We start from the raw sequence: 107,374 nt of genomic DNA, 5'->3' as shown, positions 1-107,374 counted from the left end.
CTCCCTGTTTTGAATGCAAAATCTGATTTTTTGTTTGGGCTAATGAATAAAAAATGATCTCATAATGTCTGTGATTTTTTTTTATATAAAAAGATTAAAGATGATGATTTGAGTTCCTTTGTTTAATTTTTTTTTAAAGTTTATTTTGCATTAAATATCAGGCAACGCTGATTATATCTGTCTTTGTGCATGTGTAAAATATTTTACTGGTTATGTTATATTCAATTTGGTAAAAAAGGAAAAAAAAAAAGAAAAAAGAAAATTGCCATTTTTGCCACACATTTCAGCTGTAATGTTGTGTAAGGTAGTATTCACTGGATGCTAGAAACTTCTTTTCAAAACCACTATTCTTCTAATAAATTTTGTTGTGAAAATACCTCGAGTCTTGTCTGAGTTTGTGTTTTGTTTCATAGGAACACCATAATGTGACCGTATGCAATGTTCGGTCACAGCTGAGGCTGAGGTTTGCTTAATGGACTGTCTTTAAAAAATTGCATCACTCTTTTTACAGTTTCAGTAACACAAGTCAGCATCTTCCATGCAAATACTGGGAACCACAGCAACCTGCTAGTAACAAAATCCAACACAAGGTTTTCAATGTAAGGCAAGGCAAGTTTATTTATATAGCACAATTCAACAACAAGGTGATTCAAAGTGCTTTACAGAGACATTAAAAACAAAAACAAATAAAAAGCATGATTTAAATTTGATTAAAACAAGCAAACAAACAAACAAAACAGTATATAAAATCAAATATCAAAACAGTAGATAAAATCAGTAGTTAAAAAGTAGGTTTTGAAATTTAAACTTAAGTGTGGATTTGGTGCTTTATTCAAATGCAGCTGAGAACAGGTGAGTCTTCAACCTGGATTTAAATAAACTGAGTGTTTCAGCTGATCTGAGGCTTTCTGGGAGTTTGTTCCAGATATAAGGAGTATAAAAGCTGAATGCAGCTTCTCCGTGTCTGGTTCTGACTCTGGGGACTGATAACAGACCGGATCCAGATGACCTGAGGGATCTGGAAGGTTCATACTGGGTCAGGAGGTCACTGATGTATTTCGGTCCTAAACCATTCAGAGCTTTATAGACCAGCATCAGAACTTTAAAGTCTATCCTCTGACGGACAGGCAGCCAGTGTAAAGACCTCAGAGCTGGACTGATGTGGTCCACTTTTTTGTGGCATCTCATTTCTTCGAAATCCAGTTTCACGACTGTCAACAACTTCCAGTGACTATCCACCAACTGGTAGCAGAACGCACACTTTTCCCTAGCGATGAGTGATTGCTAGGGGGTCACTGACCAGTCCAACCATTCACCACCCAGTCAGGGAACACACAGTTTTCCCTCCTGACTGGTGGTTACCAGATGGTAACTGAAAGGTTTGTAGGCCTGTTTAACAGAGACTTGAAACTAGCGACTGAGAACATAAATACATCAGGAAACTCTACTAAAGACATAAAACAATTTTCTCACACAACCTGGATTACTTTTGCAACCCCAGGGAAGAGCGTTTGACCCCTCATCACTTCCCTCCCTGGGTTTCAAAGTTATTAAAGGTCAAGCACTGCCCCAATGAGAGGAACATTGAGGCACAGGAACACTGAGGAGTAGATATTACTATACACCAGCGGTCCCCAACCCCCTGGCCATGGACCGGTACCGGTACCGGTCCGTCAGTCGTTTGGTACCGGGCCATGAGAGTTGAGGCTTGGGTGTGAAATTTATGGTTTTCAGGGTTTTTATCGGTTTTTATCATTAACTCGGTTTCCCTGGGTATTTTCCCGTGTGTTATGAATAAATCTTCTTTTTTTTGGTACCGGTACTGGTTTTATTTTGTTGTATTTATCCACGACACCTTAAAGGCCGATCCATGAAACTATTGTCGGACATAAACCGGTCCGTGGACCAAAAAGGTTGGGGACCGGTTTATACACCATTCATCAGGATGTAATATCATGGCAATAAAATAATAAGAATAACAAAGACATGGAGCCATGCAGAATTTTAAGTTTGTCCAGCGAAACAAACAAACGGATTTGCAGATGCAAAATTATATAATGGGGACTCATCTGGGACAAAATTTGATCCCATTTGCAATTCAATTTATTTTTCAATTCAATTTGTATTTATACATGTATATACATGTATATGTATTTATTGTATTTATACAGCACCAAATCACAACAACAGTCGCCTCAAGGCGCTTTATACTGTAAGGTAGACCCTACAATCAGACGTCCCCCTGTGAGCAAGCACTTTGGCAACAGTGGGAAGGAAAACCTCCCTTTTAACAGGAAGAAACCTCCAGCAGAACCAGGCTCAGGGAGGGGCGTTATCTCATAATGTACACAGGCAATGTGTAAGTTATCAAATGTCAACTTTCAACACATCTTACAAAACAAACAAAAAAACATAACCTGCATGATATCAAGTAAAACTCCAGCATACTATTAGACATATTTTCTGATTACTGTCACACTTGATATATCTACTTGAGGGTTTTGCATCACTGTTATTCTGTTGTATTCGCCAGCAGTCCTGAAGTAGTGAGTTCTTTGGCCATTCTGTGCCCACCTCTTTCTCCTTTTCTGCTTTCATTTCAATTGTGGCTATCTCCGTCTTTATCTGTGGCCTTCTCTGCTGCAGGGCCTAAGAATAGAGGCCTTAGAGGTGGTGGGAGGCAGGAAAAGACAAATAACTTTTCAGGGCACAGGAAGTAGGTCACTCTCCTATCAAATATTTATTTCTCACACTGTGCCTAAGGCTCCAAAAAGACTCCCTCTTTAAATACTTTATCTGTGTGTGCAAGTGTGTTTTCCTATTTCACTCATGAGCACATATATGCCAGCCCTTTATCTGTGGCTCACTGAATCAAAATTGTGAAAATTTGGAGGTTGCACTCTCTTTAGGAGGTCTGACGTCGTTTTGTTTTCTTCCAGCCACTTTTATTAAATAGATATTGAAAAATCTTTTCACCACAGCACCATGCATCGATCAGTTTTTGGTGTATTTTGCAGTGCACATGAACTAGGTGTTATGAAATGAAATAGAAAATAGGGGTAAAATTAAAATTAAAATAAAACCCCTAACCTCAAGACCGAGTTTATAGCCCTCTATGGATTATTATTCAGAACTTCCAATGAAAGCGTTTTGTGTGACCTTCTATCATAAAAATATATAACACATACTTTCAGCTCAAATTACCACATGCATTACCATAAGCCTCCATCAATAAGTCAAGTTGAAATTTACAGCCATGGTTTTCAAACAGCAGTGATCCCTTTTCACTCATATTCAGTCCAGTCCTTGTACCTGACCATTTTTGGTTAGTACATTACTTAACATCAAACATTCAAGCAACAAAAGACACCTCACTCAAGGAATGAACCAGTGTGGTGTCTACACATACCAGACAACGCAGCAAAGAAGACACTTTTCTATGCACATGTAACAGTGACAGTTGTGTGGTGTCTTTAAGACAACCTAAGTTAATATTTAGTGATGTCATAAGTATGCTCCACTGCCCTCTGTAGAGTGTGGGAGAAACGTGCTTGCACATGGACGTATGGACGAAGACGGACCTTAAATCTTTACCTCCCTAACTCAAAGTAACGTTACGGGTTGTATGAACACTGCTCGCTTCATGTATGATAAGACAGCAGCCGTTCAACTGGGCCTAGTAAGGTTGGTGAAGAGTGTGTGTATTAAAAGAAAAGCACTGTGGAATTCCCAATACCAGTGTGGTCGTGAGTTTTTTTGACTGTCCTGCTAAGTGTTTCTGCCGCCTCCTCTCAGCCACTGAATACAACCCATGTTACACACATATTCATATTATGCATATGAATTCTAGACTTATGCCCAAAAACATGTGAGGTCACAGTGACCTTGACCTTTGACCATATAATTAGTTCATCCTTGAGCTGAAGTAAATGTTTGCACCAGCTTTGAAGAAATTCCCCCAAGATATTCAAGGAATATTCCATTAATGAAAATGGGACAGACAGACGGCCAGCCTGACAACATGATGCCTGCGGTCACAGATCTCACTGGTGCAGGGAAATATAAAGATCAGAGAGAGAGGATTTATAGAATGATAGATTTTTGCTTACAGTTGATTAATTTGTGGGAAAGCAGCCTCAGTTTGAAAACTTGTATCATGAACTGACTAACTCTATTTCTCCTATTTTCCTTCATTCAAACCTCAGCAAATTCCCAGACTAAGCTGTTAGCAAATGAAGAAGATTAATACAAAGATTTCAGACATTAAAAATGTTCTTATTCAGATTAACACAAAAGTCTGTCTAGAAGAAAAGGTCAGAAAGTTTTCACCCAAAACTAGTGCCCAATTTGCACAGTTCAGTCTGAAGATATCTATATATCTTAGACACCTGCACCTGTAGAATGTGTATGCAAAGGACAAGGTTTTGGATACTAGAAGCTTCCAGATTTCTGATTACCATGTAGTTACTACTACTACTGACTGATCACGATAAAGGAGGTTTTACCATCATTAATTAATAGAACCCCAACAACACGCAGCTAAAGAGTCACTGAGAGGGATGAAATTTGATGAAGCCACTGAGAGTCTTGAAGCCATTAGCAATCATGATGCTTTTTTATTACTTTTTCTGTTTTGAATTTATCTGCAGTCGAGAACAATGGCCTGCAAATAGACATGGAAGTCTTGACCAGGTTATCTGCTAGCTACACTATAAGGCTTGAAAATAACTGAACAGTTCATTCATTTTTATCCATACATGGTTAGGGTTAAGGTTGTCCAAGAGTCCCAAGGTCACCCGTAGTTCACTGCAGAACATTATAACGTAGGGATTAAGAGAGAAAAAAGTAAAAATAACTGTTCCTTTGCACAGCTTGGATGATACTAATATCTTTTTGACATGATGAACTAGTTATTTATTATGGATTGTTATGTACTTCTTACACCAATCACATTACAGATGTTTGGTAAAAACTATGTAAATATGTATTTCATGCCAAACAAGCTCTTGAAATACTTCTGGTTGTTGGTTTTGTTGTGATACAAATAGATGTGATTGGTTTTCTGCCTCTGGTTAGCATTGTCTCATGCTTGGAGTTCATGTGTTCTCCCCGTCCCTGCATGATTTCTTTTCTGGTACTACAGTGTCCTTCCACTGTTCAAAGATATGGGTCAATTAGTCATTCTAAACTGGCCGTAGCTGTGAATGTGAGTGGTCGTTCCCCTCTATTGGTTAGTTCACGATAGACTGGTGACCTGGGTGCACCCATCCACCAGTGACAAACTGGGACAGGCTGTGGCCAGGCTTGGAAAAAAGTGATGGATTTTTTGTTTTGTTTTGCTTGCTTTCTGGTTTTAAAATGATTGTCTCTTTATAGACTAAAAATAAATGAATCAAGATTTATTGAACTGACTGGATTCTGATGAAATGATAATGCTCCTTGAATGTATTTAGGAAATTGCAAACATTTAGAAATAAAATCACTGATATATCTGTTGATTTATTTATTTTTATTTTAAGACAGTTAAAAATGTTAACTTCCCCAGCCAGAGTTCTTTGCTTACATGTCTTGAATTTTTCTGGTTTCTCACTGACTCTAAGTTTGAAATGCCAACTATTTCATTTAGACTGATATAGCAAAGCAAATTCTGCAAATGATTGCACTTGAGAAGCAAAAACTAAGAAAGCTTCTTTTCCAGCAACAAATTACTCGATTGTTAAGCTTGTCTGTTGACTAACTAATCAATTATAAGTCACATACTAGCAGCTGGGATGTTAGTGAAAAGAAGCACATATTTTATTTTGTGCATTTAAACCAGCTGAACTGCCTGCTGTTGCTGGTCTTCCTATTATAAGATGATGGAGCAAAAGTGCAGCAGCAGCAACCTTGTAATAAAAAGCTTTAATGGTTCCTATTGTGTCCTCCAGCTCAGAGCATGACAGAAATGTTCGCTAAAGAAATGTACAAGTAGAAACATTTGATATAAAATATTCTCCTCATTCCGACCTTTACTCCTGAGACATGAACACATTTCCCTCCTCTCGGTCTGTTTTTCATATACACACTGACTGCTGTGAAAATGTCAGAGCCCCCATCAGAAGCCCCTCCTGCTGTGGTGTGTGGTGGCTGTGCCCAGCAAGACTCCCCATTACTGATTAATGGAACCACATCAGCACCGTTCAATTAAGACTCAGCACCAGCCCCATGCGGTCGTCTCCCCAGGCCTGTCTGAGCCACGTTTAGCTGTGACACACCAAGGATGGCGGCTCCTAACAAGCTCCATACAGAAACTGATGTGCAGTGGAGGGTGAAGAGCCATAACTTACATTACTGTTAACCTACTTTTAAAATGTTGTTTTATGCCTGGTGTGCAGTTGCTTGGCTTGCCTTTGTGTATGAAAGATGATATACAAATAAACTTGCCAGGTTACCCACAAACCATACATATGACATGAATTATCGATAGAAATTTCGGTTAGTCGTTACAAAAAAACCTGATCATGTGATCAAATATTTCATGTGACAGATGAAAAAAAAAGGTAAACCGGCACCAGATGTAAGAAACTCGTCCTTTTCTCGGTCTTTAATGATAATTTAAAAATGTTTTGCTTTTAGTCTGATCATTAGACACAATAGATTTAAACAATCATTATGACATCACCACTGGTTCAGGGAAACTATCATGAGACAATGGCAATTTGAACTACAGTGAATGAGGTTTTATGCATTTAATCGGAGATAAAATGTATTGGATAACCTCAGATCTAATTAATTAATTTGCTGCAGCTTTTTTTTTTTGTTAGGCCTACCACTCCAGTTCCTCAGACGTTTTAAAGATGCACAGCACATCTGAGATATGCCAATTTTTTGTCTAATAGCTGTTTGGGAATCACATTATTGGTGCAGAAATACAATTTGATATCTGCCTAAAGGTAGAATTTAATATTGGTTTTTTGCTAAACTGTCTGTTACGTGCTCCTCAGCCATCTGTAAAAAAGAGGCCAGCCACCCTTTAGCAAAAGCTCATTTTTGCCGCTTGTATCTCATGTTTTTGGTCACTACCCAAAGCTTGTGGCTATAGCTGAGGGTAGAGACATAAATTGACAGGTAAATCAACATCTTTGTTTTTATGCTCAGCTCTCTCTTCTCTATGATGGACCAATACAGCATCTGCATGACTGCAGCCACTGCTAACCCTAACCCTAGAGACAGGGTGAGGAGCTCAGTCATCTGAGAGAGGCGCAGAGGAGGGCCACTACTAGTTTTAGCATCTGACTAGGATGCCTCCTCAATATCTCCTGGGTGTTCTGGGCACGTCCTACTGGAAGAAGGACCTGGGGTAGACCCAGGACCAAGGAGTCCAGCTCATCTGGACTTTGCTGGGGAGAGGGAGGCCTGGGCTATTCTGCTCTGGATCCGGCTATAGATAAGGCCAGAAAATGGATGAATGGATGGTCTGTGTAGACAAAACACTGGCACATCCCTTGATATCCCTGTTTTATGCTTGAGTGATTCATAGGTGCCAGTCTTGGCAGCCGGGGATCAGTCCGCCAGGGCCTCCGCTCCTGGCCGCCGCCCGGCACACAATGCACCCGACCCCTACGGCGCCTCCTGCGGGTGGTGGGCCTGCGGGAGGATGGGCCCATGTCTCCTCTTCGGGCTGTGCCCGGCCGGGCCCCATGGACTAAGGCCCGGCCACCAGACGCACACCCACGGGCACCCTCCCCGGGCCTGGCTCCAGGGCGGGGCCCAGGTAACCCTATCCCGGGCAGGGTAAACTGTTCCCTCGATGTTCTCTTCATAAGGGTCTTCTGAATCGCTCTTTGTCTGGTCCCTCACCCAGGACCAATTTGCCATGGGAGACCCTACCAGGGGGCAAAAACCCCCAGACAACATAGCCCCTGGGATCCCTGGGACACACAAACCCCTCCACCACGATAAGGCGCCTCCTGGGTGAGGTGTTCCGGGCATGTCCCACCGGGAGGAGGCCCCGGGGCAGACCCAGGACATGCTGGAGAGATTATATCTCTCGGCTGGCCTGGAGGAGGTGGCTGGGGAGAGGGAGGTCTGGGCTTCTCTGCTTAGGCTGCTGCCCCCGCGACCTGGCCTCGGATAAAGCGGATGAAGATGGATGGATGGATGGATGATTCATAGGTGGTTATCACTGTTGCCCCATAGCAAGAAGGTTCTGGATTTGAATCCTCCATCTGCCCAGGACCTTTCTGTTTGGAGTTTGCATGTTCTTCCAATGTCTACGAAGGTTCTCTTTGGGTACTCCAGCTTCCTCCCACAGTCCAAAGACATTCAGTTGGTGGGGTTAGCTTAATTGGTAATTCTAAATTGTATATAGGTGGGAATGTGAGTGCGAAAGGTTGTCTGAATCTCTGTGTTAGACCTGGGGCCTGTCCAGGGTGTACCTCACCTGTTGCCCTATGGCAGCTGGGATAGACTCCAGCCACACTGAGACTCTAAATTGGATAAGTAGAAGAAAATGGAAGGATGTGCGATTGATAAAGCAGTTTTAAATGGTTTAACAAACAAACAAAAAAAATTCGGAAAATAGCTGGGTATAAACCGATCTGTAAATGAGTAAAAAAAAAAAAAAAGCACACAATGTATAAAAAACCTAAAAGACTACCAGAAAGCCTAGAGAACTATTGTTGTCCAAGACCACTTCTTTTTTTTTTTTTTTAACCTGTCCCGTTTGGTTCTTTTGCCATCAGAATTATTGTCTAAAGGCGAAGAAAGATGCCCAACGGATTTACTTTACCGAATGGACCATCCCAGCCTTGCCGTAATGGTCCATTTGATTCACCTTTTATTGTTTATTTTATTTTCACTTGCTGAATACGGGACAGACTTGACTGGGGAAGGAAAGGGAGAAAGAAAGAGGAAAGAAAAACAGCGGGGAAGAGGGACGGGAAAAAGGGCAAAAAACCAAAAACCAACAGAATAAGCAGACAAAAAATACATATATCGATCATCTGGATCACCTGTTGAGAAAGAAAGAAGAAAGCAAGCAGAAGAAAACGAGAGTAATAGAATAAACAACATCACAATGATATATGGGAATATGACAGTAAATACTAAATATTAAACATTATTGTGCAGCACGTAAGATCGACAGCGCACAGTGTGGTTTGAGGTAAGAGCCAAAAAGGGTGTAGTTTGTGTGTGATCACCTGTGTATACACCTGTGAGCATGGACGCGCTTGTTTTTTTTTTTTTTTTTTTAAAAAGGTTCCTTCATGTAATGATCTGCTAGAGGGTGTGGGGGGCCACTGCCCCGTCCTCCAGGGCATGACGCAGGTATGGAGGAGATCAAAACTCTAGACATCCAGAGGCCCCCAGAACACAAGAGACCAAGGAAGACCAACAGAGGGGCAGCCGCGTCACTCTCCCAGAAAGAGCTGAGGAGAGTCCCAGATGAGGGGTCACTCAGTAGCCGCGGAGCAGAAGCCAGGGGGGGCTGCAGTGACGTGCCCGTGAGCTCCGCCGGCAGCCAGCTGTGCCTGAGTGACCGAGCTCCGGGCCAAGAGGCCGAGGGCACCCCGCCTCCGAAGTGGCCCGAGCGAGCCCCAGGCTCCAGGCCCCGACAAGCAGCCGCCAAGGAGTGAGCCGGTGGGTACCTGGGTGCCCACCCCCGGACACACAGAACCACCAACGCACCGATGTCTGAGGGCGTCCGCCACCGGCAGGGGAAGTGGTGGGGGGAGATAGGCCTCCAAACCTTGGAGGGCCTGAGATGTCCCCAGAGAGGTGGGGTCTGATACCCAACCTGACATATAGACACAGACATACAGGCACACACAGATACAAACATCCATTCCCACCCTCATGCTCTCATAAGCAATTATTCCACACTCAACCAACGTGGAGACAGACATAGAGAGACACTGTACACACAATCACTCTCCCCAAGCGTACTCTAAGAACGGGGTCTGGGTACCCTTGCCCCTGGAGGGGGAAACTGCACCCAGACCCAGGTGGTGTTACCCTTTTCCCTGCGGTGGGGAGAAGCAGACCGCCCGACTCCGTAGCAGCAGGGAGGCCCCACATTCCAGACCCCAGTCGGACGGCCAACTCCTCCTCCCAGCCCCCCCGCTCCAGCAGGCCGCAGAGAACGGGGGTGTGTGAAGACTCCAAACCTCTCTCCACCCGCTCATATGTACTGTTGATGTATGTGTGTTCTAAGGTGCATTTAAAACCCAGGAGGGCATGGAGCTACCTGCCAGAGCAGCAGGTAAGCGCATAGCCCCTCCTGCTAGCCCTCAATGTCTACGTGTATTTAAAATTGAGAGGTGGGCAACGACGCCAGGGGTGAGGTGTATACCCTGATGGTAATTTGGATTCTGTGTGGCGTGCCCACCCCCAAGATCCTATATGTATGTGTAATGAGAGTGTGAGTAATGTGAATGTCTAAGTTGTGAGATAAAATTGAGGCAGAGGCAGCCAGAAGGGGACAGAGGGGGGGGAATGCCTCCCCTGCACCCTGGTGACACACCCCTACCCCAAGGCCCTGCATGTGTGGGTGATTGTGGTGGAGCGGGAAGAGGGAGGCAGCTGGAGATGGGGAGGGAAGGAAGGGAGGGCAGTAACCCCTCCTGGGGCCAGCTCCCCGCTGACCCCAGTAGGCACCCCATACTCTGCAACCCGCCAGGAAAAGGGGGCCCAGGCCCATCCGGACCGGGGCCCAGTGCGGCAGCGCTGCCCGGCCCCACAGAGCCCGGACAGTCCACCCGACCCCACCACAGAAAAACTGCACCCATCCCATCATCCACTCATCTTCCAGACTACACTAGACAATAGACGCCCAGGCTGAGATCTTCCTCCACCTCTCCTGTATCTCCCCTCCTGCAGAGAGAGTTCCTGAAGAGAGGAAAGCTCCTGCAAGATGTGACAACCTCCCCACCAGTTGAAGAGCCCCCAGGTGGCTCGATGCACCGCGGCACCCTGCGCCAGGGCCGGGCCCCATACACCCACCCGCCCACAACCCCGGCAACACACCAACCAGGACCCAGCCCCTGAGGCCCGGCCAGGGCCCCAGCCCAGAGACGGGCCCCCAGAACCTCACGCCCGTCCCGGACCCACCCAGGGGCAGCCAGGCTACCAGGTCAGTAACCCACGTCCGTCAGCACAGACCCTCCCTAGCCCTGCTGCATGCAGCCACGAGGAAACCGTCACCCAAGAGCCAACAGAGCCCTTAATTGGCCATGACCGCTACCCCGGGTTGAGCCCCCCAAGGAAGATGCTCCTGGGGAACCCCCCGATGCCCTAAGCCTGTCCCTGCCCCCACACCCATCACAACAGTGAAGGCGGGACCAAACTATGACCCCCCACCCCCACTAGGTGATGGAGCTGATCAAAGGAGCCCAGAGCAATTGATCTGATGTGGTGGCAGAGGCTGTATCAAGACTAATGTAATCTAATAGATAATTTCTATATTGGTTAGAATTAAGATTATTTTTATTTTTCCAGTTCATGAGGACTGTTTTCTTGGCTATGCATAGGGCAGTGAAAACCATATGGGCTATATTCTTTTCCGGAGTGACATTATCTAAGCTGCCCAACAAACATACTAAAGGGGAAGTTGGAATGTTACATTTCAGACACTTTGATAAGTCTTCACATATCTCGCGCCAAAACTTTTGAACTGGTGGACAGAACCAAAGAGCGTGGATATAATTGTCCGGTGAATTGGTTTGGCAGTGTGAGCAGTTGTTGGTAGACGTAAAGCCCATCTTGAACATCCGATGACCTGTATAGTGCACTCTATGTAGTATTTTGTATTGAATTAATTGAAGACTGGGGTTTCTAATTAGATGAAAGGTTTTTAAGCAAATCTGAGACCAGAAGTTTTGGTCAAAGTTAACTGATAAATCCGCTTCCCATTTTGCAATAGGAAGTGATATTGATTCATCTGTTTTAGAAAGCATTCTGTATATTTTGGACAGTAATTTGGGGGTTTTAAGAGTAAGAAATTGTACCACACTTGGTGGTGTTTGTAGTTCAACTTGACCTGGTTTAAATCTCTTTTTTACTATGGATTTAATTTGTTGATACTCTAAAAATCTTTTCTTGTTGATCCCATATTGTGTAACTAGTCTGTCAAATGAAATAAATTCTGTTCCTTCTAGTATATGTTCTAAATATTTGATTCCTTTACCACTCCAATCTGAAAAGTTTATCATATTATTGTTTTGTAATATGTCAGGGTTGTTCCATATAGGTGTACGTTTGCATGGGATTAATGAAGACTCTGTCAACTTCAGAAACTCCCACCATGCTGTCAGAGAAGAGCTGATGTTGATGCTTTTGAAGCATTCATGTCGTTGGATGTTTGAGCTGATAAATGGTAGATCTGAAATCTCTAGATTATTGCAAAGTGCTTGTTCTACATCTAGCCAAGGTTCATCTAAGAGGGTATGTTTTTGCCATCCTGAGATAAACTGAAGCCTGTTGGCTAAGAAGTAGTGCTGAAAGTTAGGTAGTTCTAATCCTCCTTTATCCTTGGTCTTTTGTAATGTTTTTAAGCTTATACGTGGGGGCTTATTTTTCCAAAGGAATTTGGACATATATGAATCTAGAGATCTGTCCAAGACCACTTCAAAAAATATAAGAAATTCTGGCTTCCTGGAAGTAGATGGATATAAAAATATGAAGGCTCAGACACTGTCGGACAAAAGCATTTTTAGCTTAAGTTATTTTAGACTGAAGCCTGTGCTTTTGGCTTTCTTTATACATATGCGGCTGTAAACAGTCTAATTTACTACATGAAAAAAGCAAAGCATCATAATCAACTTTAATTAAGAGAAAAAACCCAAACATCTTTCTATAAGTCACACAAACACCAGACATAGAGGTTACTGCTTTCACGTGTGCTTGACACTTATTCATACTCACCAAGAAAGTACATCATTGTTTGCATGGCGTCTTTCAGCAGATTTCATTGTCCTCAGTAATCAACCTTTTTATCAAATTTGCCCACTGCATTTACAGTATAACAGCACTTCAACAACATGCAGAATAAGCTCACAAAGCTTTGCTTCAACAGATAACAAAGCTCCCACAAGTCATACAGGGACTATAAATATAGTTGGTTTCTTTCTTTCTTTCTTTCTTAATCAGCACTGCATAAGGATCATCTCCAACTGCAGTGAACCTATTAATTATTTTCATTAAGTGCTACTGCTCTATATTAATAAAAAATATGCTGATAAAAGTCCGCTGTCCACCTCCTCTTAACATCGCAACAATCTCTGTCATCATAAAGATATAAAAAGAAGAAGCTCCCCGCCACAACAGAGGAGACCAGCCTTTAGTGCTATTATGGTATCATATACTGTATAACCCATCAGACACAACAGCACAACACTTTGGCCTTGTAGATGGTTGCAATGGCAGTTCGCATATAAGCATTTGTCTCAATACAGGATTTAATCAACCTGGTGAACACAATGAAGTACAATTTAATGCTTCTCAGTACAGAAGGAGAGTCTTAAAACACACTACAAAAGCAGCCCGTGTGGTTTTAAAGGTAAAGGAGTGTAATATTCTGCAGTGGTTGAGATTTCAATCTGACTGAAGCTCACATTTAATTGCTGAAAACCACAACAGGAAAAAAATCATGGGTAGTTCATTAAAAAACCTCAAATGATTATTGAACAAGTATTTCAAAAGAAAGACGAAAAGTGTTTTCTGGATTTTCTGTATGATTATGTTCTTTTCTCCAATCATATTCAAGCCCCTGAAAATAGGAGTTAGCTCTGTGTTAAGAAATGCACCCATTCCTTTAAATGGGAGCAGGATTTAGTTGTTTATGTCACAGTAAAAACCATGTTTTGGTCATGTTTTCACTGTTTTATTCTGTGTTCATTAATGTAAGAATCAGGTCAAAATTATCAGGAAAGAAGAAGAAAATTGATCCCCCACCCCCACCCCCACCCACACAGACAGTTTGCATCAAAGTCATGCAAACAATAAAGCCCACCCCAACTCAAACTAATCTCACATGCAGAGTCAGACTTTTTTTTACTCAAAGTACTTTCATTTAAATTAACTATAATGTATTTTTAATAATAGTCTATTTAAAAGACAACATGAAAACAATTTAGGAATGTGAACGCGATCACTCCACTGATCACTCCCTGGCTTTACACACTTTTCTAGTGAATTTCACCTCATTGTTTAACTGTTTGGCCACAACTTTTTTTTTTTTTTTTGCCATTTCTTGACTTTTTATAAATAATAATTTAAAAATATTGTCCAAGTTTTTAAATTCAATTTAGTAAAAATGATAATTAGATCCTACTTGCTTCTGTCTCCAGATAACCAAATAGTGCAGATATAGCTTTTGTCAGATTTGCTCTTTTGTGGAATTTGATTCATTTTAGCATGCTAAAAAAATAAACATTTCCAAATCAGAAGTTCATAAAGTGTCTCACAGTCAAAGAAAAAAAAAATGACCAGACACAGAATGTAGGAAAAGAATGCATCGTGTGTTTCTTTGAGTTCTTTGAGCGTGAACTTCCCCTTCTTGCTTCAGTATTGGAAGGCCACGGCTGAACCGAAGACAAAGCAGCTGTCGTCTGCAGCCTTCGTGGATCTTTATATGTAGACGGAAAGACTGAAACACATGCAGAAACCCCTCACAACCTCCATCACACCTCCACATTTGATTGGATTTACTACAGCTCCTCAACAATCTGGCCGTGACACAAAAAAATAAAAAAGTTTTTTTTTCTTTTCACTTTCAGAGAAAGAAATGAAAACATCTCAATCACAACTTAATTTGACACAGAAGGAAGAGCAAATGCTCAGCAAGGTCAAACCTAATTGAAAGTGATTGAAACACTTTTCTATAGGGGACTGATAGCAACCTTTGCAGTTATTTCACTTTTCTTCCTCTTTCTGTCACAGGAGCTCCTCCCAGGTCACCTTGATAGTTTAGAAACCTTCTTTTAGCAGCTGCCTGAAATATTGGGATTGCCTCTGGCGCTCTCAACCCCCACCCATATCTCTCTTTTTATCTTCCCCTCAACCCCCCAACCTGCTTTAATTTCTCTTTTCCTCCCACTGTCTCTTTTTTGCACATTTTTATTTTTTATTTTTATTTTTTTGCTTCATCCTCAGTTTCCACTTCCTACTTAGTCATCTTCTCTCTTTCCCCTCTTTACTATGATTCCACTCGCAGCATCTTAAAGATGCCATAGCCACAGGGTGCTTGTGTGTGTGTGTGTCTGTTTCAAGCTACTGGCTTCATGAGGTTATACAGCAGATCCAATGGGCACCTTGAGACCACTAACCATGATCATATCAATAAAAGGGCATCTGCTCTATGGCAAAAAGGCGAGTGAAAGAGAAGAGAAGGAAAAACAGAATGTGTGTGTGTGTGTGTGTGTGTGTGTGGGTGTGTGTGTGGGGGGGGGGACACAAGGAGAAGAAGGGAGGAGGGGAGTGAACAAAGAAGAAGAGAGCATATGTAGAGAACAGAGAAAGGAAAGGAGATGATGGGGGAGAAAGATGAACAAAAGGCAGCAGGACACAAGTGAAAAAAGAGTGATCATCAGAGTGTGTGTTGAGAAAAAGACCAGAGAAGAAAGAGAGTGCAGATGAAAAGATAGAAGGATAAGGAAGAGGACAGCGATAGTAAGAGGTGGATATACATGTAGAAGAACTGAAAACAAAAGTGTGAATAGTAAATAGATGAATACAGGAGGACTCGGGAGAAGACAAATAGAAACTAAAAAACAGAAAAAAACTAAAATGTTGTGGTAAAAATAAGAGAAAAATTGAGAAATATAAAAAGAACTTGAAAATGTCGGAAGGAGATGATTAATGATTAAGAAAACAACAAAAGGGAGGATATAAATAAAAAAGAAAGGACCAAAAAATAAAAATGATATAAGTGAAGGGAAGAGTGGAAAGAAAATAGAAACTCAAAGTGGGAGAAGATGAGAAAAAGAAGAGGGATGAAGCGGAGACAAATAAAGAAGTTCATTCAATGGTAGTCAGATTGAGTGAGGAGATGGAGAGAGAGAATGTACTGATGTGAAAGATGAGGAGGAGAAATAAGAGAAGAGAGGAGCAAAAGGGCAAGGACATCAGAGAGGAGATAGAAAACAAAAACAAGGAGAAGTGGATGAAGAGTGGAGAGAAAAATGAAATGTACGTGTAAGAAGAGCTGAGAGGATGAATCAATAAGATGAGAGGAAACAAGAGACGGGAGGAGAAGAGAAGAAAAAAGGAGAGGATCCAAGAAGTGAAGAAGGGAGGAGGCGAAATGGGGAGAGGAAATGAGAGAACAAGAGGCAAAATGAGATGACATGAGAAGAGAGGAGACAACAGCTGACAGAAAGAGAAAAGGAGAGGAGGGCCTACAAGCGATGAAACAAGGAGAGGAAACAAGGACACACCAGACAAAAAGAAAGAAGAAAAGAGCAAAGCCAAACAAGAAAGAAGGAAGGGAGCACAAAGGGGAGAGATGAAGGAAGAGAGAACCAGAGGAGGTAAAACATATGGGCAGAAAACAAGAGGAAAATAATCAGGACACACAGGGGCAAAGGAAACATCAGGGCAGAATTTAAGTTGAGAGAAGGGGAAGTAAGCAAGGAAGAACAGGAAACGAGTAAAAATGAGAGGAAAGAAAGGAGGAGGGGAAAGCAAATAAGAGGAGACAAGAGGGTCCATCCGGAGAGTAGGCTGTGTGTTACACACAGGTAGTCCACTTTCTGTGCAGGTGAGAACAACTTACTGCCCCCTGCTGCTGTTGGGCAGCATTAAACAGGTTTCTTTGATTGCTTAACCACTCAATATTAACTTTCAAAATAATTCAATATAGTCATTTAAAAAGCCACTGAGTTTTAAAGGATGAAGGTTAAGATAAGCTAACACATGACAATGTGAAGTATTATAATGAATACATTAATACATCTTTGTCTTGTTCTGTTATGTTTTCCTTTGCTGACTGCTAGAATTTCACAAACTGCTACATTCATAGTATTAAAAAATAAAGATTCATGTATTATGCATGTACTACAAAAAGGCAAAACACTGAAACAACATGTTAGTGAAATTCACCAACACCAACTTCAGTTTGATTTCTGATTAAACTTGCACTTTTGCATAAATTTGCAGTTTTCTTTCTAAACTGTCTAGTATTTTAATAAAAGCAGAAAAATGTCTATAAAAAAGTACATTCAAAGAAAGATGCTTCATGCTTCAGTGTGAAAAGGTTGAACAATACTAGCAGCTCATTCAGCTCTCAGGCTTTGTCCTGTAATAATAATAACCATTTAAAAAGAAACACAGTTACATTTTCAGTTAATTCAAAGTGCTCACAAAACAAAACAGGGATCAAACAAAAGAACATTTCCTAAAGATGAAAAATGACAAAAGTTATATATGATAGAAAAATACTGCTTCATATATTGGCTCTTTTTAAGTCCAATCATAGTTTGGACATCTGACAAAAGCTTATAAAAGGACCTTGAGTCTTTTTTTAAAGTACTGTGAACAGGAATGAACAGAAATGAACTTTCACACTCAACATAAAAGCAATAATTTTGCAATCACACATTCGCATAATAAAAAATTTGCATTCAAGAAGCCCTATGCAACAGACAGGATTTAAATAAGTTATGCCAATGCCAAATGTCAGATATTCTTTGAGAAGTAACATGATACTGCGTGTAATGATTCTGCGTATCTGAGAACACAGCCCTGCGTGGCACGAACTGGACCACCGCCTACAGAGCAGATCAATATTTCAATCTACATGTTCAGTAGTAATTCATTATTGAAACCCTCACACCAGGGCTGTGTTTACTCTCATTTCACAGCCTTTCACTTTTTGACTATATTAATTTGTTTAATTTTTCCATCTCTATAGATGCACTAAAGAAATTTCAGCTTAAAGATGAAATTGAGGTTCAAATTAAGCCAGCATGAATCAAATGTTAATAAGGACAATTTAAGGTTTTTAGTAAGACACTTTGGTTACCTTGCTTTTGCTTTCTTGAACAGCTGGCTATGGAAGAATGTATTCACTCATTCTTTAAAATATGCAATGTGCAGTGTGCCTGTTTTCCAGAGGACCAGCACTACCGCCTTCTTTGTTAGTGCAAACTGCTTCCTTGATTTAATTTCCTTGAGAGATTTAATTAATTTTCATTTTTCCTTTGTGTTTTACCGACATGAATTCCTCTCTCTGGGAAAAGATGCAGGTGCTGTGAATTACTTTGCACAAAGATCCTCACACACAGTGTAGTTTTGCTAATGTAACATCACCTCAGTTCTTCTGGATGCGATCAGCTGTATCTGACAATCATCCTGCCGTCTGTTCGTTGCACCGCGTGTGTCATTTTTGGCTCTTTGTGTGCAGCAGATTGGTGGTGTGAGAAGATGTGGAGGCTTTATTGGAATTGGGGGGTTGGGAAGGTGCTGCTGCAGTGACTCAATCCTCCTCTAAAGACCCAAAGAGCCAGAGGAGAATAGAGGAGTCAGTGGAGAGGAGAGGGGGAAGGGTTAAAAATGGCAGTGACGAAAGGTTGAGAAGAGGGGGGCAGCTGGATGGTTTGCAGAGGTGGAGGTAGGGGCAATGGAGATATGCAGCAGGTTTCAGAGGGATGAGTGTGTATTTCTGTGTGTGTGTGCTGGGGGAGGAGGGGCTCTGTCAAAGCCGATGGGGGTATATATTATGTTTTATGGCTACGGAGGGATGCATAAATCACAGTTTCATTAAACGGCTTTGGTCTCCGAATGCTAACTCCTCCCCCAATTCCCACCCAAAGGGATATCCCTCTTCTTCTCTTTCTTCTGCATCTATCTGTCATTCCTCAAAAGCAGCCACCCATCCTCCCTCATCGTTCCATCTACCTTTCTTCTTCTTTTCCAACCCCTCTCGCTCTCAGTCTTTCCACCATTCTCTCATCTTCTCTTCCCCTGTCTCCATGAGCAGCCATCAACCATCCACTCAGTCTGAATGCAGGATAGCTGTGGCACAGTGAGGTCAAAGGTCAAAACAACAAGAAGAAAAACAAATGTGATAGCCAGTGTCAAGTTTAAAGAGAATGGAAAAGAAGGAAGGAGAAACAACTCTTTATTGAAATAAATAGGAAAGAGACGCATTACTCGTTGTCTCTGTTTAGGCGAGACAACAGAAACCATAACATCAAAATTCCCATGAATCATGTGAGGTTGGTTTTCTTAAAAACAAACATTTTTCTACAGGCTACAAATGATACAGACACAACATCCTCTCCAACATATAAAAATACTATGACAAAAACGAATGCATAATAAGATTATTATAATATATATTACAATCTGTTAGGTTGTTACTGTATGTAGATGTGCTACAGTTATAACAATAATGATAACAATAAAAGCTACATTAGTTCAATTCTGGACCTTTATGGACATTTTGAATCAAAGGCTAAAATTCAAACCATGTTAAAACTAATATAATTTTTAGTTTCACATCCATATAAATAACATGACATCATATATAAAAGCTACATTGTCTGTGTGGCATTCCTATGGTGCGTTCACTGTTTCTGGACAAATTGGAGAGGGAGTGTTTGATTCCAAAAAGCAGGCTGCATCGCTGGATAATGAAGCTCATTACAACGGGATGATTTCTTGTTGTTGGAAACATCTTCCAATGACAAACACACACACAGGTTTTTGTACTTCTACACATGTAAGGATCCTCCTTCACAGAATAACACCTTCTGTAAGCCCTTAACCTTAACTCTCCACACGCCTATCGTTTCCAGTCAACATGATATCAGGACAGATTCCACATGTCATGTATATAATTTTTCGGGTGTCATTTTGCTTCACTAAATGACACGAGGAAGAGCCAAGGTTAAGGTCAGGGTACGGTTGTCAATCATGGTGTGAACTGATGCGCGAAAAGCAAAAAATGCATAGTGATAACACATTAAATTACTTGGCACGGTATTTCATGACACCAGGCTGTTCCAGCTGGCTGGGTATCATTTTAAAGTTTTAAATACTTTTGCCAGTATAGGAGTATTCCACCTAAACAAAGATACACCATTTCTGAAAACAAATGTAATTGCTAATTTTTCAGCCCATGCATTAAAAATCACACACGGATTTTAAATCACAACCAAGTAGTTTGTCTCCCGTTCCAGACCCGTATTCATTTCCTTCTTGTTCTGTGCAACATGCTGCTAAAAAAAATTTGGTTTGAATTGTCCAATTTGTTATAGTGAAGATCAAATGTAAAAATTACGTTATTGCTACAAGGAAAAGTAGAGGAAATTTCAGCAAAAATGGGAAATATTTGCTTGAGGAATTGATATGTTTCTTTGTCATCTATGAGCGGGCTATTATGACGTTAGAAAGCAACACTTTGGGCTGTGGTGAATTCTGAAAGCCTTACTAAGCTGAGAATTTTAGGCAAATGATAATTCATCATTATTATTATTAAAAATAATTGTTATAGTAGTAGGTGCAATGCATCGTAGACTTAGAATGGTCTAACTGCTTTAGCAGAAAAATAATCAACAACAATTACTTTCAAGTTTCACTGTCATGGATTATGTGATGGAAACATGGTAAAATTATCAAAAAATTTTATTTTGTAAATTAATAGCCTAGCGTTAGGAAGTTTGGTCAAATTAAGCATAAATTTAACAGCAAAGTATTCTTTAATGCGGAGTTTCACAACTCTGAGATTTAATCCCCAGCTCTAACCTCAGCCCCGCTTAACCCTAAATAAAGTCTTAACCTTCAAAAAGCCCTTTAATTTAGCAATGTGCAATGTCCTCACTTTAAAGAGATTTGAAGAGGTCCTCACAAATGAGAAGAACAAGAACACACACACACACACGCATACTGTTAGTCTAAACTGTGAAAATGTGTCTGGTAAGCAGCAAAGTGAGTACATCACACACTAACTAATGTCTCTGTCACCTTTTACCTCTAGGCTGTGTTCATGTCAAGAAAAGGAACAAGATGACCTTTGACATCATTGTAGATTTGAGATTTAAGATGATAGTTTCTTACAGGACTGCTTTCAAACAGTAGGTGGTGCTGATCATTAACATGGGAACTTCGGATTATTTTATTTACCACTTTAAACACCAATGAGTTTGCTGCCATCTTTGCCATCTGCATTACCAACGGGACACGTGTATCAACAGAAATGTTTGTTACTTTTTGGTGTGTTTGCGCACACACACACCATATATATCTATATATATATATGTATATATATATAGATATATATGTATATATATATATATGTTCTTTGTTCTTGAATTCAACATAGAAACTTGTGATTAATCTGACTTTTTGTGAAATGTAATTTTGTGAAATGAGAATGTTAGTATTGTGCAGTATTTCAAAAATTTTCCTTGACAAGATAAATCTGAAGACCCATATATGATTGATTTATTATAATAGAAAGAGAAGTACTATAGAGTTATATACCCAAAGCACAAATACAAGTCTGTTTTATTAAGATTAGTGTTATTAAGTATTTTTTTTTTTTTAAAAAGCTTTTGCTATAAAGTGTCTAGTGATCCTGTCAATCACTTATTATATGTTATATTATTCAGATCGTTGAAGTTTGATAGTTTTATAAATTTGGATTGCAACTTTAGGACAGTTAAGTGCCAGACTGAAGTGAAAAATGTGCACAGCTCATACATATAAATTAAATAACTGCACTTGACCATAAAAAGGTCAAATTTGTGCTTATTTTCCTAAATTGAGATATGACAGAAGATTGAGCTTTACTGAAGAAGTAACTGAGCATTCTTTAAGCCATAGGTTTCTGAGTTTATGCTTATTTCATAAAATTTGATGGCAGGTTGAGAATTTCAGTAGCAGTGTATAAAGTTGTGATATTGTAAGAAAATTAAATCTGGTTTGGTAGATGTTTTGCATTGCTGAAAAAACAGAGTAATTCTCTCATCAATTTTGAACGTCAAAGCTTCTTTATTGTAAGTGAGTCCCGAAATAATTAGTGCCTTTACTTCCTCCAACAAGTCACTGTTTGCTGTTGCAATTTTTGGGGGTAACAAAGAGAAGGCATACAGAGGCTTCTCACCACACAAGTATGACTAATGAGCTGGAGTTTGGTAGTTAGAGAAGGTTCTCCTACAGCAGGTGAAGAAGAGGAAGTTGATGATGATGAGGTCGACTCGTTGATTTCATGTCTCGAAAGGGAAGAACTCTCTTATGTTACAAAACTGTGTCTGAGCACAAAACACCAAAAAATGTCTGTTTTTCAGTGAGACAAATCCTACAGTGTGTGTACCTGTTTAGCTTGGTGTGTGTCTGCTGTGTTTGAAACTATGTGTCTGGATGTGTGCGTGTGTGCACCACTGGTACTACACACACTCCTTGCAGCCACATTCCACAGGTTTCTCCACGTCCTGCGTAAACGAGGTGCCGTCGTCGCATTCGAAGGTGAGCAGCCGGCGTCGCACCCTCAGAGGAGCGCAGCAGGAGGCGATGGTGATGTCCAGCTTTGCTGTCGCTTGGCAGCGACCTTGACACTCAACCCAGGAAAAAGGTTTTGACGTCTGGCAGAGGACGGTGCCGCGCTGCAGCCGGTGGTAATCCCTGACTGGCTCGCCTCGACAGGGGGACTCTGTGGGTGGTAGCACAGGCAGATGGATAAAAGAGGGTCCAACTGTGTTTCCATAAAGTAAAGATGAAAAATATTTGACCTTTTGCGTGATCAAACTTTTAAATTTGAACTTTTTCTTAAAGTGTGAGACACAAATAAAAACTGAAAAATGCAAAAAACTGAAGAGTGGCCAAACTAACAATTAACAGAAATCATTAAAATCATAAAAAATAAAGCCTTGCTTATAGTATAACTTTCTCTGCCATAAAAAATGTGCTGACTCAGCTTTTTGATGCCCTGGATTATTGATAAAATGATGCATTTTGCATTCAGAATTGTTGCAGAATAATGGACTGAATTTCAAAAATGCACAGAAAGTTAATTAGACAAATTCAAATAGCTTTGACAGACTTGCAGGCAATATTTAGTGACGCCAAGCGCTGTTAAATAAAAATGATGATGTTTTTAGTGTTTCATAGTGTTTAACTCGTCCATCCTTGATTAAAAAAAAGTCTGACTGCACAGAAGTCTACAGGAAAATGACTCATCCATTCCTTGATTTGTAGCCTAAACACAGTTTATGGTCTCAGATGGTAGTTTGACGTGTTAGTGATTACACTATGTTTTTCATTTTGTAAAGTACGATTCACAAAATGAGCCAAGAGTAACAATGGTAGAGAAATAGGTTATGCTTTGGACTGGGTCCACCTTGTAAGGGACATGTTGCTACCTGTCAGCATGCAGCATCCCTCAGTTTCTTTCTCCCCCAACTCTCTTGTCAGGTCCAGTTTCTAATGACCACAGTCTCTTGAGTTCTTTCCTAAAATAAGCTCTATAAAAAATATGTTCTATTGCAGATTTTTAGACTTTTAATTTGAAAGCTGGGAAATGTTATTTGTGAATCAGTATAATTGTCTTTAATTCTCATTTGAATACTTTATTATAAAGACTTTCTAATTTCTGTTGTGACATCCAAAATCTTTTTGACTATTTATTTTTCTCCATTATTTTTAACAGAGCAGCCGAGCAGACAGGCAAGCAAAGCGAGAGAGCAGGGGAAACAACATGCAGCAAAGGACCTGGGATAGTTCAGCATATGGGTGAATGCTCAGCCTGGTGAGCTATACCGGCCTTTTTATTTTGGAAGCACTTTGAGACTATGGCTGTCACATGAAATATATATAATGATAACTAAAAACTTAACTTTTAAAATATCAAGTAGAGTATAGTTTAATACCCATGTAATCATGATACAAGTTCTAAAGGCTGGCATTATTTTCTGCAATACATAAACCTCTCAGCACTCTCTAGTAATTTCAAATACCGACTGCTCATCCTGACTCACCTATATCACAGCTCTCTCCAGTGTACCCCTGCTCACAGATGCACCTTTCTCCATCCTCTGTCTTCTGACACTGGCCATGCAGACACTTCAGACCCCAGCATGAGCCCGCGGGCTCCTTCTGGAGGTTACACAGTGCACCGTAATATCCCTCCTCACAGTCGCAGCGGTATGTTTCTGCATCCAGCACCACGCACACACCCTTTACACACCTGGAATTAAAAGAAGCAGATGAGGAGAAGAATCAGTATTTAAGGATTTATAAATGCAAAAAACATTTTGAGTAATGAATGATGACATTTGGAAGCACACGTCCTGTACTAAGCACGTAACATGCCACGATAAGCACTGCTCACTTGCTGCCTTCACAGGGGTTGGCACCAGCCGCTAGAGTGACAACATCCACTCTAGTAAGACCTCCTGTTACTGGCTGGTCACAGTGTTGTCCTGTCCAACCTTGCTGGCAGTGGCACTGAGGGCCCTGTGAGAGAGAAGACATCTGTGCTTTACTCGTTTTCTACAAAAAGAAAAAACTGTGTACAAAGTTTGAAAACAAACTCCAGTTCTTTAATATACTATGTTCAGTTCAATTCAATTTTATTCATACAGAATCACATCAGAACCACAGTTGCCTCAAGGCCCTTTATATTGTAAGGTAGAGACCCTACAGTAACGCAGAGAAAACTCCAACGATCAAACAACCTCCTACAAACAAGGACTTGGCAACCATGGGAAGGAAAAACTCCCTTCACAGTTCAGGGAGGGGCAGCCGTCTGCAGCAACTCATTGGGGATAATGGGAGGAAGACAGGACAAATAAAAAACTGTGTATATAACTTAATGTATATTACCTCAGTAATAGCTTGAATACACCCAGAAGCACTGAGCTAACATTCATGCATTCAGGAAAACAGGACATTAAAAAAAGTGATCTGGAAACTAGAGCTAAATTAAATCATAATCACACTGTGACACTTTGACAACATCTTCATTAATTACACATTTGTCTCCTAAGTTATGTAAAAATATGCTTTAATTTAACATCCATTATTATGTTTGTAAGAGGTTTCACTGCTGACAGTGTGTTGCTACCTGTGGACCGTTGGGTTGGCAGATCCCATGCAGGCAGTAGAGTTTGCGACAGGCTTTACAGCCCGGCACCACCCCCAGCTTCATGTGGCTGCGGGTGAAGTCCTGCAGCTCGTGGTTGATATAAAGGTTCCTGATGCAGCCGTGGAAGCTTGATGTGTTGAGGGTCTGAGAGGAGAGACCCAGAGAGGCTGGCATCACTTCCTCAGGCATACCTGGACAGACAGAAAATCAATTGCTTATGTCAGAATATTCCACAAAACTGTGGCGCATGAATACAAAAGTTCATGCCTGAACTGAGGTATGAAGCCCTGCTCCTACCTCCCACATACAGACGGGCCTCCCCTGTTGCTGAACGACTTTCTCCCTGACTGTCCAGTGTTGTTGGCTCTCCTCCATCCACTGACAGGTTCACCATCCGATTAAAGGTCACCAACTCTAGCGTGTGGAAATGCCCATCGTTGACAGTCTCTGTGCTATTATGGAGGAGGTAACAACATTGCATTATGTTTTAGGCACTATGTAAAAACCTAACTGAGCGGAAGGACAGTGGAGCAGCTACGTCTTTTTGTCTTCTTCTGGCAGGTTCTCAGTGACTGTGTCCACTTTGATTTTTGCTGATATTATTCAAATGAATAACAACTTGTCTTTCTTTCTCTTTTAGATACTAATGATCAGTCTGCAACCTTTAATGCAGGAAGCTGGTGAACTAATGGACAGTGCCCTAAACTTAGCATTTGCCTTGTGGAAGTGGGGCCTGTCCCTGCTTTCACTGGCTGAGTAATTTCAAGACTTTTCCATTTGGATGTTCAAAAAGAGGAAAAGAGTTGTGTAATAATTTGTGCATATTAACCAAATCCAAAATCCACCCCTAAACCTTCCCTTAGATATTTTGTCTATCCCTAGATAGGTGACCCGGTGACTGTTAAGAGCTTTAAGAAGGCCATAAGAAGAAACTTTAGTGTCCTTTGATGTTTACCGAACAAATGACAGATTTAAAGCTGGGCATATTCCCCGTACACTGATGATGGCTAACATGCCAGTCAGTTTATAATGGCCAAGAAAGGTTGCTATCATGCAGTTGTCTTGTGTAATTGTATGTACAATTGTATGTATACCATATACAAAACTATCCAATTCAGTCCATCTTTATTTATAAAGCACTTTAAAATACCCAGCACAGGACCAAAGTGCTGTACAGTAAATAAGTTAAGAACAACAGAATAAAACAAAACAGTAGTCAATAAAACACATAATACATAGAAATTAAAACAGCCCTATTTTTAAAAAAAACAAACAAGATAAAACAGCATAGAATCAACTAAAACAACTAAAATAAAACTAAAACTGAAAACCAACATCTCACAAGGAGTCAAAGGCCAGGGTAAAGAGGTGGGTTTTCAGGAGTGACTTAAAAACATGCAGAGAAGAGGCCTGTCTTATCTCTAAACGCAGATCGTTCCACAGTTTTGGAGCTGCTACAGCAAAAGCACGATCTCCTCCAAGTTTACGCTCAGTCCTGGTTACAGCTGATCAGCTGACCTGAGGGAGCGGGTGGGTGTATAAGGCTGTAGCAGCTCAGAGAGATAAGATGGGGCTAGGCATGGAGAGCTTTAAAAGCAAATAAAAGAATTTTAAAATGATTCCTTAAAGAAATGGGCAGCCAGTGAAGTGAAGCTAAAATAGGGGAGATGTGCTCAAACTTTCGAGTGCCAGTTAAAAGACGACCTGTAGATGAGTGATGTATGAAGCACTGATCCCTATATAAAGTGCATTACAGTATTCCAGCTGAGTGCTAACAAAGGGGTGGATAACTGTCTCAAAGTGCTCAAAACTATCATGAACTAAAAGAGGCTGCATGTTTAAAACTTCATGCTTGGTGTTTTCAGCACAGCTTACGACCATGTCGTGTTATACAGAAGCATTCCAACCATCATTGCTTCTATCCAAATCATCCAGTTTAACTCAAGTGCTGTTAGACACTATCCCTATATCATTTTCTTTGTCTCTAATTTTAGTCACTTGTTACATTTTTTTCCAGTTTTGTCATCGCTCTTCTCTTCTCAAGTCTTTATCTGTTCATCTCTTTTTCACATCTTGGTCCCAAAGCCCTCTCGTCTGCAGCTGCACATCACACAGATATCCCCAAAGCATGTGTGTGCGGGTGTGCGAGAGGCTGCCAGCTGGCCGTGCCTCCTCCTTCTTAACACTGAACCATGCAAACATTTAAGCACTTGATACCTGATCAAGTGGACTCTCAACTATAAAGTGTCCTCTGGCTGAATCTGTGATTAAATCAGAAAACCCACAGCGCTGATGTCATGTGTCCACATTCCCAAATAAAGCAGGACTGTCTCTGAGCAACGACACAGACCTAACGAGCGCTGAGCGTGGTTGCTGAGCTACAGTGAGCTGAGAGGCTGATGAGGGCCAGACAGGAGTCCAGTGGATTATTCAGCTCAACAAACTCTCAGCTTTTGAACTTCTGATGATGAGAAGACATTAATCAACATGCAGCAGCTGGCTGGAATCAGATGGTTGAGTGTAATGTTAAACATGTTGAGCTGGTCAAATTCAGTTGGAAATCATGACCCTCACATGGTACAACTTCAATGCTTAGTCTAAATGTAGTGCACATTTACTTCCTGTCTTTAGGAGAAATGAAGTATTTGATTGTTTATTTTACTGCATTACAACGACTGAAACCCACATTATTTGACCTCTAAATTTAACAAATGTCTAGTTCCATTCTTCCTCCTTCTTACCAAGAGGGAGTCGTTTATATTTTTCATAACCATACCATGGTTATTCTTAGTTGTGCTTGATTGAATGCTTGATTTTCAGTAAAGTGTTATATCATTAGTGCAGGCTATGGTGTACCTTCACCACAGCATGAACCCAAGCTTGCACGTTCCCAGAAAATCAGAAGGACGACCCATCAGCCTGATAATAGTCTTCTTTGTCAAAATACACTGCAGAAACAGGGTATTTATTTCTGATTTCCTCTGCCTCGTTGTTGGTCTCCCTGTGTCACCAGATTTAATAAAACGCAGCTGGCTTTTAGCCTGTTGGATCAACTGGATATCTTCAAGGATACATTATTTGTAGTATAAAATTCTCTCTTTATGATTCATTTGAGAGTGTTTCTGTGGTTCAGCTACAAATGAGAGACTGTAATACAAAAGGGGGATTTTGTTAAAATAGATGGATATTTTAGAACACTGAGTCAAACTGTTCAACACAGTGTGGAGAATTCATAGTTATGATATGAAAAACCTTTAGGTAATGTGTTGCCAAGTTAACCAGCGTGCACCAGCCTGTGCAGTCACCTAATATCTTTTTGTACCTCAAGATGTGGCAGTGAGTCACTGTAAATTCCAGTCTTAACTTAGTCCAATATGAGAGGAAGTAGCTGTGCTTAGTAAACTGACTTTTCTATAGGCAGTCTATGATTCTGACCTCTTCTCACTCATGCTGAAGGAGTCAGTGAATTAAACTGCGACAACAAACAAAAGACCAGCTGAAGCTTTTGGCAGGACACTGTTGAAGAACAGGATGGAGACAAAAGCCTGCCAGCAAAGCACCTCTTTTCCCAATGCCCACCCCCTAGCCAGCTGCGTCAGGCAACACCAAGGCCTGCAGGCACGGTCTGTCCAACAAGCTGAAATCAAGTAGCATCTAGAAGATCATTATTCAGGTTGTTCACTGGATTATTTATATGCTGTAGCAAAGTTCAGCAATGGTAAATGCAAACACTGGTTACTCTATTGACCGTGCACCCATAGAAATGACAGACAGCCAAGTTAAAAAAACAAAAATGGCATCGCTTAAGATCCAGAACTGCTACTGAGCGCTAAATGAGGTATACTGCATATTGCAGCTTTAGAATAATGTGAAACTGTCTTTCAGTATGCCAGTTATACAGACATTTAATCTAATTTCAAGTTATACCCCTGATTACTACGGACATACTACAATATACTACTGATTTTGTTTCTGGAAATATTTTTGCAGTTGTGTTGTGAGAGGAAGCACTCTGAGATCAACTTCTGACACTGACAGAATATATTACCCTGATTTTCTAAATGTTTCCCTAATATGTCTATTTAAGCATATACATGATTTGATCCCTGCATCCACAGACGTGCTAGTCATGAGAATCAGAAGGACCACCCATCAGCCATGGATGATGGGTGGTCCTTCTGACCACTGTGTGTGTGTGTTTACCTGTAGATAGCAGTGGCAGGTTGGTTCCCTGGGTCATATGTGACCCTGACATGACCCTGATGGAGCTCCACAGCGATTGGCTCATTGTCCCCGTTATAGAGCAAGATACCATTTTCCTCTGCTGTTGACACCTGATGCACAGACATGCACAAAAACACACCAATAAAGGTCTCTGTGTGTTTGTGTGCCTGAACTTGCTGCTGCTGAAATTGATTTCTGACACTCTTCAGTGTCTGTCACCTAACACGTGCTCTCGCTAGGTGTGGACTTGTGAGCATGTTCTCACCTGTAGTGTGATGTTGGTTTGAGGCCAGTTTTTGACATCTTGAAGCTGAACATAAGAATCTCTGTCAACAAAATTGACACTGACCAGCTTCTCACAGTTCTGACCCTCAAAGCCTGGCAGGCACTGACACACTGCAGTCCCCAGCTTTTCCTCACAGAGGGCACCGTTCTGACACTGAGCAAGCTGGCAACGCAGCGGGGCAGGAAGGGCCACCTCACAAAACTCACCACTGAGGAGGAAAAAGAGGTCATAATAAAGGATATCAGACATGAAATACAAAGAAATGCAATGATCCCACTTCCTACCATGATAATCAAACCAGGGAAACTCATAGTACCCAGTTTCTTAGATTTGTATCTGCACAGTTCATTGTTTTTTAAGGTTGCCAGCACCTGTATCCCTGCGGACAAACACAACTGTAGCCGTCCAGATGGTCGACACACTGGGCTCCATTCTGACATCGATGATCCACACACTCATTATAATCAATACCGCAGTCTGGCCCCACCCAGCCTGGGATGCATACACACCTGGAACACAAACACACACAAATATGCATAAATACTAACTAAGAAATGGTGTAGGATTTGGTAAAGTCAATTGAGACATTAGAAAAAAATTACCTTTGTATATGTTTATCTGCATGTGTCCGTAATTTCTCTCTCATCTGGGATCCCAAACTTAGCCAAGTTGAGTAATTGTGTGTGTGTGTGTGTGTGTGTGTGTGTGTGTGTGTGTGTGTGTGTGTGTGTGTGTGTGTGTGTGTGTGTGTGTGTGTGTGCATTTTCACCTGGGGCCATTTGGAGTGCTGACGCAGGTGGATTGATGCTGACAGGGGTTTCTACCTGGAGAGCAAACGCCTTCCTCTTCTTCACACAACAGACCTAAAACAAGGGTTATAGGAAGCACTTTGTACACAAATCCTCAATATGTTACTGTGATGGATCAGCTATGCAGCATTTTTCCAGGTGAACAGTTTGTAAAATGTAATAAATATTCAGATGCTGGTTTTGTACCTGTGTAGTTTGGAGGGCACAAGCAGGTGTAGTTGCCAACTCCGTCGACACAGGTGGCGCCATTCTCACAACCATGGTCCTCACAATCGTCCACGTTCACCTCGCAAAAAGTTCCATGGAAACCAAAAGCACATGCGCAGCTTAAAAAAGAACAAAAGAAGAAACCTGACTATGAAGACGAAACATTTAGACAAATTCAAATATTTCCATGTGCTAAACGCATTAACATGCTAATATCAAACGTTTATTAGCATGGTATATATTTTAGCATGCTAATGTTCGAATCTTAGCATAATAGAAGGCTTGGTGTACATTATTAGAGTAGTCCTCAGAAAATCCATGTGTCTTTCTCTTTATTTAATTACTCTTCTCAAATATTAAAAATTATTCGTATAGAATTCATAAGCAGAATGCTGTGAAATCATCTAAGAGTGAAAAACTAAAGGAAATTAGTGTATTTGGACACATTATTGAAAGTGAAAAATAAAAATGAAATGTTGACTTTATTTTTTTCTAGAGGAAGGTTTTAATAATAATAATAATAATAACAACAACAACAACAACAACAACAACAACAACAACAATAATAATAATAATAATAATAGTGCAAGTAAAAGCAGGTAAGCATCTTGAGTAGAATGTTAATATAATAGCTACTTTCAGTTTGTTAATATGCTAACAAATAATAATCTTATTTATCAAAGAAACATCCATGTGAAAAAGAAAGTTTTCACAGTCCATCCTTACTCCTTCCCTAGGAATTAAGAGGGTAAGTACTGCTGCAGCCAGGTACTGGTAACCAAATGCACTCAAATCAAACTGTGCAAAAAATAAAATTTAAATTTTTCATTTATTTCACTTCACTTTTTTTTCTTTTGTTTTAAGAACGCTGGTTTATGAGACTTTGCCCAGGTGGGCTTCATTCTGCAACATGATGCCACATCTATCCACCAGACCAAATCTGTTGGTGGGGTTGGTGAAGATGTTTTTTCTGCTACTTTCACCAAAGTTTTGTTACCTGAATCCTCTGGTCTGCTCATCACTCAGGCAGGTTCCTCCATTGGTGCAGGGATTACTGACGCAGGCATCAACTGGAGTCTCACAGTGTTTGCCCTAAACACCACACACATGCAAACTGAATAGACAGCATATTTTTGACGAGCATAGACAAATATATCAGGCCAAGCTGAGTAACCGGATGGGATTATCAGAGACAGATGTGATCTCAAAACAATCACAGACTACACACGAACACATAAAATATTGGATCAGTGGCTTTAAACATCAGCTCTGTAAATATATTACTGTGGGACTGCCAGAGCTCATATTTTGATGATAAAGCTTAAGAAAACAATACAACTCAAACTCAAACTGCAACAAGCTTACACTCACACATAGTTGCATACCGTGAAGCCAGACTTGCAGACACAGGTGTACTGTTGTGTGTGGTGGACTTTGCAGATGCCTTGGTTCTGGCAGGGGGAAGACACACACGGACTACATTTGGCCTGAACGGATGACTCCACCGGACCTGATTTTACACAAACATACACAGGTCGGGTTTCAGCTGTGAAATCTATAAAATTCATTTTAGCACACATGTGAGACACACATGACAAGTACACAAATGTATCAATCACAGGCAATCCTAAATTTAGAAACAAAACATTTATGGTTTTATTTTTCTTTAATTTACATATATAATTACTTCTGTGTGCAATTTTTATTGGTTCCTGTGTGGGTTTTGTCCAGTTACTCCCACAGTCCAGTAAATGGATACATTTATTTATAATGAATTATTTTTGCTGTTAGATGAATCAGTCAGAATGAAAAACATGTATTTCTTTTTAAAGAAAAACATATATTATGTTGTGTCTGTTTTTTTTATATTTAAACTGCTGTCCTTTGGCAAAAGCCTGAGGAACATTTGTATTCTGGTGTGTTGGTTGACATGAGTCTGGTTTGAGATCACAGGCCAGAGTAGTCTGAAAAATGCCTGCAGCTGATTTATAGCAAGTTTTTAAGGGATTTGTTGATCATGTCAGTCACAAAGAGACTGAGCAAACAATACACATATGTGAGATACAGGGTTGGGTTGGACTGACTACATGATCATTGTGGAACGCTGCAAAAGTTCAGAAAAACTTGCAGAACAGGTTTGTGTTATGTGAAACCTGTTGGGATTATGAGGCTGTGACACAGTGGCTCATTGGGTTCAAAATAGACCCACTAACAGCTGTGACAGACGCATTAATAACCACTGTTTATTAATATAATACAAAAAAGAAAAAAGCCTATCTACTTTATTATTTTGGATACTCCTACTGTTGTGTGCAAGCATGACAAGTGACAAATTATTAAACCGTTGCTTGTTTGTACTCTTTACAGAAGTGACATTTCCTACTATGTGCAAGACTCGTAAGAAGTGAAATGAAAAATTGTTCCTGTGCTATGACAAGAGAAGCTCCATCCTGTTTGCAAAAGGCTTCACAGAAGGTGTGAGAAATAATTAATTAGAGTGAACCGCCACAATAAATTTTATAGTGCAATAGTATTTTAGAAATACATCATTTAAAGTGTTAATGCACACAAAGTCTGATAGGAAGCCACTGAAGGAAAATTCACACTATGTTCACACCAGAAAGAGAGTGCGATAAAACCTCTGGGCTTGATGATGTTGGGGCCTCTTTTCTTTTCGCCAGTGCCATGTTTAAATTAAACTTTAACTCCGTGCACTCTTGTTTACAACAGTTGCTGTTCCTCTTAGTAACTTTGTTGCTTTATTTCACAACTTTAAGTCAGCGTTTTTGCTTTTTTTTTTTGATAAGCAGAAAAAGGCTAGAGAAAAACAGGGGAAATCTGAATCCCTAACCTTTATCCACTGCTTTACAAGTCATTCAAAAGTCAAATGTTGATTAACAAATAAAGCCATCTGAGTGATATTACCAGCTGATGATGATTAAATGCACCTTCTTAACAAATTCTTGTTTTAATATTTGTATTATTATGTTTCTGCTCTAAAAGATAAACAACAAACAGTGAAGGCAAGACAAATGCAAACAAATTAAATACTCCAAGAAAGGAGATTAAATTAAAAACAAAGAGAGTATAAAATTGCAAAGAGAGATAGGTAAAACCTCTAGAAACAGATTAAATAGACATTAAAAGGCCATCGAAGGCATAGAAGGGATTTAAAAATGATGTATGCTGTCAAATTTCAATGAGATGATTATTTCACCAGGGGCGACTTTAAGATTTTTTGATGTGAACAAGTTAGGGATGCCCCATGGGAAATCCAACAATTCTATCACAAATACACTAAGCAATGAGAATTGGCTTAACATTTTTTCAGACTCTTGTGTATTCCCTTTCCCCTAATACTGATGGTATTATAGCTGAATAAAGGGGGAAACATTGTTTTACATTCTCTACTTATATAAAAGTAACAACACCACAGTATAAAAATCCTTATGGCCACCCGGTGCCCCCTATGTACACACGCCCCTGTTTTTCAAACTCTATTCTAAAACCCAGTAATCTTTTAGGACCAACGTAGAATTGTAAATAATCATCAGTGCCTAGGTAAAGGTTATTAAGCCTGCACTTGAGGCTTGATGCAAAAGTGATTCAATCACCATGGATCACTAGGTAAAAATACCAAGCTTCAGTATGGACCAGTTACAGCTTCTACAAAGACAGTTTGCTCGTACAGTTAATTGTTTTATGACATTAATATACTCTTAAAACAACATGTGATTTATCATTGTTATGTCTTAAAGTTCAGGGCATGACCTCTTTGAAGGACTGGCAGGCTAACACAGCCCAAACACACTCAAATTTACAGGCTAATACACTCTTAATACACTAAAACATGTGTGGATCATCGATGTCAACCATTGACAACAATGACGAGCATGTGTTTAGCAGTCTTTGGGAATAGTGTGGAGGAAAGTTTGAAAAGATGCACAAATATAAATAAGTTTCAATATTATACAAAAAAATCTTATAAAAAGGTCTATGGATGAGGCAGGGTGTAATATTTATATGGTTGTACTATATATTACATATGGATAAGTACACACATGACATATTATAAAAAGTAATACTTTTGCATAGGTGTTGGTAAATAATTATAGGGAACTGTATAAAGACTGTTTTAGATAGACAATTTTTTACAGTGTATATATTATTAAAGTATTATCAGATTGTCTAATCAAAGGAGATATATGTATGTATGATGAGCTAAATATAGATTTGCTTACTCCTACTTTGAATGTTAAATGGTCAATATTTTTTTCATCGGAATATGATAGCTTTTTTTATATCATGTGCATTTGTTGCAATTTTGCTTTTTGTTTTTTTGTTTGTTTGTTTTTTTTTACTTTTTATTAACATTTGTTAATAAAATGGATATTGATTATGGATATTTTTAACTTAACTATTTGTTCACTTTTTAATTTGTATGTATTTTTATACCTTTATATGGTTTTTGTTGTAGTCTCCCTGTTTCTTTGTTAGGGTCTCTCTTGTTATATTTCCCATTTTATTTTGGCAGTCTCATGTCCCTTCAGTCTTGCATTTGATTTTACGTTACCTGTTTCATTATCATTAATTAGTTTCACCTGTTGTTACCCAGCTGTTTCCACTCCCCTTGTTATCCCTCAGTGTGTTCTGTGTGTATTTATACCTGTTGTTTTCTCGTGTGGTTGCTGTTGGTAATGGATTTAGTTTGGTGCCTTAAAGCGAAATAAAAGTTTGCATTTTGTTATACATATATACGGATACAAAACATTTATTTTTACTACATTTAGTAAAAACAATAATTATTCTTTTTTTTAAATCAACAATAATTAAAACTGTAAATGTAATTTAACTCATTTAATTTAACTGTAATTTAATTTTGAATTATTATTGCTCATTGTGGAATATTTGGTCTTTGTGAAGGCTGTGTGTCTAAAACAAACAGCTCACCAGCAAAATTTAGCACATTTTTATTAAAGCAATTTTCTGCATACTTTAACTTCACAGTCAAAGACACGATCCACTATAGTGTCTTTAGCTGTTAGTGTGTGGGAGTAACAGCAGTCAACACCCTCTGAAGGTCAAACAGAAAAGAAAACCTTTCATTAAATATCATCTATTAGCAAGCAACAGTATGTGGGCGTTGATCATTATACAAATTCAATGGCAAAAATCATATATGATGGAAATAGCCAATTAACTCTGTATTCTTTACAATTCACCCTACAGACAACAAATTATATTAGTGTTTCATGTGAATATTTTTAGATTGAATGCTAAGCCAGTTTGATGAAAGAGCAATTTTATAAACCAAGTAAAATATTTTATTCAGCTACAAAGTCTTACAAAATGCTCATAAGACATAAAACTAAAGCTGCTGTAAGGTGGGCATGGGTTTCACTGCCAGCTTACCTAGACACTGGAACTTGTCGGCAGGCGTGGTGAGCAGCAGTTTGCCCTCCATGCCGCGGGGGCCAGCACAGCGGGCGATACCAGGCTCCTTATAGCCGCTCTTCACCCACTCTGACAGCCACAGCAGACGGCAGTCGCAGTACAGCGGGTTGGCTCCAATTGCTCTGAAGAAATAAACAGATGAAGAGTCAGCTCACTGATGGAGTGAGACAGAAAACAGGAGGTTTTGGAGGAAGGATGGGAGAACAGAAGTGAGGAAACTGAAGGCACGAAAAGAGAAAATGATGCGAGAAAGATACTTAAAAGTTGGATGGACCGGTAAGGTTTTAAAGAGAAAAAAGAGTGATGTTTAGAATGATGAGGTTTTAGAGGTAGACGCTTTTTCTAACAGTTGGAATGCTATTCTAATGCTGGATTGAATACTAACAAGTTAACCACTGCATTGCATCACCTCTTCTTTTGATACCTCTGTTTAAGTGCTTGGTAAGCGAGGAGTCCAGTTCCTACATGAAAGTGAAACGTTATCCTCATTCTTGCTGGATGTGGGATTTTAGCTGCTCCACAGTTTGGGGTTTTTGTTGATTTTTGTTGTTTTCTAATGCTCTGAATGTCAAAATGGGTGACAGATCTTGAGTGCAGGCACTGATACTTGCAGGCACTGAAAAAGGTATTTATTTATTTATTTACATATTTTTTAATCGAACACTGTTGCTGGAATGCATACACAATACACTTTGGGATTTTCCTGCTGTATTAAGCATGGCACCTCCCTGACATTAACCTCATGTGCATGTCCACATGTGATAACCAAGGTGATCCAGGACTATAACCTTCGATTATAGCTTGTATTATTCCCAACTGCACATTTAGCATTTAGCATTAATGATACCTTTGCAAAGACAGAAAAGAAAAAACACAATAGATGACACTTCCTGTGGCAGCTGACAGAGTTCGATCTGCCAAAGACATTGATGTTACACTTCTACACCTCCATCCTCACCTCCTCCATCACCATCTGGTACTCTGCCACTGCCAAGGACAAAGGCAGATTGCAATCTGCCATTTCTTCAGGACCTGTGCACCTTCAGGACCCTGAGGCATGCAGATGGACTTGTGGCAAACTCATGGGAGGAGTATATTAACATTTTTCCCCAGACTCTTCTCCCTACTTAAAGTATATTTTCTTAATACTTAATATTGTGAACATTTACATACTCCACAGCTGGAACAATTTGATCTGCCTTAATGTATTTGACAGTGCTTTCACATTCTAGTTGTTTCTGCTCATGTTTACATTTATGCATCTTAGCTCACTGTAACAGTCTCTCCTTATGTTAGGCTGCCCATGTGTGTGTAAACTAATACAGACTGATTCACATTCTGCAGACTTGTGTCTGTTTTTAATGCAGGGCTCCCAAGGGCCTGAAGATCACGACCACTCAAAATTGGTTTCCGCCTTGTCTGTAGTGTGGGGGGATTTCTCTGGATTTTCTGAATCTTTTAATGATATTATGATCTGTAGGGAATGTAATCTCTGAATTCTTTGTAGTTTTAGAGTGAGAATCGCTGCTGAACTATTGACTCACGCACTCTTTACTGGTGAAGACTTTTTCTAATGCAGGTAGCTCTACCTGTCTGGGATGCTCTTATACTCCTGCTTCTTCCTGATCTGTTAGTAAACCAGCACACACACACACACACACATACATACATACATATATATATATATATATATATATATATATATATATATATATATATATATATATATATATATATATATATATATATATATATATATATATATATATATATATATATATATATATATATATATATATATATATATATATATATATATATATATATATATATATATATATATATATATATATATATATATATATATATATATATATATATATATATATATATATATATATATATATATATATATATATATATATATATATATATATATATATATATATATATATATATATATATATATATATATATATATATATATATATATGTATATATATATATATATATATATATATATATATATATATATATATATATATATATATATATATATATATATATATATATATATATATATATATATATATATATATATATATATATATATATATATATATATATATACATGTATACATATATGTATATATATATATGTATAAATACATACATACATATATATATATATATATATATATGTATATACTGCTGACCTCTGTATATTTTACATATATGTATACACACACACACACACACACACACACACACACACGTACACACACACACACACACACACACACATATATATCTATATGTGTGTGTATATATATATATGTATATATACATATATATATACATATTTGGCATAAATATTAGTAATGTGCATACATTGTTATAATTGTACATATATTTATTCTTATAATTCTCAAATTCCTGCTCTTATATTTGGCTTGTTTCTATTGTTTCTTGTATTTGCTTGTGAAGCTAGCACACAAGGATCTCACTCACATATTGCCATACCAGTGTACCTGTAATCTGACATGACAATAAAAGTGATTTGATTTGATTTGATTTAATAAAACCATGAACCCTACTTTTGTTAAGATTTAAATTTTAGAAATAAGGCTAAAGCCATTTCATAGCTCATAGTAAGATCTGGGGTGATTTTACATTTTGGTATCCCAGAAAGAAAATGATAATGACAGCTTACTTGGGATAGAAATCTGAGACCTAGATTTTTTTCTGTTGACTGTGCGTATGCATGTGAAGAAAAGAAAACAGTCATTGTTATTTCATGTGACTGTAAACACTTTCAAGCAATAACTTTAGAAAAAGAGAAAGTAGGGCAATGAAGTGGGGAATGAAAGTATCAGGAGAATATAGCAGAAGAGAAGACATAGAAAGAGGGGATTAAAATGAGTGAAAACAGGGACGAATGAGCTGATATCAAAGAGGAAGGAGGAAGATGGGAAGGAGGGTTGACCTTTAATAAAATGTGCTGCAATATTCTTCAGAGCCACAGGGTGGAGCTCTCAGACCTCAGTGCTCACACAGAGACAGTGGCACACATACTGACACGCTCGTGAAATTCTAAAAATTCATTCATACATGAGTGGTCCACTTGATAAAATAATCAGAGACAAATGTGGGATCAAATACTACTCAATGCAAAAATGTCCCCACAATGACACAGAATACGGTCAGGGCATTTCAAGTCATGTGAGAGGAAAGTCAATTCTTACCAGTCGACTAACCTCCTAAGCTCTGGGCTATTTAACTTTCTTTTTTAAAATTTTCCGTCAGAAAAAAAAAGACTTCAGGTTTAGCAGCAGCTTTGAAATTGTAAAGCCACAGTGAGACTGAAAACCCTTGGGCTCTATGGCTCAGAAACACTTGAAGAACAATGAAGACCCTTTGTGTTACCAGCCCATAGTGAGATTTAAACACCCTTACAGCAGTGAACTGTGGCACTCATGTTGTTGAAAATGTAAGAGAAAATCTGCAATTCAACCAAATTCAATGAAATAGAAATGAAAAATAAATCTGCTTCCATTTTGGTCATTGTCTTTGAAATAGGAAGCCTCTTCACACAAAATGTCACACTCACTAACTTGTGACTTATGCTTGAATACTAGATAAAGCCTGGCCCCATTATGGGGATCTTTAGGGTGACGGGGGTTCTTCATGTCATTTGTTAAGACTGCATTGTTCCAGTACCGAATCAGGTAACTACTAGAACCAATGGACAATAGAGGAGTTCTCGAAGGCCATATTAAAGTTCTTATTACTTAAAACTTAGCATCATGACTAACATTTATGGGGCCTTGGCACAGACTCACAGTTCATCCTTTGTCTGAAGCTAGCGTTTAAAGCTCTCCTCACCCTCCCACTGCAACTACTGTCTCCTGATTGGCCATAACTTGCAAACAGAGGGTTTGAACAGCAGGTGAGTGGGACCTCTGCTCAGTCAGAGCTGTGTGCTTGAGACGATAGCTGTCTGCTCTTAGTGACATCGTAGAATCCATTTGTGCATCTATCATTACACCATATATGGTGATATGGTGGTAATACACCATATCACCACCACCCTATCAATGACAGAAAATGAGAAAAATCAGAATTGGTCCAATTCAAAATTTTCTGTAGACCTTACTGGGGGGTTTTTTTGCAACATGTTAGCTATTATGTTTCAGGTAGCACTATGTTTCAAATGCAGACTCTACCTCAAGAAATTAAGAAATTATCACAGAGCAAAGCTAAAGTCGGTTTCTGCAGTGGAATAAGTGACAAGAGATCACTTTACAGCCCAATTTGTTCTCTTCACAGACTGGGAGTCAGCAAGGTCCTGTTGCAGAGATGATGTCATGCTTCAGAAGTCAAAATAACCCCCCCCACCACCACCTCATTTTACATCCTTTCTGCTCACACTTAATCATCTTTCTCTTCCCTTCCCTTCCTTCTCCTTCTTTATCTTTATCTTGCCCTTCTCAATCCATCTCCATTTTGCCTCTCTTCTCTTCTTCCACCATCTCTGCAGATCATCACATGGACTCACATGTGTCATACTTGCATGAAGATGATTATGCTGTATATGCAGTCTCTCTCTCTCTCTCTCTCTCTCTCTCTCTCACACACACACACACACACACACAAGCCTCAGATCAATACAGCTATGGGAAGCAATGGATCTCTTGAGCTAATTAAATCCAGCACCAAACCACTTCACTTGAAACCACTCATTCTCTCGGAACTGGACTTTATCTGAGTGGAGCCATAAAAGCAGGGAAATGAACATGCATCTCTCTCTCTCTCTCTCTCTCTCTCACACACACACACACACACACACACACACACACACACACACACACACACACACACACACACATGCAGACCTCATTCTGTCAGTAAGGACAGACCCCACTATCCTACTATTGCAGACAGTTGGTGCTGTCATTGTGTATCTACTGTAAGCCTGTGTGTGATGTGTGCACTGCATCTGCAAAGGCTTACAAGTGAGACAAGGAGACCACGTCACTGAAGATACCCTCCTGCAGCTCAGAGATGTCGTTGCCATGGAGAGAGCTGGAAGACAGATACACTTACGGGTCAGGAAAGGTTATAAATAGTTAAACTGAAAACTCAATGACCGCAGTGACTCTGACAGCAACTCTCATTCACCTCAACAACAGAGGGACATTTAAAGTCCTAAAACAGATGATGGCTTATTATAAAGCAAAGAAGTGACAGTGATGTGGTTTGGCATGTCGCAAGTATGATACTGTGTGCGTGTGTGTGTGTGTGTGTGTATGTGTGCGTGTGGGTGTGCTCACAGCAGTCTAAGCGAGCGCAAGCCACCCAGTGCCAGAGGAGGGATACAGCGCAGTTCGTTGTAACTGAGGATCCTGGAAAAGAAGAAAAGATCAAATTAAATGCAGCAGAACCAAAAATGATGTGTGTTTTACTCCACAATGCAACCCACACAGTGACAGTTGGTAAACTCTGACTGCTCTTGCAGTGGAAGAGGCTCTACCCCCTGTGACCTTGAACTGGATAAGCAGTTAAGAAATTGCATGAATGGATGGATGGATATATATTGCTGCAGTATTGGAACTTGAACGAGAGTGGAGTTGAAGATTCACAGACAGATCAGACAGACCTACATTCCTATCCTCACCTATGGCCATGATCTGTGTGTGGTGGACTAAGGAAGAATAAAATTGCAGACACAAGTAGGAGAAATTAGCTTCCTCCAGAGGGTGTCTAAAGCCACTGCTCCTGCACATCAACATGTTTAAGTAGTTTAAGTAGTTCTGGCATCTGACTAGGATGCTGGAACTCCTCAGTACCCTGTAGGTAAGGCCCTGGGGCAGGCCAAGGACGTGGTGAATAGATCTTGTCTGCTAGTTTGTGAACGTATTGGTTTCATTCTGAAAGAGAGCTGGAGGCAGTGGCTGGAGAGAAGGAGGTCTGGGCATCTCTGCTTAGAGTGCTGCCCTGTGACCCAAATAAGTAGTAGAAAATGGATGGATGAATGGATGGACAGTGACAGTTTGGCTGGAGATTTGGAGTCTGAACCCTCTAGCCTCAACCAGAAATGAAGAGTGGAAAACAGAGGTCTGGAAAGATTGCTTGTTTTGAACTCCTTTTAACTTTTCAAACTTGAAGTTTTCACATCCACCCAATGTTGACTCCTTTGAGTCTACTTGAGGCGCTTTATCAGATGTAACACATTTCTACCTACCTTTATTGTGCTTGGGACCTTTAAACAGACTTTAATGCCTAAAATCAGTTTGCTTTAAAAAACAAACAAACCCCAAAACAAAAATTATTTCCTTGAAATACTGGCCACATCCTTGAAACATGGTGTGGAAATTCAGTAACTAAATCTTCTTTTTGATGACCTCCTAGACTCTTTCTCTGGCCACAATTTTCTCTTAGGCTAAGATTTCCACTCTGTACACAAGCAGAGTAAAAATGTGCTGACAACTGGCATGCTTCCCCTCTGGTTTTAACAACCCAATGACCTTTCCTTAGGGGTGAAATAAATATTTTTAGTCCCATTAGTTGGTCGACTTTAGGCTTTTCATGATTTGGGAAGAAATGAACATTTGAAAACAAGCACTTTCATTTTAACACGAGAAGCACTACAAACAATATCATTACATTTCTTTTGTGACACTGGAGGTACAATGAGGGTTCTCAATCTAACATTTCAAACAGAAACCATGTGTTGCAAACCAGAAGAATGTTTTGTTAAGTTTAAAATATGTCTCCTTTTTTGCTTTGTGTGAAGCAAAGGCTCCAGTGTTGTGGCAGTCTGGGGCATTCTAGGTTTTAAAAATCTGTCTCTCCAAATGCACCGCATTTAAAGGGGTTACATCTTAAAAAATTAAAATAAAAGCAACATGGTAATTTCATAAACCCACTTTCCTTTCATAATTGAGCACAGAAATCCTATTAAAGGTTTAAAACGAGAAAATGTACCATTTTAAGAAAAATATCGGCTCATTTAGAATTTGATATCCACAAAAACATTTCAAAAAAGATGTTTGCAACATATGATTGGAAACACAAGTGGTACTAAAAAGAGAAACAGATGGATTTTCCAACTAACGGGATTAATTGGCAACATGACTGGATATCTCTACCAGAGTATTTCAAATTATCGGAAATTTCTGTTTCTGACAATTTCACAATAATGTTCTTCGATATAAATTTGCAAAGACTTTGAATATCACATCACCTCCAGTACATAATAATTTCAAAAGATCTGGAAAATCTGGAGAAATCTTTGTGTGCAAGGGACAAGGTAAAAAATGAATTAATTGGATGTTTGGGACACTACACTAGAAACAGGCTTAATTCTGTCATCACTGCATGGGCTTGGTCAGTGAACACAGTTTTCTTTGCATGAAGGATAAGGGTCTATAATGCCAAGGAGAAGATGCGATGTGGTAGAGATGTGGTATAATCCACAATCACCACTTTGTTCTCTGGTCCAAAGATCATTTAAAATGAACTAAGGTAAAAACTGTTCCATGGTCAGATAAATAAAAATTTTGAATTCGTTTAAAATAAATTTGGGTGCTGTGACTAAACAGAAGGACTATGTCTTGTCGTCAGCAAACAGTTACAGGTCTGTATCTCTGACAGTGTAGGGATGCATTAGTACCTATGGAACTGGCTGCTTGGACATTTAAAATAAGCTAATATTTTAATAATTTTTTCAGTATTTTATTTTGTAACAACAGTGATTTAGTGCACTGACATGTTTCTGATGCCCATTGTGTATGTGCTGATTTGTCTTGTAACACTTGACCAAGAACAGTTGTGTGTATGAACTCACAGTGTGGTGAGCTGGCTCATGTTGGAGAAGGAATCATCAGACAGGGAGTTGATTTTATTGTTGCTCAGATCACTGGAAAGGCAAAGGTCAGTTTCAGTCAGTATACACACAAAGTGCTGCAGAGGTCCCATTGCACAACACATACAGATACAAACACACTAACACACGTACTGTAACATAGTAACACACAATCCCCAAAACTAAAATGCTGCTCATTATTAAAGTGAACTGGTCACATCATCCACAGCTGTGTGCATGCTTTACTGAATTCACTACACAGTCTACAGCTCCCCCTGCTGTTTGACTATACAAATAGAAGCTGCTGAGCACTGAGTGTGTCTGCAGCTTTTTTTTGTAACAACTATACAAACATACAAAATGTGCAACCTTATTCTCAAATTTACTTTGAAGATATTGATATTAGTGTCACATGTTCTTCATAAAACTTTTAAAAAATTAGTAAAAACAATTTAATTCATATTTGGTTCTGCTCTGCAACCAGTGTTACTTTTGCTTCTTCTTTTTGGCTTCTGATTTCAGCTGCATTTCTAGCAGTGTGTGACTGTCAGGATTATTTAGTTACTTGGTCTAAAATGTGCCTCAGTCTGTGTGTTGAGAATCTTTGACCGTCCTTTGTTTTTAAAAATGAGGTACGAGTCTTCGACTGTTCACTGGTCAAATGCTTCGCCTAGAATGTAATCTTTCAGAGCAAAGAAGAAAATAGTAAGAGTATGTGCGTCAGCATGACTGTATATTACTGCATTAACCTCTTCACTGTAGTAGATGTTTTCATTGGTGGAAGAGAAGAAAAGTGCTTTCACTACCAACATGAGAGGCTGTAAAGCATGTGTGACAGCAGATGTAGCTGTAGGTAAACTGAGTGTGAGGAGGCACGTGAGGGTGAATGAAGGATTCAGTCAAGTGTTTCTTACACAAGCTGCAGGTATTTAAAAGCAGTTAACTCTTTGGGAACGCTGGTGAACTGGTTACCATCCAGATAACTGAGGGGACAAAACACAAAGATCGGTTGTGCATTTCTACAGAACAATAATAATGCACAGAGCTTATTTAACCAATTCTAAGATAAGGTTCTAAGTCAAGGATGTGAAAAGCTCGCTTAACTATGCATTAATGACCCTTTGTGAAAAACAGACATTTCTATTCTAGACTGAGAAAACAGGATGTTTTCTAATGGTTCATTTGTTGATTACTTAATTAATTTGGTGTAGTATGTATTGGCATGTGTGAGGTTTTTATCAGTAGGAACAGTTGTAAAACACAGTTTTTGAAAATTCCAAAGTTTACGTCCTCCTTCACAGTTTACAATGTCATCCAGTGGACTGGACTGGAGTCTTTGCCGGGCCACTTGTGGCCTCTGAGCCTTGTGTTTGACAACCTTCTTTTGGTTGGTAGATGTAAACAGTAAAAGGAATAAGGTAAAATAAAGTCAAGGCTAAATAATACTTTTGTTTAGGAGCCCTCACATACTTCAACAAAAAAAAAGCCTATTTGGTAAATAAAATCCATGCAAATACATGAGTAATTCTGACATAACTACAAAGTCACAAGGTTCCTGATTTTGTTCTGGCTCAATCAATTTAGTTAATTTCAGGGAGACACGTAATAACAAGAAAACCACAATTGCTATAAAAAGCCTGGTTACTACAGAAAAACAGTAATACCACAGATAATTCACATAAATGTATTGTATATGCCTGTTTTACACTATAAATCTGTGACTCTATTAAGTAGAATCAATTACGTATCCAATTTAGCTGCACTGAAAAAATGAAGCTCATTTCCTTTATTGAAACTTCTCTGGAACGAGTCAGTTTAGGGCCAACACAGAAGCTGGCAGGACTGCATTATTTATTATTGCTGTTTTTAATTATTTTATATTTTGTTTAATATAGAATTGTGATGCCTGCCAATTTTAGTGAGTTGTGCAGTTTAAATGCTCAAAGCAAATTAAGAAATAACATTTTTTGCTTCGCAGTCACACTCACAGTTCAGTGACGTTGCGGGGCAGTCCTCTCGGCAGAGCCTGCAGATGTTTGTTGCTGCAGCGCACAACTGTGTCCATACAGGTGCACTGGCTGGGACACTGAGGCCCCGGGCCACAGCTGCTGTCCTCGAGCACAGCGCCTGAACAGACGGGGGACCTTTCAACGGCAGTGCTTCTCAGAAAAAATTGCAAGGTGTGATAACTTTGCTGTCATGCATTTTTAGGTGATGCGTGTCACACTTATTAGATTTCTGCTTATAGTTAAAATGCCAATCATACCATCCTCACAACGGAAATCAGGCACAGCTACATCTTGCAGTGGGATTTCTCGAAGAAATGCGGGCCCCTGACAGCGAGGATTCCCTGTCACGATTCGCCGACTTCTAAGCCACGCCCCAAACCAGGACAGACGGCAGTCACATTTAAAAGGATTGGCCAGGAGGTTTCTGATGGACAAGCAGAGATGGTAGGTAGGTAAGATCAATGGAAACAAACGGAAACACGTATTTGTGGGTGTGTCACTAACAGTGTGGACAGGTTGGGCAGTGTGTCGAAGGCTCCAGGGAGGATGGTGCTCAGCTGGTTGTCATACAGGGAGAGCAGCCTGACGTTGGTCAGCCCGGTGAAGCTCCCGTTATGGATACAGCTGATCTTATTATTCCTGAGCATCCTACACAGCGAGAGAGATTTTAGGACAGAAATGTTTTATACATAGTTCCCTCAAATATGATTTTTCATATTTATAAGATAAATAAAATCAGCTTTGGCTTTCACCCTTTAGTTTTATCTTCAGCAAGTTAAACGCAGCTCTTTTGGGTTAAGATCAACTCAGCCGCTTCTTCTTGCTTTTATGTTTCTGTTCGTAACATTTTTTCCCTTCAGTGTGCACCAAGCTGTTGATTTGGCCACTCATAAACTTCTTCTGTCACTCTGATGTTTCTGGCTTACTTTTAAAGCCTGAAGATGGCCCATTTCACTGCGACTGAAATCACTGTTGAGCTCAGATTGTGAGTTCACAGCAACAGGGATTGCCAGACTTTGAATTTCATGCTTAATTCATGGAGAAATAACAAAAGGTAAAGACTACACCTGTCTATGAAACAGTCTTTTGTTTAATTGTCCAACTATGTTTGAGCCCCTGAAAATAGGACTGTACAGTAGAGTTGTTGTTATTCCCATAATGCAACTTTCTGAACTGTTGAACCCCTAAAAATAAAGCTGAGAGCTTAGTACACAGAGTGACCTAAATCTATGTATGTATCAAACTCACAGCATGCGCATGCCCTCCATGCCTTTGAACATGCTCCCTCTGACAGATTCCAGGTGGTTGGCTGTCAGGTGAAGCTCCACCACCGAGGAAGCACCCTCAAATGCGCCGTCCTCAATCTCTGAAATCTTGTTGTTGCTCAGGTTGCTGAAGTGAGAAGGATAACACACAACATAACAGCTGCTTCCTGACAGCTCTTTCAGATTCACAGCATTGCCAGCAACCCAACTGAGCATGATCATTCAGCCTTAAAAGTTACACACAACTTTTAATACCTTTACTACTTTAAAAACATGTCCAGTGTGTTTATTCTACACGAAACTGTGCATTTTCTATAATAATATCCAGTCATGCAAAGTCACTACATACAGTTTTCTCTGAACCCCTTTTCCCACTAAGGTCTTGGAAAATGCCAGAAGATAAGATCTCTTGAAAGTTTCTTTTGAAGATGGAGCAGCCATTCGTCACAGTATTTGTCATTTTTCATGGTGACCTACATTTTCTTAAGCTGTGACAGGCCCTTGAAGGCTCCTGTGGCCTCCAGCACAGAGAGGTCATTGTTGTTGAGACGCCTGCGACAATCATAGAGAGAGATCACAGAGAAGAGGATGGAGGAAAACAACATCACAAGGGGAAGAGTGACTTTGGTATCTGTGCATGTTTCATGCTGAGTGCTCATCTGTGCAGCAGGAATCCACATACACATGTCAACACGGATATCCAAGACATAGTTTGGCACAGTGTGTTTTTATGTTCAATACAGGGTATGAGCATGTATTTGAATTTGTGTGGGTGTGACTATATGAGGGCAAATAGAGAACAATGAATCCTAAATGATCCCAAGCTAAAATGCCTGCACTTTAAATATAAGTTTATTCCAAATAAATTATGTGACAGCTGACTAATACACCAGAAAGACAAATTTCATCATCATCATCAACGTAATGCTCAAAGGGATGGTTGACCCCAAAATCAAAAACCGCATGTTTTTTTTCCTTGGGAACAAAGTGCTATTTGTCCATCTGGAGTGTTTGAGTTTCCCAGTTATAAAGATCGGCTGTAGTGATATCCACTGTCTTTTAAATAGAGTGCGACTAGATGACCTTATGGTACAAAAGAAGACATTTGAAAAAAACATCAGCAGCAATATTCATTCATTCGAAAATCATGACCTGGCTGATTAAAAAACATTTTTAAAAAACCATTAAACCATGTTGTATAAAAGCAGGTTCACATAGCAAGTATTTTATTTAAAAAAATAACCACGCCCACCAACTATTACTGTATAGGCTTGTTACTGTGGAGATGGAAGCATTCGCCTATCAGTGGCAATAGGCTTGTGCACATAACAGGCACCCTGCCCAACCCGTCCACACCGTTAATGACAGGGTGTGAACTATAAGGTTAATTAGCTGTGTGCTTCTTTTGGTTGGTGGATGTAAAGAGTAAAAGGGAATAAGGTCGAAAATAAGGTCAAAGGTAAAAAAATACTTTTGTTTTAAAAAGCCCTCATACACTGGAACATTTGCAGAAAAGTCTGTTTGGCATATACAATCCAGGACTGCATGGAATATTATTAACGTGGGTTGTGTGTTTGTGCACATGGGTCTCACAGCTCTTCAGTGGAGGATGGCAGGTGCTCCGGGAACTTAGTGAGGCGGAGGTTGGAGCAGTCGACCACATTGGCTTCACAGCGACATTTAGCAGGACACACTGGCTTACTGTTACACTCGTAGTTTAGACGTCTGTCTTCAGTGCCTGGACCCAAATGTGGAGAGGATAGACAGACAAGTTCATACTGATACATACAGGCAATCATACAGGCAATCTAACTACACACATACACAGAATATGTATGAATATACAAACACAAAATCACCTGGGATGTGGTACTGCTCCTTGGCTGTCATGAAAAGTAAGCAAACAAAACTGTGTCAGTTGAAATGTGTGAACGCTTCAACAGAGCAATAGCCACACACACACATCACTCACACATACACACGTCACATAATTTACTTGGCTGTAGGTGGCAGCAGGACACTTACAGCAGAAAGGAGGAGTGAAACAATGAAAATCTGTGCTTAGCTTTCCAGGCCTGGCAGCTCACTAAAGCGGCGTGGAGCAGTTTGTGTGGTGTTCAGAGTGCCTGCCATGTTTTCACTGGCCGTAGGCTAGCTCCACATGCTGGCTTCAGACATGCTAGCATGTGTAGAAGAAGGGAATAGTCAGGGAGCTTTGAGCTATAGGCAGTTTCTTTCTTTATCTCCATAAATCAGTTTGGTTTTAAGGGTTTTTTTAAATGATTTTTTACTATATTATATTATTAAATGTATTATTTTATTATATTTATTATATATTTATATTATTATTTTTATTATTTATTGTTATTATATTACAGTACAGTATATATCAAAAGGTTTTTGAATGATAATTACTTTACGGTATATTGCCCGATCTACAGTTTGTTCAGTCTTAAACTATCAGATGCAGCAAATATATCCAGACTTTTAACTCCTCGTCTCAGTTCACACTCGTGTCGTCATCCATCTTTGTCATCCAGTCACACACCCACACACGCACACAGAGGGCCCTGACTGACCAGAGCATCTGAACTTGCTGCTCTTGATCTGTGCGATGCGTTTGTTGGCAAGGCGGCGAGGACTGGCACAGCGTGCACCGCTGGTCTCTATGGGGTTTGAACGCAGGAAGTCGGCCAGCCACTTCACATTACAGTCACACACAAAGGGATTCTGGGCCAAGTGTCTGGTGAGAAATTACAAAAGGGAACAACATCAGTCAGATCAGACTGAATAGAGTGTAACAGAACTTAAAATAGCACGCATGTATTTTCTCACAGTGTCTGGATGCTGCGCAGTGAGCTGAAGGTGCCTTTGGCCAAACTCTGGATCTTGTTGTCGTACAGCGACAGAAGAGCCAGGTTCTCCAGATCTTTAAACACGTTGGCTCTGATGCAGTGGATTTTATTTGCATTCAGCAACCTTAAGCAATACAGTAGACAATGATCAATAAGAAACAACACACTTAATTATTATAAAAAATACTCAGAATAAATCATCTAACATCCAGTACTATGCAAGTCTTGAGCCACCCATAATTTCTTTTTCTATTTTTTGCCTGATAGCGAGCCTTTTTCTTTTTACTATTAAGGACACGACTTTCACAAACTCTTCATTTGCTGGAGAGCCGCACATTATGTCAATAACTGCCAAGTTAACAGCTGATAGCTATCTAGGAATCACCTTGTTAGGCCTGTAAAAGATGCCTGTAACAGGCTGCCTGTGGTTGGCTAAGGCTCAGGAGGTAGAGCAGGTCAACTAAAAATTGAAAAGTTGCTGCTCCAGTTTGTATGCCAAAGTATCCTTGGGCAAGATAGTCAACCCCAGTTGATCCTGATTAGCTCAATGGATTGTTAATGTTAGACAGCACTTAAAGCTAGAAAAAAAGTGATTGTTGAATGTGTGTGCTTCAAGTGCCTGAGTACAAAAGCCCCATAAACGAATCCATCAATTTACGCTTTAGTTACAAAGTGTCTAAAGATACAATTTTAAAATTGGTTACTTTCTAAGTGTCTGTTATGTTTAGATGCAACACTGGTTCATCCCCGGAATTAGGTACCTGTTTATGCTTGAATGACTCACAGGTGAGTTTGGGGCTTAGTGGCTTAACAAGACTTTTCTATAGTAGTGTACATAATCATGATGAGCTGATTTATCACCAGCATCCAAATACTTGCAAACATCTCTTATTTTAAAAACAAAACTGCTGCAACTCTATTTTGTGTTCTATGTCCAAAATTGGAGCCCTGATTTTTTCAAGGAGGGGGGTATTTTAAATTACACCAGGAGCCTGATGTGTAAAGGATGTGTGCATAAAACATCTAATAGTACAACCACAGGTAAAACTCCTTAAAACTTCTTTATTGTTCTTGTGAGTGTCAATATCCATTTGTGGCTAAAAATGCACATTTGTACAATTACACAATGACTGAGATTTTTAAAATAGGATTTTGTGCAGATGTGTGGACACACAGTATGATTTTTCACAAACATACATTGAATTCTATGCATATGTCTCCAGGATGAGGATTAGTCTGTCCCTAACTTTCAGCTTCCTCTCCATTTCCTTTTTGTCACTGGTTCCAGCAGTTTAGTGTTTAACACTTCCACAAGGAATCTTCACATACTTACTAAATAAAAATAATGAAATAATCCTCAGGAAAGAAGACGACTGTCAGATTATTCAGTCATCATACTGAGCTCCACCTCTCAACTATTATCAAATGATTCACTTATTTACCTTATTCGTGGTACCTTACCTACTTCATCATAGGTACAGCAGTGTTTTACCAAAGGGGGCATTCAAGTCAGTTATGAGAAGCAGATTTACATAATTAACTTGGCAAAAACTACATATAAATCAAGCATTAGTTTCCATGCAGCTCCTTCTAAAATATTTGCCACCTGAAGTGGATTTGTTTAAAACACAGTCAGTTCAGACAAATATATGCATGTTGTGGTTTGGACTTACAGCAGCTCCAGAGAGGCCAGACCATCGAACACTCCACTGGGCAGCTCAGTGATCTTATTACCATACAGAACTCTGCACACAAACAAAAAAAGTCTTTAAATGTGTTCTGCAATCAAAAGTGCTTCATCAGTCTGTTAACAGTTACTAAGATGCATCTGTTCAAAATTTGCATTGCCAAAACAAAAGTAAGTCTTATTCAGTCCACACAAGCACACGTTCACAGTCCATAAACAGAAGAGAAGACATTTATGTCACACTGCTGTCACATATAGTATATGCACGCAAACTTATTCACATATTCACACACTCAGCAATGATGCTTGCTGACCGCCTACTGTGATTGTTTACATGTCCTGATGTTTCATGAGAATTCTCTGTACAGTGAGCAGGCGCCACTTTTCAATTATTCATACCAACAGATGCTTAAACACATGGACGCAGTGGACACATATGGAGATATAGCCAATAAAGTGGACAGACACATGTAAACACGTGTTGGTAAAGGCACTCTCAACACACCCAACAGTTTACACAATCAGATGCCGAGTGCTTACTCACAGTGAACTGAGAGCTCGGAGGCCGTGGAAAGCATCAGGAGCGATCTCAGATATCTGGTTGTTGCTCAGGTCACTGAGAATGAAAGAGAATGATTTAAATTGGAGCTGCCCAACACTCTTAAATACTTACAGATTAGATTTATTTTGGGGAGAAAATGAAAAAAGTCATGTATGCAGATTTTGTTTTGTTGTAAACGCATTTAGCCAAAAGCATCATATGTAAATAGCAAATAATTTGTGTTATTTTTTAAAGGATTAGAGACAAAAAAGTGATGGAGCACTTTAACAGTTCTCTTTTCTGATCTCTAAATGAAAGCAGGTTATATAAGAATCACCTATAAAAATAAGAAACCTCACTTTATGAATTGACTGGCTAAGAGAACTTCCCTTTTTTCATGTCAGAACAGAGGAGCTATTTTTCTGGCCAAGCTGAAGTTTTTATATCTTTGATTCGGTCTGGCATGCCAAACCATAATATGTTAGATTATAAAATCCTTGTTCCATTGCCACACGTCAGTCGTTCAACTGTCATGATAAATTTTCAGACAAACCACTTAAACCAGCCTGGTAATGTAATCAACCCCCCTCCTGGTGCTCGGGATGGTCCCGCAGTGATGATGGAAGAGGGCAAAGGAGGGGAAAGAGGATAAGATTAAGAGGAAAAGGAAAACCACAGAGAGAAAAAGATGGAGAGAGACAGAATGCCTGAGGAGGGAAACGGGCAAAGGAAGAAGAGAAAAACAGCAACAGTGGAAGTAACAAAAACCGCAAAGACAGAAGACAGAAAGAAAAGTGAAACAGGATAGAAGGTCAAGAAGCCAAGGAACATTATTATTGTGGTCAGATTAGCATTTTTTAAACATATGCATCACATCACATGGATATGCACTTGATTTATCATGTAAGGGCCCTAAAAAGCCTCTAATGGGTACTCTATGTCTTTGCAGGCTGATATAAATCAAATGCTCCTCGATGCTGAAACTCCACTGGGGCTGTATGTTATGTTGAGCAGGAAAACCACAGCTCAGTGAGCAGTGGAGACAGAAGAAAAGAGAGATCCACTTGGCAAATCAGACACTAGAACATTAAAATTTTCCCTGAAGCATTGTCCCTCCGGAGGCAGAAAAAATGTAATGGCTTTGGCTGATTTGGAGCTCAGGGGCAGGAGCTTCTGTAGCCTGCTGCAGCTGGCATAGCTGACTTTAAAAGTCCTCTGTGTCTGAACTGACACCTGGAAGTATCTAACTGATGCACGTATAACAGTATAATGATATAAAGTTTTGTAGGAGCACTCACATTCGCCTGAGCTTCTTGTAGGATGTGAAGGCGCCTGGGGGAACTGACTTGATGCCATTCTGCTCCAGACGTCTGGGTAGAAAAGCAAAGAGGCTACTTTGAAACACTGCACACGAGTCAAGCAGTCAACAACAGTTTTCTTCTTGGTGGCATGAAAAATCACCTCTAACTAGAAACAAAAACCTGGTCTTGTTGTTGATCGAGAACTAGGGACGATATATGATTTATTTTTCATATACATGAGAACGACATGCTCTTTTTCTGTAATTGCAAACCATGACTTTTTCTTAAATTTAAGCAATGAATGAAAACCATACATAAGGGTAAAAATTATAAGAAAGGTAGCATAAAAAAAGATTCCATATAGAATTATTAAAAAATATATGTAGAACTCGAGCTGGTTACTAAAGCTGCATTCACACAGGAAGCAATTTGTTCATCGAGGATCACTTTGTTGCTGATGGTTCGTAGCCAGTTCAGTAAAATGGACTAGATGTTGCAGTCCCTGGTAATGCATTGCTTTAGATGGAGAGACTCTTGAGGGATGGCTGTTATGAGGAAAGGCAGCCCAGAAACTTTGCCAGCAGCACGCATCGTTGTGTGCCTCAACTTTCGGTCTTTTACCCAGGCTACTCTGCCATTTTCCTTCCTTGGCTAGGTTTAGGGATTAGAGATCTGACCTAACTTATCATTTTAAAATTTGGGACACATTGTCAGTAGATGTTCAAGGGTTCAGATGCCAAGGTAACCCGCTTATGTATTTACTACCAGGTCATATGTCATGCAGTGCTATTGTGAGTTCTGAATCACCCACTTGAAAGTTAAAAAAAAAAAATCTTGGTATCCACCTACTTTGCATTGCCAATGCTTTTTTTTTGCCAATGGCAATGTCATTGACATTCTGTGTTCTTTGGTGGCCACATCACGCAAATAGCTTCCTGTGCAGACACAGCTTTAGGCCAGTGTTGCAGGATTTGTTACCACAGTTCATATCCAACGGTTTTGCTGGCGTTTGTCATGTCTGCATGACAAATGGACACGAACACTGACAAATTCGCACTGCCTTGAGATGTACAGTTCTTTAGAAAGATTGCAAAGTACTAGAATTGAATCATTCCAGTGAGCCTTTGAAAACTGGGTGCCTGAATAATAACATTTATGTGGAATGGAGCTAATTGTTTAACCATGACTGCACAGAATTCTGTAGTATTTTCTGTAGATGTCTATATTCAGGCCTGGTGTGAATTTGTGTAAGCTTTTCAAACTTTTAGCAGAGTAGAATGCAACTCAAAATTATTACACTTTATAACAGTTTACTTCTCTGCCAGGAAACACGAGTTTATATCTCTTTGCTGCAGTGAGGACAATCACATCCTTTAATGCTGGATTACACATCAGAACATTTGATGTACTGGCAGAAGCGTAAAGTACATGTAATGGCCTGTAAAATCTATCTGTTGGATTTGTCCAAGTTATCGCCAACTGTGCCTGTCACGCTACTGCATTCTAGCTACTGGCAGAGGAGCAGCAGAATTGAGAGAGAGTGCGGTTAAGCATCCCAAGAACCACTTTTCCATGTTGGATATACGAAAAGTGACTGCAAAGAATGTGATGAAGCAGCATAATGACATAAGTAACATTTCTTCCTTTACATGGCATAGAGTATATGTACTGTATATGTACTGTAGTATTTCTTTCCATCTAATTAACCTGTGGGGACTTTCACTCTCTTTTGGGACCCCTCTGGAGCAGCTTTACATGGTTCACAATTTTGCTTGTAAGAAACCCACTTTATGCTGGCAGGTTTTATGTGAGTTCTGAAAGCAAACTATAAAGCTACAAAATAACAGAATTTGTCATTCATATATCATTATATAGAATTCTTGAGGGATACTCACATCTCAGTCATACCCTCAGGGAGGTGGGCAGGGATTGCAGTTAGGCCCCTCCCACGGCAGTCCACAATGTTGTTGCTGCAGGAGCACATCGGAGGACAGGACCCAGATGCTAAACTACATGGCTGAACGAAGGCACTGCCACTGTGGCCTAAAAACAAGGAGGAAAAAAACTTCTCACACGTTGCTTCGTCATCCACATTTGGATCAAAGCCTCATCTATTGCCGGGCTCTTGTACCTGAGCAGGCAAAGTCACTTTTACGCAGCTCGGCCAGGTTGAGGCCCCTCAGAGTGGGAGGAGAGCTACACTGAGTGTAGAGGCCCAAAGCTGGCCGCTGCCGTAGCCATGGAGACAACCAAGCCTGGTGACAGTCACAGCGCAGAGAGTTAGAGTGGAGACGACTGAGGGAAGGAAAATAAATTTGAGAAGTAGTGGAGGGGTGGGTAAAACATAAGGTGACAGATACACAGACAGAGATAAAATAAGACTTAACAATGTGGCATTCTGGGTAAAAAAGTTGAAAAAAGTGAGGCACTTACAAGGTGCGGAGCTTTGGCATGTGATTGAAACTGGAGACTGGAATGCTGCTGATGTTGTTGTTGTTCAGTGTGCTAGAAGAAAAAGTAGGAGAGAAATTAGCAATGACAAGAAGAAGAGGCAACGCTAAATATAACAGCAAGGACAGAAAGGAAAGGTGTGAGACGAAGAGATGGAACAAGAAAAGAAAGAAAGAGTTGATAGGCACGAAAGCCAGTGGAAAAATGATGGCAGTAGAAAAGATGAAGAGAGCAGAAGAAAACAAAGGAGTTTTTTCTTTTTTAAATGAAAGATTAAGTTGTTTTGAGAAGAGCATCAAAGAAATTATTTCTCTCAGATTACTCACAGGACTTCTAGAGATCGCAAAGCTCTGAACGCCCCCTCTTCAATACAGCTGATATGGTTTTTATCCAGCTGACTGATAATAAAAAGAACACAAAGCCATCATGTAGATTTAGTTAATGGCTCGGTCCAGCCAACCACTCAGTCTTCTAATTACGGATGTGATATTTCTTGACAGTAGCAAATTGCACCATTATCATCACTGCAGCTGTTCCTTTAACACTTTATCTTCACTTACAGGTTTTTGAGGTCTGTTGCGCCTCTGAAAGCTCTCCTCGGAATGGCTTGGATGGCATTTTCACTTAGATCTCTGAAAAACAAAGAAAAGAGGGAAATTCATTCTGCTAAGAGATGCAATGATACAACTTGTTGACTCCACATTCAGGAGTTTGCTATAGCACATGGCAATTCTTGCAGATGCTCTATATGGTATTACATTTGATCATACCAGTTGAGCTGACCTTTGGATGTTGCTTGTCTGCCTTCACACACAATGGGCTTAAGTGACATCCCACTCTTAATTCATAGAGTTTAAGATATTGTCAGCCCACCCTTTGCAGCTAGAACAGCTTTAACACTTCTGGGGAGGATTTCCTCAAGGTTTAGGAGTCTGTTTATGGGAATTTTTGATCATTCTTCCAGAACCACATTTGAGGTCAGACACTGATTGACAAGAAGGCCTGTCTCACAGCCGCCACTCTAACTCCTTCCAAAGGTGTTCTGTCGGGTTGACGCAGACCAGTCAAGTTTTTCCACACCAAACTTGCTCATCCATGTCTTTATGAATCTTACTTTGTGCACATGTGTCCAGGCGTGTTGGAACAGTACTGGGCCATCCCCTAACTGTTCTAACAAAGCCCGGAGTATGAAATTGTCAAAAACGCGAATTTGTTTGAGTTCTGAAATTTTTTAAACTATGTGCCTCATCATCCACTGACTCTGCTCTCTGATCTTCCGTGGCCTATCACTTTGTGGCTCAGTTACTCTCGTTCTCACTCACTTCCACTTTTTTTATAATATCACTAACAGTTGACTGTGGAATATTTACTAGAAAGGAAATTCCACAACTGGACTTGTTTCACAGGTGGCATCCTATCACAGTACCACACTGGAATTAACTGATCTCCTGAGAGCAAACCCATTCTTTCACAAGTGTTTGTAGAAGCAGTCTCCATGCCTGGCTGCTTGATTTTATACACCTGTGGACACGGAAGTGACTGGAACACCTGAATTCAATGATTTGGTGTGGTGAGTGAATACTTTTGGCAACACAGTGTATGTTTACATGCATTTAATAAAACACATGCTCTTTTCCTTTTTAATTAACTATTAATTAAAGTACAATAACTACAAGTAACCCCCTCCCCGCCCCCCTCCCCCGCCCCCGCCCCCATATTTTACTGCATCTCAATAAAAGTTTGAAGCGCTTAAAAATTTACAGCATAGCAATACTTATTGGCTGATCTGCACCATTACCATTTAGTTCCAACCCAATCTAAACACCAGTCCTCTATATCTTAATATAGTTTTTCCTCCAGAAAAGGGGTCTGAGAGGATTAGACATCACAGAAACAGACAGGTGAGCCACAGCAACAAAGACCAAGAAATAAAAGCAAAACTATGGGGAAGTAATTGTGTGTGTGTGCGTGCTCGTGCATGCGTGAGTGTGTGTGTGTGCGTATGTGTTAGACAAACCACAAAAGAGGATGTACATCATCTCTGGCTGCCCTGAAGGACCTCAGACACAGTCCATTAATGTCAGGGTCAAACCAGAGGCTGACAGAGGAGGAAACACTCACTTATTGAGACCTATGCAGCCAGTATAGTGCCTTTAAGCAAGAATGTATCTCTTTTAAATCAGATTGAACACAAGAGGAGAGTCAAGTAATTGACAAACCAGCTGAGCTGAATCTATCAGTTTATTAATACAGTATGCCACCCCCTATATATATATACAGTATATATATAGGGGGTGGCTGTGGCTCAGGTGGTAGAGCAGATCAGTTACTGATCGGAAGGTTGGTGGTTCAATCCTAGGCTTCCCCAGTCTGCATGTCAAGTGTCCTTGGGCAAGATACTAACCCCAAATTGCCCTCCGATGCATTCATCGGAGTGTGAATGTGTGTGAATGTAGTTATAGTTTGCACTTGCGTTTAGAAGTGCTTGCATGAGTGGGTGTGAATGGGTGAATGAGGCATGTTGTATGCAGCGCTTTGAGTACTCCGGGAGAGTAGAAAAGCGCTATATAAGAATCAGTCCATTTACCATTTATACAAATGATTAATCTTATACTAATATACTGTACTTTTAGAACTTCTCTTACTTCATTCATGAACACTGTGCCACACAATACTATAACCAGTTTGATGCACAGCTATGGCCTAGCTAGACCAGCTCTTTGTAGACATACATAGAGCAGTACATTAGAAAAGTGAAAAACTGATTCTGACACCTCCTGGGGCCGGTTGAAAAAGCAGACTTTGTATTGAAGTATAAAGTTCAACAGTGTCTGACACATGAAACCAGCAGTGAAGAAGGTGATGGGGGATATACAGAGTGAATGAAGAGACTGAAGGAGAAAAGGGTGATGGATGGAGATGTTAAAAAGGGATGGGTGGTGCAGGACACAAGAGTGATTATGGAGAGAAACAAGAACAGAAGTTATAGGCTAAATCAAGTTGAGGTAGTTCAGTATATGATATGACAAACTACAAGTTTGAAAAATATGAAGAGAAACAGAAATGGGTTAAAAGAAAAAAGATAGACATGTGAGTCATATAAGTCAGAGGCAGAGAGAGAGAGAGAGAGAAAGAGAACACCAATAACAAAACTATACAAAGTGTTGGAGCAGAGGAAATGGACTGTTATGGTGATGTAGACAGAGATATCCAGACTTGATAGAGAGAGACAGAGGAGGGGAAAGATGAAGTCCAGTTGTTCATACAGTTTTTCTGCTTCATTTCAGAAAGTGCTCAAGGCCAACATGCCAGACACACCCATTATTCCTCTCTGTCGTCTGTTCATATCCAGTAAGCTTTATATCCACTCTTGAATACAAGCTGCAGAAAAAACAATGTTTTAAGACTTTCAGCTTGTTTTTGGAGAGTTTCCAGCTTGAATTGATTGAAACAGATAGAGTTCAACTTAAGAAGAACATCTGCAATAATTAATGGAGGTAAATATTTTTAAGAGAAGACTTTTTTGAAAAGAAGATGCCATCAACTGCATAAGTATGACATGCATGCCTCCAACTGGACTTGGAAAGCAGTGGAACAAAGAAAAATAAATGAAAAATAAAATACTTTTGTAAATACATGATACAAAGACAAACATATGGAAAGTGATCACAGAAGCACCCTCGTGGTGTGGCTCTCACACGCTGGTACTCACACTCAATAACACAGATGCTTTCCCATCAGGTCATCGAAATATCTGTTGCCAGGACACAAAGAGGCTGAATATGATGTTTACTGGAGGGAAACACAGACTGGTCACAGCTGGATGTGCGTGTGTGTGTGTGTGTGTGTGTGTGTGTGTGTGTGTGTGTGTGTGTGTGTGTGTGTGTGTGTGTGTGTGTGTGTGTGACAGTAGGCAGTCTCTTAATATTTGCTCTCTGTCTCCTGCTACCTCCTCTATTCATTTTCTGATCCTTTCTCTCATCCGTTGTGTCTCTGGATCTGTGTCTCCTCGCTCCTCCTCATCCTCTTATTGTTCTCTGGTGTCTCCTGTCGTTTCAATATCCTCCTCATCCCTCCATCCCTCCCTTCCTGCTCACAGTGGAGGGTGAGAAAGGTAAACTTTCCCACTCGTTTCCTGCTCGTTGACAACACATCACCTCTCTGTCTATCTGTCTCCTTCAGACAAGGGTCAAACATGGGTTAGTTTAAGTCTCGCTTATTGCTACCTTCTTATTCGTCATAGAGTCATTCCATCTATGGAGGTATTTCCTTTTATATGTCTGTATGGGATGTACACTTACTTTAATGTTTCTAGGTCTTTTTATTTTGCTTTTATATGCTTTAAAGCAATGATTTCCCGAAAGACATCATGCAGCAAAAGAAAGAATTATCCAGTGACAGCTCTAAGTGTCACTGTTGCAGTTCGATAGTACAAGTCATTAAAACCATCCAGCTATATGTTAAATGAATGAATAGCCATGCTTTTCTAGTCCTTCCAAGCGAGATAAACTGTAACTGTGTCAGCAAGCAGTATGTAGAAGAAACACTAAGAGTACAGCAAAACTATCCAGCAGCTTTTGACTACAATATGAAGAACAAAATAATTAATTTAAAAAAAAGGGAAATGGGGGGTGGCTTTAGACTTTTGCAATTTTCTTGGTTTGCAGCAGTTTGTGAAAAAACTGTGTTGAAGTGATTCATAAACACCACTTTAATACATTTATTTCTATCCAGCCATTTTCAAGCACTTGTTGAAAGCTAGAGCGCACCCCAGCTGTCAGTAGGCAAGAGTAGGTTACACCCTGGACTTGTTGCTGGTCCATTACATGGCTAACAGACAGTCATTCACCCTCACATTCACAATTACAGACAATTTAGAATCCCAAGTTAACCTAACACACACGTCATTGGACTGTGGGAGGAAGTGGGAGTGGCCAAAGGAAAACCGTACAGGTAGAAGGAGAATTGCAAATTCCACACAGAAAGCACCTACCAGCTTGAAACCAGAACCTTGCATGTAAAAGAATGATGCATCTTTAGCTCAAAGTGAGGACAACAGCTTATTAATCTAACAGTGCCATCAGATCAGCATACAATATCAGAAGACAGCCAAATCCCAGGTATCTATTTACTAGAAAAAGCTGGATTTGTGCCACTGTCCCTAGCAGCGAGTTAATCTCGCTAAGTGGAACACTACTATGATATATGAGTGAAACTGTAAATGCAGAAAGGGTCCAACATTTAACTTCCCCTGAAAAACAAAACTTCTTAATGTACTAATATAGTTCAATTAAATTTGGTCTGAATGTTTTCATTGCACGACAGAAATATCAGGAAATCCCATTTAAAATCAGAGAGTTAAAAAAAACTCTGAAGACACCCTGTTATCTGTAACAAGTAACTCCTTTTTTGACTCATGCACACCTTTTTTGTTCGTTTTTTTGTTTTGTTAAACTCTGTCCAGACAGGTCAGCAGACAGAGTCAGAGCATCAACATAGTTAATATTTTATTTCTATAGTCTGGTCCACTCATCAACCTGACACACACAGGCACACACAGGACAAACAACCTTAATAAGTAACTTAATAAATAAGTTAAGAGAGGTGTTTACTAGAAGAAAGACAATTCACGAAAAAAGGATGAAGTTGAAGAGGAGAACCAGTGGATTAAGAATAAAAAAGAAAGTTCAACCAGATGTGCAGGACAAAAAATAAATAAGTGGTCTAATGTAGCATCACTACAGCCTAATGTGGTCAACCAGAAGAACCACAGATAGAATGAATAATGACCTGCATACCTACACACACTGAATAACACTGGGAATCTCCCACTCTGTGTTAAACGCACATTCAACCACACATGCACACAAACTAACACTGAAGAATGAACCGACATGTCAGAAAATGTCACACAAGTGGAAGCTGATCCAAAGATCACACACATATTTTGACATATTCCTCCACACCCAACCACCCACACACATCCCCTGTGAATAAACCCTCTTAATTGTGATACATATCCATCCCGAGGGATTTGCAGAGGAAGATGAAGGATAAGAGACAAAGAGAAATTTATCTGAGAAGAAAATGAAGAAGAAGAAATCAAAATAATTAATGTTCACAGAACAACTGTACAAGACAAGATTTTTTTGAGTATAGGTTACCAAAACATGGTGGGCATGGAAGCACAGAAACTTTTCAAACCATTCATTCAGTTTAACATGTGGAAAACACTGCTCACGCACAAGTCTGTTATCTCACAGTCAATCCTGATTGGCACATACACGTACATAGAGAGAAGTACTGGGCATACCTTCTTTGAATTCTGGCGTTGGCAGTCCCATTGCCTCAGATATAAACAAACAAACTGAAGCACCTAGCCAAGCAGTCTTCCTTTACAAACATTTATGAAAGAACAGTTCATTCTAAAGAGCTCAGTGAAGTGGTGCATGGTACTGTAATAGGATACCACTGTAACAAGTCAGTTTGTGAAATTTCTTCCCTCCTTGATGTTCCCCAGTTAACTCTAAGTGGTGTTATTTCAGAGTGGAAGCATTTAACCACAGCAGAGGTAAAGTTACAAATGTGCCGAGTGAGAAGCAATAATATTTAGTGCAACAACATTTACATCTATTCATTCATTAACGTGATTTATGGAAATATTGTTGGAGATTTTTGTAACGATTTAGTATCTAATCAGATTTATAAGCTTATGGAGGTCTTTGGTATTGTGTGGGCTGGGTTGGCCTGCTGCTTCTGAACCGGCTGAGAGTCTGACTTCTGTTTAGTGAATAAACATGGCTTTTCTCCAGACATGCAGTTTTTTTTATTGTGTTTGGGGTTCAGAAGTTAGACTAACAAAACCCTTACAGGATGCTGTCATGCAATTTTTTTTAGCGAGTTTCATGTTTGTAGTTGATGGCGATGCCTGCTCTGTTAGCACATTGTGGCTTTAATATGCCAGTGGACAAACTGGTGCCCCTCTGAAGTCGCATGGCTCAGCTGAAGTTCAGGGTTGTTGAAATGAGGACTCGGGACCAAAAGTTGCCTTTGGTCAACTTTTGCATGGACTGCTGTTTATTTTTTTCACGTACTTTAAGTCATTTTATTGCCACCTCATTAATGGTTTAAAAAATACAAACCAATATGAAATGACAGCTACCAACATACTGTAAGCCACCACTATGAAATGACACAATACAAATTAGGTGTTTAAGTGGGCAGTTTTGTTTTTTGCACCTTAGTCAAATGTTGGCTTAGCTGGTACTCAATTCAAATTAGTTCAGGTTTATTTATACAGCGCCAAATCACAACAACAGTTGCCTTAAGGCACTTTATATTGTAAGGTTAAGACCCTACAATACTACAAAGAAAACAGAGAAAACCCCAACAATCATTTGACCCCCTATTAGCAAGCATTTTGGCAACAGTGAGAAGGAGAAACTCCCTTTTAACAGGAAGAAACCTCCAGCAGATCCAGGCTCAGGGAGGGGCGGGGCCATCTGCTGGGACCGGTTGGGGGTGAGTGAATGAAGACAGGACAAAGAGATGCTGTGGAAGAGAGCCAGGGATTAATAATAAGAAATAATTAAATGCACAGAGGTGTATAAACAGTGAGTGAAAAAGAAACACTCAATGCATCATGGGAATCCCCCGGCAGCCTACGCCTATTGCAGCATAACTAAAGAAGAATTCAGGGTCACCTGGTGCAGCCCTAACTATATGCTTTAGCAAAAAGGAAAACTTTAAGCCTAATCTTAAAAGTAGAGATAGTGTCTGTCTCCCAAATCCAAGTTTGGAATCAGCTTCCAGTTCCTGTGGTACACAGCTGATTATTAGAGATAGGTTGATCATATTTAAGATTGAAGCATTAATTAATAGCAGGACTTCTTTGAGCAGTTTTGTAGGAATGGGGTCTTAAAGACACGTTGATGGTTTGGAGGAAGTAATTATTGAAGTTAACTCAGAAAGTTCAATTGGAGAAAAATACTCTAAATGAATATCAATGGTACTAAAAGTAGCTGTAGATAACGTTACATCTGTAAGATGATTATGAGTAATTTTTTCTCTAATGGTTAAAATTTTATTTGTGAAAAGGGAAGGGATGGTTGGCTCAACAGTGCTCTGACTTTTTGTCAGCCTGGCTACAGTGCTGAAGAGAAACCTGGGTTGTTCTTATTTTCTTCAATCACTGATGAATAGTAAGATGTTCTGGCTTTACGGGGGATTTTCTTATAAAGCAACAAACTATTTCTCCAGGCTAAATGATGATCCTCTAAATTTGTGAGATGATATTTTCTCTGCAGTTTACGAGTTATCTGCTTTAAGGTGCACATTTGAGAGTTACACCAGGGAGTGAAGTACTTCTAATTTGAGGTTTTCTGTTTCAAAGGAGCTACAGTATATAGAGTTGTACGCATTGAAGAAGTAAAAATATTGACAAGATAATCGACGTCTGTGGGAGTGGTGCTCAGGTAGCTGCTCTGCACTGTGTTAGCATAAGGCATTGAGGAGCTAACGGTGGATGAATTATATCCTTAAACTTAGAAAGTTCATCACTGTTGTGAATTAGAAAAGATAAAAGTTAATATGTTTTAATCGCATGATTCATATTATACTATAGACATATACTTCCTATTTGGCATTTGCACGTTTGCTTTTTCTATTTGCTGGTGTTTAAGTTTTACTGGATTTGACCTCCCAAGACCACCATACTCATCAGACCAGGCAATATGGTCCATTTTTCATGACATCAACAAGTCATTTTCACCTGGAGAAGTGACACTCATTTTTTTCTCTACATAGAGTATAAAGACTCATTTCATCACAATATTTTCACTACTTTTAAAACAGTTATTCAATATGAAATAATATCCAGACTGCTATTACAGTGCTCCTTTAAATGTCTGTCTTATGGCCCTCACATGAGCTTAAAAAAGTATTCAACGTTTCTACACCATTTTTAAATTAAACATTTTCATTTAATGTGTCATTTTTAGGGAAATATGCAACAAACAAACAAAAACATACACATCACAAAATCAGACCCGTCAGGAAATTCAACTTTTTAAACTCGGAGGCCACATAACTCATAATATAAGCAGACATGATCGAAGACAAAAAGAAAATATTTTCTTGTTTTACTTCAAAGCGGTCTCATTTTTCTCATTTCCCTTCCATGTGTCAGTCACAGAGCTTCAGCGGGCAAACTAACACAGACAAAACACAGTATGATGGGCTAGCAACAAAATCCATACACAAACGCACACACAACATCCAGAGGACACATGTTAGTGTTTGACCAACACTCACTGAACTCTGGAAAAGTTCATGACCTGATGGCATGCAAAGGTATGACCATGGCAACAGGACAAACTCAAGCACAGCAGGCAATACTGAAAATGTCGCCTTATTTCTGCCATCTGGCTTGCATCTTTTAGCTTGAGCCCTGCTTTACTCCCATGCATGCACCTTCAGTGTTTATAGTACTGTATCTTTCTAAAATTTGTATACTCTAGTATTATTATTATTTTCCTGAACGTTTTTTTAAATCCTATTCTTCACTGTCTCTTTGATTTAATATCTTTTCCCTTTTTTCTTTCCATCATGCCATCTTTATTTCTTTGCCTGCTATCAAACCGCTGATCTTCATCCACAGATTTTTTGACCTCCCTTCCTCTGCCTTTGTGTCTTTCCTTCATTCCTGTTATCCTTCATTTCTCTTCCTTCCCTCCACCCACAGGGGAGAAGAGCGCTTAATTGAAGAACCCCAAAAGACACATGAGGGGAAGGTGATGAGAAATATGAAAATGAAAAAACAAGGGGGAGCAGACATTAGCAGGCAGTGAGGAATGGTGGGGGGAGGAAACAGAGGACGAAGAATGTGAGAATTGAATGTGACCGTCAGATGTCTCGCAGTAATTCTCACCCTAGTCTGCATCTTAGGTTAGCGACTGGCTCTTTGAACAGTTGCATGTTTTAGTTCCCACAATACTTTTCCACTGCTCTCAGTGTGTCAGCTTTACTTTGGATGGACATGACAGGAGAAGTCAGCGTCTGTGAACTGACCTCCCACAAACGCACGCACTCGCAGACACACAATCTGAGCAGAAAAATAACAGCTGAGCAGGTTTTTGTAAAGGGAGTAATGGTGTCTGTCCGCACCACTGATCTTATTATCCAGGATGAAGCTGTTACCACACACAGCAGGAAGAGCCCCAGAGTCCCGGCTTTAAGAAAACTAAAATTCTGGGAAAATCCTTCTTTTGTGTGTTCTGCAGTGACAGATTTGAATCCTGCAGATAATGTAAATATAGATTTGCATGCATGTGCAAATGTATTTGAACGCATGCAGAAATATCTACTGTGGCCCCTTGCTGGAGAGACATATGTTAGGTTTATGGCTTAAGGCTCAAGTTAAATTGTATCATGGTTTTAATATAGCATGGCTTCGTGTAAAGTCCTTTTTAAAAATATATATTTTAATATACTTTTACATTTTTTTGGCAAAAGCATTTTTTTTCTGAGCTCATTACAAGCTGTTAAGGTTTGCTGTCAGGATAAATGTCCTCCTCAAGTCATGCTACATATTTATCATATTCCATATGCATGCATTATATGATGTATTACTGTAGAAAACATATTTAAAAAGAGGTCAGCATTTACCACCTGCAGCAGTAATATTATTTCAATAAAAGAGTTTTCTGCAGATTAAGTACGCACTACTTCTTTTGACAACTCAAGCAAGGCCCCAGACATAATGGGCAGCAACTGGCAACCACCAGTTACTAGAGTATTTCCCAGTGAGCATTTCCCCGACCAGCTGCAAAGTGTTTGCTGGTAGTTACCACCAGTAGTGAAAAGCTAGTACTAACATCCCAGTGCCGCATGCTTAGAGCCCATTCCGTGACCCCCTGGTAATTAGTGGTTTTGATTTAACATGCTTACTTAGCTTAATGCTAGGGACAAATATATGTTCCCCAGCTGGTTAGGGTCCATTAGCAAGTGTTGGCAAACAAGTTGGCATCTTTCATACAAACTACAGGTGACAACAGTTATCTGTGAAAAGAAATCACAGAGGTTTATGGTGTAGAACCCACTTCAAGACCAAGTTTACAAGTTCATCAACACCTGTCACCTAACAGTCGCCAACCGTTCAGGGAATGCAGATTATTCCTGAGCAAACAGAGCAATGAACTTATAATTAATATGTAATACTTTTCATTCTGTTGCATTGTTTTTTATGTTTTAATGTGATCCAGTTAACTCATTGGCACTTGGTTGGTTTCATTTGAATTCCACACTACCACACTTGCAAGAAACTTGTCACTAAAAACTGCATATTTGTAAGAAACATAGCTAATGTTGCTGTTCTCAGCAATAAGTAGATAACACTCTCGTGTTTTAATATCAACCTGCAAGATAGATGTATATAATATCTTGGAGGCTGAATCAATGAACTTTCACTTGTTAAATGGCAGGCAGTGACATTTTGCATATTACAAGTAGCAGTCAATTTGCATCAATTACAACTTACCTAATTACACATGACAGTTATCTTGTTAAAAGAAAGAAATGATCTGTGATCTGTCAGCAAACTGACCCCACTTCCACTTCTCACTTCCTCAGATCTAAGACTTTACAAACAGCTCACAAAATTCACCTTCTTGATTGACTGCATGACGAATGAATTGCTGGCTGTCGACTGCAGGGCTCATTTACCCTGCTGAAAAGATGAAGGTCATCATAATCTGTATCTGCAGCTACTTTCAAAACTATTATAAACTTTTCAATGGCAATAAGATTATCATGCAAAATTATTTCATACATATGTAGGCACAGACTTGCTTGCTGTTTTATCCCAGAGAAACAGCAGTAAACTATGATCAAACACTCAGTCATAAGTGTATCTAACATCCTTTTTGATATCAATGCTAATCAGAGTAATTAGCACATGATTATATGCAAGGAATCTCACAAAACAAACAAATGCAAATAAAGGTAATTATCACACATATACAGGCTTATTACCCCAGTGTGCTCTTCCTGCCTCTAAACGTCGAGGTCACACTCCGGTTAGCCTCTAAAGTGCAACCAGGCAGCTGCCATCACCACCTCTGTCAGCTTCACACCGTTAATTAGCGGCACTTGGATGCCAATCATCTGCTCTAATGAGGACAGCTCTACCATTCTGCCTAATGAGAAAAAACTCTGAGGGGAAAGTAAACTGCAAGGACACACACGAAAAGACACATTAAAGCAGACGGCCACACATTTTTAATTCCCATGTATGTTTGGGGTTTTTTTACGTTTTGCACACACATTTTGTTTTCCACTGCTCATATTTCATTCATGCTTATTTGTGCACTTGGTCTGCATTGTTACATGTACATGCAGAATGTATTTTAAAACAGTTCTTATGTCACTTTCAAAGTATGCTTGGTCTGTTCTGATGTGACATATTTAACAAACACAAGAGATACTGAAAAAAGAAGCTGTATACTTAGCCATCCTTTTATTCAAAGTTGAATATGATATAATAAGGAACATAACTGCCTGGTTACTTTATTAGGTACTGTTAGCCTTCAGATTTTGGTAATGGTAAATGGACTGGTTCTTCTATAGCACTTTTCTACTCTATCTGAGCACTCTACACAACTTGGTCATTCACACAAGCACTTTTTTCTATGCTGTTTCAAAGTGCTTCCTAACATTCACACATATTCATACTCCAATGGATGCATCAGAGGCAACATGGGACTCAGAGTTATTTGGCATGCAGACTGGAGCAGATTGTGATTGAACCTTCCGGTTAGGGGGTAACCTGCTGTACCACCTGAGCTACAGCTAACCCATGTCCATCATGTCCATAGTGACATCATAGCATCATTGAGTTGGTGCAGATTTCTCAGTGCACAACACATCATGCATGTGTTGGGTCTATTTAATTGAGATCCACAGACTGGAGGACATCACAGTACAGTGAACTAACTGTTATGTTCAAGAAGCCAGTCTGAGATGATTTGGACTTGATGAAACATTATCCTGCTGTGGTGTTCAAGAAAAAGAAAAAAAAAGTTGCTAAAACCCTCTAATTCAGAGGAAGTCTGTGAAAACATGCTATGCTTTTACAGTAATGCAAAGCTTGCACTGTAAAAAAAAAGAAGAAGAAGAAATGAAACTGTGGTTCATTAATATTGACATCAATAGAATTATAGCCAATCTGCATTATTTCTCTTCACACCCGTTTACATCTCAGCACAGTTCCAGATGTCAGGACAGGCAGGGAGGGAAAAAGACAACATGGTTTGGGTATTAAAGCCAGCAGCTACAGTTGATGACCATTGTCCTCTAGCTAACACTTGCTATTCTGTGTAGTTCTTTATTTTTGAATGGGCTTAAAGATCACTGAACATCTCCTGCATCATCTATGTCTCATCCTCAGAATTTCCTTACTTTACCTCTTTCAAATCTTTGAGCATATTTCAAAGTTATGCAGTGGCTGGAGCCAGGCTCTGAGGTGAGGGTTACACTTTGAGACCATCTTGAAATTGGATAACACCACTCCATATCAATCTTTAGAAATAATCTATGTGCATATTCCATATAAAGATGTATTTTGTATGACAAATTACAGTAACATTAGAAATGAGGGAAAAAATGGTCACATTTAGTGTTTTTTCCACACAAACAAGGAGTGTCCTTCCATATAAACCTGTAGATTTAAAAGAAAAAAAACTGACCCCTGCACTTTTTTTTACAGTGCTAGTGGTCAGTGCTGTTCCCTCTAGTGTATGCCATAAAGAGATATTTGTGAACAAGAATTTCTCTCCTATCTGAAATGGGATCAAGTTCAGATAAGCATTTGCCTGTGCACTGTCCAGCTCAATATCATTGGGTTACATTTTTACTCAGTACTGTTTCAAGTACCCAATAAAACCTGCAGGAGCCCAGTATCGACTGGCTAACCACACGGTTCATTTTCAGGTCAAGGTGAATTTGTGTGCGTGGGTGAGAGAGACACCTAGTTACACCCATAATTCTTTGGCTCCCCTGGGCTAAAGGGAGGTGCTGGGAGGGGGCACCCTGGTGCACGAACATACACATTCAGTCACCCTCCAGGTATCATCAAAACACACAAAGGACTGTTACTGGGTGTGGAGCGATTCCATCCACACAGAGCCAACAAAAGACTGAGGGGAGACAGAAAGAATGAAAAATGAAAGTTGCCAAAATTGAGAAAAGAAAGAGGATGAAACAACAATACAGAGGTATGGACAGAGGAGAGGAAAACCGAGCAGCATCTTCAACTGACATTAAAATCTCTCTTCAATTATTCAAAACAGTTCACAGAAAGAAATCTTCACTTCACTGTAGTTTCACAACATGACCAGCCTGCGATGTTTGGGGTTATTGCTTTTGTTTGAATACATCTGTTAAAGTGGAGGAAAACTGTAATGTTAAGACTCTTGAGCTGAGTTGGACCAGATGATGAAGAGTCAATTTCTTTTAATCAGAGGTTTTACCAACTGGTTCCAAGCTGGATCAGGTAACAGATGCATAGACTTTAAATACTAACTATGCTAGCATGAATTTGCGTGAGTTTTTCTGGACTGAAGTCCATTTGGATATTATTTCTTCAAGGGTCCATTCAGACCTGGGTTGAATTCAGGTGAGGGTTTTTAACAGGGAATAAAATAACCAGTCTTTGGTTGTTTTTACTGTTCTAGTTTTTCATACAGTCTACCACTTTTAGTTTTGCCTCCCACAAACCAGTCAGAGAAGTTCATGTAAATTTCTGTTTGATGTGAATTTCTGTGAATGTAGCTGAAACAAACTTGTGATTTTGGCCAATATAGTACAGTTAATTTCTGTATTTTCATATTCAGATTGTGTGTGATTGTCAGTGTGACCCCATTCAATTATAAACTGATTGCAGGACTGACTCTACCTTATTGCAGTTTTCTTACTGTCTTGATGCACAAAAGCCGCTTTGAAGCCAGCAGCAAACCTTGACTGGTCGCAGACCTCATCCCTGTCTTTGAAGTGACTATTTCAAAGGCAACAGCACATACACTGATTTGCATGTCGTTGAGTAAAATAAGTATTTGATCCCCAAGCAAAACATGACGTAGTAACTGATGGAAGAAACTCTTGGTGGAAAACCTTCGTAAGACCTTTTTTATAGATGGTCACCAGGTTTGCACAAGGGAGGTACTCTGCCCCAATCCTCTTTACAGAAACTCTGTAAATACATGGTTGTACAAATACATTGATTGCCGCTTGGCTTCAACTCCCTTCACAGATTTTCTACAGGACTAAGGTCCGGAGACTGGCTAGGCCTTGGTGGTATTTTTTGGGTCATTTTCATGCCAGAAGACCCAGCTAAGACCAATCTTAAGTCTTCTGGTTGAGGGAAGGAGGTTCTCGTCCAAGATTTTACAGTACATGCATCTGTACATTGTGTGCTTGATTAGGTGTAGACTCCCTGTACATATAGCAGAAAAATCGCACCAAAACATAATGTTTTCAGCTTTATGTCTGATTGTGGGGATGGTGATTTTTACAGTGGCTTGCAAAAGTATTCGGCCCCCTTGAACTTTTCCACATTTTGTCACATTACAGCCACAAACATGAATCAATTTTATTGGAATTCCAGGTGAAAGACCAAAACAAAGTGGTGAACACGTGAGAAGTGGAACGAAAATCATACATGATTCCAAACATTTTTTACAAATAAATAACTGCAAAGTGGGGTGTGCGTAATTATTCAGCCCCCTGAGTCAATACTTTGTAGAACCACCTTTTGCTGCAATTACAGCTGCCAGTCTTTTAGGGTATGTCTCTACCAGCTTTGCACATCTACAGACTGAAATCCTTGCTCATTCTTCTTTGCAAAACAGCTCCAGCTCAGTCAGATTAGATGGTCAGCGTTTGTGAACAGCAGTTTTCAGATCTTGCCACAGATTCTCGATTGGATTTAGATCTGGACTTTGACTGGGCCATTCTAACACATGGATGTGTTTTGTTTTAAACCATTCCATTGTTGCCCTGGCTTTATGTTTAGGGTCGTTGTCCTGCTGGAAGGTGAACCTCCGCCCCAGTCTCAAGTCTTTTGCAGACTCCAAGATGTTTAGTTTAGGTGGATGGCCTTGTCTTGGTAGGTTTACAGTTGTGCCATACTCCTTCCATTTTTGAATGATCGCTTGAACAGTGCTCCGTGGGATGTTCAGGGCTTGGGAAATCTTTTTGTAGCCTAAGCCTGCTTTAAATTTCTCAATAACTTTATCCCTGACCTGTCTGGTGTGTTCTTTGGACTTCATGGTGTTGTTGCTCCCAATATTCTCTTAGACAACCTCTGAGGCCGTCACAGAGCAGCTGTATTTGTACTGACATTAGATTACACACAGGTGCACTCTATTTAGTCATTAGCACTCATCAGGCAATGTCTATGGGCAACTGACTGCACTCAGACCAAAGGGGGCTGAATACTTCCTCAAACCCCACTTTGCAGTTATTTATTTGTAAAAAATGTTTGGAATCATGTATGATTTTCGTTCCACTTCTCACATGTACACCACTTTGTATTGGTCTTTCACGTGGAATTCCAATAAAATTGATTCATGTTTGTGGCTGTAATGTGACAAAATGTGGGAAAGTTCAAGGGGGCCGAATACTTTTGCAAGCCACTGTAGATCATGCTCAGGATTCTTCTTTCCCCAAACACACTTGGTCCAGTTAACACTAAAGAGCACAATCTTGGTTTTAGTTGACCAGAAAACTTTCTCCCAAGCTTTACTGAATCCTGTAGGTGTTCACTAGCAAACCTATGACAGGCCTGGTCGTGTGCCTTATTGAGCAGGGGTGCTTGTGGGCTTTTCAAGATTTCAATCTATTACAGCATGGTGTATTACCAATGTGACTGTGGGCCCAACTACCTGCTGGTCATTAACAAGCTCCTCCCATGTGGTTTTGGGCTGATCCACCAAATTTTTCATGACCATTCTCACCCCATGTGGCAAAATCTTGTATGGACCTCCAGACTGGATTGATGGTCATTTTATACTTCTTCTATTTCTGATAATCACACCAACAGTTTTCACCTTCTCACCAAGCTTGTTACTGATGGTCTTTTAGACCTTTCCAGCCTTGCACAGGTCTACAGTCTTGTCCTTGACATCCTTTGACAGCTCTTTGGTCTTGTCCATGGTGGTGGAGAGAATAGAGGAAACTGATTCTGTGGACAGTTATGCTTTATACACAGAACACTCAGTGACGTGCAAATTAATTAAATGAAAACATTTTATTTATGTATTAGTCTTTACACACCGTTCAGTTCTTTGCAAATGAATAAACCTATATATTTAGCAGGTAATCAAAGACAACCCCCCCCCCATAAGCCAGTAAAAGCTCAGTTTAAAAAGAAGACAGTATATCACAATCTACAAGAAGAGGACAGACTGATACATGAAGAGGGGACTATACAGTAGAGGAAATAGACTGAAGTATGGAAGGCAATTTTGTTGAAGAGACAAAAATGCACACAAACAAAAAATGTGTGTGTTTCCCAGGGACATCAGGCTTTATACAGTCCATCATCACAGCAGGAGGAAAAGAAATCGCTCCTGCTAGAGGAAGTGCTAATGGCTCTGTGCTGTGAGTGTGTCACTTTGTGTGTGTGTGTGTGTGTGTGTGTGTGTGTGTGTGTGTGTGTGTGTGTGTGTGTGTGTGTGTGTGTGTGTGTGTGTGTGTGTGTGTGTGTGTGTGTGTGTGTGTTTGCTGATTGATCGAACATGCCAAGTCCATCTCGGCACTTCCTAATGGGAGCTAGAGTGTGAAATTGCCAAAACAGAAAGCAGCAAATAATCAGAACAGACACACGGATTGAAACAAACACACACTGTCTTTTACCATCTACTCGTCTTTTACTTTCTCTTTATTCCTCCACACACACACACACACACACACGCACACACTGTTTGTCTCCACTTTTTTCTGTAATTACTGGTATTTTTCATGGTTGCTACCCCCTTCAGTCCCCTTCCTTCTCTACTCGGGGGAAAAGTAAGTCTCTTTGTATCAGCACATTTTCTGTTAAGCACTAAATCACCACACTCAAACATGCAGACACAGGTACCAAAGCACATCACTGTCACGAACAGATCAGTCATTGGGAAAAACTTAATTAGAGAGCTCTTATATTTGCTTTTTCCTCTCTTTCTCTGCAGTAATGTTTGTGTATGTGTTTCCAGGCGTCTCCAGGCAGTAGCAGATACCTTCCCCATCTCACACTACAACCACACATTTATAACAAAAGCTTCTGAGGTGTGTGTGTGTGTGTGTGTGTGTGTGCACGCGTACGTGTGTCTGTGTGAGAGACACATTTATCCACACAGTAACCAACTGTGTCCAGGCTTTCAGTTATTAAAATAAGCTCTTTATGTGTGTGTTCAAATGTTGAATTAAAGCTAGACAGTTCCTACTGCTCCCGTGGGAGCCTGTAAGTTATTTGCAGTGTTTTCTGGGTGAGGAAAAATAGGTCAATTGTTTTTATCAGAAAAATCAGTGACTAAACAGCTTGGAGTAGCAGACATTTTCACTGTTATACTATTGTAGTTGATCACTATAATTCAAAAATATATCCAGATTCAAGACATCTGTGCATTAACTAATATGCAGACAAATTTCAGACAACAGCTTGGAGGGCAGAAGGCTGGATACATTCTTTTTAACTTAGTTGATGTAACGGCTTAGCTGCAGACATAATCTATTATCCACAAATAAAGGGGAAAATATTTATTATTTTTAGCTCCAACTTTTTATTCTTTGATTACGATAGAGTAGCTTTGCATGATTCGCAGTTCATAATAATCTTATACTGATTCTTTTTACTGATGATGAAGTGATTTCACCCTGTTCACCCTCTCTCAGATTTAACTTGCCTCGCTTTAGGAAAGCCTTTTCCTCATTAATGGCTTCAATGCAAACAAAAGAACAGAAGAGAAGGTTTGTGGGGCTACAGAGATGACCTATCTTTGATATCAAACAGAGCCAAGAATCAGTGGATTTATTGCAGTCTGAACCCTGACCTTTGAGTCACATCTGCTGAACTCATTATTTGAAATTTGGGCATCCATTACATAACAGTATATTTGTGAAAGAAAATATGGAAAATCACAACAGATCATGAAACAAGCAACAGCCGCGAGAGCTCAATGAACCACACTTTTACAAAACAGATGCAAATTAAGCATTTATCTGAAAGGAACCCAGACTATTTCAGCTTAATAGGTTCTGAATGCACATCAAAGGTGCTGAAAAATACCCCAATGAACACTTTTGCTTGCTTTAAAAATCCTAAATGTTTAATACCTATTCTGACCTTCCCTGTCAATAAGAAGAGCTGCCAGTTCAGGGAACTCTGCAATTTGTAAGCGTCCGATATTCTCCAAATAAGAACTACTCAGACACATATAGACATTGGATGCTGCTGTAGGATGGTAGATGAGCACCAGCCACTAATTATAGACCATGCGCATGTGTGAACATAGCAGACATACCTGATGGGCCAAGATAAACAAATTCTAATCAGTTGAATATGGGACTGTGCAAAAAACCCTAAAGTGCATTGTGTAGGACAGAGATGTTGAGGTAAAGAGAGCAAAGTCCTGAGATTTCAAATAGAGTGTGCAGGGTATGGAGAGAAAATACCCAGAGCTCTGGAGTTTGTACTCACAGTCGAGACAGGGCTTCATTCTTCTGAAAGAGCAGCTCTGGAAGCTGGCTGAGACGGTTTTTGTTCAGGCGACTGTGTGGACAAAAAAAAAGACAAAGAAAAAAAACTATAATTTCCTGTGAAAGAAAACACTTGAATAAAAAATTAATTGGTTTATACTTGTAAATGTCTTTGTAATGTGTTCTCACAGTCTTTCCAGCTCCTTCAGCTCATCAAACGCTCCCTTCTCAATGTTACTGATCTGGTTTTCCATCAGATGACTGCAAGGAAACACTTACATTAATATTCACTGTCTAAGCATATACTTTAAAAACAAATCAGGAGATATTAAATAACACAGTCAGTTTTCTATTTGATAAATTGGTAACACGCTTTAATCCTTCCTTGTGAAACACGAGTCTGAGTATTGTGAAAATAAAGTAGTTATTCTACAAGGATATGTTCTCTGACTTTTATTGTTTAACTTAATCTTTAATTAAGAGTGTGTTGATGAATCTGGGTAAAAATAACATGTACATGAAAATAGAGTTTTATTTGTCAGCAGCTGAATATGTGGATGAGGCTTTGGTTTCAGACACTACTTTAAATCTGTCTGCACTTGCATCTGTATATTTGAGAAACATACTGCCGTCTTCCACCTCATATACCACTGATGTAACACTCAGTACCCTCCTGACAGCAGTACGCCCAGGGCTCCCGGTGGGCTGCTAATCTGTTCTGATCAGGTCTCCAGACATGTAACCAGTCCGGGACATGTGTCATGTCCATCACTGACACTCATTGCAGTTCTAGTCCTCAAGTTAACACAGGAAACTACTGCTCATGCCGTTTCTCCCAGAGGGCACAGTGCTTCCAGGTCAAAAGGTCACAGATAAACCCTCCTTGTAGTAAAACTGACACCGGACAAGCACCTCGTGTCAGCTTTACGTGGCACCACAGCTATGCTTCCCACATTCCTATCAGACCTCAAACAACAACAGAAATGTGGGAAAGAATCTTGTAATAAGTACAAGCTGTTGCCCTGTCAACAATGAGCCTGAAGGCAATGAAAGCAGAGAAGGAAATGGTGTGAAAGCCACTCTGGATGAGATGAATGCTTTAATTGTAACCCATAAAATATATCTATAAGAGTAAAGGCAGATGTAACTCACAGGACTCGGAGGTGTTTGAGACCCGAGAAGTCTGTCTTGGTGATGACTGTCAGGTTGTTTCCATTCAGGTCTCTGGAAAACAAAAGAGAAAACAGCACATAAAGGAACTGCTGACATAAAGAAGTCAAACCTTTAAAAAAATCAAAGAACATTTTAGGAACAGTGTATAACTTAATTTCATTAACAAACAAATTATTTTGTTTGGAAGATCGACGCGTGCAACGATCCATTTTCTTCTGTTTAGCCAATTCACAGGGCCACGGGGGGGCTGGGGGCCAGTCATCAGAAATACATATGAAACTGAAAAGGACATTGTCTTGACTTTTTCAGTGAAATATGTAAACAAGCTGGTTTGAAGGAATTTGAATTTGTACCCCCGGCTGAAGTATGCAGTCTCACACACAGAGGCAGGAACTAGAGACAGGCTAAGGTCCAGTTATGCTCTTGAAAAAACTCCTTCTGTGTGACAAAGTGCCTAAATCAGAATCTTTCACTGTGTCTTGCCTGCTTGTAACTATTAGTTTGTACTAGATAAATGTTCACACATGTACTGACTTTGACTAGAGTATAAATAGTGATGCTGTAGTTCTATATTATGTTTGAGCCACTTAACAGTTGGATCCGACAGGCAACCAGGCAGTAATTAAATTCAACTTTACTATAAGATATCAAGACTTTTCAGCCTTTTTTGTTTTCTGGGTTGGTGAATATTTTGGCCAACTCAGTCTTACAAAATTCAGATGGAACTTGTTTCCTGTCCATATACTATTACTGTTATTTTTAACAAGTGTGGCTCTTGTCCAAGGCCAAAAAACTAGATCTTTTTTATTCACTTTATTAATATCCTAATACTGTGCAGCACTTTGTTCCTGCTCTTTGAAGTTATTTTCATTCACTTTAGTGTCAACAGTCTCCTCACTGGGAGTTCACTTTGAGGACAACCTTTTATTAAATTGTAAAAGGTTGTCCTTTGGAAGAAAATTACTTTCTTCCAGATATTTGATCAAATGCAACAGCTACTGTTTGACAAGCGAGTCCTCAGCTCACACGAGCATAGCCTTGAGCTGCTTCGCTCTACTGTTGCTTCCGTTCCAAGTCACCCAAGGTGGTTTAGGTATGAACTGTCGCCGCTGTGTGTTACCTGATACTCGTTTCAGGCACTCGTTTCAACACACTTGTAGAGGTTCTCTTAAATGGGAGGGGTTTAACCCTGTGACCTCATTATCTACTTTGATTGACAGCTGTGAAGAAAGAAAGGGATGATGTCACTCTTCCCACGAGGCTTTGTGAAAGGACAAGTAAAATGAGCTGTGTGCGTGTACCTGTGTATGTGTGTGCGTGCATGTAGAGTGTCATGTTCCTGTGCTACTGTAATGGGTGGAGCAGAGCCTGACCTTGTCCTGTGCCTTATAAAAGAGAAAGAAAAACCGAGAGACAGTGGATGCTGTGGTTTGGGTGTGTGAACTGGAGCTACAGGCCCCTCACAGAACTTTAACAAAAAGACCTGATGGAGTAGCAAGGACAAAACTGCCCAAATGTCCATTAGTCAACCGATGTTGGTCTCAATGCAAATCTATACTAAAAACTACTCAAAGTTTGCTTACTATCATAGTTTCTTGTGTCCTTGATGACTATCAAAGGATCTGTGATGTGTTTAGACAAAAATCTGCAGTCTACTTCTGCACAATTTACCTGGAAATATGTAGCAGCATGCTGTAGCAGTGTAAATCAGAAAAATCACCTATATTTTTTTTCATACAGCAGTAGTGAAGTACTAATTGATGTTTTGTAAGTTTAAAAATATTTTTTCTTCAAAGACAGTTTGGGACATTTTGTTGACACCTGTAATATATTTAAATCTGATCAGTGTACAATGAAGGAAGGTCAGCACAGCCAGGCTTTCTTTAAGTTAGCTGGCTTGACAAACAGTAAACCTGCAGTCCGAGTTAGTGGGTATCACGACGGTGGTTATGATGTTTCTTTGTTGAGCCAAGCTTTGCGCTTCAGGTGTTCCACTTGTTACGGGCCATTATTAGTGTCACCTATTTCAGAGACGCCATCAGATTATAAAATGGTGATGGAACTCTGTAAAGAATGTAAAACTTTAATAGTAAAATGGATTTAGTGCTCAGAATAGCAAAATAAACATTTGAATCCAAGGTAATTATTGTAACGCTCGGTGCGCCCTCTGCGATGATGTTTATTTCAAACATGGCGACTCCACGTTAAAGCTGTGAAACTTTATAGGGATTAATTTAAACATTCGCAGTTCCTGTGTCGTAGCCTAAGAAATTACTTTTTTTTTAAAAATGGATTTAACTGATTGGTATTCTTGGTGTGCGCTCTGTGCGCTAGCAGCTAAAATTCTGACAGTGTAAAATCAGAATCAATATCAGAGAAACTTTATTAATCCCAGGGGGAAATTGAGTTGTCATAGCAGCAAATATACAACAAACAGCAAGCACTCATTTAAAGTGGGTGTAGAAACAGAGTTATGATACATAAATATTAAGATAAATAGATAAATATAGGCATATACGTATAAACATAAATACATATATATATAAAATGACAAATATGTCATGGTATACAAAAGAGACCTAGCAGCAGCTTAGAATCAATATAAAAACATTTATGCACAGTTTGCACTTCTGTAACTTTGCCTCATTTAGTGCACATATAAGAAGTATTCACCCAGTAGAGATATTAAAATATGCTGTAAATAAAAGATTCAGTAAAAATGTGCCACTTCCAACCATTTAAAAAATGAAATGTTGAACATAATCTACTCCTGACAAAGTTATGTGTTTAACATAAATTACTAATAAAAAGAGAGCCACTTTCATGACACAGAAAACCCAGAAGGCCATTTATGTTGTTTTTAAAGTACACCTTACTGAAGGGCCTCTCTGTTAGAATTAAACTGTGGTACAGCCGCATGTGTGATATTTTTAATTAATAGTTGTTTTCTAAATAATCTCATACTTAACTGATTAGTGAGAAATTTGGAATAATTCCCCTTTAAATATTCAGGCATTTTTGTTCCCACCACTGACACACTTTACTGTAACCTTCAGTGTAATACTTCACTGATTTAAGCAAATGTTTTCAAAGAGAAGACTGGTCCACTTGAACATTGTTGAAACCAAGCAAAACACTTTCTATGGTAACAGGGCATCCTAACAGGGGCAGATTCAGGACAAACAAACAAACACATCATTTCATAGGGTCCACCCTGCAACTCACAACACAACAGGGCACCTAAATAGTTCCCATACCAGTGACAGTTTGGAGTTGCCTTGGTACCAAAAGGAAAACCTAAACCATATTAGTTCTGGGTACTCAGTTTACTAGTGATTCTCAAAAAAGATAAAAACTGGGCGCAAGCTCCTTGCCACATGTCTTCCCCCTTCTCTCTCTGCCCCTACTTTCCCTGATCAAATAAAGCTGAAAAAATTGTCATAAAAGTCAATTTTCTTGTAATTTCATTCAAAAAGGTAAACTTTAATATATTTTATATTCATTGCATGCAAAGTGAAATATTTCAAGCCTTATTTGTTTTAATGTGGATCATTATGGCTTATAGTTACATACGGTATCATAATAATACAACATCTCAAAATATTAGAATATATGATTTCAGCTTCTTAAAGAATATATTAATTCATACACTCAATGCTTGTTTTGGATTCTTTTTTACTCCTAATAATAAACACCTTACATACATATATATATGTATATACATATGGTGTTTATTATTAGGGCAACATTTTGTATATATATATATATATATATATATATATATATATATATATATATACATATACATACATATATATGTGTGTATATATATGTGTGTGTATATATATATATATATATATATATATATATATATATATATATATATATATATATATATATAGATATAGATATAGATATATATATATATATACATATATATACATATAAGAAGCAAGCAAAGCACAGCCTCCTCGAAGATATAATTTTTGTGGTTGGAGGAGGTCATTTGAAGAGAAAGAGAGGGAAGCAAAATCAGGGGATTGGCTATAAGAGAGCGAGGGAGGGGTGGATGGCAACAGGTCGAGGCAGGGGGTCCACAATAATTCCCTGGATGTGTGTGAAATTACACTGACAGTTAAACGGCACAGACGAACCAAGCATCAGGAAGCAGAGTGACATATACAGTACAATGGATCATTGACCCTATTTTCACATGTATGGATGCTCGGAAAAACACCAAGGTAGAAATGGTAAGGTGCTAAATGTGAAAATGCTCATAATTTGTTTTTGTCTTTTTGCATAAGAAGAAGGAAAGGGACATGACGGGAGAGCACAAATACAGCCTCAATGAAGCGTGGTTAATTGAGTTTTGTGCAGCATGTCGGGGTCAGGGGTCAGTTAAGCGACAGACTCCCCTCGAGTGGCGACTCTGCCAAACAATATCTCATTAAAGCAGAACGCGTCTCACACACACACCATCACCGCACTAGTGGGCAATGAGGCAGTTGATTCGCTCAGCTCTGCTTTCCACTGTTACATCTGACATGGTAGGAGAGCAGTAATTGGGGCGACTTAATAAGACAATGAGATGGGGTATGTTTGGTGGATGGCGGGAACAATGTAAAGATGTAAGATATAGTAGAATTCACTTTATGTTGTTGAACAGAAAGACTGGCAAACTGTGAGGATGCCAGGAGCCAAAAAGAAACAACTTAAGATTCATTTGAGCACACATCAGCTACTATAATACTCTTCACATTCTCTTCTTTCTGGCGCTCTACTTGAGTTTTTACACAGAGATTTCCTACTTTAAAAAAGTAACGTCTCCAGCTACTAAAAAGTGCCTAAAAATTAATTTAAAGAGAAAAAAAATATGACAAATATGTAAATAAGAACAATGGCAGTATTTACCAGTAAGCTTTGGTATAAAGCAGAATTCAATGAAAGAAATAAAACACTCACGCAAGCACATACCCATGCGCCCAAGCACAGGACCGTTAGATACATCTGAGCAGGGACTCGGCCAGTCGATGCAAATGGGTCATTTTAATCTGCTAATCAAATGAACATCCATACAAGACGGCACGGCCAGTGAAGTATCAAGCTACACACACCGAGCACAAACACAGTCTTCCTCCTCACAAAATCACACACAGTCATTAGAGAGACAGAGACAGAGTAACAGCATACAGTCTAAACAGACTGGAATAAACAACAAGGAAACCTAAGACTTTTTCTGCTCCATCACCTGTTTACTAAACAACACTGCAATGCAGTCCCATCCTAAACCTCCATCTCATCAGCTTTCTTTGTTTGGAACTGTGGTGCAAAACTGTATTTAACTGAAACTGCATTTGTTTTGTTGACATCCACCTAGCCACGTCTCAACTGAGGACCGACTTGTTTAATGGACGGAGTAAAGAAACGGAAAACAAATCAATCTCAAGTCAAGTTTCACCCTAAATAATGGATTTGTTTAAATCTCTAAAGACTGCAGTTTACATTAAGTTTGTTTTGTTATTTCTGGTAAGTTTGAACCACTGTCTACAAAGTGTCAGCATCAATCTCCGTTTACAATGACACACAGCAAAAGCAAGTTAACAGCTCCTAAATGTTGTATGTATTTTAATGAATGATTGATGGGGGGCATCAAGGGGTGGGGGTGTCATTTTAGTGTGAAAAATCCTGAAAACCTAAAATATATGAAACTGTGTTTATTTGAAAGAAAGAAAGAAAGAAAGAAAGAAAGAAAGAAAGAAAGAAAGAAAGAAAGAAAGAAAGAAAGAAAGAAAGGAAGGAAGGAAGGAAGGAAGGAAGGAAGGAAGGAAGGAAGGAAAAGAAGTTGCAAACCAGTATGAAAACAGAAACAATCTGATATTCTCATGTTTTCTGTGTTTTTGTTATTTCTGCATCATCATAAAAGTGTTGGTACAGGATCAACATTGCAAGTGACTCCAAAAAGGTTGATTCTGTTCATCTGGATGTAGGATTTTCAGTGAGAGAAACGTTGCGTCACTCATCCAAGTGACTTCTTCAGTCTCAGCTGTCTGCAGGTTTCCCCAATCTTATAAACAGTATATTTGCACAATGACTGAAACTAGCACCACTAGGCTGGGAGGTCAGTTGGTTGATCATTAATATGCAAATTATCATAACCATTGATCAACAACCACTGATCAAAGACCATTGGTCAATGGCCATGAGCACCATTCACAGAGAGTTGGGGAATGGCTGCAATCACAGCATTGTATGAAGATGAAAGATTCAGAGATGGTCTTTCCCTTTTCACGTAAATGGCCTCCTTGACTCCGCGCTCAAACCAGCGTTCCTTCCTGTCCAGGATGTGTACATCCTCATCACTGAAAGAGTGTCCACTGGCCTGTAGGTGTAAATACACTGCGGTTGGGGAAACCTGCAGTCAGCTGAGACTGAAGAAGTCATGTGGATGAGCGATGAAATGTTTCTCCCACTGAAAATGCTACGTCCAGATGAACTGAATCAGCCTTTTGTGATTTACTTAGCTGGATGACTGAGCATGCATCAAGATATTGCAACTGACAAGTCACGTCTGAGTATTCAGTTAGCATTAGCCAATAAAGTTAGCAAATGGTATTATAAACTATCACTAGGAAACCAATATGAGTAACCTGAATTTGGCTGATAATATATTTATTATATTATATATAAAATAATAAAGAAAACATTAGGAATACCAACCAGTTGTTCCAGAAGAGAGTTGTATTCAAACAAAGGCTTTTCCCCCCTCCAAATTACAAAGCTATGACATCACAACGTAATTGGTCAGATGCAATGTTGATCCTCTAAAATTATTTTAATGACACAGGAACAACACTAACAGCAGGATATCAGATACACCATAAAAACAGCGCTGAAATAAAACAATGCAAAAGCCTGCACTGTAACCAAATAACTACTGCACCTAGAAATGCACTTAAGTTATTTAAATGCAGCTATGAATTGTTTTGCCTACCTTGACTAGGTAACAGGCATATATTAGCTAAAAAGTCAAATGTGTTTTTGTTGCTTTGTCTTTTTAAATGTAAAATAAAAATCTCAGGACTAGCAAGCCTCCATTTTTGTATTTCACTGACAGAAACTGTTTCCAGGTGGATGGAGCATGATAGCTAATAGCCCTTTTCCACTAGTATCTACTTGGCTCGATGCGACTCGACTCGACTCTATTTGGTTTCGATCATGTTGCGTTACAATTATAGCAACACGTCCTGTAACATTGTTGGGTTTAAAAAATATCGGGTTTCGTGAAGGAGATGTTCTCGTGACTCATCGAGTGACCCCACTTACTAGCCAATCGGTGGCATCTTGTCTATTGACATCACATCTTCTGATTGCTTGGAACCCTAGCCACCCAACAGAAAAGCCTAAGTCGAGCCAAGCTGATCTGATCTGAGTGGGTACTGGTGGAAAAGGCAAATGTAGGGCCTATGACACTTAATTTTGAAGAGGCCATCCAAGAAGTATTCTCTTATTTTTCAGTAGTTGAATTTCATTATTATTTGATTTTTTAAAATACGTGAACACTAATTTACTAGAATTTGTGCCTTTGCACTGCATTTAAGGGGACACCGTTTTAATTTACCCAGCAGAAACTGATGGTCCACTGGAAGATTTTCAGTGGTACAAGCCTTACATTATGCTTCATCCTCCTGTTTTGTTATGTCTGTTATTGTCTTTGAACACAAGAAACAGCTTGCCCACTAAATTCATCTTTTCAGTGCAGCTGTTGAGTTGGAATTCAGAACCCAACACATGGGGTTGCTTCTGTGCACAGCTAGGTAACCCTCCTTTCAGACTTGATCATAAATGTTGGCGACACAGACGCGGACAACTGGAGACACATCGGCCCACCGGGCGATCCAGTTATACATCTTTGAAGTCCGGCGCCTTCAATGCGCGGCTGGTGGACTGTAATGTAAATCTTCACAGACAAGCCCATGCAGTCAGAAAAAAAAGAGGTGTACTGACATCCCACAGACCGTCAAGTCCAGTGTCTGATTATGACATTTATATCACTCTGGCACAAAAAGACTTGTGGCTGCAGATTTACAGTTGGGGTTGTTGTTTTTTTTATTGTTTTTGTTTTTTATTAATATACTGCTGCTTTGCTGTCCTCAGTTATTGCTCTTGTACATTTTGGTCCTGGTTTAAACACATCTGTTGATTTTGTTTTAGGTTAGCTGTGATTGAATTCCAAACCTTATTAGAGATAAACATCACTGATTAAAGGAGCCAATTAAGCCAGGTGTCTTTCAAAGGATGTTGTGTCATCTCAATCATAAAAAGTATAAAAGATAAATGTAGTTCTCATAATGTATGAAGTCCCATTCTGAAGCTCCGAAATAACTGTTTTCCTTTTGCTACTTACATCAAACACGTCATACACCTCACACATCATTTGTAGTATATAGCTTGGTTAGGATTAAACATAAACATAAGCAACAACTTGGGTAAAAATACAACTGCTATTATGTCTTTTAAAGCTTTGATTTCTTGGTTGCTGATAAGGCCACTTGGTTTCTCTGGGCAAAATGTGAGCTTCTGACGTGAAGTACAGATTCGGAACTTCGGGTTAGGGATTGACTCTAAGGCAGGGGTGGGGGAACTCCAGGCCTCAAGAGCCGGTGTCCTGCAGGTTTTAGATATCACCCTGGGTCAACACACCTGAATCAAATGATTAGTTCATTACCAGGCTTCTGGAGAGCTTGAAAACATGTTGAGAAGGTAATTTAGCCATTTAAATCAGCTGTGTTGGATCAAGGACACGTCTAAAACCTGCAGGACGCTGGCACTCGAGGCCTGGAGTTCCCCACCCCTGCTCTAAGGCCTGTGTCGGTCAGGCTGGGGTGCAAAGTTGGGCTTACTGAAACAATTACTTATAAATTTGTGAACACTGGTGGAAAAAAATGTGATTGTTCTGTACATGAATACAGAAAAACATATTCCTTTTTCATGACTGTTTCATGCTTTGTTGTGAGACTAGGCTGATGCCAATGGTGTGTTACAGACCAGGATCATATTCAGCTGGCCATGTACAAACCACAGTTCTATTAGAAATGGAGAAATCCACCACACAAGTTTGAATTGTCAGGATCTTGATGTTGATAAGTCTAAAAACACATCAAACTGGCTTAATTGTCATCAAGAGAAGCTGAAGAAAAACTGAGGTAGAAGTAGAAAATCAATTGAAGTTTAAAGGAAAAACTCCAAATACGTCCCCTCCACCCTTTCTCACTGCAACCCCAGGGTGGGCTCTTTCTTTTGTTGGTGAAATGAAAACAGAACAATCTGTACAAGATGCTACAGAGCGGGAAGTTTCAGGGGTTGTTTCCATCCAGCCCTCAAGTGCTTCATTTGGCCCGAGATCTGACCATGACCAATATTCCACCCAGAGACTCACGGATACATGAAATAAAGTGTGGCAGCAAAATATTCTGCTGTTCAGAACAAAGTCATTTCCTGACATGAAAAGAAAACCAAGCAGCTTTTATTGATAAATTACAATCTGCCTAAAACCAACTTTGTGAAAGATTACCGAGTCAACACTAAACTGTACTGCAGATGTAAAAGGCAATTTCAGTTTTCTCTCCTCTCCTCTTCTATTATCACTCTTATGCCTTTCATCATCTCCCATCCTCACCAATTCTTCTCCTTCACATTTTCTCTTCTTTTCCTGTCAACTTTAAAAAACTCTTTCTCTTCCCGCTTTCCTTCTCACTTCTTTTGCTCCTTTCTCTTGTTCACTCTCTTTCTCCTCAGTCGCACCAAGGTGAATGAGACAAATATTAAAAGTCAAGCACACATGCACAGGTCTAATGGCACTTCATTAGGGGCGCCTTTTCCACTGAGGGGCTGCAGGAAGAATGGTTAGATGAGAGATGTGGAGAGAGAATGACAGAGAGAAAGAGGGGCAGTGGGAAAAGCTGAGGTGGCAGTCAGTGTAAATGAAAAAGAAAGGACTGGAAAATATGAAACTGACAGTAAAACATAACAAATACTGAAGGGGAAAATATTTCACCTGTAAGTAGTTTTATTATTAGAGTCGCAATTAATCTCTTCACTTCTTTGTAACCAAAGTACGCAGCTATCCAGGTTAGGTTAAGGTCATTTGAGCTAAATCTGTATCTCTATCTGTATTTATGGTGAGAGGTAAATCTCCATTGAATTAATGTTAGAGTCCCTCATTAGTGGCAAAAACAGTTGCCACACATGTGTGTGTGTGTGTGTGTGTGTGTGTGTGTGTGTGTGTGTGTGTGTGTGTGTGTGTGTGTGTGTGTGCGCGCATGCACAAAACCTCTCGGTTTCCTGCTCTTTGTTCACTGCATCGGGCGCTAACACTCAATTAGCCGTCTTACTGGCAGCTACCCGTAATGACACACACATACTTATGAAAGCAGACATTCGTACACGCTAACACTGATTAACATTTTCATCAGTGATTTATGCCCAATTTATATAATGATGCCATCCAGGAAAAGAAATAAACAGACCAGGAGTGTGCTTTTTAAATTTGCAGTGCATGACTGGCTGCCGTGTGTGGCAGGAGACTGGCTCGTTCAGTTGTTTATGTTTGATTTGTACACACACACACACACACACACACACACACACACACACACACACAGATATTTTTCTCTTTTCTCAATTTCTGTTTTTACTTCACAGTTGTGTTCTCCACAAAATCACACACAATTCCTTTAAAGACTTCACAGAGTCACTTTTTACAGTGAAATTAGTAAAGAAAGAATTTTGAGACACCTTCAAAAGTGAACAGCAATACAAATAAATTATCTTCTTAGTGAGTTTTGTTAATTGGAGTTGAACTCAAGCACAATTTTTTCATATCAGAAGAAACAGAAAAACACATATGTTTTAACTTATGTGGTCAGCTTATTGACTTTAATGTACATGCACCGATTATGCTTATATGTGGCCCCCAGAGATCAATTTTGAGCCAGGAATCACTCTTGCTAACTGTACCTAACTGACTGTTTATTTATTCTTGTCAGACAGTTAGGCTATTTTTATCGTGCTGCAATTCTTATAAGCTGATCCACTTCACTCTAAGCCTTGGTTATGAAAGTAAGAGCAGGAAAAACACAAGTTTTTTATGATTTATGACGATAATTAAATCTGGATTAAACAAAAACTAAATGGATCAGCCCCAGAAAATTCCAAAAACAATCTGTAAGTGTTCAGTAAAGTCCTTAACAAAAACCTAATAAGTGCAGTGTTTTGTCCAGTACCAGCGCACACGTTCCTGTACTCATCGGCATTTCTTCACAGATATTCCTCTTTATCGCTTTCACACACACTTTCCTCTTCTCAAATAACCATGCTCATCAGGGCCCAAAGGGGCATCCATTTTTCAGTGTTGCCATGACAATCCCAGCGAGGAGGGGTGTTTAGTTTGACTGGTGCAGTCACGTTGATAAATGACCCTCTTATTGCTGGCTGTCGCCCAGGGAGTACTGTATACACTCTCTCTCCCTCTTTTGCTCCCTCACACACACAATCACACCGACTCTCTTTCCCCCAGTGGCTAGCTGTCCAGCTGATACACACACTCAGATCACTTTACATGCTAATTGGCCGACAAGACCTTTAACAAATAGCTGTCTAATGAGTCGTTCCTCTCCACTGCAGGGCAGGGTCTTCCTGAGTCTACACAACCACGTGATGGGAGGAATGCAGAATGAAGACGCAACTCAGGGGTCAAAAGGTCACATTGGCTATGTATAGAAAGCCTGATTGATTGAAATAAGAGCATGATACCCATTTCAGACAGCAGCACAGGTTAAACCAACATCCATATTGATCAGCTTACATTAGTGAAGCCAAGTCAGAAGCTGTCCAGGTTATCCCACCTCCAGTAGGAGAGAAAACAATTGGGTGCCTTCCCAATACAATGGATGTAAAACGTCGAGTGTGGAAGTCAAAGACTGAAAAACTAAACATCAAAGTGTCTTTGTTTTGCTCTGGTTACAGATCCCACCATGAGTATCTCTCGGAGTTTCTGTCCAACACATAATCTCTATGGAAAGTAAAAATCAGTGTGTTCCATATATTATCCAGAGCACCAATGACATTTACATGTGTATCTATATAAGTATATATAACACAACAACAGTTGCCTCAACATGCTTTACATTTGAAGATAAAAACCCTACAGCTGCATTCATTTCCACATGACCAAGCTAGAGGCAGAATTTATATTATTACCCATTTCTGTTCATCTGAATGAACCTGTGCCGGCATTCATGGCAATAAAATTATGTGAATTTTTTCAGTTTCACCACTGTGTCAGTTACTCTCCTGCAGAGCACCATCTAATATCTCACCACCTCACATAAATAGAAAAATGGGCAAGTGTGTCTACAGGCTCATAGTTTTTTCCAGGCCATTTCTCTTTGACCGAGAGCCCAAGCCCCCATTCCCGATCATAAAGCTATTAGCCTTAGAGGGGAAAACATCCTCCATGCTACAGTAAACCAGAGAGGACCAAGGATAATGTATCTCTCTGCTGGCACCCCTGAAAGTCATCAATTATTCATACACAGGCACTCAACAACCTGAAATAAACACATACACTCACCATATACAAACACATACATGTTCACCAGGCACTGAGACAACCATTCAATTCATACCTTCAGAGGCGGAGAGAAACAGATTAAATACCTCCTAATTTATTTCTCCTCACTGCGGCGGAGTTTGTGTTTGCTGATACTGGAGCATTGCTTTGCATCCATGGGTCCACTGTTGAGGTGCATTGTGCTTATTTGTATGAATAATTGCCAAAACAGGCAGACCACAAACCTGATGTCACAAATTAATATTTGACTGTAGCATAGAGTCATAGCAGAGGCAGTCCATCAAAGTCAAAAACAGAGGGCTCATTGCTAAAGGTGACAATTTGCGCCAACATGTAGCATTCACACACCGAGACACCGAGTACAAGACGACATTAACAAAGATATGCAGCAAGATTTTACCAGCAGTCATCGTCTGCTGCATTAGAAGGTAAAGCCTACCATGCTACTTCACAGGTTGTTGTAAAACAGACACTTCTAGATGTTTTTGTAAACCTAAGAAACCACCGTTAAACCACAATCACTCGAGGAAGGTCGAAAATATAAATTTGTACAGCATCTAAGTATGTGAGGGTCGTTATAATTTGGTTTCATCAAAATCAGATCAGTAGGTCAGCCCTGACACTCTATTAACGCTAAAAATACATACTTTTAATTACAGAGGCCTAAACGATAGATTTGGTCTGAAAATACAGTGCAGATTATGACTTGCAAGCGAGAAACATAGGACAATCTTTCAAATTTATCAAATTTCTTCCTGTGCTTATTTTTCAGGTGCCTTGATATTGAGCAAATCTGTAAATTTTAATGTGATGTGGGCCAGCACATCATTACCACTGCCTACCATTTGTGCACTGACTGCGTTAGACTGAGGTATGTGTGCAGCGCTCAGGAGAACTCTTTATCCCTGCATTTCTTCCACAGTGCATTTGCCCTACTGAAAGGAAACCCATAAAAAATTACATTAGACATGATATTATAGCAAATGAAAAGAGAAACAGAAGAAAATGGATTAAAAACAAGTCCCGGGGAACAGAAGAGGTTTTTGAAGTTTTGCGATACATCCATTTGAAAATGATGTAGATTTTTTTTTTTTTAAAGTTAAATATATAACTGGAAAAATGAGACGTGGAGAAATGATGCTGCTGAGCAGCAACTGAATCCTGAAACTTAAGTGGATGAATCCTGTATGCATGTTCTCTGAGGTTAAACAGGCAACGGATGAAGAGAGCAACCATAACAGAATATACACACAAACAAGAAATAATATGCAACACATACTGTGAAATGCCTCAAAAGATTGAGCTATACTGATAATTAAATCACCCACTGTAGACCTTGTTCACTCTGAAACTCCATCCTTGTTTTCTCATTTTTACCCTTTAACAATTATACACGTGTGATAATATTCCTGCAGATACTGATATCTTGACCTATAAAGCAAACCTTTACCCCAAACTCATCATTAACATAGATTTAAATAGCACCTTGTTCCTTTAAGTGAAGAGCAGCTATATGCCGTCACTTTGAAGGATTCCCCTCATCCTACTATGTGTCTATACACATTTGGTCCTCGGAGGTGCAGTAGAATGTAAATGCATATGTACTCACAGCCTCTCAGTGCCCCTGGGGATGTTTTTGGGCACAGTGTGGATCCCCAGGCCATGGCAGTCCACCGTGTTGCTCAGGCAGCTGCAGGGAGTGGGGCACGCCTCTGCACCTCCGTGACCTGCCAACAGCACCGTAACACTCCACGCCAACACCACCTGCATCCAAGATTGAGGAGCCCGGCCCGTGTCCACTGCCATCATCCCGCAGCCTCCTGACCCAGCTCCATCCCCTCTTCTCCCAGAAGGCATTCTGCTCTCCTGCGGAGCTCCCCAACACTGCAGAAACCAGCCAACAGATCCTAACCTCTTTCTTCTGCCCGGGATGACTGACCAGTACTACCTCTTTACAGAAGTGAGAATCAGCAGGAGAGTGTTTAAAGGGGCTGAGACAGCAGCATAGCCAAGTGAAGTTCAGCTCAAACTGAACGACTGCCACTTGATCCTGGAGTGGCCTTTCAGGGAAATAAAGGAGGAGGGAAAAAATACGAGTATATCCTCTTCTTCTACTTGTCACCAGCTTTAGAGCTCCCTCCAATTGGCTTCTCTTCTTCTACACTCCTGCTCTCTCTCTCTCTCTCTCATGCAGCTGTACAGTGTGCTTGCCTCTCCCCTCTACTTTTCATTGAGTCATTGTGCACTGAATAGTGAGCCACTAGAAAAAAAAAGAAAAAGAAAGGGGGTGTGGAGGAGGGGGGGGGGACTCCCTCACTCCCTCTATCTCACACACACAGAGTAATCATCCATCAAAAGCTTTTACAAATAACAGCAGCAACACTCCCCCCCCCCCGCCCTAAACTCCACACATGCAGGCATACGCACACACCAGTACCCAGAGTGAACTCACATCTATTCAGTGGCAGCAGTAGCGGGAGCCGCCACCATCACTGAAGGTGACGGCAGGCTTTCTCTCTCTCTTGCCCTCTCCTTCTTTTTGTCTATCTCGCTCGCCCACATGCGGTCTCCTCCCTTGGGGAAAAAAAAGAGCCCGAGGCTGCATGAACATGATGAGAAAGGAGAGAGGAAGAGAGGGAAGAGTAAATTGTGATCACCATGAAGCACGGGAAAATATAACCGAAAAGGAGAAACTATTTGTGGAGAGGAAGAACAATAGATGTGACATAAAAGGAGAGGTTGGAAGTTGTACTGCGGATTAATTGGGATATTTTATTTTATTTATTTTGGCCACGGCTCAGTGCCAAGACTGCACACTGAGGTGCAGGAACTTGGGTTGGTTGGGGAAAGTGGGGGGGTGAGACTGGCATAACTGGAATGCCATAAGCTGCCAGAGCTTACTCAGAAGTCTATTATGAATTCATTGGCAAGGCTTTGAAATTCAAATGGAGCCTGGCAGAGTTTTTTTTCCCCCAGTCTCCACAGAAACCCTGGCTTCAGCTTTTTGTGATCACCATACTACCAAGGAAAAAGGGAGCGGGGAAAAAAACTATCAGGGATACTGTGAAGAAAAAACACTTACAGCTGCAAATCTACAGTACAACCAGTGACAAGGTGTTAAATCCACAAGGAAACAGTGTTTCCTCATTTATTGATTTATTCTTCTAAGTTATGAATTATTTAGCTCTTCAGTTTTACAGTAAAATAAACCCCAAATTTCTACAACAAAAAATAAATAAAACATTTTAAAAAAGAGAGGAAGACGTTGTTGCTAAATGTAATGTTCTGCCAAAGAGCTATATTATAAGTTAGTCTTATATGGTTTTCAGGCACAGCATTATTGGTGCATTATAAGAAGAAAAATGTAAAAAAAAATAATCAGTTCTTTGGCTTGTATCCCTTCTCAAATGTATTCTTGATTCACACTGTTTTATACAACAGTTTTGTGGAGTGTAGTCAGAGCTTCTCTCAAAGATAGATCTGGTTTGTTATTACTTTTCAGTGTGACTGCTAACACCTGGAGGGCACAGTTTACCCAGCTTTTTATTTACCACTATACATGAGTGATTATTGCTCGTGGCCTCACTTTGTCTTCTCCCGGCAGACTCGGAGTGACGGGTTAATTTAACCCGGCGCACTTCAGAAGTGATGGAAAACAAATTGGCCACAGGCAGAGCCCGGCTGCTTCCTTTGTGCAACTGAATTGAATGACTCATTTGGCCATATTCGGTAACAAAGAGAGGGAGACAAGATGTTGACATCTCCAGGGGGTGGTCCCCCTTATTTCTAGGGCCATAATAGCTGTCTGAGGCAGGGGTGGGTGTCGAGGTAGGGAGGGAGCTTTTACTGCAGACACATCTGAATTGATTTCTGGAAGTACAGAGCAGATGCTTTTGTCTCAAAGGCATCAATTCCCAAAAGCTCTAGTGTTTTCCCTACAGTTTTAATCCTGAAAACAAGGGAAGACTTAAATGTTGATGAAATTAGTTTGGCCATTAAATTATTTGGTAAATCTGATAAATTAGAGGAGACATAGGTGCCAGCTGCACAAAAATAGGAACTCTAAGTCAATGTATGAATATGTGGTGGTATAAACCATGCAGTCCCCAAAACATTCACATGTGAAGCAACATCAATTATTTTATTACAACGTGATGTTCAGGTTGTTCAACAAAACTGCTCAGAAATGAGAGAACAACAAAGGCAAATTTCCCAGAATCTGTCTTGATGCACGCTCAATCATCCAGCTAAGTAAATCCCAAAAGGTTGATTCTGTTCATCTGGACGCAGCGTTTTCAGTGGGAGAAACGTTTCCTCACTCATCCAAGTGACTTCTTCAGTCTCAGCTGACTGCAGGTTTCCCCAACTATTTACGTGAAAAGGAAAAGACCGTCTCTGAAGTGAGGAAGTGGCCTAAGGGTACATCTTTCGCCATCTTACAATGCTGTGTGATTGCAGCCATTCCCCAACTCTCTGTGAATGGTACTCATGGCTATGGAGCAATGGTCTTTGATCAGTGACAATTTGCATAATAATGATCAAGGAACTGACCTCACAGCCCGTTACTGTTCTATCAGTAGGCTAGCTTCAGTCATTGTGCAAACGTACTGTTTATAAGGTTGGGGAAATCTGCAGTCAGCTGAGACTGAAGAAGTCACTTGGATGAGTGAGGAAACATTTCTAAATAAGATGAGCTTAGTTAGTTTTCCATACTAAAATTTTGTTCAGTTCATCTTATGTTAAAGGGCAATTTCACAGTAAATAGGGGCTTAAGTTTACTTACTGATAACAACAACTGATCACTGAGTATGCTAAGGGCGGGAATTGAAATATACTAGATAATACTGCCATGAAAAAATCTGTTCATGGCAACAGTGAACAATATGTCACAAGCTAAAGTGTATTTGTATGTAGAAAAAACCTTAACTGGCTCATGAGTGCTCCACGACACAAGAAGCTATTATAATGTCATTAATCTGAAAAGAAATTGGAGACAGACATCTGCATTATTCAACAGCACCCTTCAGTGGGCAAATACTGCCACTGCATTTAAGGATACTGTGTGTTTGCTGCTGGGAAAGGAAGGCTTCAATTTCAAATTCATTCCAGCATGAAACTGAAACACTAATTGAAACATTAACTCAAGTTTTCTGTAGAAAACAGAGGTTTTAATACAAAGTGGATAATTCACCAAGGAAACCACTGTACATGCTTAGCTTATTTTACACTAAAATACAAAAAACAATCAGGTTACCACAGTTCACACCACATGATACAACAATAGTCATGGATTAGTTAGCGCTTGGACAACTGAGAAAACTTAACCCAATAATGAATTCAGTAGGAAAAGGTATCCTGTTACCATGTGTATGTTTGTCTCCACCCCATTACAAAGGAATAAGGTGCACATGAACTTTTGAAGTAAAAAGTAAAGCTCCGCCCACTTTAGTAAAACTTGGATTTATCAGTGTTCCAGCTTTCTCAGAGCACACAAAGAACTCATCAGTGACTATGCACCGCAAGCAAGTAGTCAACTAAATGTTTCACATGTATTATCTAACAGACGCAACACTGAGACTTAAAACATCTATTGTGTTGTGTTTCAGATATGAAACAGTTTCACAACATAAAGATGGTCTTCAGACACAGAGAGGCATATCTGAATTCAAAACAAACAAAAAAAATAAAAAAATAAATGGAGTTCTCCCCTTAAACTGTAGAAAAGTGAAAAGGAAATCACAATTTAGTCTCTAAATACTAATGTTAATTCTATAAAGCAAAGAGAAGGCAAGGTTTCAGTGTCCATCAGTAATGTTCAACACTTCAATCATTTTCATCAAACCCATTGTAACAACATCCACGGTACTTTCAAAACAAGATACAGCAGAAACAGCTTTCTAACACCATTTTTTTTTAAAGAAATCATGGTTTTGGAGAATTGTGCAGTTAGGAAATTCAACTGCACATTTCTCTAAATTTCAAACCACCACTTGTAATTAAAAAATCTCGTAATGTAATCTGAAAATCTGGAACCGGTGTGTTCATACTCACAATACCATGAACTGAGCAGTTAAGCTGAGCTCCTTTTGTCTCGACAGATCAGAAAATAAACAATAAAATGAACATAACAACTTATGCAGTCAAATAAAAGGCACAGCAAATAACATTCCTTATTGGCTGTTTATGTCTGATCTTTGAACACTGACTAACCCTTTTTAAGAGTTTCTAGGAAGCTAGATTGCTTAAATTTTACTTTTAACTTTTGTGTGAGTTACAGTTTTATTAAGTCATGTGTGTTATGACATCACAAACAGATTTTTTAAAATATTCTGAAGACAAACATGTTTACAGACTCTTTGATGTTAAAAAAAAAATCAGCTATGTGCTGGCACGTGACTGTAAACAGTCTTATGTTTTAGCATTTTGTGATAATAAAATGGTAAAGAAATGAACTGTTGCTGCTTTCTTACTGTAATAAGGGTCATAGTGGAGTATGGACTACTCTTGGGAAAGTACTAAGACACTAAACCCATTACAATAAGAACCTGACTGTAAAAGATTACTACTCATCTTAATCAGAATAACCTTAAGAAAATAATAAAAACAAACAAAGCCAAAACCTCCATCCTTTCAACTTTCCTTAATCCAACAAATCTTTGACCACTTTTATTAAAAGGCGCTATACAAATATTTTATTTTGAAAGTTTAGTGACTGCTCAGCAGTTCCCATGTTTCCCTCCCTGCAAACTGTGGATTTTGAGTCTGTCTGCAGCAGGAACCACCACACTGACAAGTGTAGGATGGAGCAAGCAGCATCTTCACCTTCGAGTTATTAGTATAGCACCTTTAAGAAAAAGAACCTGCCACAATATATATGAAGAATTAAAAAAAAAAATTAGCTCCCATAAAGCATTCAGAGAATGCAGCATTTCATATTTGACCAGTGAGAAGTATCCCAGGCACTGGTTCCATATATTGGGGGAAAAAAATAAGGTGACCTGCTCACTGATTCTGGATCAGCAGCACAGCACAGAAAAAAAAATAAAAATCAATGACCCAGTTACTGTAACCCAAGAGTTAAAATACGACATACCAAACATGTTAGTGAAGTTTATAAAAACAAAGTCTAAAAACATATAAAAACAACAACATACTGTACAACATGTATACATATTCTATGCAACAGACTGTAAACACAGCTATCTAGTGGTCATGTATTTTGATAGAGTGGCTAAAATGTTAAGTGATGACTGCCACAAGCAGGTCCAACAGCAAAGCCAAACCAAAGCCAGGATCCTGTTATTGATTGATACCATTCACATTGAGGGAGAGCTGGGCGATAACCCCAGGGGTTAGTGGCAAGCGACACTGTTCAAATGGTTTAAAACTTTTATGTGCAAATTTGATTATTCAGCAGATCAAACTGGATGGAGCAGACTTTTTTTCCTGTTCAAACTGTAACACATTGCAACTGGTTATCAAGTCTGCTCATATTGCACTTGATAACCAAAATAAACAGCTAATCTAATTGTTTGTTTGTTTTTGCCTGAATTAGTTGAAATCAATTCAAACAAATAAACTGAAGGACCTACAGTTTTCATTGTTTAAATCTAATCTTCACTGATGGAAGCTAAAAAAAGAAAAAAGAAAAAACTATCATGCATGTTTATAATAGTTTGTAAACAGTCAGTGCAGTAGACAAAAAAACTTTTTGACACTGGTTTGGCTGTACTGACTAATTTTTTCACTGCTATGCATCAAAAATACTCTGAAAACAAACCACCAAAAAAAGCAACAGTAATAAACATGAGGAATAATAAAGTTAATACTGCCAAAGTCCTGTCTGAGATGAGGAGGTGTGGGGCTTTACAATGAGATCTCCTGAGAAGGAGAGCAACACATCCTGGACGCTGAGGGTGAGTCCTTCTGAGAGATGGATGGAAGAAAAAGAGGTGGAAAGAAGAGTGAAAGGATAAAAGATGTTAATGCTGGCATTCAATCATAATACTATTTCACCTATACATCCACCAATAATACAGAGGAATCATGAAAACCGCAAAAGCAGAATGAAACATTACAAAAACAAAATGTGTGCCTTTATAAATTAATAAGTATTTTCTAATAACGCTGTGCAAAATTATAGCCATCAGTGTTTAAAATGGATGTGATTATGAGTATTCATTATCTGCTTCTTGCAGATGATGTGTATAACTGGTGTCACCCATCCACAGCAATGGACGACAGTGGACAGAGGTAATGAACAGAGAGCAGGTAGGGTGGAGTGGGTGAACACATTCGTCAAGGATGACAGAAGGATAGCAGCAAGAGTTTACAAGACCTGGTTTAGAGACAGTAGCACTAACAAAAAAAAAAAAAAAAACAGGAGGCTGAACTGGAAGTAGCAGATTTTTATTGGGAGAGATCCAAATGGATTAGTAGTGAGTATATGAGAGGGACACTTCCAGCTGAGTGGTTTGGAGAAAGAGAGGCGAGCTTGAAATGGTTCAGACGTGCAAAGGACGAATAGTACATGTATAGCACAAAAGATGTTAAATATAGAGCTGCCAGGAAGGAGGAAAACCACAGAGAAGAGTCAACTATGTAGTGACGGAGAACATGCAGAGGGCTGGGATAGGGTGAGATGGAGGAAGGCGATCTGCTGTAGCAACCCCTAAAGGGAGCAACCAAAAGAAGAAGAGTCACGTCCTCTTTATCGTCTCATTTTTATAGTCACTAAAAGCCAAATTCATAAATGAGATTAAAACATGATTAATGCCACAGCCCAATTTAGTAATATACCTCAATATGCTTTGTTTACACTGATGGTTCCAAATTGAAAAGCTCAGTAAAATTAACACACTAAAAAATGTTTATGAGGCTTAAGCAACGGGATCTTTTAGGTTGGAGAAGAGTAGATGAACTAGACAAGCAGATGAATTTCCCATTTACATGTGACAGCCTCTAATGCATGTATTAAAAGAATTAAATCTTCATATCATAGTATTAAAGATAGGAAATGTTTTTCATTAGTGCCTAGAAGAAAAATAATTGATTACATTTTGAACATTGACTTTTAAATATAAATTAAGCAAAGACGGGTGGATGATGAAATACCTTGGAAACCTTCAGAGCTTTTTCTTTGTGAAAAGCAAAATCTGGGTTTTTTACTACTAGTCCTGCTTTTCCCAACACAGGACCACTCAGAGGGCTGTTTACCTACACACCACACACACACACACACACACACACACACACACACACACACACACACACACACACACACACACACACACACACACACACACACACACACACACGAAACAAAAGTATCGTGGGTTTGACATGAATGAGTCCTGGCTTTTAATACCATTCAGCACATGATGTTATCATATTTATAAGGAAAAGAGAAACTTTGGGATCCCCTGTTTTGTGGTTAATACAAAAATGTCAGTTTTAGGAAAACAAAAACAGACTTACTGCTTGTAAGATGTCGTTCTCTTTATCAGATTTTCTTACAGTTCTGGTGAGAGCATCAGGAGAGATGTGCCTTACTCGTCTCTCTGCTGTCAGCTGTTCACCTCGAGCTTTGCGCTGTTACCAGAGGAGCATGGGGCAACAGTAAGAAACAGGAAAAGTTACACATGGACATGTAAAACTTAAAATCAACATGTAAGCTCTTTGATTTTTCCATTAATGCCTTTTTTAATATTTACATAATATTTGGTCATCGCAGGTTCTCTGAACTGTCTTCCTTCTTTATGTTAATGCATATAAATTTTCATAAAAATCAAGTTTAATTCTTAAACTTCATTTCTCAAGACTTCCCAGAATTATTTTTTACCTTGATGAGGCCACCAAAGGAGCGGGAACGCAGGTGTTTCTTGCTGGGAGCTGGAGGGACCTGGCTGCCCTCATTGGTACGTGTCCCAGAGTTTGTCTGTTTGACTAACTGCACACAAAAACATCACATTACATTTTATTTCAAAAGAAACTGAGCTGTCAGATTTTAGTATAGTAAGAAGACCCTTAAGCGAACCTGTCTAACAAGTTTCTTCTTCTTGGCAGAGTCTGGCATGTTGTGGTGGACGTGTCTGAAGAGCTCCTTCAAAGCCTCCTCTGTATATTGGTTAGCTGGTGACTGACACTGCTCCTGAGAGCCGGGGCCCAGAGCAGCTGCCCTCTTCAGAGGTAGTACTGTCCGCTGAGCAGGAGAGCTGCTGGTCGCCAGAAGCTCCAGATCATCCTGACAGAGCACAGGACAAGTCAGACGGTACACTCGGGGGCACACTGTTTGTATTAGAGCCATTACTGTACATTAATGCAGCCATTTATTCTAAGTGCTTTTTAAGGTTTCACACATAATCACACTTGGATGGATGTATCAGGTACAATTTGGGGCCTCACTTTAACATCAAACCTGCTCTGCTAAAACCAAACCTGAGCATAACCATCTTCATACTTTTCACTGACTGTATAATAGGGCTGCACAATTAATCGTTAGAAAATCGCGATCTCAATTCATACTTATGTGCGATCTCATTTCCAAATGACAACGATTTTTAAAAAAAGAAAAAAAAGATGACGATTGTACCGCATTTTGATCTGGGACATAATCTGCATGAAAACAAGCGCTCACTCTTCCTGCTCAACAAATGACAAGGGCGGAGCCTTATACCACGTAATACCGAAGCCAGCTGGCAGGGAAAAAACAACGGAGAGCACGTGAGAGATGACGAAGCTGTAAAGGCCAAGAAAGTGACAGGAGAAAATCCGTCCCGGTCAACCACATCAATAACGGGAACCTTATACAGCGCTTCCCCATACCCGTCGAACTCCTGCAGGCACAAAGAAATTACGGAGGCTATCACTTATCACCTGGCTAAAGATATGGCTCCCATCAACACTGTGCAAAACGAGGGATTTAGGATTTAGCACCCTAGACAAACGCTACACAGTGCCGTCCCGCAACTATTTTTCAAATGTTGCACTACCTGCTCTATACACGCAGTGTCGAGCAACGGTGGAAACGGAATTACAAGCAGTACAACATTTTGCAGCAACGACAAAATGTGAGACATTTATTGTTTTTATGTTCATTTATTGTTTTTATGTTCAGTCTCAACTGTTACGAAGTTGATGTGCAGTTAATAAGTGCAATAAATATTTATACTGGAAAAGAAAATCGTGAGAGAATCGTGATCTCAATTCTAAGCAAAAAAATCGTGATTCTCATTTTATGCAAAATCGTGCAGCCCTACTGTATAATACATTTCACATATTTCATCTTCTATCAAAGGTTGATTTGTTTGTAAGCGTGTAGAAAAAAAAACAATTCAAATGTTATGACTTATTCAGTAAGAGGAAGTGAAGAAAACAACTTAAAAGTTGTCTTAATTTTTATTGTCTTTTCAATTAATGTATTGTTCCAAATGTCAAAAGCAGGGGAAATGAAACATAATGTGAACTTGGTTCACTAACCTTGGTCTGCAGAGCCTTGGTCCCAATGAAATGCATTCGAGCGTATTCCCGCAGGTAGACTGGGGCCTGAACAACATACAGCAGAAACATGTGCCTCATTAAACCTGTAACATGATCTTTTTAAAATCCTGATTCATTTTCAAAATGTTTAACTGTTAAGTCACACGTTTGGTCAATAATCACCCTGAAGAGTTTCTGTGAGTGTTTGATGAGAAAAGCCATGCTGCTGTTTAGTTTCTTCAGATTGTCTTTAAGGTCACCAGCTGTCATCTAGAGCAGGAGAACAGAATGAAGAAAATATTTAGCAAATCTTACCAGTGTAAAGATGCAGGTATTTTAACCTTCATAGGATATTGTCATGAAAATGTAGACTCAATAAAAAAAATGTATTTAACAAGCTTTTCAAATCTCTGTAATATAAGATCTGATTACATGTTACATTTTTCTAGGTTTGAATCAGCCTCAATGTATTAATTTAATATTTTCATTGATGCTGCTTTTTTAAATTGCCCAAGTTCTAACAACATATAACCCCCTCCAATAAAGACAAAATGTGTTTTTCTTTAGTCTGGGTTACAAAACATGTGCATTCCTTTAAAATCCATCAGCATATCCCAAACCTTTGATTTTGTTCATGTGGATGTAGCGTTTCCAGTGGGATCCATCAGGACCCCACTGCTTCCAAAATGAGCAAGACGCTCTTGATCTATAATTTGCAAAGTTTTTATTTCTTGTTCTGAGAATCTTTAATATGGAGTAAATTATGACTCTTACATGTCGCGGCCAGAGGACGTGTGGAGCAAACATGAGGGCCAGGTTGAAGGAGGACATCTTGTTCTTGTCCTGCTGCTTGGCGGTGTGATAAAGCAGGTCCAGCAGCAGTTTGAGCAGTGAGCGGTTGGCCTGAGGTAGGAGCAGGAAAAGAAGTTGCAGGGCTTCAATCTGACGCTCCTTGTTGGGTATCAGGGTCTTGTTGCCTTGTTCATCAAACAAAGTCATGTCTAGAAAAAAAGTTATTTAAAACAGACAAAATAGAGAAGAGTGGCTATGTAATAAAATACACAAATGTGTTACCAAAAACATGACAGAATTATTAAATGAGAAACTCTTAGAAAATTGTATCTCTGTTCTAAAGTGAGAAAATAAAGGCATAACCAAATGTGTGTTTGTGTATATTCCTACCAGCTATTTTGAGGTGAGCATGAAAGTGCCTGTGTGTCAGCAGGGGCTCCGGCAGCTCTCCCAGGAAAGTCTTCAGCAGCGTGGCCGCATCGTTGGGATGAAAGTCCCCAGACTCCAGGCTGAAATCAGCCCCACTGTTGAGGAGCTCCTTCAGGGCCTGCTGTCGAACACTGTTTCCAGGCACTCGAAACAATCCCTCAACATGCAGATCTAAGTGTGTAAGACCAGAATAATCGAATGTCATCATTCTGGATCAGTTTAAGGATTCACCATTCCTGGATAGCGTCAAAACAAGTAACACAAGTAAATAAAACAAGTAAATAAAAGTCAAATCCGCTACAAAAAACAGAATTCAAATGTCTGGCACCGCAGAAGGAATAATGATTGGCCCTCAAAACAGATCATTTTCCGAGTTGTACGGAAATATTTGGGATTTAGGGCAAGTGATGTTAACCAAGAACAACTAGCTTGCAACAATGAACTGAAATCCCCAGTGCAATTGCATTCCACGTGGCCAAAGATGTGTGTCCACTACTCAGATGGAGAAACAAAGGCTTCAATAAAATGGTCAATTTATTCAGACATTATCCTATTCTGTAATTATTTTTCCAAAAATTGAAATACTCCTACTCTATGCAAAATGATCGTGGTAATCGTTTTGCACATAATTGTGCAACCCTATTTAATATGGCTTATTGGAACAGTCAATGCATATGGTGCATACACGTATTCAATCTGAAAATATGCTGACTGTTAAAGTCTTTTATTAATCGCCACATTTAGCAGGATATTTCAAGCTTTAAAAATAAATCAGTGCAGCATGCATTTTTTTCCTTGCACTTGCATTCAGTGTGTTTTGTCAATGAATCTGAACAGTATGAGCAAGTTGTGGCAAATGTGTAGTAAGAGTTAACATATAATACATGTCAAATAAAATTTGCAGTGCCAACCTTTCAAAACTGATTATCTTGTCAGTCTGCTCTGAATCCAAAAATGTACTCCTGACCTCACCTCAGGAGTGTTTGTCTAACAGAGTGCACAAACTGAGGAAGCCTCTTCACAAATGAAACAAGGCCAATGTTGTGGGAAAAATAAATATTCTGTTACATTTTAATACAAAGTTAAAATTCAAATGGCTTTGCAAAGGATTCTCCTTTAAAGAGGAGCCAGTGTAGTTGCTTTCTAAATGAGAAAAGAGGACATGGATGTATTAACAACTGATTAAGGAATCTGCGAATATGATTTAAATCACTCACTTTTACTGAGGTATTCAATAAGCTTGTACATCTGGGCCATGCAGCTTTCTGTCAGACAGGTTCCAAACACAAGGCCTTTATCTGTGAAAGCATGAAAAAGGAGATACTAAAGATTAAAGACCTCTCAACAAACTTGCATATTCTGCATGCATTTTCAGTTTTCACCACAGTCGTAACCTAGCTGAGTGTCTGACCTTTGCGCTTAAGAAAGTTGAAAGAACGGAAAAATCCTCCATTTCCGCCTGTTGGGGTTTTGGGGCTGTCCTCTCCCAGAAGCTGTGCAAACTCTGACCCAGGAAGATCAATAAGTCTAGTAATGTTACTGAGCACCAGCTCCAGGAAAACATCTGGGTTCTCGTGGCGGAGTTTCTCGACAAAAAAGTCTGGGTTGAAGATGACTGGTGGTCGGCCAGCACGAGAAGCCCCGGGAGATTCCTCATGGTTGATCACCATACTGTACACTGTATTGCTGAGGAGGAGATGCATAAGGGTAACACATGTATGCATGTGTGAGGAGGACACTTTACATTTAGCACTTTTATCCAAAGGGCTCTGGAATTGGTGTCTCATTCAACTATTTGCAGATACACCCATAGCAGTGAATCACCATCGAAGGTGGCCTTAACAATTTGGGATTCACAGTTTCACCCAAGGAAATTTTAACAAGAAAATGTTAACAATAAGGTGTACACAAACGGTCTTATACAGTCATAAAAACTACAGGCCAGGCACATGTTTCGCTCAGGCTTTGAAGACATTCAAACATCACGACATTACAACATCACATTGCTATTGTAATGGCAAGCATTTGTATATTACAATATATTAACTTGATCTTCTTCAAAATTCAAAATCTCAAGCAAAGTTTGATAAGAACTTTAAGGCAGTAAGCTATGGCAAACAGGATTACTTTGTTCTCTAGCTCATTTTACCCTCTGAAGAAGGTGTATGCATACACAGGCACGCGGGACAGTGATAACTTGTATATTATATATGGCAACCGAGCCAGATAGATCCATTTTAGCTGATGTGATTTAGATTAGCCCAAACACATTATGTAAATTCAAGTCACTCAGCTAACATTGCTAGTACTTGATGTTCCCACTGCTATCCGCTAATGTTTTTCAAAGTAGCTATACATTTAAATTGCAACAAAACTGTAAGTAATATAACCTGTGGGTGTTTTAAACTGCATTATGACGACGAGAAACAGATGACACGCTGCTATGCAGCTACACTAAAGGGACCAAGCTTGAAGCTTGTTGAGTGGCAGTTTATCACTCACTAACATAACGCGTTTTTAGCAGTTAAAAACTCTATAGTTCAGCAATGAGCGTAAGAACTGCTAACTCGTCGTCTATGTTAATACCAATAAAATATTAAAATTCTATTTCGTTTTTACCTTCTATTTTCTGTGTTTTCATCTGCAGCTTTACTCGTAGCCATGTTCAGTTTGAATTCTCGGCTGTCTTCTGGGCACCGCCTACGTCGTCAACCATTGGTGGTTGTCGAACTCGGGGCGTGACACGACGGCTATGATTTGCATGTCCCTTACTATGATTGGTCAGTTTGAATTCAGGGGTTTATAAAGAGAAAAACGATATCAGTAAACAAACAGAGCTGAATGAACTAAGTATTCAGCTCATTCAGCTAAATACATCCGCAAATTTTACACAAAATAACACCCAGGCGTCAATTTTATATATATTTTTTAAATTACAGTTACATTTGCGTTTTTAAGTATGACCTTATTGTAATAATAATAATAATCATAATTATTATTATTATTATTAGTAGTAGTAGTAGTGATAGTATTAGTAGTATATATACATATATATATGATTGAAAATTGCCCATAGGTGTGAATAGGTCTCTGCCACCACAGACTGGCAGCCTGGTGTACCCAGCCTCTTGTACGCAGCTGGTAAAGGCTCCAGCCTACAGATTGTGGAATTGGATTCTCCTTTTTTCCCAATGATTGGGCAACATGGAGAAGAGGAGAAATTATGTTTGTTGTAAAGACGTTATGGGGAGCACACATCCCAATACACACATGCATATTAAATACAATGAGGGTACTTAGCAGGAAGTGACTGTGGAGCAGACGGAAATTCTTTGAAATCCATTTACATTGAATTATTCAGGGCAGTATTATGTCAGTGTATAACATATAATTCAGCAGCAGGTACAAGTCTTCATAAGTTCAACAATATCCATTATCAGTCTCTATGACACTCCATAAGTGCATTTAAAACAACCCCGACAGCAACATTACAGGTAGTAATGGAAGAAATCCCACTTCCATGGCTACAGGTGTATCAAATACAGCACCTAGGCACACAGACTGCTTCTACAAACATTTGTGAAAGAATGGGTTGTTCTCAGGAGATCAGAGAATTTGAGCGTGGTACAGTGATAGGATGCCAGCTGTGCAACAAGTTCAGTCATGAAATTTCCTTGCTACTAAACATTCAACTGTTAGTGTCCAAAGGGCTCACCAACTTTCTGCAGAGTCAATCACTACAGACGGCCAAACTTCATGTGGCTTTGAGATTAGCTCAAGAACAGCATGTAGAGAGAATGGGTTTCCATGGCCGAGCAGCATCTAAACCTTACATCACCAAATGCAATGCAAAGCATCGAATGTATATCAAGATATAAAGGATGCTACCACTAGACTCTAGATTTAAGCTTCTCATGCAATTCAAGGGTCTTGGTGGTCGCCAGGAAAATGGTACTTGTCTGACTGCACTGTGTCAAGTGTAAAGTTTGGTGGAGTGGGAATTATGGTGTAAGGTTGTTTTTCTGTATTTGGGCTCGGCCCTTAGTTTCAGTGAAAGGAACTCATAATTCTTCAACATACGAATAAAGTTTGGACAACTTCATGTTCCCAGCTTTGTGTTCCCAGTTTGCACACTGTCAATTTACTGTTCCAATGTGACTGGACAACAGTACACAAAGGGAGGTCCATGAAGACATGGATAAGGGAGTTTGGTTTGGAAGAACTTGATTGACCTGCACAGAGTCCTGACCTGTGTATCCGCTACTTTCAGGACAATGGAACATAAAAACCTGTAGTCCCTTCTTTATCTAGGGGGATGTATATAATGTGTGGTCATACCTTTTTAATTTTTAAAAAATATTTTATCTACAGTAAAAAGTAACCTTTTATTTCATATATTTTTAACACACAAAATGCAAATAAAGATTGGAAAATATGCTGCGTTCTTTCTTTTGTGAAACATGTTTGTAGCTGTTGTTGAAGAGCTGCAACAGAGGTTTGCTCTGCTCTGACAGAGCTACTGCTGAACAACAAACTAGTTGCTGTGTTATTAAGTTAATTTCCTCCTCATAAAAACTAAGTCTTAATAACACAGCAACATGACCATTTAGTTTTGTTGCATTAATGCTTTGTACACTTTGCAATCCAATTACTTAATTGTTTTTCTGTGCTCCAAGACATCACTTCTGATCCATTTTTAGGAGTATGTGTTTAATGTCCACAGCGTGACAAAGTGGATCTGTAGTCAAATCCATTCATTTTCAAGTTTTTTATTCCTACCTACTAAAGTAACTCTCTGAAATTACACTAGGCAGGAGTGCAAGATGGGAACAAATGAAAATTAAAAGAATCGATTCATTCAATTCAACACACTTTTATTAAAATGTATATAGGTAAAGACCATGTGAGACATTTGTAGAGTGCAGTAATCACTGTCACAATGCACATTAGGCAAACTGTTGAAAGAGTAACACTATTGTGGTGGTTGAATGGCATGTCTTTCTGGTGACCAATTCCACACTAAATTCAAACACCGTCTGTGGATCACATTGTCATAAAATATATAATGTAAACATCCTATTTACATTGTACCAAATGGCAAAACAAAATAAAACA

General features: G+C 39.5%; 2 protein-coding genes across 5 annotated transcripts; both read right to left on the bottom strand.

Moving 5' to 3' along the window:
* Positions 1–21,969: 21,969 nt before the first annotated feature.
* Positions 21,970–91,366, bottom strand: slit1b (slit homolog 1b (Drosophila)). The gene is made up of 38 exons (XM_031733936.2): positions 91,170–91,366; positions 76,909–76,980; positions 75,946–76,017; positions 75,758–75,829; positions 56,583–56,654; positions 56,349–56,420; positions 56,005–56,076; positions 55,703–55,866; positions 55,467–55,614; positions 53,569–53,640; positions 52,274–52,345; positions 51,716–51,787; positions 50,023–50,166; positions 49,767–49,930; positions 49,047–49,070; positions 48,781–48,925; positions 47,665–47,739; positions 47,171–47,314; positions 46,427–46,570; positions 46,180–46,346; positions 45,902–46,040; positions 44,828–44,896; positions 43,896–43,967; positions 41,380–41,451; positions 41,060–41,131; positions 36,005–36,168; positions 31,978–32,102; positions 31,590–31,684; positions 30,572–30,711; positions 30,346–30,439; positions 29,948–30,085; positions 29,556–29,784; positions 29,270–29,400; positions 25,364–25,518; positions 25,046–25,257; positions 24,311–24,435; positions 23,958–24,166; positions 21,970–22,633 (listed from the first exon to the last, which is right to left on the bottom strand). The coding sequence occupies exons 1-38, from the start codon at positions 91,364–91,366 to the stop codon at positions 22,371–22,373; spliced, it is 4,668 nt and encodes a 1,555-aa protein (XP_031589796.2). The 3' UTR covers positions 21,970–22,370.
* Positions 91,367–94,706: 3,340 nt separating this feature from the next.
* arhgap19 (Rho GTPase activating protein 19) lies at positions 94,707–105,015 on the bottom strand. Of its 4 annotated transcripts, none has more exons than XM_039612920.1 (12): positions 104,879–105,014; positions 103,671–103,945; positions 103,477–103,557; positions 102,221–102,430; positions 101,813–102,039; positions 101,222–101,308; positions 101,039–101,104; positions 99,597–99,803; positions 99,402–99,509; positions 99,038–99,151; positions 98,675–98,776; positions 94,707–97,483 (listed from the first exon to the last, which is right to left on the bottom strand). In XM_039612920.1, exons 1-12 carry the CDS (start codon positions 104,920–104,922, stop codon positions 97,427–97,429), a joined length of 1,578 nt encoding a protein of 525 aa, XP_039468854.1. In that variant the 5' UTR covers positions 104,923–105,014; the 3' UTR covers positions 94,707–97,426. The 4 variants fall into 4 exon arrangements, with proteins under 4 accessions (XP_039468854.1, XP_031589797.2, XP_039468855.1 ...); XM_031733937.2 differs by having other exon boundaries at positions 94,707–97,486; positions 104,879–105,012; XM_039612919.1 differs by lacking the exon at positions 94,707–97,483 and adding an exon at positions 97,497–98,231.
* Between the last annotated feature and the right edge of the window lie 2,359 nt (positions 105,016–107,374).

This window comes from Oreochromis aureus, linkage group 6, assembly GCF_013358895.1.
Source record: "Oreochromis aureus strain Israel breed Guangdong linkage group 6, ZZ_aureus, whole genome shotgun sequence".
Taxonomy (NCBI): domain Eukaryota; kingdom Metazoa; phylum Chordata; class Actinopteri; order Cichliformes; family Cichlidae; genus Oreochromis; species Oreochromis aureus.
Note: the sequence above shows the minus strand (reverse complement) of the source record. Positions and strands in the feature narration are given on the sequence as shown.

Excerpts from the sequence above, each read along its gene's own strand:
- arhgap19 (XM_039612919.1), bottom strand. The coding sequence starts at position 104,922 with ATGGCTACGAGTAAAGCTGCAGATGAAAACACAGAAAATAGAAG. Across the intron at positions 102,431-103,476 it reads TATTGAATACCTCAGTAAAA|ATCTGCATGTTGAGGGATTG; the intron begins GTGAGTGATTTA and ends TTACACACTTAG. Across the intron at positions 101,105-101,221 it reads ACTCACAGAAACTCTTCAGG|GCCCCAGTCTACCTGCGGGA; the intron begins GTGATTATTGAC and ends TATGTTGTTCAG.
- slit1b (XM_031733936.2), bottom strand. The coding sequence starts at position 91,366 with ATGGCAGTGGACACGGGCCGGGCTCCTCAATCTTGGATGCAGGTGGTG. Across the intron at positions 49,931-50,022 it reads CTGCGCAGCATCCAGACACT|ACACTTGGCCCAGAATCCCT; the intron begins GTGAGAAAATAC and ends ATTTCTCACCAG. Across the intron at positions 46,571-47,170 it reads ATGGAGGGCATGCGCATGCT|GATGCTCAGGAATAATAAGA; the intron begins GTGAGTTTGATA and ends CTCGCTGTGTAG.